The 144,179-nt window shown below is 34.0% G+C and overlaps 10 protein-coding genes across 13 annotated transcripts; 8 read left to right on the top strand and 2 right to left on the bottom strand.

The window, feature by feature from the left end:
* The first annotated feature begins 4,446 nt into the window (after positions 1–4,446).
* LOC129809126 (uncharacterized) lies at positions 4,447–5,191 on the top strand. The gene is made up of 3 exons (XM_055859225.1): positions 4,447–4,699; positions 4,770–4,930; positions 4,991–5,191. The coding sequence occupies exons 1-3, from the start codon at positions 4,447–4,449 to the stop codon at positions 5,189–5,191; spliced, it is 615 nt and encodes a 204-aa protein (XP_055715200.1).
* Positions 5,192–8,307: 3,116 nt separating this feature from the next.
* LOC129798993 (uncharacterized) lies at positions 8,308–9,718 on the bottom strand. The gene has a single exon (XM_055842556.1). It carries the CDS (start codon positions 9,472–9,474, stop codon positions 8,698–8,700), a length of 777 nt encoding a protein of 258 aa, XP_055698531.1. The 5' UTR covers positions 9,475–9,718; the 3' UTR covers positions 8,308–8,697.
* Positions 9,719–30,069: 20,351 nt separating this feature from the next.
* LOC129798992 (uncharacterized) lies at positions 30,070–32,260 on the top strand. Its single transcript, XM_055842555.1, has 2 exons — positions 30,070–30,992; positions 31,061–32,260. Exons 1-2 carry the CDS (start codon positions 30,569–30,571, stop codon positions 31,387–31,389), a joined length of 753 nt encoding a protein of 250 aa, XP_055698530.1. The 5' UTR covers positions 30,070–30,568; the 3' UTR covers positions 31,390–32,260.
* A 14,774-nt stretch (positions 32,261–47,034) lies between these two features.
* LOC129798991 (uncharacterized) lies at positions 47,035–48,632 on the top strand. 2 transcript variants are annotated; one of them, XM_055842554.1, is made up of 2 exons: positions 47,035–47,409; positions 47,792–48,632. In XM_055842554.1, the coding sequence occupies exons 1-2, from the start codon at positions 47,136–47,138 to the stop codon at positions 48,193–48,195; spliced, it is 678 nt and encodes a 225-aa protein (XP_055698529.1). In that variant the 5' UTR covers positions 47,035–47,135; the 3' UTR covers positions 48,196–48,632. The 2 variants fall into 2 exon arrangements, with proteins under 2 accessions (XP_055698529.1, XP_055698528.1); XM_055842553.1 differs by having other exon boundaries at positions 47,035–47,430; positions 47,792–48,323.
* A 4,551-nt stretch (positions 48,633–53,183) lies between these two features.
* On the top strand, positions 53,184–54,567 carry LOC129798990 (uncharacterized). The gene is made up of 4 exons (XM_055842552.1): positions 53,184–53,527; positions 53,604–53,806; positions 53,872–54,092; positions 54,153–54,567. Exons 1-4 carry the CDS (start codon positions 53,295–53,297, stop codon positions 54,330–54,332), a joined length of 837 nt encoding a protein of 278 aa, XP_055698527.1. The 5' UTR covers positions 53,184–53,294; the 3' UTR covers positions 54,333–54,567.
* An 11,650-nt stretch (positions 54,568–66,217) lies between these two features.
* On the top strand, positions 66,218–67,607 carry LOC129798989 (uncharacterized). Its single transcript, XM_055842550.1, has 3 exons — positions 66,218–66,532; positions 66,604–66,825; positions 66,916–67,607. Exons 1-3 carry the CDS (start codon positions 66,265–66,267, stop codon positions 67,203–67,205), a joined length of 780 nt encoding a protein of 259 aa, XP_055698525.1. The 5' UTR covers positions 66,218–66,264; the 3' UTR covers positions 67,206–67,607.
* A 6,070-nt stretch (positions 67,608–73,677) lies between these two features.
* LOC129798988 (uncharacterized) lies at positions 73,678–110,641 on the top strand. 3 transcript variants are annotated; one of them, XM_055842548.1, is made up of 10 exons: positions 73,678–74,113; positions 87,841–88,534; positions 95,819–96,043; positions 96,368–96,621; positions 97,225–97,424; positions 97,764–97,916; positions 102,991–103,105; positions 107,100–107,207; positions 107,282–107,478; positions 109,836–110,641. In XM_055842548.1, the coding sequence occupies exons 2-10, from the start codon at positions 88,048–88,050 to the stop codon at positions 109,978–109,980; spliced, it is 1,884 nt and encodes a 627-aa protein (XP_055698523.1). In that variant the 5' UTR covers positions 73,678–74,113; positions 87,841–88,047; the 3' UTR covers positions 109,981–110,641. The 3 variants fall into 3 exon arrangements, with proteins under 3 accessions (XP_055698523.1, XP_055698522.1, XP_055698524.1); XM_055842547.1 differs by having other exon boundaries at positions 97,210–97,424; XM_055842549.1 differs by lacking the exon at positions 97,764–97,916 and having other exon boundaries at positions 73,698–74,113.
* Positions 110,642–114,722: 4,081 nt separating this feature from the next.
* LOC129798987 (uncharacterized) lies at positions 114,723–115,681 on the top strand. The gene is made up of 3 exons (XM_055842546.1): positions 114,723–115,227; positions 115,293–115,474; positions 115,535–115,681. The coding sequence occupies exons 1-3, from the start codon at positions 114,798–114,800 to the stop codon at positions 115,679–115,681; spliced, it is 759 nt and encodes a 252-aa protein (XP_055698521.1). The 5' UTR covers positions 114,723–114,797.
* Positions 115,682–119,277: 3,596 nt separating this feature from the next.
* LOC129808209 (uncharacterized) lies at positions 119,278–124,194 on the top strand. Its single transcript, XM_055858307.1, has 7 exons — positions 119,278–119,490; positions 119,552–119,777; positions 119,841–120,022; positions 120,081–120,202; positions 122,746–122,977; positions 123,169–123,652; positions 123,722–124,194. Exons 1-7 carry the CDS (start codon positions 119,278–119,280, stop codon positions 124,192–124,194), a joined length of 1,932 nt encoding a protein of 643 aa, XP_055714282.1.
* Positions 124,195–128,570: 4,376 nt separating this feature from the next.
* Positions 128,571–130,210, bottom strand: LOC129798986 (uncharacterized). The gene is made up of 2 exons (XM_055842545.1): positions 129,992–130,210; positions 128,571–129,841 (listed from the first exon to the last, which is right to left on the bottom strand). Exon 2 carries the CDS (start codon positions 129,438–129,440, stop codon positions 128,715–128,717), a length of 726 nt encoding a protein of 241 aa, XP_055698520.1. The 5' UTR covers positions 129,441–129,841; positions 129,992–130,210; the 3' UTR covers positions 128,571–128,714.
* Between the last annotated feature and the right edge of the window lie 13,969 nt (positions 130,211–144,179).

Below are 144,179 nucleotides of genomic sequence, written 5' to 3'. Positions count from 1 at the left end.
AAATCTCCACAATTGGTGATAAAGTGGTGAGCTTAGTTCGTAGGAGTTATGTTCTAGGAGCACTTTTCAAAAATTAGTAAAAAATTGTAATATTGCACCCGGAGTTTTCGTTTAATTTCTTCACTATTACAATCACTACCAAAAAAAACATTACTGCATGTGATAGGTGGTTAATTTGAATAAATTATCACTATAAAAACTTTGACTCAGATAATACTGTCTTTGTGAAAGGAAGAAATTTCTTAGAAATTGTCCCGTGGGGCTACTTTGAAATAAAATGTGGGGCTACTTTGATTTACCTCTGGCAACACTATTTTTATGTGACATTGCGATAGCAGCGCGGCGCGCGGAAAGTATTCGTAATTATTTCAGTGTAAAGTTGCAAAGTCGTTCAGTGTAACAAAGGTTGAGATGAGGACCTATAAAAGAAAAACGGAAAGGGCAAGCATCAGCGAAAGCCACATCTTGCAAGCTTTAATGAACATCCAAAACAAAAGGATGACATTGAGAGAAGCTTCAGCCCACTATGGAATTAAATATTCCACATTGCTATTTCGACTGAAAAGAGTGAGGGCAGAAATGGGACCTGATTTTGATCCTGAAGACCTGAGCCTAAAGATGGGACTGCGAAACAAAAATAAAGTGTCCAAAAATTCTTCCCACCAAGTATTTTACCAAATGGAAGAGAACATGCTGGTCGAATACCTTATAGCGTGTTCGAAATTAAGCTATGGATTGACCATGGATGCTCTCCGGGAACTGGCATACCTGTTCGCGGTCAGCTTGGATCGCCAATTTCCGGAAAAATGGATAAACGACAAGAAAGCTGGCAAGGAATGGGCTATGGGTTTCATAAAAAGACACCGGTAATGAGAAAATTTACCCATAATGTATAAGATTTTAAAAATTTCTTTGTTTCCTGTAGGGCAATTTCTCTTAGAAAGCCGGAAAACACGTCACTTGCCAGGAATACCGGCTTCAATAGAACAAATCTATCGATATTCTATGACAACCTGCAAGCCATTATGGAGCAGCACAATTTTGGAGCTGAAAAAATCTGGAATCTTGATGAGACGGGTCTCAGTACCGTCCTACAGGCTCCCAAAGTAGTCGCTCCAGCAAATGCAAGACAAGTTGGGCAGTGTGTATCCAATGAGCGAGGGAAAAAGGTGAGCATCGTTGGAATTATAAGTGCTGCGGGAGAATACTTGCCACCGGTCTATATATTTCCAAGGAAGAGAACACATCCGGAATATATGGAGGGAGCTCCCAAAGACTCTATCTCCCTTTTTAATAGTAAAGGTTATATGGATTCTGAGGGTTTCCTGAAAACCCTGGAACATATAAAAACTTATGCTATGCCATCAAAGGAAGACCCCATTCTCCTAATTCTCGACAACCACGCATCTCATCTAACTATAGATGCGATTCGTCTTTGCCGTGAATTTGGTATCCACATGGTATCGCTCCCTCCCCACACCAGTCATAAGACCCAGCCGCTTGACCTCACGGTTTTTGAGCCGTTTAAATCCTACTGCAAGACAGCATTCAACACTTGGCTGACTGAAAATCCTGGGCAGCGCATCACCTTACACAATATTGCGCGTATTTCCGCCAGCTCAATCGTGAAGAGCTTTTCGAAACAAAATATTAAGTCAGGATTTACTAAAAGCGGAATATATCCATTGGACAGGTCTAAGATTTTTAAAGATCTTGAATCCCTCGAGAATCAAACAAGTTTGATGCAGACCTCCAGTGAATTAACAACGGAACTTCAGGATACTGTTGAGACTTCATTTGACTTCAGTGCTGATTGCCCCGGACTATTGCACACCCCCAGTGTAATACGTGCACCACTACCGAACTATCGGGTTGATGATACACTCCATAACTTCTATGAGGCAAATCACAAGCTAATGGAAACCTCTGGTCCCTCCAATGCAATGTGTGCGCCTCCACTGCGCTCTTTGATTGATATTAGTGCACCTCCGGACTTCAGTGCTGAAAGTCACGTGCTAATGGATACTTCCGGTCCTTCCAGTGCACCCCTGGACCATTTGGATGCTATTTGTGCACCTCCTGACGTGCCAATGCACTCCTTCAGTCCTCCCAATGCAGCATATACTCCTCCACTCAACCATTTAGATATTGGTATTGGTACACCTTTGGATATCAATACAGAGAGTGAAATGTCAAGGGATCACTGTGGATCACCATCTCCATTGGACCTCTCCATGTCCTCTACAACAGCATCCTTACAATCAACGTCTTACAGTCAACTGAGATTTGGGGGACTTGAAGTCCTTCGTCCAATTCCAAACCCTCTAGCGTTTCACACTCCAAAAGTGAGTCATCGCGGAATGATTTCAACTATCGTAACCGGATCGCCAGAATTGAAGAGGAAGGAGGAGATACAAATGAAAAAGGGGTCCAAGAAAGAAAATTTGGGTGGGAATGAGATGCCGATGCCACAGAAAAAGAGAGGTAGACCGAGAAAGATTCCTGTATCTGATACGACACAGAATATTCATAAGAGAGGAAAACCAAAAAAGGCAGGCCGTGTATAATAAAGCTCTAATGACGAAAATATTTTCTTTTTATTTTTGCCAGAAAACCCTTTAGAAACAGACAAATATAAAATTTTATAATATTCCCTATAAATCATAAGGAAGCAGGTCCGGGAACAAAATTAAAATATTTGTCAGGAAACCTTTAGTAAGAAGAGTTTCTTGAGTATCATTTTCACATGAGTTCCAAAAATACCTCATGTTTGATGTTCTTCGTGACGTGAATAACATGATATCACAAAGTCTGATGAAAACCCTTTCTTCCTGTCCCTGGAATCTTTTTCCTGATGTGTTACATCTTACGTCTCATGACATGATCAAAGCAGAAGTAGTCTCGATCTAAATTGGTTCCTTCCAGGATGAAATTGAGTTCTTCATAATTCCTGGGTAAAACCTCCATGGGGGATATCAAAAGTCCCATGAAACTTTGAATTATCGGCACAGAAAATCTTTGGTCTAATCTGGGTAGCAGAGCAGCTTTTTCTGGAACAGAGTGTTTTCTAAATTGGGTCTTCCTGACCAAGGATGTCCTAATTCCTCAAAACGGGAGAAAAACCACACAACACACAGCACACGAAAAATTGTTTACAGTTTACATTTTCCTTGACAGTTCCACAGCTGGTGTTGGGGTTGCCATATTAACCAAATGGCAAATATGATTTTTTATCTCAGATTTTTCATTCCATTAAACATTATCGCGAAAAAATGCTCTAAAATGGAATTTCAAGATATCATTGGTTACTAAAATTGATTTAATGAGCTCATTACACTCCAATCTAACTATAGCACGGCCAAATATAGTTTATATTCCAACATTAATCGGTAAAAAAGTCTATTTCAATGTAGCCCCATACCATCTCAAAGTAACCCCACAGTGGGGTTACTTTGAGATAATCGTTCTTCCGATTTAATTTTCCTTTTTAAGAAAAACCGGAAGCTTTTATGCTAAAACTTAAAAATGTTACTAATTATAATAAGCAAGAGAATATATTTGCAATATAGCTGATTCCATTCTTTACGCCAATAATTCAGAAAAAAAGTCCAAAACTGAAGCTTCATTTTCATCTCAATGTAGCCCCACCTCCCCCTATATTATTTTACTGCAATTATTGACAGCCATAACTAATTTTTTCCTAAAATCTATTATCTCAGAGTTTTTAAGAAGATGTCATTTTCTTGTACATATTATTAAATTTATACTTTCTATATTATGTTAATTCATAAAACCCAATTAATTTACTGAATTATTATTACTTTTACAACACTATATATGCCATTCAACCGACCTTTTTTTTTCGTAGCAAATAGCTAATTTAAATGGTGCTGAGAATAAGAAGCAACTTTCCTAAACAACTCAAAATCACAGAGCATTGCAAAAGTTAATTTACACGATGTTAATTTGTAAGCTGGAAATTTATGGAGTGTCTCAATTTGCAAAAAGTTCATTTAGAATGTTTTATCGATGTACCAAAAAAAGGTTGTCATACATTAAGAAATTTTGTCAAAGAAACTCTTTGAAATATTTAGGGCAATTTTGTATGTAGAATGAGCAATGTAATTGCTACTTTTAGTGAAGTTTTGTGGACAAAATAATCTAGATAAGTGTAGTGTTTATGTTATAAAAGAGACAAACATTGGAGATTTATTGTCATTTGTGCTGAGTTCCTTTTGACATTTACAAGACGCAAATTTTGTTCTCATTTGATTCAAATAAATTTCAAGAATTATGTGCGTGTTTAAGTGGAAGATATTAGTGATCCTCTGTTCGTGTGTTCTATTTCGGACAATTTTGGCCAATACTGTCCCACTAACCTTGACAAGTGCTAAGAGTTCAGAAAGGCCAAAACCTACAAGCCTTTTCGCGAGAGTGAGATTTTGTATGCGACAGAGTGAAATTGTTAATTGCTTGAAAAACTATGCCATTGAGAAGTTGGATAATGCGATTGAAAGTGATCAACCGTATGTCATCAACGAGTTCATCTCCGTCAATCGTGATCCCACATATCAGCGTGATCTGTTGGAATTCAGCGAAAGGGAAAGGAGCCTCAATCAAATACTCTTCACGCGAATACGAGATTTCTTTGCTTCACGGATAATCGCCATTAAGTTCACGCCCAAGTTCATGGAGGAGGGTATGCAAGATCTCTTTCAATAAACCCCTTTTAGAACAGTAAAACATATTTTAAGTCTTTGGCAATACAGGTCGGAAGAAAAAGTTTGGCGGAGGAAAACATGGTCATGGAATGATGTTGGGCGGATTTGCTATGATGGGCATGATACTCCAAGTGGTTTTGGGCAAATTGGCCTTTTTGGCTGGAGCTGCTCTTCTCATGGCCAAGATGTCCCTGTTCCTAACTTTACTGGTAAGTTCATAAATGGTGTTGATTGAGTGTTGTTCGAGATTATTTTCATGTATCTTTAAGGGCTCCATGAAGAAATTTGTAAGTGGAGGAAGTACCGGAGATAGTCACGTCGTCGTCACTGATCACGGTCATGGTCATGGTGGTGGATATGGTGGATATGGTGGAAATGGCTGGCAGCGAAGCATCAATTCACGGACACCAGATGATGATCAGCAATTGCCCTACAAAGGCTACACGTCCAGCGAATTAGCTGGTGTGTAATGGACGATGATATCAGAGAAGCAATAAACTAATTGGTTCCCTATGACTGTACAATTAATTCTAATATTTATTTTATTTATTCTATTTATATTTGTAAGATAATACCATAAAAGCAATAAAAGAATGATTTAAGTTGACTGACTCAACATAGAACGGTATTTGAAATCTCATTTTTGATAGGGTAAGTGTGCCAAATTCCGGCCAGCTTGCAATTTCGGCCACCTTTTTGTTCCTCGAATTTCCATGAATTTTTAGTTTTTACTTACTCTAGAGATTATACAATGCAAAAGAATAACAAAAAATGTAGCTTCGACAAACGAGATGACGTGAAAAAGACAATGGAAGAATTCCCAAAGGGCAAGGAACTATGAAAATGAAGGTGGCCGAAATAGGGCACTAAAGCTATGTCTATATTTTTATTCATTTTAAAATGTATTAAGAATGATTTTAGAGTAAATAAAGACGGTAAACTCTTTACAAGGTTCCAAGCAGCACTCTTTTAGAAGAAAGAATTAAAAAAAATCAATTTCTATTAAAGATATTACATTTCAAACTTGAGACTTCGACGCTTGCATGCAACTATGCCGAAATTTGGCACACTTACCCTATCTTATTCTTACAGTAACATGGTATAAAGGCAAGTAAAACAGTTCCGGGTACTACCTAGACAAATATTTTTTTTTTCATTTTTATTATTTATAGCAGAACACTGAAGACCAAATTGGAACACTAATGAATAGGAAACAAAATATTTCATTGATTTTTTAAAGAAAAATCCTTTATGATATTGTTTGGTACTGCAAAAATGAGCAGCAAATATTAAAAATGGGTCAGAAATAAAAGTAGTGAAAATATCATGAAAGTTATAATAAAGGAAAAATTAAAGGTTTAAGATTTTTACTGACCAATATTTTATATTTTGCTGCTTATTTATTATGACCTATTTTTCCATATTCGTCTTGGTGACTGTACTACTTACCACTGATATTGCTTCCTGTAATAGAAACTTTTCTTACTGTACCAACTTGTCATAAACTTTTTTTGAACCGTAAAACTCCATAATGTCATCTTTAAGATTAAGTCTGTTCAGGGGAATATTTAAAACTCAAATATAGTAAATTCTTTTTGAACTTCTAAAATGTCATCATTAACCTAATTAAAATCTAAGCCTTCAGTCTTAAAACTAAATTGATATCAAAGCTAAAAATTTCTTTAGGCTCGATCTATCGTCGATATCACTTATAATTTTAGAAATAATTACTTTAAGTTTGAAACTAAACCTTAAATGTTTATAGCATTAAAATTATATTTTTAAATTTAAATGTCTTTATTAACTTTTTTTTAAAAAATGAAATTTCTTTAACTCTTTATAAGACAGTAGGTCATGAGTGACCAAAATCATTTTTCTGGCTATGTTGAGGACAAAACTATTATCTATTGTCAAATTTATTTTTGTATTTTTGAATTATCGGTGGTCCACTGGTTCTTACAAAGTTAAGCCCAAAGTTAAAACGCATCAATCTGTATTAAAGCTACCTTGATTGGTAAATTTTAAGTTTCATTCAGATCCGAATGAAAAAATTAAAAAAAAGAAAACAATATAATGGCTCCGGTACACCTCTTAAATCGATAAAATTTTATAAAGTCAAAATTCAAAGCCCTTTATTTCCTAAAAACATTGCATACGTCTATCCTACTCTTTCACACTCTTCTTCTTCTTTTTTTGGACATCACATCAAATTATAAATTTAGTTCAGTCAAATTTGGAGTCTAAAGAGTAGGATAGACCTATGCAAATCTTTTGAGAAAGAAAAGAAAGCGAATTTTGATTTCATGAAATTTTACTGATCTAAAAGGTGTACTGGAGGCGTAGGCTTTTAAATCATAATTAAAATGTCCAAAAAATTGAATTCTAAATATTTATTTTAATTTTTAAACCTTGTCCATATCAATATTGGGTTTCGAGAGGTACTTAATAGTTATGATTAAAATCTATTGGAAAAACTTTCGATATCTAATAATTTAATTGTTTCTCTAAAAACTTTTCTAAGAACATTTTTAAATGAGGTCATGGGTTCCATTCAGAATAATCATTAACGCCTTGTAATCTTATGTATCTTCGAGAAATATTCCGGTTTAGAAACACTGCAAGGTAAGATCCGGAATTTAATTCAGCCATATTGATCTACGTCAGCTCCAAAGATATACTCTAGACGCACTTACGACTTCAGCCGAGAGACAGCTTAAGATAATTATAATCAAAATAATGATCATATTACATTTCCATCAGTTGCTAATTAATCCATCTCTCGGCTTAAGCTGAGAAACGGTATAGTTAGTGGAAAACTGATGGAAATTTTGTCAAATCATTATTTTTATTATAATTACATTAATACGTCTTTCGGCTTAAGTCGTAAGTGTGTCTAGGGCATTAGTACTTCTCCTTCATGGTATTATTAATAAATTTTTATTTAATTTATAAGAAACGATTTTTAGTAAGTTTAATCTAGGCTCTCTAATACTCTAGGCTAACGTTTTAATGTTTAATTGTTCAATGTAATCCTGTCCATAATCTTAAGTTCTTATCGTAAAATATATGTGCAAAAAATGTTTAATATCTCTCACACATCTTTTTATCCTTCTACCGAAATCTAGAGGTTTGCCTTTACGTTAACTTAATCCTAATATCGGTGTTAAGTTAAATATTTGATAGGATTTGTCGAATAGAGTTTATTTTGATAGAGAGTAATGGCATCACTTACTTAGTCCCATATAAGTCCATTTTAAGCCACCTCAAAGAAATAAGTGTTTTCTGCAATATTATGGAATTTTAGTATTTCATTTCAAAATGTTGTTCAAGGAGACGTTAAACGGAAACTAAATAGAGCCTCTACACTAAATATTAAAAAAAAGTCCTTCGTTAAACAATTAATTCAGTGCAAGTTTCAAAAGTGAAAAAAAAACTTTATTTGACAAACCTTTATCAAATATTCATACAAACCTTTCTTCATCCCACACGGCTTCAATAATTTTCGAATTTGGGCAGATGACTTCCAGATGGAACTTACAACCTAAAATGGACGATAAAGAAGCTGCATTCTGATGACCAGAGCAAATTCAATGAAGTAGTTGTCTTCTTTATTTCTTTACAAAACACAAATAAATAAATAAATTAGTTCAATTTGCCATCGTGCCATTTTCGCTACGAAATTTTTTCATGTTTAGCTTCTTTTCTCCTAGTCTTATCCGTGGGAGAGAGGGACTCTTCATCTTCCGAATATCCGCAATGTTTAATTTGACTTTGAGGATGGATGGGTTCCGAGGTCAAGGAGATGGGTTCCGAGGTCAGTGGTTGAGGTTGCCACATTTGAGGAGAGTTGAGGATCACATGGTGAGAGGATGTATGTTTGGGGATTGAGGGATGGATCATGGTGGATGGGAGATTTGTGTTGGGAAGGTTCGTCGATATTTTAAAGTGATCAAAAAATGACGAGACGGGCATTGCTTTAGACTCGTGGCACATGGGCTCTGTAGGCGCGATCTTGCATCATCAAGTCACCCGAGCCGAGACTCCTGTGGTATTGGCCACCTGATTCATGTCCCTCAAACTCCCCATGACTAGACGAGTAACTGTGGCTCTGAGAAATGTGGGGGTGTTTAACGATTTCGTATGTTGTCTTCTCGTGTCCTTCTGGTGTCACCAGTTTCTTCAGTCCAATGATTGCACTGATGATGAGGGCAATTTTACCGATGATGAGAGCCTTACCGGCAACAATTGCAATGGAGTGGTATGCCATGGTGAGAATGCCCGTCTTGATAGCGAGTGCGCCCATGAAAGGTCCGTAGTATTTCTTCATCTTCTTTCGTCCCTCCTCAACGAAGCGTGCACCTTCGGTCTGACCATAGGCCAGTAGCCTGGGTACATTGACTTTCAGCTCATGTGACTCCATGAATTCCCTGGTCTTCTGTGCTAGGATCTCGTCCAGCTTGTGTCCGGGCAGGGACTCAGAGGAGTCAAAAGAACGCGAAACTTCCTGAGGTTTGTCAGCTTTTCGCACCACCGCAAGGCCATCGACCAACTTGATGCTGGGCAACTTAAGTGCCCGATCCGTGAGCTTGACCGCCTGCACCTTTAAACAGCGCACCAAGTCCGAACTATCCTCACACTGACTGTACACTTTTCGCAGGGACCTCAAGACGCTCGAGTGCGTTCCACTACTGTCCTGTGCCGCCACTATGGCAAACAAACATACAAAGCCACCGATAAACTTCAGCGACACCATCTTTGCCTATACTTTTTGGTAACCAGCTTCGTGACAAAATCACACAACACGGACTCTAATCCTCAGTGTCACACACTTTCGGGGGACAACAGACTCACGGATTTTCCAACAGATGCGAGATACTGTGTGGGATGCAAAAAACTACAGCTGGTCCAGCCACATCGAATGATTTTATAGGAGTGCACCTTTTCTTAGAGATGCATCCAGATTTTATGCACCTTGCGAGGGGGCATTAGGAAACTGAAGTTTCAGAGCGTGTAATATTGCATAGTGGTGCATCTTGAAACAATTTTTTGTTGTTTGTGTTTAGCTTCGCTAATTTGTTCTAACACACATGATAAACAGGCCTCCAATTTTCGAAATCGCACCTTCTTCTGCCTCATTCACACCAATCCATCATCATCTCACCATCTCATTCGATGCAGTTTTTTCTTGCTCTCACTGCACATTGATTTTTGATATCGTATTGCTAATCCACCGACACACCGTAATTTATTAATTGCGTGCAGAAGATGTAAGCGGAGCTTTTGGCGGCTCATGTGCTCGGTGCATCACGTGTCTCTCGCCACTTGATCCAAATCAGAGAAATGTTATGGGAAAGTGGGAAGGTGGTATCATAGCACTGCCCATGAAAATTAAGAAAATTGCGATCATCTTAATTGTTTCTTCGTCTTCATCCTCTCACCAACCATTTCGATGCTTCTTTCACGGATTATGGACAATTAGGCCTGATATGTTGGACCTCTTCAGTTCACTTGATTGCAAATTACAGAGAAAGACAATTGAAGTGCACTGCAAAAATTTCACGATTTTGTAGCTAAAAGTTTCAAGGTTAAATCTCAAATAAAAAAAAAAAACAAAAAGTAATTTAACAATGCTGTAATTTCCCACTCGACTTGGTCAAATATTTAATTAAAATATTCATGATTTTAGTTTTCATTTTTTTTACTGCTCTATCTAAAAGAGATCCCGTCCCGGATTCGAATCCCGTTTAGGTTACCAGGAATTTCTCTGGCGTTAAAGGTGTTCGAATTGCATCCAGTGAGCTTCATTGCAACTTGATTTCACGGGGCATGGGACTGACAGTTCCATCCCTGTAATAAGAAAAAAGCTAGTAATAAGCCTAGATCAGCTTATTGTAGGTGAGATTCTTAACGTCAGCTAACTCGAAATGCATTCAAATTCGATTTACAGCTGAAATTAAAATTAATTAATAAAAGTGATTTTCAGACAAAAATTACTTATCTGTTCATTACCGGTTCACAACCGATTTCAGCGGATTTACAAATCACTCGAAGCATTGCCCAAAATAACTTAGGACTAATATAATTGAATTGCGAATAAAAATTAGTTATCAGTTATGAACCGGTTCATTACCGGTTCAAACCCGATTTTGAACCGGCTCAGTTTTGTCGCAAATTCCAAAACCTTTCCAACGAGCCGAAACATGACCCCATTCAAATTTTCTCTTAGTTTTTTTTTTTATTTTTTACAATTTATTTCTAAATACGATTTTTTAGTCAAGGCCTAAGACTTTGGTAAGGTGATAGGTAAAAGGGGATACAAAAAACCCTTTTTTTAGAGAATGTAGCTTATTTCTGAAAAATTATAACCCTGTCATTTAGTTAAGTTTCTGACCGTCCGTCAGAGGCCAAACAGTTAAGCATAAACAACTTGAAGTTTCCGAGGGATCTTCTCATTCATTCACTTTTGAATTATTACATGGTCCTTCATTTTCCCCACTCATCCCCTACCCAGTAAAATCATGTTTTTTTTTTGTATGTCCAAAACGTGCCGTGTATTTCTTTCATTTCTTCACTGAGAAAAAAAGAGGGTGCGATTAACTTTTTTACCTCGTAACTTTAACACTTTTTAGGTGTAAAAATATATCAACATATTTTAATGTTAATTTTACACCATTTCAAGTGTAAAAGTAACATGAAAAAGGGTAACTTTAACCCCTAATACACCTAAGAAACATAATATTAAACCGATTTCGGATCAATACTGCAGGGTAAAATTAACATTTCCGGAATGTTATTTTAACTTTTTCGGATTTCTCTCAGTGTTGATCGTTCTTAGAATTCATCTAGTTTGGCAGTCAAAGCTAACCATAGACATTCTGATGTAATGCTCCAAAGAAGTATTACTTCAATAGAGAAGAATCTTACTTTTTTTCTTTATTTAATTGAGATTTTGTAAAATCAAAGGTAATTTTTTTTGTGTTTTGGAAAATTAATTTACCCGTTATCATTCGTATAATTTGACCTTTTTCTAAGATTTTGGCCTTTCGGGATTTTCGGCCTTGAGATTTTGACTTTTGGAATTTTGGCCACCATCGGAATAAATTTATCTATGCCTCTATCTATTTATGTACGTTAATGCCCTTGAAAATTCTTGAAAGTAATTTTTGGGATTAAACACTAAAGTGGACCCTAGAAGAGATAGAAAGTGTATTTTTGAACTGATTTGGTCAAATTACTGATCATATGCAAGGTCTTGAAATTCTGGCTCAATTGAAAACCATTTAAACCGATTTGTTAGATTAGATTCGGAGTTTTTTTTTCAAAACTTGGGATTCCGGGATTTTAATTTTTCATTGCTTCCGAAATTCGAGTTACCGGGTTTGCGAAAAATTGGCATTTTAGGAACCCGGTCTTCGGAATCCACAATTCTAGAACCGTGCGGAATACAGGGGTTTTCGAAACCCCAAGATTTTTTGGATTCACGGATTTCCGGATCCCCGGATTTTAAGGACCCCAAGATTTTTGAGATCCCGGAATTTTGGGAAACTGTATTTTAGCATCTCAGGGTTTTCAAGATTTCGGGATCGGGTTCGAAATCCCGGGTTTTTTGGGATCCCAGGATTTCCGAGATGAGGGGATCCCAAAAACCCCTGACCGATATGAACAGACAAGAGAATCAATCATTATGCTTTATTTTATTTTAAGTAAATTTTAAAGTGATTTGTGAACTCACAAGTTCGAGTACTTAGCGAGACCGCTTTGCCATTCCTTTTTAAAATTAAATCCTTTCGTTGAAAATTTGTTAAACATTTATACTTTCAGCAGTTCACTTGTTCAAATCTATTAAGATAATTGTGCTTCTTTTTCTCTTCTCTTAACCAAATATTTGAAATAGCACTGAATCTCTTGACTAGACAAAATCATTGCTTTGCAACATCTTTATACATTTCATTGGCCAATTGAGAGAGTTTTTCTTTCACGAGACTTCTGCTCTTCCATGCGGGTGGAAAAATACCTTTCATTTGATCAGAAAGTAACTGTTGGATGAGATTTTCTTCTGAACAATAACTTCATATTGCAAGAGCACAAAAAACATCATATAACACACAGTTTATCTGTAGCACTTAAGTGATATGGTGTCCAATTAAGAGGTGGGTAGAAGTGAATGGAGTCACCTGAGTGTTAGATTAGCAATCCCAATCACCAATTTAGGACTCTTCATTTGGACACAATCTCCTCAAAATCATCTCTCTGGTGCAACTGTATTAAAATCAAATGGTGAAATGACATATATTAGTGCAATTGCTGGAATTGAGTGCATCAGAGAAGAGACTTTTCATTCTGGCACTGAACTTGAGAAAATGTATCCACCTTGTGGGAATGGCACAAAAATTAAATCAGAATAGGTTGAGAAAAGGCAGTAATGAAAAAAAAGCCTTTTAGTTGTATGAGAAGTGAGTTTTTCTTCCCCTCGTGCGAAATTTACCTTTTTCTTCACTGTCATTGAAATTTATTACATAAAATCATAGAAAATTTCTCACAAGGCGCAAACACTATGCCCGCCAAAAGCACACAGAACGCCGTGACGTGAAAGTTAATGCCCATATTCCAAGACATTTCTGCACGAGAGGCATTCAATGTGGGAGACACACATAAAATATGTGCAATTTTCACATGATAAAGTTCAAAGGTTGCAACCTATTTGATACGTCTTTGATAACTTTCTATTGAACTGTGTGTCTCACATTTTTGCATTATAACAGACAATGTACTGAAAAAGCTCATCATTTTGTATCCAATAAAATATGCGAAAATGTTTTATGCGTGAAAATTGTACACTGCGAGAAAAGCATTTCTATGCATTAATTGGGAATGTTGGTAATAAACTCTCCAAAGCCGTTAGTAATCCACAGATATAGTAAATTACCTTTAAAAAATTTAAGGTGTAAAAGATCTGTATATGAACATATGTTCCGTTCTTCTAAACACGTATAACTATTTACTAAATATAATCCTGATTTATGTGTCAAGGTGAAAGGATAATCCATGAACCTTTGAAGGGAGTATCGGTCACCGGTGACCCATAGATGAAATAATATTTTCTAACTACCGAGAGTTGTTTTTATCCAATGTTTTTATCCAAAAAAAGCCACAGAATTGTGGCTGGACTTTCCGGTTACTTACGGCCCGGTTGCCTGTGAGCATAAGCAAAGCGAGGGGCGGCTACAGAGTTCCTTGGAGTACCTTCAGTGAGGCAATGGAACTATTTGTCAGTCTCCCCCCCCCCCCTTCACTATATTTCTCAAGCCAGTCAGGCTGGGGGTTCACCGTCTCTTTGTCCTCCTGGGGATTGGAGCGGTCATTTTCCTCCTTGAGCAACGCATTGAAGTCTCTGGCTGTCGTTTAGATAAAATTGAAGTCAATTACAAAGTGGAAGATACTATGAATCTAGTATATTTTTTGCAAATCTCCAGTCATTTGCTACATAGTAAATATTTAAGCTCAAAATAGAAGAAATTCAAATTTCTCGCATTGATAATAATTGGATTTTTATATATGTTTTTGTACTTCATATTGCTTTAAGTCAAATAAACAAATTTTGAGATTTACATTATGCTCGTAAATCGTATAACCTGTTAACAAGTTCGTAAAAGTTTGTTATTTCTTCACAAAAGTTCCTTTCCGAAGATACCTTGACTAACATTTCTGTTCTTATACAATTATTTATAAATGGCATTCGTATACAAATATAATATGCTTTGTAATATTTTGCTATTGGTTCGTACATTTCTGATTATCTGGCTAACCTTTACGAACAAACGTTAGTAAAAAAAAAACTATTTCATCAAGTGATCTCAGTACTAACAACATATGTAAAACAGTACAGTCTCTTATAAACTTCTTAATTGGTTGCAGGTTTCACTACCGTTTCATAAAATTTTTAAATCCACAAACATTTACAAGAAAAAAAAATACAAAATATTATAAAAAAATACTTTTTCTGTGAAAATAATATCGCTTTATTTGGGTACATACGGTTCAATTTCCTTCCATGTAGTTGCAACTCATCCGGTGTTCGCTAGAGAATTCGCTTCTTTTCGAATTAAAGGACCTCGCATTTTTGCGATAACTTTCGACCTTTGGTGCGGATCTTCTTCAGTGAATCAATTAAATTAAAGAATATAGTGAACCTTCAAACGATAAGGATTTTCTATTTATTTGCAAAAAGCTAGTTCGTTATTTCTTATGGCCTCTACACATTGGGAGCAATTTTCGTCAAAAATTACTTTTTTGAAGGATACTCCCTGCAGTGTTGTAAGTGGAAACGTCAAATTTCTGTCAAAAACGCAATTTTTTTGACGAAAATTGCTCTCAATGTGTAGAGGCCTTTAGTCATAAAATAGATATTCATGATACGAGATGAGATATGATAAATCAGCTGTATGGAAACAAAACGAAAATTTACACCGTTTGAAGGTCACTGTGTGCGAACTATGCCGACATTCCTCTATTTGAATTTCATTAGATGTATTGCTTCGTAACTCTATTTTGATTTCAAACCGAAAATAGTATTTATTTTGATAATTTTGAGGGAAACTCGAAAACGGTCATATCGAGAATCTCATCTACAATAAGACGATCTAGGCTTATTATTGGCTTTCTACTAACAACACATTCAAGCACTGGAATAGTCAAAATCATTAATAAATAAACCCTTTCATTAATGTTTTATCGTCTCAAACCTCTTAATGTGCTGTAAATTAGCTTAACTTTTATAATTTCAAATTACCAAACATTTTCTTTTTAGATCCGGAGATGAGCAGGTAAATTTCGACATTGAATTGTTAAAGACAATTTTTTTAGAAATTTATAAAATACGTTTTAAATGGAATTTTATCAATATAAAATGTGTTTTTGTATTTATTGAAATCTTAAACCATTCATTCCTGGTAATAAATCTTTTATATATTAAGTTACTTTCCAATATTAAACAATCTAAAAAGTATAATAAAACAGATTTTTTTGCAAAAAAAACCATATTCATATAGGATTTGCTAATAAAGAAATTATAACAACTTCGCATGTGGAGTATTTTAATATATCTTTTCCAATATTTTGCATATTTGAAATAAAAAGTATAATAAATTCATTGAATATCATAAATCATTCATTTTAAATGCATATTGAACTTAAAAACCTCTGACAATAATATCAGTCTACAAATGTTGGGAACAAGTAAAAGTTCACACGTTTTTCGCCTACAAAACAATTTCAGGTGCATTATCAAAGGTATCCAACCAAAGAAATGCTCATAGTCAGAGTATCAAACCATGCAGCAAAGTATACTTCAAATTAAATTTTCACTACATATTTTTCTCCCGTGAAATTGGGAAAGAAAGAGAAAGAAAAGTGAGGGATGAGATTTAGTGTGAAAATTGAGATTTTATCTTAAAATTGTGAACAGAGCAATTTAATGCATTAGCCATGAAAGTATGAGGGCGTTAGATGGCAGAGTTAGAGGATGTTGCTTATATGCAGTTTTTGATATTTTACGAGAAACAATGTGAAAATTTATTAGAACAATTCTCATGAGAATTGGGTTGCTCTCAAGTGATTTTCTTCATTAACCTTTTCGATGGTTATACGTCGAGGAATGTCTGTGCATATTTTTCCATCAAAATCTGAGCTGAGAAAGTTTCTTCTAAGAGGAGGGATGAGAATTGATTAAGACCTCGGCAATGTATCATAAAAAAAGACCTGACAATAATTTTTATATATAGACTCCACAAGTGCTTTTGTATTGTTGGAACACTTAAGAAATTATAAATAAGTACAGCACTGAGATTGCTCCAGTAAAATACTTACTTACAAGTCTCATATTTATTTCTCTCACCTCTTCCCATATCGCTGCGTCAAAGCAAAGTTTTGTCGTTTGATGATCATGAACAATGAACAATAAATGGCCTCACGTGGAGTGGATTACATAAAGATTGAGATCATTTACCAGTACTAGGGAGATATCAAAAGAAAAAAAAAGAATGAAGTAACAAGCATTTTATTGCAAAATTTAATCAATTTACCACCAACTCGGGCACAATTTCGCTTCCACCACGTGTTCCATGAACCCAGTTTACTTCAGCAACATTGAGTTTAAGACCAAGTTCACAGAAGCGGCATAGTTGATGATGGTGGGCAAAAAAAAGCATCAGTAGACTCACCTGTTCCAGCTCTACCAGTTTCTGCCAATAAAATTCCAAGACTCCGATTACGCTTCACTTGGCGCTCTCTCTATATAAAATATCTAGTGCGAAAGTAAAAGGAATTTCTATTTGCAACCTTTTATCATCCGATTATTATGCATTTCCCAGTAATTTGTCCACTTCGAGTCATCTCTTAATCTTAAATCACAGAGGAATAGTTGAACAAACTCAATTAGTAGTTTTCTCATAGGTAGTTTATACACAAGAACTAAGGCGGCTTCAGGTCAGGATAAATTTTAAACATCTTTGCAATTAAATTCCTCAAAGTAACAAGTAGAACGTTTCTCTGCCGAAATTAATTTTATAAAAAAATAGAAATTCCTTTTTACAAACTTAAGGGGTTACGTGGGTCTCTCAGACTAAATAAAATAGTATATTTTCTTTACATCTTTTTTTAACAAAATAAAAAATATGATGATTCGAGCTCTTAAGCATAAATATAAAAGTACAACATTTTAACAATATTTTCTGAAATTTTCATTTCAAAATTTTAAAAATTCAGTCGTTGAGACCTGATTTTTGGGGGCGGTTTTTTTTTTAAATACTTTTCGGTGGACAAGATTTCTCAGAGTATATTTATCTGAGTATTTTTATAATCATTATCATCATCTTCATCATTTTCAACCACTTATCCCTATTGAGGTCGCGGGCCCATGACATCAAAGCTAAGAGCCCACGCCTGTCGATCCTCTTCCACTTCAGGAAGATGTTCGCGGTTGATCGCAAGAAGCTCCCACAAAATATCCTAATTTGATTCAGCCACCTTGTCCTAAGTCTGCCACAAGGTCAAAACTTACAAGGTGTGTTCAAAAAATAAGGGAACTTTTCACATTTTTCGGGCTGCGAATATTCTTTTTTGATATGTTTGGTGAACATGTTCCCTTGCATGTTCTCAATATAATGTTGACAAGATCAATTCTCTTGCACTTTTAGTTAGTCTTTCATGAATTTAAATGTTAGAAACCCATAAAGTTGGAAATTATTTTTACTATACTTTTATTAATTCCGAATCTTACTGCATAACATGAGACTTAGTGAGTTCCATCTCCTTTTATTAATTTTTCACAGACTAAAAGCTATAAGTATGATTCAAAATTCAGAGATGAAACAGCCTCGTCATCCCTTAATGTTTGCACGTGGAATTTTAAGAACAAAGAAATTCTTATCGTTTTGTAGAAACTTTATTTAAGAGACTTAAATACCATAATTAGACAAAAAATGACTTATCGAGAGTACAATTTAAAAAAAAAGACAATTAAGCTACATTTCCACCAATCTTCTACTAAAATGTCTCTTGACTTAAGCCGTATGTCTGACAAGGATCATCTTATAACTGTTCTACTTTCTTAACAGATGAAATTTTTGCATAATTGTTTAATTTTTTATAAACTTGAAAAATTAAGCGGTCTTCAGACTAAAGGTTTAGCCCAGTTCCCGAAAGTCTCAATTTTCTAAGTGAGAAGCTATTTCAGTAATTTTTCAAAATATATTTAGCCAATTGGTAGGGGAAAGTGGAGCACCTTAGAATTGGGGCACTCTTTGTAATAGGACTTTTTTCTTCTATTTTAAAATAAAACTGAAGCTTTTCATACTGTAATCTAGTTCCACAAGCTAATTGTGAAATGGAAATATAAGATGATTAAATTCAGTGCTTTTTAAGAACAGGAAAAAAAGTTCAATTTCAAAACTGCACCTAATCACAGCTGCCCCATATTCCCCTATATAAGAGTACAAAACTAATGTGCTAGACTACATTCCTTTATAGACTACATTCCCATCAGCTTCTCACTAAGCTGTCAGTCGGCTTAAACCGTAAGTCTGTCTAGGGCATAAGGGTCTAAATTCAAAATAGACTTAGACCGAAGGTAATCAAAATCCAGAATGCCAAAATCCCGAAAGCCAAAATCCCGAACGAAAAAACCCGGTTGTTCAAAATCCTGAAAGGGATGGAATTATATGGAGTAAGGGGAAGTGGGGCACCTTTGAAAGTGGGGTACCTTTGAAATTTATATTTTTCTCCTATGTTTAAGTGGAACTGAGCCATGCCAAAATGTGAGCTTCTCAATATGATTGTGCAGCTAAATTATATAAAAATGCCTATTTCAAATGTGCCCCACTTTCAAAGGTGCCCCACTTCCCCATATGGAGGATAATGTGTAGAATAATTTCTCAAGACACAGAAAATTTCCCTTTGCCTTCAGCAAGCACGGGTGCAACCGTGGGAGTAGCTATGACACTTTTAAGAATCCGGTATTTTGTCTTTCGGGATTTTGGCCCTTTGGCCCATTCAGGATTTTGGTTTTGGGGATTTTGGCGTTCGGAATTTTGGCTTTCGAAATTTTGGCTATCGGGATTTTGACCTGGGCCCACTCAGATAAATCCTCGTGAATACTTAGTCTATAAAATCTGGTAATAAAGATTTATCTCACACTGTCGTATACCGAGGGCTTAGGTTCATAGGTAGGATCATAAGAATAGATTTGCATAAATTTCCTTTATTTAATTCTTTACTGCCAAATTTTATAAGATAAAATATTCTCGGGGATCAACCTGGATTATGCTCCCTAAGCCATAATTTTAATAAAATCCATGCTTATTAAAAATAACAGCAGTTAAACCATATGTATAAATCTCCAATCTTAAAACAGAATTACTCACAACAGACTGATAAGAACATTAGGTATTTTTACAAGTACTTGAAAGCAAAGAGAGATGGCAAAGCGTCCCAGCTTTGCGGAATGCTCGAACTCACGACATAGAGCTCACCGTGAATTAATTTTATGCATGATCTTTTGGTATTACTAATCTACTAGAGATCAAATTGATTCATAAATCACAAAAGCATTTGAAAATCAAAAAATCGGTACTTTACCGACCCATTAACGATGAAAATCGATACAGCCGGGTTCGAAATTTCAATGCGTCTCCAAAAAATCCAAATTTAAGCGAGGTTTAAAAATTAACATTCAAAAGTGGCTGAACTTTGACCTTCAATAATTCAAAATGGCGAATTTTCCGGTGATAGGTATGTTTTAGGCGAAATGTTCGCCAGGACTATCTATAAAACATATCCAAAAAACATTGAAAAAGCTTGGGTCAATTTTGAGAGAAATTGAAAAAACCTCATTTTTGACCTATTTTTGAGGGATAGGGAACGTACGAAAGGAGAGAGGGGAAAAGTAAAGAGGTTGGGTACGAGATAATGTCATTTTAGGAGGGGTCATCGAAGACCGGAAGTCGATATCTCTTACCGTTTAAGCTCCAGAACAGTGAGAAGTTAAGAAAAAAGTCGATTATATAACTGCTCTCTCTTTGAGTTCGTGCAGTAAAATTGTGATACTTATTGGTCTAGGTTGTGTTCTTAAACCTATTTTGATATATTTTTCCCATAACATTCAGTAAAGTTCCAAAACTTAGTGCAGACATTATCTTCCCCCAAAGACATTTGATACATGATGTGCCACTCAAAATCTTTCTGCGAATTCTCCCGCATGTGTCAACGTCAATTCTTATGTTCGCAAGATCATAATGGTCTTATCAATGGTGTGTGGTGCAAAGTGAAGGAGAGAATAAATGTGTGAGAAAGATTCAGCATGATTTAACAATCCAATTGTCCTAAAGCGAATTGAGATGGAAAAAGTGCTAGAGAGAATGTGAATCCAAATGATTTTTCTATGATGTGCTCTATATAGGAGGTTGCTTTTCAAAAGAGATTTTTCCAAGCGATATTGAGTGCTAGTGCATTTCACGAAGGGTGACCCACTTTGCCATAGCCTAGCTCTGTACACAGTGGATTTTGCATTATTTGCAGCTCAACAATTCCCGTGTAATTACAATCGCATGGAATAAACAGTTGTATCTCCTATTATTTTTTTCTTCTTCTTTCTTCTTCTCCCAACCTAATGATGGCTAAATGCAAGCCAAGCACCATCTCTCAAATATAAACTTTTCATGCACTTTGGCGTCTCTCTTTCACCTCGCGCGTCTCCTTTTGGCTGATTGAATGGTGAAATGAGCATATTTTTGCCAGGGATGTTTTATACCTATGTTGAGTTAAGTAGTAGCTATATGCACAAAAGCTCTCAACTTCCTTCTCTTTTTCACCAACTATTGAAAATGAACCACCTAGCATTGAGCTGATCGCGCTGATCGTTTTTACTCCATTCCATTCATAATAGTAAAATCAATCATACCTCTTCAATGAACTCTTTCTTGTGCCCATACAATCATTATGAAAAAAAAAGAAGGGTCACCTGTGGGGAAGGTATGTATGCCAAACGGATTGTTTTACTTGAGTAAATACCATAAATTTTTGTTGAAAATGACCTCTAGTAAAAATTAATGTCAATTGATGTTACTACAAAACTTATCACATATACTACATCTTTTCCCCAAATTTCTCATTTTCCCGTGATTTTGTGTGAATTTGGCTGTTCCGGTAATTAGGTGTGTTTAAATTTTTCCAGCTATGACTTCTATTACAGAAAAGAGACGACTAATATTTATTCCAACTATGTTTACCATTTCAGAGATCTCTCATCTCGTAGGCTCATCGTCGTGCAAAAAAATACACAAAAGAGCTATTTGATCCACTTCACCATCTTCACAGGCGAGCTATCTGTAATCATTTAATTTCAAATTCTTTTTATTTCTTTTCCAAAGACGTGCGTCTGATTTTTAATTACGATTACTCTAATTTCTTTGCAGGATGACTATCACTTACCGCTCACACGCATCTAATACTGTTTTACACTCCAAGAAGTCTGGAAACGGGATCTAATTTTAGAATTGACCCAAAAATTTCGGGAATTTATAATAAAACTGTGTGTTTAAATCGTCAAATGAAATCATAAATTTGCAAAGAGAATCACATAAATTCAGAAACTGTTATCGAAAATGAATTCTTTGCAAAGATAGCGCACCTAATATATGGTTGGTTTGCTTTTATTTGTTGGAATTCTATGAATAAAAACATAAATAATTATTGTATTCCATTACTTCAAATTAATTGCCAAATTTTGCTTGAACAATGTTTTCTAATAACTCAGTTATAACATTCAATGCTATAAAATCACAAACAAAACAGCATAGTTTAAAGACCTTAAGACTATTAAAGAGAGACAAAAAATATTTGGTCAATAAACATAAACCACTAAAATTATTAAAGTATTAAATTATATTTGGTTTGTAATAAAAATTAAGTAATATAAAAATTAAATTAAAATGTATAGAGAAAATAATAATACTCAATTTGCACTTGTTGCACTTGTTTTAAAATTTTCAATTGATAAATCGAAAATATGACAGGATGGTATAATAAAAAAAAACTTCAGATGCCAAGAAATACTTCACGCTCCTATACAAAGTAAATTTGGTTTTCTTTAATAAGAAAACTTAATATATAACTACCATAGATGCGTTTTATTTTGCACTCCGGAGGTGAGTTTGCATTCCTGCGTTTCGCAAGCTTTACTTTAATTCTAGGATTTAACGATGGTCCAGCGACCATAAGGGCACTTAGGGATGGTCTAAAGGTAAGTTCTGGAATTAAAGAAAAGATTACTAAAAGCAGGAGTGCAAGGAGTCACCCCCGGAGTGGAAATTTACCCGCATTTATGGTACTTAATATTATGTGCCATGAAAAAAAATAATTTAGTATGAGAATGTTTAAAAATATTGTATAAAATTGTCCTTACCCTTCCAATTTGTATTTGAATAATCATTCTCTCCATTCTATCTATAAATGAAGTAACTGCTTAACATGTAATCCATAACTCATCATTTTCTTCAGCTCCTTGAAAAAGAAATGAAAAATGAAAAAGAAACATTTTTTTTAAATTATTATAAGTAATAAAGTCTAAATTTAATATATTATCAATCTCTCCTCAAAATTTTATTTGTGCTTGATATTCTTCAAATTTTTTTTAAACTAGCTTTAAAAAGGTACATTAAGAAACTTGACAAATTAAATTTCAGCTGACCTATACCTGTTCGGATAATCTAAAAAAAAATAATGTGAAAAATTACAGAAGGAAAAACGAACAAGCGAGAAAACCAATTAGGGGAAACCGGGGTAGAATGAACCACCAAATGAAATTTTTCATTGCGTATGATTTGTACAAAAAATGTTTGTATGATGCTGATAAATATTTCAATGAATAGTAAGGGAAGTATAAATTTAGAATAAAGAGTCGTTTCCTCAATATTCCTTCAAAGGCAAACTATAAGATGTCACTATACGTGGCTAATTCTGCCCCGGTCTCTCCTATATTTCCAAGTTCTTGATTTAAATTTTTCCAAAATAAAACTTCATTTCAAAAATGAGTATGTTCAAACATATAATATTTGCATATTTGTCATGTTAAAATAGAATACTTTTCACATTTTTTTAAAATTTTAAAAACTATCGCTTCCAGTTTCATGTTTAACAACAAAGATATAAAAAGGGACAGATAATCCTAACCGGCTTATGTAGGTGAGATTCTTAACGTGAGCTAACTCGGGGTGCATGCAAATTCGATTTGGAGCTGAAGTTGGGAGACGCCATTCAGTTATCTTGAATCAAATTCGTGAAATTATACAAGTTTTGTATTTAAACCAAAATATCAAGGATTTGGATGAACTGACAGAAAAGTGTTATATGGGTAAAATGTAGACCAGAATGTTCTCTATAATTTTGCCGTAGAACTTGAACTCATCGATTACTCAGAAGCCAAGATAAGCGAGGTTTTTTGTTTCTTAACTCGTTTTTTCATCCAGAGTGTCCCAAGTAGTCATTTGTTGAACTTCAACTATATCAAAGAATTGTTGTATTCTGTGGGATTTTCCATTTAAACCCCTATTTTAAGTGTCTTGGTGGAGTAGAGGCAGTCAAATTGGCATCTGAGTGATTTCAAAGCGTTATTATTGGAAAAATCAATTTTTTCACACTTAAACGGCAAAATCGGAGTGATAGCGTAGTCTGAGTGGAAAATGATGTATGGACGAAATGTAGAGACAAATGTGCTCTACAATTGTGTCCAAGTAATCATCAAAATCGGTTCAGCGACAGTCGAGATAATTGAGGTTATGTGATATTGAAATTGGTTTTTCGACTGTGGCGCCCCTGGTGTTGGTCCCACGAAGTTCAAATATTCTAGAAAGTTGTAGCATTTGGTGAGATCTTTCGTTTAAGCCCTCATTCATCAAAATCGGTCACATAGAACCGGAGATATGATTTTTTGAATTTCGTGAACTTTGACCCCTCATATTTCCGGTTCTATTGAAACCACAGCGCGCATACGCACCATTTTGGAAACGTCCTAGACTGGACTACAACATACTAAAATTTCATTAACTTGCACAATGCCGTTTTTGAGAAAAGTGACTTTGAATTTCGATGAATTTTGACGCTATCACAGCGCCACCTATGGTGACTTTTTGAACTTCTATCTGAAAGTGCTCATCGAGACGAAACCAAAAAGGTAAAATTTAGGTCGCTATGTTAATTAGAACCGGAGATAGAGGCCGGTCAATGTTCAAATTTTGACCCCTTATAGCTCGGGTCAGGGGTTATGGATCGACTTAAGGTTTTTTTTGTTTGATAGGTATAATCAACGGCTACAACATACTAAATTTTCAGCCCGATGCACAATGGAATTTTTGAGTTATTTAACTTTTAAGATTTAAAAATTTTCTTTTTAATAATAGCGCCCCTAGCGGTGGTTTTATGAACTTGCGATGTTAGAAGGGGAAGTGGCATTTCACGAGAGCTTTCCAAAAAGCCCTCACTTTTTAAATTCTGACAATTAGAACCGGAGTAATGGTCATTTTAAGAAATTTTTTTTGGACCCTTATAGCTCGGGTCAGGGGGGTCGGGGGACCTTAAGTTTGGTATTGATGGAAAGCTCTAAGGCCCAGCTATAACATACTAAAATTTGAGTCCGCTGAATGCCATAGGGGTGGAGCTATTGAGAAAACAAAAAAAGGGGGGTCTTCAAAATGGCGGAAGGAGGGGTGGGGGGTGGGGGGTCAATGCACCAAGTTGCAATTTTCACCCGATATTTAACCTTTGCCGAAAACCACAAGTCGATATCTTTTTTAGTTTAGGAGCTATTAAGCTCCAAAGAGCGGCCGGACGGCCGGCCGGCCGGCCGGCCGGGAACGTAACTTAGCCCCCCATATATTCGTGATCAGGAAGTGGCGAAACACATTTTGGCCAAATTTGAGGTCGATCGGACGACATGAAATTTTGTTAGGATTATAGTAGGTGAGATTGTTAAGAATCTCACCTAATATTTCAGACAAATAAATTACCAAATATCAAACTCTAAAATGATTAGATATTAATTAATCATAGTTTTAAAATAATTTTAATTATTATATCCAATTTAAATAACTTATCAATAAAACTAAATTAATAAAGAAATATTGAATTTAATAGAATTTTTATTTTTGTAATACCGAATATATTTAAAATTAATAACATTTTTGATTAATATTTTTCAGTATTTTTCAACATATAAATAGCATAGAAGCTTAGCATATAAAAATGTACTGATTTTTGCCAGAATGCTAGGAACGCTAATAAGCTTCAAAGCGCGTGTACTGTTAATAAATAGAATAAATATGATACGAATGATAAGCATAATGAATAAGGAGAATCATATAAGGAGGTAGAGGCATAAAAGCGTCATTAATTTTTAAAGACGTGGAATTTAATAAATTTACTTAAACAAGAATAACTTTAAGAAATCTCTCTCTTATTACTAATAAAGAAAAAGAGATAAAAAAGAAAGTGATGAAAAATAAAGTTGAGAGAGTGATATTTTTTATTGCTCGAAATAAAAAGATAATCACATAATCAATAAATGTTATACAGTGCTGTCTCGCTATATGCACAATTTGGGTACTTTTTTTGACAGTTCTCTCTCTGAATATGCACAACTTTTTTTTGAAATTCCCAACGGTTTTTTTCTTTCTTTAAATAAATTATCATTTTTTTATTGTTCTAGAATTTTCCGTGTTATTTTAAATATAATATGAGACAGAAAAAAATAAAATTAAGAAAATTAAAAACAAGAAAAATTAGTTACCAAGAAAATAATTTTCTTTATTACTTTGTCAAAATGTAAACAAATTGATTTTGAATGCAACCGACACAAAAGCTGTGCATATAGAGAGTGTGCATATAGAGAGACAGCACTGTATTACATTCTCCGAACCTTACTTCAAGTGTGTAAGCAAAATATTGACTAAGGGTTTCGGGCTATTCTTTAGGGGAAACAACCTGGGGTGACATGATGACTTATTTTCGATACAATTGACTGTAAATTCTGAAATATTTAAACGATAGCTGTACTTCCTTTGACAAATATTAATTATCAACAGCCACATTCTTTTAGCCCATTCCTTACCATGATATTACACATCATACGCAAATTGAGTGATTTTAGATGATTTATTCCAGGGCAATTGATATTTGAATTTCTGTCGGGAATGGATTTTTAGTTACTTTAGTCTCTCAATAACTTGGAAAAAGTAGCCCGACAGAGATGGAAATACATTTTGTTGTTCTTTTCTCACTTCGCGTGAAGTCATGCAAGAATTTTGCACAAAATGGCGGACGGAAAATTCGACATCCCGTCGAATTTGTTAAAATTGGCCTCTTTCCTCTTTCCTGATTTGAATTCTGGTTCCCAATATGTTTTCTTGGATATTTACTCTATCTAAAGCAATAAAGTTTGTAATGAATTAATGTACAGAATTTAAATTCAGTGACTGTTAAGACGCGTGTTTGAGGGCGGCTTCCCGCGCCCCCATGATGGATAATTTTTTTTCTTTTCAAAAAATTCGTCTATTAATCTGTAGGAAACTAATGCCATAATGTGAACATTATATCTTAAGTATTTCTGGTACATTGACTGAATGGGTTAAGAATGTCACAATGAATGGGTCGACAATGCGCAAAAAGTTGATATTCACTTAATCTAACAGGTATAGATTTATCGATACTATCGATAGTGTTGAAAAGTTATCATTCCACCCCTGAAGCTCTCCCCATTCTTCTTGGTCTGCTAAAGTTACGTTTTTGTATAATTTTGAACGCTTTCTACCAAGTTCAGAATTATTCTTTTCTGGATACTTCATGACAAAGACATCTAACATTCTAAAAATTCTATAAAAATATGAAGAGATCGAAATCCGAGTGTGTGCGAATCCTGAAAGCCTTCCCCTATATCCGAGGTAATTTTATTATATTAATAAGTGTTAAAAATTCAAAATATTTCATAAATATTATTCTAAGCGATTTATCTAAATGTATGTAGGGTTAAAATTAGTTATAAACCTACAGACATAGGAAGTAATATCAATTACGAAAGAATAAACCTAAATGATCTGTACAAGTGTTTTGAAATAAATTGCTTTTGTATATACCTTAACGGAATGTTCCAACTATAGTTATAAGGGTTCCGGCATTACCTATGGCATTCATTGTCGCAATTTTTGTCACAAAATGATTTCAAAAAGTCACAAAATTGTAATGGACTATCAAAACACATCAAATATTCTAAATTTTCTGTTTTCTCAAAATTATTTTGTGAGAAAAATTGAAGATTTCTGCGCAGAGGCCTTAAGTATGAACAGACCTTAAGTAATGAAGCAATCCTAAACAGGACTGTGTGTGCTCACTTGGTTGTTAGCTTTCTTAAAATGGAGAACTTTCGTAAAGTCTGAAAAACATTACCACTTTTTGTACGAAACAAACTCTAAGGGCAATCTATTAGTCTATTCTAATAAGGTCTGTCAATCTAGGTCTATATAAATTATTGGTCTGTCAATTCTGTGCTCTATTAAATTAAGTGCAGTAAAGGTAGTTTCAACTCTAAAGCCTTTAACATTAAAAAAAAAACTTCCGTTGGTATAGAAGAAGTACGGACAAGGAACACTTGCACTGATAAAGCCAAAGCTATCAGTGCTCTACTCACAAATTAAGGGATTATCATCAACTACATTTTTATAGACGATTGATTAGAAACTTTTAAGAATATTCAATCTTAGAACAAATTTAATCTAGGCTGAACATGTTGTACACATTAACCATGAAAACTACTTTTTGATAGATTATAAGATATCTTAATAACTATACAATTATTCACTTTGCAATTTGTATGACTGTCAAGTCAAATCTAATAATTTTATTGCATTTTGTAGTATTTAATTACCTATATGATGAATGATAGCAATAAAAATTATTACATCTTCTTTCACTTTCTTCTAAATTCACTTGCGGAAATTAAAATTACAGCATATGTAGCATATTAATCTTACATTGCCCATGTTTTTAAATTAAAAGTCCAAGCTTGAAAAATATTGCAGTAGCAGAATTGTCAATTCTAATAAACTTTAAGAGTATAAGGAACTACATTCTATATTTCTCTGAGTACAAAACTATGTTCTATTTGAAATCTGCTGGATCATGACGTCTTGAAATGATTAATTATCACCTAGAGTACCTTTACCATATCACTTGATAGGATGAGAACAATTTCTCATCGATAGATTGGTAGATAGAGAAAGCTCTTTTAGTAGGAGGAGGTATCTATACAAGGGCTTGCCCTAACTGGTATTAGTTCAAGCCGTGTAATGTCACAACTTAGGCAATTAAAGCACCATCTTCTAAGACAGCTTACGCACTTGAGCAAGAGGGCACTACATGAAAAAAAATTGATGTACTGTGGGGCCATCAAGTACCCCAGGTGAGATGGATGAAGAAGGAAGTGCCTCTGCTCTTCTATGAGAAATGTGTATAGAGGTCAACAATTTCCAACAATTTATATATCAACAATAGAGTCAGAATGATCATAGGAGTTGAAGAGAAAGGTCATTGTAGTGAAAAGCGGGACATTTGTTCTTGTGATTTTCTTTCTTGCAATTGTCTGACACATTCAGCATGCAAGAATAATGATGAAGATGCACCTTAGGAAGAGATGAAATTGGCCAATGTCTCTCGATGAGGTATAGGCATTTCATGCTAAATAACTTACTATGTGAGGTATGACCATTTGTGCCGTGAAGATTGGAGAATTTACTGGTATTGAAGGATACAACCCAAGAAGCATTTTTTACTACAGAATTCTTTGAGTACGATTAATTAAAGTAATTCAAAGTCTCGTCCAAATATGATTTTTCACAATATCAAATTGAACAAATTTTTTTAATAAAGATAAGTGTAATCTATCCTAATTCAATACAGTACCATAAATTTTCAAATCACAGTGTAACTCCGTATTCGTTAGGAGTACTAAAAACTTTTTCTTAAGAATATTGTGTTATATAGAAAAAACTATAGAATCTCGTATTCTTAAAACCTATTTGTTTCACTATTTTTTTGACAATACAAGTATAAGCCTCAAGTTCTCATAATTATTCTTCAAAAAGTCAATTATAAGATCATTAAAAGTTTCAGTTCTATAAGAAGGGCACTTTTCTTTTTGTATTACTCTTATAACTATATTAACAAAGGGGTAAGTAAACTTCCACAAACACGTTTTAAATACAACATTTCTCGTCTTTCAATATTCTAACAACTTTTGAAATTTGGGTTCTATGAAGCACTTGTAAAACTAATTTTGCTTCTTGGGTAGAAAGAGGAATTTCTCTGATGTTCAGGCAGTGAAATTTTAAGGTTTTTTGAGTTATCAACAAATGAAAAACAAGTGGCTCATCTTGAGTGAAGTCCATAAGGAGTTCCCCATTGAAATGGTGACTTAGTCTATTTTGATGCTCCCCCCACGATCATGTCTTGCAATTGCGCGGGCAAATGTATTAGATGCGATCCTCTGACTCTCTTCCACCAATTGTCTTCAGTGGCAAAACGACAACACAACCACGAAGCAAATAGAAGAATGTCTCAATGGTAGAACAACAGCAGCAATTGAGGTACTTCGCCTGTGTTAAGTGCAATTGATGATCTTCTCCCTCCTCCTAAGCACATATTGTACCCATAGAGCGACAATGTACTCGCCACTGAAGTCATCATGAGGCAAGAGTGTCCCCCTGTTGTATGAAATCGAAATCCCAATGTCTTCCCCCTATTTCGGTGGGGATCAACTAAGGTGATGCGCGAAAGACCTCCACGGGCACCTTTTTTCACCATCGTTCCCGTTGATTATTTCAACGCCTCTATATAAGTATGCGATACCATATCATTCAGCATCAGTGATTCTCAGGCTCTTGTTCAGTGGAGTGCTTCGTATCCAACAAAATTGCACAACATTTGAGCTGCGCCGGTGGTGGATTAGGCACTGTGTTATTTTTTTTTTGTTTTTGTTGTTATTCTTGTACTTGAAGAAAAGCACAAGAGAAATATTTTCTTTTTTCTGCACTTCCCCTTTTGTGGTGTACACACGATTCATATTTTTTTATCGCGAGTGTAGTTCTTTTTTCCATTATAAAAACACACAGCCACCAATTAATTTTCCTCAGTGCATCGAGCGTCACTGAATGGGTTTGAGCAGAAGTCAGGAAGAAGACACTTGAGTTAGTTACATTAAAAGTGCAAAGGGACAGAGGCCACCAAGATAACACAAAAAAAAATCTGGAATAATGATGCGAATTGTTTGTGGCGTTCTCCTAATTGCCGTGACTGTGGTGGCAGATCAGGAATTCATGAGTCCGGGTGTTCGTGCTGCCCTACGTGTTTACGATGAGTGTCAACGTGCTGAGGGTGGGTTCAGTGTGTGCCTTAAGAAGAAGGCCATCACGTTCATTGATCGTGTGACCAAAGTGGATGCCATAAATATCGGTGAGGGTGTTAGAGTAGTCCGCAGTGCCGACAGTCCCATTGTGGACGTACCCAAGTCCATTGGTGAGGACCTAGACAAGAACTTACCACGAAATGCTGAGGCCAGAGATGAGACACTATCCACAATGCTGGCGGATCGTGTGGCGCGCTTCCTCAGTAGCAGAACAGTCATGGTCAGCCTACCCAAAGTTTCTCCTGATGAACTTGGACGGTCCGTTGAAGAAGGTAAAGTACCCTTGGAAAAATTCATCTCTGTTCCGTCTCCTTCAATGGTTCCTGTAAATCCTTTGCAGGACGCGGTAAAATGAAGAAGATGATGAGCATGATGATGATGGGCTTCGCTATGAAGATGGCAGCAATGATCCCTGTAGCGATAGCTGGTTTGTACTTGCTCGCGGGCAAAGCCCTGATAATCTCCAAGATCGCTCTCCTCTTGGCGGGAATTATTGCGCTCAAGAAGCTGCTGTCACAAAAACAGGGCGGCGGAGGTGGTGGAGGATGGTCAAGCGGTGGTGGATCTGGTGGATGGTCATCAGGTGGAGGTGGTGGACACGGTGGTGGATGGGACAGACGATCCCTCGAAGCCCAGGATATCGCGTACAGAGGATATGTTACACAGTAGATAAGAATCTCCTCTTCTTCTCACCCCATCCCACTAATCCCTAATTTCCAATCTTGGGAAAGTCATATTGGTTTTCCATCTTTCCAACACCTCCAACTGTAATACCTTTCTTTCCAAACTACTCAAATCTATAACGTTATTTATTTGTTTACAAATTCTTCTAACATGTTCATTCCTTCAGCCAAGCATTCCTCAAACCACCCACAGACTCAGAGGTATTTACACAGAAGAAAATTATTAGAAATCACAATCAATAAGACAATTATCTTCCTCTCTTTTACCACAAAAAGCTGCAGGTGAAAAGATAATTGGCCAAAAGTGAATTGAGAGATAAATTGTACAATTAGTAATGAGAAATTTCACACACTACAAATGTAATGTTAATTTTATCATGAACTTGTTAAAACAATTTAATTTATAAATGATGGAAAAAAAATCCAATCGTATAATTTGTTGATGCCAAATCATTATTAGAGCAGACAAAATTTAGTGTGACTTTTATTAAATAAAAGTTCTCTCTTTCCTCTTCAATTTAGAATGAAAAATGAAAAAGACAAGAATGAAGAAAACGGCACAAGTGCCTAGTTCTGCTACAAATGTATCTTTTTACTATTTATTTATTGTTGTTATTGTATTTATATTTATTTAATTCAATTTTTGTTACTCTATTTAATTACCTCTAAATTTAATTAACTGTAAGGTAAAACAAACTATATAAAACTACCTTTTCTATCATCAATAACTTTATCATCTTTTACCAAATCTGTAATCTATACTTTATGTATTAATCTTGTCTTAAGATAAACCTCCTGAAACTCTAGACTGTCGAAGTAAATCAATAATAAAGAATTAATGCTGGACAGAAAACAAATTGAATTGTGGCAAATTGATTATCTAGCCTACATCGTATGGATCTATATTAAATAGTGCTTGGAAGGCAGATAAAATCGTAGATATTGTGTCAATTAAACAAATTGCACGGTGAGCTCGTTAAAATTAAATGTTTTGTACCCATGTCTTCTATTGTATTTTGCAACCTGAACTCAATCGCACGAATGCTGTGGGAAAGACGAAGGTAAAGAACAAGGCAAAAATGATGGCAAATTTGCTATGAGAAACCATTGATATGGAAGGAAACCGTGCAAGACCTAAACTATATTCAAATCCAATTGTAAACACGAAAAAAATCATCCTACACTTCAAATAGGAAATTGCGATTTCCATCAGAATGGTTCTGCAGCATGAAATTATATAGCGAATGGTGCGTTGCTCATATCTTCAGCAGGTATACGTAATATCATAAATTGATTCTGAGCGCAAAAGCGAAGAGTTTTGCACCTCACAGCATTTTATCAAGCTGTTTATCATAAATTTCCCTTGCACTTAATTGTTTTCAGTCACCGTATTAGTATCTCAGTTCCCCTGCAGCAAAAAGATTTTGCTGAAACCTTCTGCATCTTTTCATGTAACCACATAATCCTGCTATATAATACCTTCATTGTAATAAAATAAAAATAAAGAAATAAAATTGAAAAATGTAAAATTATCATGTCTTGGACGCGACACAGCCAACCTTTTTATCGATCATATGAATTTGTTAGAAGACCCTTTGGAATTTGAAATTTGAAATCTTCGTAATGAAAATCACGAGCATAATTTTCCATTAAATTCGTGAGATTCGTGACATTCACTGCGTAGTGTAATTTTCACTGAAGAGAATTTCAAAGTTTTCATTAAATTAAATACGCAGAAGCTACTAGTTTTCACTTCTGTGCTAAATAATCCTAAGAATGCCTTTACAATTACATTCTTTTTTTTGAAAAGCAATGGTAACCCCTAAAAGTATACCATTATTTTCTAACTTACGGCTAAATATATGTAGTCCCTCACGTTCTACCCTAATTGTCTTTAATAATCCCTTTTAAATGATTTTTCCCACACAACATACCTAATACAATAGATAATAAACTTTTCATTAGAGAAACTGAATGTAAATTATCTTTTAACCCTTTAAAACCGTTTATTCTGTAAAACCCAGCGCACAATAACGATCGAAAGTCGATATCTCTTACTGTTTTGCCATTATCATGCTACCAATCTCTCGGACTAATAAAAATTTTAGCCACTCATATAGTCATCATCAGGAATTCGCAAAATATATTTTGGAACAGTTTGGGACCGAGGTCGCAAAAATTTTTCCCTACCGCCCTCTAAAATTATGTTTTATTCAAAGAAGTCGAAAAAAGTGAATTTTTCTGACCGTTAATTTTTGACTAAGTGCTAAGTGCTAACAAAGAGAGAATCCCAGCAAAACCCAAGACGCAGAAGAAGATCTGAAATTGAGCCAAGTATTACAAAAATTGTAAAAGGCAGTGTAAGAATAGTGCCCCCGTTCCCTCTTATGCCCTGTTATAATTCTAACCAAAACCCTGAACGAGTCTCAAAGAAAGATTGCAAGAATTGACCGGCCACTGATGAACGCTTGGAGACCGAGGCGAAAGCTGTGGAGATAGTTAATGTGTTTCCCTGAGTGATTCTCCCCCCCCCCTCCACGACGATTTCCGGATTTCCCTATTGTTGATTGCAATTAACGTCGGCAAATTCCCACAACTACGTAATATCTATATTTCAAAAACTACTAGTAGGGTAAAGGCTCATAATTTTGTCCAGTCTGCTTATAAGCATCGATGTTCCAAGTTTGAAGTGCGATATATTCAATACTAATTGACATTTCTTGTTACTCTCTTTTCAGAAGGGTTGTTTAGAAACTTGGCAAGCTATTTATCATCTTATTATTACTAAAATTAGTCTTAATACGTTTAAAAATGAATTGATATGTAGAGGTGAATTTGACTCTTATTTTGGACAACTTGGTTATTAATTTGGGCAACTTGGCTGTAAATTTGGACAGCTAATCCGCCTCAACAGGATGCCCATTGTTCTTCATTTCATGAACCAATCTTACCAAGTCCTTTTCCTGTTAATGTAAGGGAAACATAGAATGTCACAAGAAGCCCGGAAACTTTCCATATCATTCATTAAAGTGAGTTGACTTCGGTGCCCCAAGTACGTGCGGATTCGCTCATTCCCTGACCTTTCCGGGAGCCTTTCAAGGCATTTCTCGCTACATCTCTTTCGTAGAGATGATGCTCCTTTGTTTCTCCAGGCATTTGTCCAACCTAGTCATCACAAAAGCTAAAAGTTCACGAAATTTCGTGAGAAAAACACCTGCCCAAAATAAGAATCATCACCTCACTGGTGAATGTCTTAGAAAATTTCCCATTTTTCACACGAAAAATCTATTTCACAAGGCAAATCTCACTTCAGGTCAAATGTACAAATCACCACTAACGTAAATCAACACAATATTCAATGAATATTCAATAATATCACTCAAACAAGCGAAGAAACATTGGTAGTACTTCACCACAGCTAAATAAGAACTGAAGTAAACACAAAGTTCTGTCATATTTCTCGTAAGCAATTGCTCACACTGAATTTTCAACAAAGCAATTTCAACTCAAATCATATTCAAAATTTAACGTATTTAGTGTTAAAATCTTCCAAAAAGAACAAATATTTAGATAGAATTCATTATTCATCAAATATTGGAATAAAAATCCATCATTTTAATCAATTTATTTTAAGTGTCCAATTTTATCCTTAAAGTGTCCAAAAATAAGAAACTGGACAAAATTATGAGCCTTTCCCCTATCCTCTCTTCTATGCTGGTAATCGGTATTACTTCAAGAATGTATGTGACAATGACTTTCACAATAATAGTCCTGTATATTTTGAATTTTGATGACACCTGTTTTAATAAGACTTCATTAAATGTAAAGTGAATTTAATTTTTTTTATGGAACTTATAGTCGAATTTATCTTCGATTCTTACAGGAACTTTGTGTCTCACTCCAAACTATTTATTCATTGGTAGTACATTGCCTGGCCTTGTAGGGGATTGACTGTCAGGTCAGGAGATATCAGTCAGTCTATAACATAGTTTGGAAGCTTTCAGATGGAGCCGCAGAGCTAGATTACAGGCAGTTAGCTGTTAGCTGTTAGCTACTATAGCTAAGATTTTTTTAGGGCAATCTATCCTTCCGGTGAGCGTCAGAATCTGTTGATCAAATCCTATGAATCAAACACACAATTCCACCAGAGCTTTCGACACTTATCGTTTCTTCCTCAGTGATTTTTGTTGGTCTTTCTTTAGGATGCTTGTAATTAATTCCTCTACTTTCTTATGCATCAGTTTTTCAATATGGTTAGGAGCGAATTTTCTTTTTCTTTTTTGCACAGCGAACGAACTTGTACTAGCTGCTATAAGCCTTGATGCCCGGGTTCAGGGCAAATACCCGACTTCATTCATAATTCGAATATTTAAATAATATTGTAATCCTCGCTCGACTATTAATTAAAGAGAACTCATAGTCCTATAAAAAAATAAAATTTCTTATAATTCTTTTTTATTATCCATGAGATACAAAGTTTATCGTTTTAATAAGAGAATACAAGATGCTTCCAAAATTCATATACCTGTTTAATCGTTTGTACTCAAGATTTATTAGAAGATGTATCCAGATATCTAAAAACAATAATCAAATAAAAAAATCTTGAAAGGAAGAGGTATACTAAAACACGAGCGACGTTGCGTCGTTAAAGGGTTAACATTGTGCATGAAGACATAATGAATCGTAGCCAATTCTCAGATGACAAAAAAAGCATAAATCAAACACATATAAAGTTAAAGGTATGTTTTATAAATGCCAATTAGTGTGAAATATTATGAAAAATATTTGAAATTTTCACAATTTAATGAAAAATTCAATATTTTAATCTTAATACATATTCAAATTGAAAGTTTAGCAAATATTGAAGATCGATTTATGTTTCTTACATACTGAAAAACTTTCATGTGATGTTCTTTTGAAGGTACAACTTAATGAATTAAGCCAAACTCTTACAATATTCGGATGCAAAATTCCACGAATTTTCCGCAATAGGTAATTGGGTTTGTTTTTCAAAGTCAACAGTGCTAAAGGCAGTAGCACAGAGCAAAATATTACCATGGCTAAATGATTGGTATGGATTGTGGTACAACGTCAAGTTCATGGATGAAGAAAAATACATAAGCTTTCGTCATGATTCCTCAAGCAAAACACGCTTTTTTTTGCAACAAAAAGCCACACGTGCTTGGAGTTTTTCAAACATTGTTTGCTATTGATAAAAAAGTGGGTGAAAAGATTGATTTCTTTTCCCATTTCCCCTAACACAATGCACCACAGTTCATGTTTCAGAGAATGGAAAAACATATAGTGGATAATGGCCAATAAAATAAATTTTCAATAACAATTAGCCTACAAGTTGAGAAAAATATGCAATGCATAATTAATAATTGCAATATTTTACCACGAACATCAATAAAATTGCACATAATAACTTCAACACATTATGGACCGAAGGGAGATATGCTGAAGAATAGGATATTGCTCGACTTTATTACCAAAAGGTCATTAAGTTGTTCATAATTTTATTGGGAAATATTACCATGAAGAAGTTCAAAGAAATCTCCACCTTGAATTCATGTGCAATCTGGCACATTTCCCTCGACATCGTGAGTAATCTATTATTAGGGAGTGTTACTTAATTTTCTCTGCCTTATGCTCTTGAGAATGAAATTTTTGCATAATTGATTGTATTGCGGATAGTTCAGTTTTGATGATCTCAGAGCGAAAGCACACAAAACTCTTGTTCAATTTGCATAAGAAGTATTTTAATGGTAAATAATTCTGCAAAATGTAGCTTCAGATTGAAAAATGTTCATCTCGCGTATTTTGCATATAAATTCATTATTCAATGAAATTAAAAAACTCTTGTTAGATTTCTTCAAACGTGAAATGAATTCCTTTGAAGTAGGTAACTTCCACTTGTCGAGATAAATTGAGAGTATCAAGCTCAAAGAGGGTTCTAACATGGTCGAGATCTACTATTGACCGCTTTAGCACTTTTTCCTCAGCATCTGATGAGAATTTTCCCTATACAAGAAACAGTGCACAATTTAATTGAATTTATTAAGAATAATTATGTTGTGACAATACATCTCACAAACTCACTAATGGAGATTCTGTCTGATTAAGATTAATTGAAGCCCCTCATTAGTCTGTCAGATAGAGCAGGTCTTTCTCTCTCACTAGACATTCTAATTAGAGGCTCCTCTACCTGTAAGAAAGTCTAAAGTAGGGGAAAGTTAGGCTCTTTTGGACTATAATTTAATTTTTGCCTTCATGCAGTTGTACTTTAATGTGCTATGTTCAGTGAATATTTCTCAAGTATTGACTACATAAAATTAAGTATAGTTCAGTTGTAGAAATCGTAAATATGGATGTTTCACCAACGACTACGAAAATGCAATTTAAAAAAATCAAAACTGAGAATAAATACAAGACGACTTCAATATCAACCCTCAAGCGTTCTTCAGACTAGAGATTTAACCCAGTTCCCGAAGGTCTCAAAATCCTAAAGAGCGAGCAATTTTAATGCTTTTTGATAACCCTATAGATCACTTATCTGTAATAATCCACTCCTAAGTTAAATTTTACCTAATAATCGTGATTCTTAAGAAATTAGAGAAGTTAAGCCATATGGTTAAGTCTTAGGTCTGAAGCCCGTATCAAGAATCAACATTATCGTCATTTTGAACCACCTATTGGGGCCGCGGGTCCATGATATTAAATTTAGCAGCCCACTCTTGTCGATCCTCCGCCACTTCGGGAAGAAGATGTTCGGGTTTGATCCCAAGGCGTTCCAAGGCAAGATTCTGAATTTGTCAAGAATATGTATAATGCAATAAGGAGATGACCTCCTTCCGGGTGCGTTAAGGATGCTGATCCTTTCAGAGACCAAACAACAATATTTTTGCGCCAAAGCTTTCGACGCGTTGTTTGGTCTCTGAAAGGATCAGCATCACTCAGAAAAGAGCTCTGTGGAAACAGCTTTTAAATTAGCTCCTGAAACAAGAACGGGCATTTGTGTCTTGGGTTAAAGACTATTTTACTTGAACGAAAGCATTTATTTTAGAATATGCTTTGATTCAAGAACGTGTAGTCTTTGAATTTAGATATATGGAAAAAATAGTCTCTGAGAGAATTTGAAGTACTAAGTAGTTCTTGACGCAAAGTACAACGAGTTTTGATTCTAAGTATCAAATTTCCTCTGCTGCATCGCAATAAAATCGACATACACTCACAATGAAAAATACACAATCGAATTTCACGTTTTTTTATTAAACTGCTACTGCACACACCTTTTATCTATTATTTTTCACATTTTCTAGATTTCTTATAAAATAAAAGCAAAATTACACAATTTTTGTCTAATTTAAGCAGGGGCCTATCGACATTTCATTTTTCCATAAGTTTTTGCATAGACGAACTGAAGACTATTGGCAAGTTTTTTCTAAAGAGAATTGACTTATCAGACTGATATATTTCGAAATTGTGCATTTAAAGCTACCTAAAAATACATATTTCATAATGTTCGCCAAAATAATACAAGAACTATGAGCAAATTTGTTTAAGTCGCGGTGCAATATCTGCAAAATTTTTACAAGGAAAAGTGAAAAATAGCTTCACTTTTTATTAGGCTTGATGGGCCCCTAAAATTTGTGAAGATTTTTTTCCTTTTGACTATTTCTGAGTGAGGTGCCCGACATGTTTTCATTTTTTTTAAATATTTCAGTATATAAGATTTTTAAATAAAAATCACTGTCACACAACACTCCAGAAACCCGAGCGAGCTTGTGAGCCACAATGTTTTATTTTTCAGAAAAAAAAAATATTTTTGTATTTTTCGAGCAATAATTCACATAATTTCCACATAATTCTTGTCGGCACGGTACTTTTTTTTAAGCACAGGACACTTCACTACTTGTAGAGGCTTCTCCCCACAATTTGCACTATTATATTATTAGGAAAACTCGCGAAAACAATCACTACTTTGATAGCACTGGAAGCCACTGGAAATTTTCTAGTGAGACGGTACTTCACTCAAGTCACGCCAGCTCTTAGTTGTTCTGTTTTAGAACACAGATCTTAATTCAAAGCACGACATGTTTAGGTTGATTTGGCTCTTAAAATATTCTTACAGACAAGAGCTGTATTTTTACAAATCCCATACAAAGTTAGAACTGCCCTTTTCTGAGTGATCCCTGACGCATCCAAAAGGGGGTCATCTCCCTATTGCATTATTCTGAATTTTATTCAGCCAGCTTGTTCTAGGTTTGCCTCGAAATCAGCACCTCTTCACAATCGCTTGCAACCCACTTGTACAATCAAGTACCTGGACAAATTGGTGTCCCGTGAGTGGCTGAAGTGGCTGGATATATGTGGCAGTGGTCTGAAAATATACCTGGACAAATTGGTGTCCCGTGAGTGGCTGAAGTGGCTGGATATATGTGGCAGTGGTCTGAAAATATACCTGGACAAATTGGTGTCCCGTGAGTGGCTGAATCTGGGTCGGAGGAATCAAAAAATTCTCAAACAGTTGATGGAGAATTCTCCTTGGGGTGACCTTCACTACCACGTTTTCTTGTGCCAATTGCACGCGGCGGACTTCTTCTTTCACCTTCCCAATCAAGGTAGAGGCTTGCTTTTAAATGGACTGTTCGGACTCAGTGGTTGACGTGATAGACCCTCTCAATAATGGTGATTACTCACTAACAACTCGATGAGGTTTTAATTCACTTTTTATTAGAAAAAATCACAATTTAATGCACTTCGATGGCGATTCCTTGACAGCTTAACGAGAAGTGACGGCTAAAAAATTCTCGTTGTTCTTCGTTCGTAGACACAGTCGGTTTCTATGTTTTTTTGTGCACTGTAGGTTGGGACCTTTTTGGCGCAATTGCTCAGTGCAGGAAATTGCGCCAACACCACTAATGTGGTTGAGGTACCGATCGGACGCGTCCTAGGTGGCGGAAAGGGAATACCTGTAGTTGAGCAATTGTATAAGTACTGACGTGGAAAATGAAAACTTCCTCCGGTTGCGTCAGGGTTGTTTATCCTTTCAGGACAAGAAAAACGCGTAGATCTTTGCCAAAGCTTTCGACGCTAAAAACGCACCTTCCTCAGTGGTGAAAATCGTAAACAATGTCTCTGAAAATTGTCGTATTTTACCTGCTCCGCTCCTAATGAGAAAACACCAGGGAAACACAGGATTTAGCCGGGATAGCACCTCTCCGGACATTGATAGCAGTGAGCTTGTGATCAATGTCCGGAGAGGTGCTACCCCGGCTAAATCCTGTGTTACCCTGGTGTTTCCTCATTAAGAGCGGAGGAGTTAAAATAGCAGTACTTTATTGCTTGCTAATCTGGTGAGCCCGGTTAGGATACAATGCAAAAGAGATCATGTCATACAGTGTTGTGCCTAAATTAGTATCACAATGGAAAAGGCTCTGGAGTGACATCAGGTTTAGGAAGCCTACCACGAAGACAACGGCACTTCAGAATGGCTATATAGAAAACCCTCAAAAATATTAAACAATATCAAAAAAAAATACGATTATATAACTGCTCTCTCTTTGAATTCGAGCAGTAAAATATGTCAAATTCTAGAGGAAATATTAAATTTTTGAGTTATTTTTGTAAAGTAACAACTTGAAAAATTTTTACAAAGTGAACTAATAACTCCCACAACTAATAACTGCAGAAATGTAAGAATAAAATACGTTTATATTACTGGAGTCGTACTGTATTTTATAAATGGGTGGCAAATAATTTTTCGTAAATATTTATTTCCTTAAAATTTATGGGTATAGGGGAACTGCTTCTAATTTTGGACACTTTTAGGGTAAAGTTGGACAAATTGATCAAAATTATGGAATTTTCTTCCAACACATTTGGTTAAACTATTTACAGAGAAAATAGTAAAATAAAAGAATAATTGGAATAAAATTAGTAAAAAAAATTAAAAAGTTTGTTGAAATTTTGTTTTTTATTTAAAATTAGGAGATGTTTGGAACGGCCCCTCTTGTTCCTAACGAAGTATGATATTATAGTATATTCTGTCTTCGTTCTTTTCATCGACAATTAAAATCACAATGAATACAATAAGCATGTTGTGTGTCTTGTAATTGAATTATTACACCGACATCACTCAACCCAGCTGCATCACAAATGAGGTGAAATTATGCAGTGTGAATAATGAAATAATTGAGATCACACAGTAACTTTCAGAATAGAGGATGTCAGTAAAAGTAAAATTCTTATGAGGAGATTTCGTCGTCTTTCTTTAGTATTTTACTCTTCACTGGATGAGTTTCTTTTCTCTGGTTGGGCGGGAAAATGGCCTAGTGTGAGTGAGATTTGTTAGAGATTGAGCAATGGAGTATCAAAGAGATATCTGACATAATTTCGTGGACCAGAAACTATGACAATGCCGAGGAGGAATAACAGTATTATTTGAGGTATGATGTTCATAGATCTTGAAAAATCGGTACTGATGTCTCGTAATGATAGTTCTCCCTTCTCTAAGCCCATCCTCAAAATTATCGTGATTAGTGTCGAATACTGATGCGACATGCGGGGAAAATTGGGGGATAATGTTTTGTATGTCTCTGGTAAGTGATACCGTAGAGATTGAGGTGAATAACTGACATGGAAATTTCATCGAGAACTGATGCAGAACACCAGAGCAGATGATTCTAAGTATTTTTTGGCTTTCTTCTCAGTTCAACATTGACAATATTGAGGCAATGACGAGATCACTTGATTGTGCCACAAGACATAAAGGCTGCCCCTAAAAGAAGAAATGTTTCCCATTATCTGTGTCACCCTCATCAGCTGTTGCGTCCTTCTATCCTCAGTTCAATGTGCTAATCCCAGCGATCTCATGAATAGTTTAAGTGTAGTGCCGTTGTCTCAGATGCCAAAAACTCATATTGTACTTGCCAACACCTCATCACCACGATACATCTACGGCAAGAATTTCCCATTGTATGGAAAAGCGTCTCCGGAAGAAGCTGAAGTAAATCTTCAAGATAGTCACATCAATGGTGAGTTTTTGTTCTTGTGAAAATTCCACAAAGAGAAAAAAATCTCTGTGAAAATAATTCTTGTGATGAAATGTCATTCAATGCAGATGTGGAAGGGCGAGGAAAGAAAGGGAAATTCAAGGTGAAGAAAAAGTTTAAAAAGTACCTACTACCACTTCTTATCGCCTACAAACTCAAGTTCTTCACCCTAATACCGGTAATGATTGGTGGTCTACTACTTCTCACGGGTTCTACGGGAATGGCAGGATTCTTCTTTGCCCTCTTCATCTCCGTCATGGCGCTAAAGTCCTCAGGAAAGCATTGATCCAAACTTCGAATAAGTGAAATGTCTCTAGAGAAATTAATTGTGCGGTATGGGTGGAGTGTGTATAAAAAAACTAGCCAAGAATAAAAAAAACTCTTAAGAGAAAATGCAAAGAATAAGGTGAAATTTCACCTGCGTGTGATTTCTATTTCTGATGAATTCTCAAGGGAAATTCACGTGTCGTTCTCAAACCACACACGAAGATATTGGGTGTGAAAACTATGGAGAAAATTGATCTGCAGTCTAAATTAATTAAGGCTTTCGTATGACATGTACCAGAAATTAAGTAGTACAGTAAAGTGAAGTAAGTTAATGGTACCAATTTAATTGATGGAGGTGGAATCGGTGAGATGCAGCGGAATAAAATGAAAATTTTCAATTAATTGTTTGAAGACGAAACAGTGTGTTTGTCTTTAGGTGGAAGGAAGAAAAACAAACATTGTTTCATCGTCAAATGCAATGGAAGGGAAAACTATTGGGAAATAATATATCACGATAGAAGACAATGAGGAGTATTGTCTGTAGTATAAGGTAGTTTGATGGGGGTAGGGAGTGATTCCACCGATCTTGTGGGTGGCAAATGTGGAGTGGATGAGCTTCTTCAGTACCAATGCTCAATCAAACATTAAGACGACCTTTACAGTGAGAGGTAAGTGAACTGTTATATATTTATTTTTCATCTAAGTTAAATTCTAGGAATGTTATGCTGAGTATGAATTTTGAAACAAAAAAAAATTGAACTTCTGAAAAATATCTTTCGATATGTTTTATCAATTTCGCATTAAAATCATTAATGACAAAAGATTCGATATCAGAAATTGTTAAAAATCTCAACCCAAAATTCGTAGAAAAATATCGACAATTTTATATTGATTTGAAAGGACTTTCAGTCAAATGCATTTAACAAAAACTGAAGTCAGTTTCACTGATTAAATTTGAAACATTTGTAATGATAAAAATCGATTTTTCTACTGGACAATTTAGCTATTTTACTGATAAACAGTACTAAATTGGACTAATTTTTTTACGGATTTATAATACAGTTTTATTTCCAATTTCAATTCCGTTTTCAAAAAAAAAAAATACTGGTTTAGTAAATAAACTTGGCGAGCCTCAAGTGGGTCAGTAAATAGAGTAGTAGCTCGTAGCTCTATGACTGTGAGGCCTTGGGTTCAAATCTGAGCAGCAGAAGAAAAAGATTTCTCATGCCATATCGGCTTTGAATTCGTCCAGTAATTGAATGAATAGTAGGGAAGACTGTGAGCAAAGTATTTTTTAATGAAAGTAGGAATACATCCCCGTATTGCCAGAAATATTTATAAGTCTGATCCTGTTATCCTACAATTTAGAAGCATTTTTATAAAATGGGTATAAAATTGTAATTTTGATGTTACAGTTTTTGGACCAGCATTTGGTTTTCTGAGTTTCTAGTCAATATTTCATAGTTTTACCTCGTTTCCTGTTTAATAAACCTAATTAAAAAATATTTTTCAATTGGATAATAATTATACACTTTTTTTTATATAAGATGATAAACACTGAAACAGCCCTTGCGGCAGTTGTAGCCACTCTTCCGTGGCGGGCTAAAACTATCAATGATTTTTCACTAATACATAGATAATTGTTAGGCGAAAAGTACTATTGATATTCCAACCAATATTGCCATTTGTATGAGCAACTTGAGAAATAGATTTTTTCAGGATGTTTGCATCGATTTTGCTACAATTACAAAAATGTCAGAAAAAGTCGGCTAAAGCCTTTTTTTTTAGGTTTAAGTAACATATTTAGCATCAGTGGGCTTCAGTGTATCAAGTAAAACAATATTTGGTATCTTCAATTTGAAATTTTGTCTGGAAAACTGGTGGCAATTAGTACCCCAAAAGTGGCTATATCTACCCAGGCCGGGGTACGTGTAGCCAATGTGTCATACTTTTTTCATTATTCTCTCTAGAAAAAGTCAAGGGTTTTACAGCTTTGAACTACACTGTTTCATACAGCCAAAATCCTGATTCTACTTATGAAACATAAAAACATTAGACAAACCTTGTCATTTTTTCACAAATCACGCGCGAAAAAAAAGCTTTATTTGCTGGCTAATTCTACCCCAGTCTCCCCTAATGTCAATGGTATATATTGGCAAAAAAGTTAACCGCCTAAACAACCAATAGAGCCTGATACGAGAACGAGTTTTGACATTAAAGTGGTACTTCAGTCGATACAAATATTCACTGTCACTGATCCAAACACACACCGAGAAGGGCTGCTGTGATATAGTAGCGGCACTGGTTGCCCACAGAGCTGTGATATGGAGCAGCTATCCGTATCGGGGGATAAGATAGAATAGGTAATTTCTTGCCTCGTTCTCGGGGGAAATTAAAATTGCCGAAAGTTCTCGGGGGATAAAATTGTAGGTAATTTCTTGCTTTCTACTGACCAAATCTGTTTTTTTTTCCTTTTTTGGTGAATATTCGTTAATTTGAAGGTAAAGTCCGGTGATCGTTGGATGGTGAAAGCTTCTGCCTATAGAATAGAAATTCTTTTCGTCCAAAAACTATTCGCAAATAAAGTACACAGATCACCAACAGCTACGGTTTTTATCCTGGGTTGATCGTCTTCCTATTCGGCAGTCATCGAACTTTTCCTTTGGATTATAGGATCACTGAGAGAAATCCAAAAAACTTCAAATAACATTCCGGAAATGTTAATTTTACTCTGCAGTATTGATCCAAAATCGGTGTAAATATTACCCTTTTTAGGTGTATTAGGGGTTAAAGTTACCCTTTTTATGTTAATTTTACCCTTAAAAAGGTGTAAAATTAACATTAAAAAATGCTGATATATTTTTGCACCTAAAAAGTGTTTAAGTTATGAGGAAAAAAAGTTAATCGCACCTCCTGTTTTCTCTCAGTGTAGGATCACTGAGAGAAATCCGAAAAAGTTAAAAAACATACTATGCAGTATTGATCCAAAATCGGAGTAAATATAACCCTTTTTAGGTGTATTAGGGGTTAAAGTTACCCTTTTTCATGTTAATTTTACCCTTAAGGATGTGTAAAATTAACATTAAAAATGTTGATATATTTTTACATCTAAAAAGTGTTAAAGTTCTGAGGAAAAAATGTTAATTGCACCCTCTTTTTTTTCTCAGTGAATTGCAATTATGCATACTGTTTTCTCAAACTTTCTGTCATCGACTTATAACTCATTAAATTCAACAACATTAAATTATTTTAAAGGTCGATAAAAGACCTTAGAAAAATTCAATCCTAATAATAGATAGATAGATTTATTTGCTCTTACTTAAAAATTCAATCCTTCAAGAAAAAAGAGAATTTCAAGAAAAATTCAAGAAAAATTCAATCCTAATAATAGATAGATAGATTTATTTGCTCTTACTTAAAATCCATCAGATTGTTTAAAGTATTTTTCGCTAGACAAAGATTTAAGTCATAAGTCACTTCCCATCTCTGGAATGATACCCAAATAGGGTGTTCATGATGAGTGGGAGGAAGTATTGGGAAAGCTACGAAGAGAGGAGGAACGAGCTACCGGTGTACATTATCCTTGTGACCAATAATGGTGAGTAACCTTGAATAAGGTTGAATGGTGAATTTACCAGAAGTAATTTTACTAAGATTTGATGAGGATTCAAGAGAATGTAGGGAAAAGTACTCTCCGTTCGAACGTTCATGGCTTCGAATAATGCGAATTTCTCTTACTTCTCCTAAAAGATTTCCATATGATTGTCACATAATTATCAATAATTGATAATAAGCTAACTAATATTTAATAGAAATGTTGAAGGCTCTTAGGAAAACTTAAAGAAAATTCACATTATTCGAAGGCATGAACGTTTGAAGGGAAAGTACTTTCCCCTATACTCATTTAATTAACCTTAAGTACTTGTGTCCGTTTAAGATCTATAATTTGATTTTAATACTTGTACAAAGCGCGGACCTTAGATTAGGCTTCAATTCAAAGTCTTTAGTCTTTTTGCTAATAATTCATCTGGCGTCGGATCATTGAAGATCTTGAACGTTGCAGTTCATCTGATTCATTCTGTAGGATCGACAAAATCCAAGTGCAGAGCATCGGTAGTTCACACTGGCGGGGCTTCCAGCTCATTCAACCAAGTGTGGGTGCACCGATGACGATTGAAATGGTATAATTAGAATTTAACCACATTAGTACGAATTGTTCACTCATGCACCACCACAATAAATGTCTTTCAACTATTATTAATATTTATAGATGCATTGCATAATTCAGTGCATCAGAACGAAAAAAACCGTTGAACTGAGTGGACGTCTACAGTGTCTTTGGTGTTTTTTGGGATATTCTTCAACTGGATATTCTTGCAATCATCTTAAAACATTGGATATATCTGTTATGCCTTCCCATAGATCAGTGTTCTTCACTATACTTGTCATCCAAATTCTACTTTGTGCTGTGTCAATAGCCAAATATGTGCATATTGTTCCTCAAAATTCACTTACGCCAAGAAGTGGCGGTTTGGTGGAAAGATACGGTTACAGAGGGATTAATCTCTATCCCGTGACATCAACTGAGGCTACTGGAGCTATAAGTTCAGCCTCCACCACAAGTACAAGCACCCCAACACCTCCAACACCGGCAAAATTCGTCAAAGAATCCGCCATTGAAGGTACCACCAAAATTTATGTGGGTGAGCGTTGCATAAGAAGTCCATTCACAATTTAATTCCATGGCAAAGTTCAAGAGTGTGAAAGTGAAGAAATTCCTCCGTATTATATCATTGGGCAGACACCAATATAAAGCGCAAAAAATTGTCTGAATCAGCAAGATTCCATTTGGTAACTGTTCCGGCTTGGATATTCCTTCCACTTTCTTCACTCTCAGTCTCATGTGACTCACTAAAAATTTCAATGTGGACAAAAAAATGCAAATAATCCATACAGTTTTTATTACTCTTTCACATCTTAATGGGATATTGTGTTGAATTTTGGGAACTTACTTTGAGTAAAAGTGCCGCTGATTCAGAGATTCACTTAATGGTGTTCTTGCAGGTCGCGGAAAGCATCACTACAAATTTGGAAAGAAGAAGAAAAAGGCCCTCAAGCATCTCTATCCACTGATTGTGGGCCTAATTACAGCTAAATCCATCATAATTCCACTTATTTTCAAAAGCATCATCTTACTCTCAAAATCAGCTTTTGTTCTCAGTTCACTTTCCTTTCTTGTTTCCATAGTCTTAGGTATCAAAGTCCTTGTCCTTCACTCCCTGCACAGTAAGGCGGGGTCCGAGAGTACCAAAGTTGAAGTGGTTCATGTGCCACTTCAGCAAAAATATGGCCACTATTCTGGTTGGATAGACAGGGAAATGGAAAATAAGTACATCCCGATCTCATCCACTTACGACAGTTACTACAGTGACAACGACAAAGCGTCTTCTGCTTCGTATGGCTACTAAAAATAATTCTTAAATTTCCATGTAACTCACGAATCTAATGTAAGTGTGTTCTACAAAATAAATAATTTATTATACAAAATCAATGACCCTGTTTGGATGATGTTCCATTGAAAGTTTCTATGAGAATTGTCGGGTTCGTCATCTATTGTATTGAAGTCTTTCGTTTGAAATCAGCCCAGATGCATAAATTACTCTACCGATATATTGTATTTGGTATGATATGTATCAGAAAAGATAAAAATATGTTGTGGTTCGCAAAGTGACTCGGTATTTGGATATTTTAATATTGTATTGTCCATTTTTGTTTGTTATTTGTTTATGTAAAAATAATTTATTACGGCGACTAAGGAGTTGATGAAAAATTTATTTATTGACTTTCGTTAAAAAATTTACTAATAAAAACAAAATATAATAGTTATAAATTTACATTAATATCACCCTAAAAAATTGGTAATACAATTTTTTAAGACACTATAAGTAAATAAGAAAATCTTTTCTAATTAATTTTAGCTAAACATATTATAAAATAATGAATAAATTTAAAATCACAACAAGAAAGTCCTGCAACACATTGTTATGAAAATTTGGTTAATCTGAATAAAATGTAAATATTAAAATTGAATTGGAAGAAAGTGTCCAATTTTATTTTTCACAGAAAATAAATAAGTATTTCTTGGGTTTTTCAGTACTTATCAACAAAAAAGGTGCAGCAGTTTTTTAATCAGCTCAGGTAATATAGCAATTATTGTGACTCCAAACAACTTATGTCTTCGTCTTCATCTTAAGTCTCAAAAGTGTTGCATCAGGTCCGGGTTCATTGATTTCTCATTGATTAACTTTTTTAGCAGAAAGTCCAAGAGATTGGGAGAAAATTACGAAACTCTTCAAGTCCAATGGCTATACACCTCTTAATAGACAATAATTGAGTTTATTTGAGACCGTGGATAGATCAACAATGGAGAGTAAAGATGCTCCACAACCTGTTGATCGTCTTTCAGTCATTACTCTCGATTTGACCTACATACTTCCGGAAACCAGTTTCATTACAAAACCAATGAAAAACAATCTCGCTGGTGGCTGTGAATCTTATTCTGTTTACTTTAGTCATTCTAGCGAATAATTGTTTAAATATGGCAGGGGTATTAAATATCTTGAACAGTCTGCATGATTATAATATAACCTAATGACCCTATTTATACTTATGGAATTTTATTTGTGACAAATTAGCATATTTCAATGAATTTCAATAGGATTATTTTTGGCTATAATTTACAAGAAGTTCCTCCGTGGAATTTTTTTTCTGGGTGACTCAAAGCAAGACACGATGATGGTGAAGAGAAAGGTGCAGTGAGTCAGAGAGAAAGAGAATCAGCTAAAGAATGAATAAATTGTATTGAATAATATTACATATAGTAATCTCGAGTAAAACTAGTCAACAGTGGAGAATTGCTGAGTGCAAGAGAAAATGTACGTCAAAACTGAAAGTGACCACAAAATTGGCAGTTTAGTCACTGTCTCATGGAAAGTGAGAGCAAATTTCGATAATACGTCTTACCAAAAAAATAAAACCACTCAATTTTAAGTACCATTTTCTAGTGGCATTAACATCTATAGTCTTCTTTATTCCTCATCATCTCTTGGTGCAGATGCTGAGGTACAGTGACTCCCAGTGTCCCTGACCCATTTCAGCAGTTCCTGGTGCTAGAGAAATACCTCAATGACCGGGTCAATACTCTACAGAAACTCTAACAATCTCCATCTCACTCTATCACCGGATCTTGAAGCCATCAATAAGTCAATGATCTTTTAGGATTTTATCTCCCAGCAACATCCAACACCTCTTCAATTTCATTTTCTTAAAGAAATTATTCTTATACTGATGGCGAGGGGATTGTTATTCTTGGAAAATTATATACTTTGAATTTGATGGAATTATCTGTGTTTTAAATTTAAGAACCTTCAACTAGTGCTATGATGTTCAATAAGGGAAAGTGAGGCAGATAAAGAAGGGGCAGTTTCAGAGGAAAGAATAATTTCAGGAAGTTGTCATTTCATTTTTCGGCATTTTTTTTACTCTTTTTATTCAGTTGAGTTAAGACCTCCATGGGACTAAAACCGTATATGAACTCTATTTCCTTCCACTAAAAGACAATTAATTTCGTAGCGCTTGTACTTTTAGCTCTGAAATAGATTTTTAAAACTGTTTGGAAACAAAGCTGTTCAAAATTTATATTTTTGAGAATTTTTGAAGTTCTTTGATTGAAAATTCAAATAATTGCAATAATTAGCTTGTTTCATGATATTAAAAAGTTTTTAAAATAATCCTCAAAACTGCTTTGAGAACGTAAGAAGCAGTTTCAGACTATGAAGCAATGGTTTTAGCTGGATGCTGAAATGAATTTATTTATTTATTTAAAACTCAAAAGATTGATAGTATTTTACTTTACTTTAAATGCAAAAGTTTATTGTTGGAATAAAATTAAAGATTTAATGGAGAAAATTAAGAAAAACTTGAATTACAATAAAACTCTCAAAGGGGAGGAAAAGGGATGATAGCGTACATACAGTAAAGAGTCTGGTATTCGAACCTAAATGTCCTCCGAGATTCCTCACGAGCTCCGTCCGTGATGAACTCTTTTCGTGTCCGGGTATTAGAGATCAAAGAACTCTTGGAGTCGGGGTCAACCAAGTTTAATTTAGGCAGACTCCCTCCATGAATCCCCCAATGAATCCCTGAACGACTCCCCCTAAGGGTTGGAAACCTCCCACGAGGACGACGAAGCGTAGCTCATGGGGCCCATAGAGTGAATTTCCTTCCGGGAATACCATAGCCGTTCCAAGAGGCTGATCCAGGTGTCCTAGGTGGTGATAATCTCCAATACAGATCTCGTTTCCGTCTGGTCTTAGGTGGGATGAGGCTGTTTTTAGGTAGAATTGGCCTTTTCTTCTGGAAGTCTCCTCCACATGGAGAAGAATTAATTACCTCCACTCTCCTCTTACACATTCCGTAGTTGTTGGAGGACAAATCCAGACTGGCTCGATTGGGTGGTAGTTTGATGGATGAAAGATGAAAGTGCCAAAGACATAGGTACCGAGTGGCCATTATTTTGAATTATTTTATTTACTGGAATATATTTATATTTTTTTAATCAAACTGCGACCGTTATAATTAGTTAAAGAAAAATCAGAAAGGACGCATTTCCCTAAAGCCTTTAAATAAATCTTGTTTAATTCTATGCTGAAAATTAACCAAAATTAACGCAAAAATTGAACCCTTCTCTTCAGTTCCCAAGCCAGGAATCGATACCGGGCCTTCTGGGCGAAAGAAGCCTACACAGGAGCCAATAGTTCACAAGTGCATGAAAATAGTAAAAATTAAAATTGTAAAAATCGAGAGAGATTCAGTTCTATCAATTTCCTGCTGAATTTCATCGAACAGAAATTCTCCAAAATTTAATTTTTAAAAATGATGAAATCCGATATATGTATTTCTTTACCATTTTGAGATATCTGGATTTTGAATTGTTTTTCATAAACTGATATAGTAAGATCGGTGAAATCTCAAAAAAGGTTCTTTAACAACATAATGATTTTTTTAAATACTCAGGTGGGCTTCAGATTTTTTTTTAATTTTTTAAAAATCTTTAATTATAATTATTAAGATGCTGATAAGGTAAAGCGCCCTGTAGTCGACCGGTTCCTCAACTCAGCCAGTTGGATTATTTACTCAATTTACTTAGGTTTGCTATAATATGGTCTTACTGATCTAACATTATAAGGTGTTATTATATATAACGTAAATCAATGAAAATTTCATAGAAATTCACTATAAAACGTTAAAAAATTGGTTGAATAATTTCTAAGTGCCGATTGTAAGCCCTATTCCCAATCATTCCTATTAATTCCTATGAATGTGTAACATACAATACCTGTGTTTTGTCCTGGAGGCTGGTAACCAACTGTAAGACGGCGGCGAACGTAGAAAACATTAATTTTTATTTCAAATTTTGTAACGCTTTCTCCAAAAGAAATAATTACAACAAGTTTATTTGTCTCTTTCACTTTCAGATCTGATTAAATAAAGATTTTTTTTAGAATGTAGATGTTTAATAACTGGATTAAATCTCAAAGTATTGACTTTATACGGGCTTCAGATCTAAGACTTAGTCATATGGCTTAACTGCTCTAATTTCTTATCAGTCACGATTTTTTGAAAAAAATTAATTAAAGATAAGAGATCTATAGATTCTCAGAAAGCAATAAAATTGCTAGCTTTTCAGGATTTTGAGACCTTTGGGAACTGGGCTAAACCTCTAGTCTGAAGACCTCCTTACATTAAAAGGTTCCTAGTGGTGTTGACATTTATATAGCCACCTATTTAAATCTGAATACCCCCTCGAATCTTTCATTTCACCCTCTATAATTTAACATGATTGAACACACAACGTGGGATCCTAATTGTTTAGTCAATTAATTGGGATTATGTTGCATTAAAGATGTCAACTTGTTAGATATATTGAAGAGGTTGCTGACCGTTGCTTTGCTGACTGCATCCAATGCATTTCTCCATATCACTGACCGCAGAGATGAGGTGTTAAACCCCTCCCTTGACTTATCAGTAACTAATATGGATCTACTGGTATTTTGTCGCGTATGCCACAGAACAATAAGATTGTTTAAGAAAGGTAAAAATGTGACTCTCCTCAATCAGGTGTGACAAAAAGTGGGGGGCAAATTGAGCCTCTGAATAAGTGATGAGGAGACACAATGCACACCGTTCAAACCACCAAAAATAGAGCTCCGCCTTGGGTGGATATCTCTGTCACTCTATCAATGGATACTATCCGTTTCTTTCGTTCGACCACTAATTCAAATATCCGCGCCGGATGGGATCCAGCATCGCTTTTTTTTATATAATCATCGAATGCGTCAGTGGTGAAAAAGATCATCATATAAAAGGGTGTCCAGGCGGTGGTTCAACCATAGCGTTGAAGATCGTTCAAGTGCAACAAAGTCCTTGTGGTGCGGATCAGTTTAGTAAAGTTGTAGTGAACGAATTTGATATTTTAAGAAAAAATAAAACAATTAGTGATTTCACAATGAAGATCCTCATGATTCTTGGTGCCATTGTGGCTGTTGCTGTGGCAGCTCCCAGTGTTGTGGATAATCAGTTTGAGGAGAGCAACACCCTGAGCCAGGGAGCGCGAATTGTGGCCAATTGTGCAGACAGCGGGGATGTAACGACATGCCTATCCGTGAAAGGGATAATGGCACTTAATCGTGCTGCACGTGCTCAGAAGATTGAACTCCTGCCGGGAGTCACTTTCAATCGGTGAGTGACCCAAAATCCCATTATTATGCCAATGCAATCACATTAATTGGATCCACAATCAATGTCTCATCGACAGAAATCCCTCAGCAATGTTTCGCAGTGCTAAATCACTGTCGGAAAATGAAATCACTGCCAATTTGCCGAGTGGTGTGCAGGAAAAAACTGGGCGACTATTTGATCTCACTCTTGAGGCAGCTTCAAACTTCCTCACGAGTCACGATCTCGAAATCAAATTGCCAGCAGAGACCACGAAGAACTTGGCACGCTCCATTGAGGAAGGTTAGTGATTAGGACAATTTCACTGACTTTTAGGGGCAAGATATATTATCATTTCTATTTCATAGGTCGAGGTAAGCTGAAGAAACTCGCTGGACCTCTGGTTTTAGCTCTTGGAGCTAAAGTTGTAGCCCTGCTTCCGCTCTTCCTGGGTGGTCTTGTCCTTTTGGCAACGAAAGCTCTCGTCGTAGCTAAGGTTGCCTTCGTCCTGGCCGCTGTCCTCGCTGTTCAGAAATTACTCGGAAGCAGTGGTGGCTTTAGCGGAAGTGGATTCAATCTCCTTGGAAAGGTAAATAATGTTTGAAATACTAAACATGACCTTTCCTAATGTTTGGACTATGAATTGCAGCAATCAGCTGGTGGAAATACCCAACCAAGCTGGTCTGCAAACTCGAACAACGCGGGATGGACGTCTGGAGCATCTCAGGGTTGGTCTTCAGGAGCCTCTGGCAATTCTTATCCCTATGCCAGGAGCTACGATGCTCAGGATCTAGCCTACCATGGCCAAATACCTGAACACATCCAGTAAATCATCCATCCATGAAGCAGCAATAGAAATGAATCTCAGGACAATGCCATTTCATTGTGTCATCGCACTTGAAGAGAATGATTCTCCCTCACAAGACTTCGTACATACCCAAATAATTTATTTTTGTAGGAAAGATAAAAGAGATAGAGAAATGATTTAAGGTAAATTATATAAGAAGATTGTGTGTAAAAGACTTACGAGATGGAAAAAGTAACAATAAAAGATTCCATTGAGATTATGGTGAATTCTTGAACGTATTTCTGGGACACTGACACTCCTCGTGATGCTAATGGCCAAAATAATCGTGTCCTGGATCTATGCATACTTCATCATGTTGGACCATTTCCCATATTACTAACCAAATAATTCATCTTTAATTTATATCACGTAAGTTTGGCGAGACATTAAATCATTCTTCAAGATTATGTGAATAAATCTTAGGTTCAAGTTTCGTGTGATCAAGAGCAGACATGAAAATTATTTCATTGTTGGTGGGCAAATTTGTTTAACATCATTTTCATGGTATAAGCAAAATGGAGAACAACTGATCATGATTGTAAAGAGATCGCGTTTAAATTGATGGCATATAAAGGGAAAACTAAGGGATATGTTCACTCCTTTCCTCCACTTTTAATAAAATATTCAATTTTAAATTAATTATACTGAAATCAATATAAAAACCTTAATTACTATTTTAAGGAATATCTTTAAAAGAAATGAAATAACAATAAATTTTCTTGTGATATCTGTAGAAACGGTGGCGGAAAGACGTGCTATTAGTGGCGCAAAGTGATTAATTTCCCAGTATCTCTTGAATTGGTCACAACTAATTTACAAAGTAATATATGTATTTACTTCAGATGCAAATCAATGTGTCAGCAAAGTGCTTTTATGCTGACCACGATTCATCTGAAGAGCATACATTGTGTTGTGATCCAGATTGCAGTAAGAAATGCAATGATTTTCAACTTCAAGAGGAATTTCATTTTATACCAACTTTTTAGCACCCAAAGAAATGGTGAATGGAAGCCGGAGATGATTTTTACCTTCACTTTAGCAGATTTTATTTGATCTTTTTTTGCTATAGTATTTCTGTATGTGGCAAAATGTTGGGCATGACAATCTCTTTTGGGATTTTCAATTGGTACGATCGTGCCTAAATTGCGGCAATTAATTGGAAAGGAATGGTTTTTCATGATTTTCTGCAAATAAGGGAAATCAGGAAATCAGGACGGTTCTCTGAAGTTTAACTGATCTTTCAAAAAGTGGAGTTTCCTTGAAGATCATGAAGATGTAAGAACTTTCACAAGACCTTTAAATTCTTGAGAAAAGAAATCCCTCACTTTGGATGAAAACTCGTTATTGAGGAATCTGAGGAGGTGAAACTCGAAGAATTTTTCGAGTTTCAATTTCTATACCAAATACATGTAAGTAAGAAATACAAATGTACTGATTTTCTAGAGATTTTCCACAATCTCTCCTTCAACACATATGGATATGTATGTTCAATTTAATTCTATATATGTTTTATTTACCCGGTCTGAACTTTTTTTGTCTTTCTCACTCTTTCACTTCTTGCCATTGGCAGTGGTGTTGAGTGCTGCTTTCCTCTATACCCAAGAAAGTTCATCGTCCCAACAGGTTTTATTCTAGGTCACGGCTTACTTACTTCTTCTGCTACTTCCGCATCGGGTCAGTCGTTGAAAAGAGAAATCGCTGATGCTGCAAGCTTCTTGAGATGGTGGGGAAAAGAAGTCACGAACCCATGAGAGCAAGAGAGAGATGCGGATGAGAAATCGTGTGAGTTGGAGCTTGTGGAGAGATGCTGGCTTTTAGGTCTGATCAGCCCCACCACACGGGCTCTGCTACAACAAAATCAACCAAAGGAGTGCAAGAGAGACACAACATCATCATGATGTCTCAACTGTGTATCCACTGACCTTCTTCCGTGAATCACATTGGGACATCAATGATGGAGTTTCAATCTCACCCAGAATACATAGTAGTTCCAGAAACCAAGAGATTCCCTTGGCGATCACAGTCAATATCACCACGATCAAGCAAAAGCCGTGTCGTCAATAATGGTCAAAGAGTGATAAATATGCGACCAACGGGACGTGGGAAATTTTTAATATAAATTCACCACAACCAATTGCAAACCACCCAAGTCAATGTTATTAAATTTTTGCCATTATTTTTTTGTCCTTCTTCTCCAACTTGCCAGCAAAACATGCAAAACACCGGTTTGATGCAAAATTTATTGATTGATTGACACATTTTCCCTGAAAAGGCTGCGCCCCTTTTGCATCGTGGGCCCTGTTGACCCCAGTGGTCAAGAATTTTAAATACATTGCACCTTATGTAGGATTCTCAACTCCATTCTCTCACATGGTCATTTTCCTGCACACTTAATGCCCATTTTAATTCCCATAAATTACCTGATAATAACTGTTATGGAAATTCAAAATTTATCCATATTGGTTACCTGCTTAGAGTCTCCACAGAAATCTGCATACATCAAGCAATCTTAATGATCACGTCTATCACTAGTCATAATATTACCTACAATAATTTACCTATTTTACTAGCATTTTTTTCCTTTTATCTAAAAATAATCCCACTTTTCCATATCTACTCACCCCCCCATCAAGATCAATTAGCTGATAGGAAAAACAATACTTTTCCTCCGTAAATCATAAAAACAAAACGATCTCGAAGGTGATCTTCAAATGGTCTCTGTTGAACTAACCAGAGAGAGAATGATGATAATTAGAGAAGTGAGATAAAAAAAGTCAAAAAAAAACTGAAAATGAGAAAATCATGACCAAGAGAAAGTGCAAGCAGAAAGAAAGCGACGGTACATCCGTGACTTTCAAACAAATTTTCTTGTTTTATTTCATAAACAATGCCATGGATAGCTAAAATACCCAAGCGAAATACTATTATTAGAATTGACATTATACATAGCACACACACGGAGTACATAGTCAGATGGAATGCCTATGTGCCTTCATCATTGGCCACGGCCTCAGAATAAATACAAAATATTTTCTTAAGAGAATCTGAGAATTGGGAGAAATGTGTCATGTAAATATATGCCTAAAGACACGACCAATTTACTGTTTCGCACTATCACTAATTCAATTACTTTATCAACAATGAAAATAAAGTCAATTCGCCACCTCTCAAAGAACAAGATCAATGTATTTTTGTAATTTTTCAAATAATACAATCCTGAAATTTTAACAAATTCCATAAAATCGTTCAATAGAATTATTCAATTACTGCTGTATATTTATTGCTTTCTCACTCAATAGGAATATACAAGTTATGCTTCGCGAGATACTCAGTTAATTTATTAGTAAATGAATCATATTTATTTTGTCATAAATTATCTAGATATTTCTTGTAAATTATTTCTATACTGATATGCAACATAAATATTATGATAATCAAGTAATATAATCCGGTTTTTAATCAAAAATTATTTTAAAGTGTCTGCATTCAGGCGCTTCGGGGATTTCAAAAGTGACCGTTGGGTAACATTTCACCAAAAGAAAGTTCTCCTAATGTAGTACACAAAAAGCTTCTTAGTACAATATCTTTTATTTTTATTTGAATTTAAATCTCCGAATGTAAAACCGATTTTCTTATACTTGAAGAATACTTTCCCATTTCTTTATTTAAGCACATTATTACTCTCTCTCTCCGTTAGAGCAATAAACGTGTATTATACATTTAAATCGACATGGTTATGAATGATTGTAATTCAAATGATTTCACGATTGATGTCTTATTGGGCCCTAGTATTAAGTACATCAATCTTTCATTTTATGTGGCAAACCAAAGAAAAATAAAGAATAAGAAATATTGATAGGGCTACTGGAATTCGTCGAGAAATGAGATCTCTTTGTTGAGCCTTATAAATGAATTTCAAGAAAAAAATTGTAGACCTAAGAGTAAATTAGAAAATCTAAACCAGATCTAAACTGAAAAATACAAATAAACAATTTCTTACTCTTTTTTTTCGACTAATAAAAGTTAGAAGTCTTATACGAAAACTCTGAACGAAGTTGATGAATGTTTTTATGGAATTCCAGTAAAAAAAAAACACAAGGATAATGCGGATTCCATTCCAATATCTTTAATTCCAGAAGCTCTTTCGAATGGAAAAGTGATACGACATTTGCATCATAGATCAAGCGATGTTACTACTTAACTCTTTCGCGTCCATAGGGTCATATATGACCCGGGGAAAAAAGTTTCTTTTTGGCTATTTACATTAATTGAAATCTAACTGGAGTCTTGAGAAAATGAGCCAAGAATCTTACATCCTTCTATTACACTGTGCAACGATGATTTTGTCCCTGGGTTCTCATGCTATTTTTTCTATTGCTAGGGTCAAATGATTTACGAAAATACTTATCATTTTGATTTCATTTGGATTTTGCGCCTGGTATTTACGAAAAACGGTTTTTTCCGTTTTTTGATACTTGGGTGCCTATATCTCCGAATCTGCTGAACCGATTTATTTCTCATTAAGGAATAATTTGTTCTCCTTTAGATGCCCGATAAATCCTCTGAACAGATGAAGTTCGTACAACCGACACCAGCGGCGCTGTAGTCCCATAAATGTCAGAAAACATGTAAAAATCGAAATTTGTAGCAACTTTGATCAAGAATATCTCGAAAACTAAAACTGTCCCTAACAATCTGATTTATGGGTTTGATAGAGAATTTTATTAGCTACATTTTTGTTCATATACAACTTTTTTGCTCAGATTATTTTTTAACCTCGAAATTGAGGTTCAAACGAAAAATGAGCATTCAGCCAACTTAATAAATCCTTCACAATTTCGAGTGTTATTGCTTTCTTTCCTCGCAATTAGGCAGTACAAGCTTTTATTATATTATTTAATACTTAAATATCGATATTATAGTGATTTTTATATGACATTTTAAATTTTTAAATATTATTTTATTACTTGGAAACTTGTATAAAACTTTCACATATGTGATATACATAAAGTAACAATTACAAGTTCAAAAACTAGTTTTAGATTTATTTCGACGAAAATCACGTAATTATGAGGTTAAAATTGTAGGATTGTAGATAAATGTAGGAAATTTTTTTAAAGAATTATAAAAAGAAATGAATTTAGAAAAAGGATTTTTTGCAAAGTTTCCATATGTAACTGGTATGTAAAACGTAAAATAGATACTTATTGATTCTAAAACGTCAATTTAACAAGAAATATTCTTTGAAATATTTCAAATTTTGCAATATGCAGTTAATATGCCTTTTTTGTAATAGTCTTTTGAGATTGAAATAACACTGAAATCTTACTGAAGATATTGTTTCAGTTATTACCTTGTTTTATATCTAAACACATTTTATAATGCAATAAGTATTAATAAAGTCCTACAACTGTAAGAAAAGTGAAAATAATACTCTGGGTTATCTAAACTTGAAAAGAAAAAGTCAAAATTTGCGAAATAGTTAAGTTTCTCTTTAGTTCGCTGAGTGCTCGTTTTTCGTTTGAACCTCAATATCGAGGTTAAAAAATAATCTGAGAGAAAAGTTGTACATGAACGAAAATGTAGCTGATTAAATTCTCTATCAAACCCACAAAACAGATTGTTAGGGACAGTCCTAGTTTTCGAGATATTTTTGATCAAAGTTGCTAAAAAGTTCGATTTTTCCATGTTTTCTGACATATTTGTGACTACAGCGCCCCTGGTGTCAGTTGTACGAACTTCATTTGTTCAGAGGATTTATCGGGCATGTAAAGGACAACAAATTGTTCCAAAGTAAGAAATAAATCAGTTCAGCAGATTCGGAGATATAGGCACCCAAGTATCAAAAAACGGAAAAAACCGTTTTTCGTAAATACCAGGCGCAAAATCCAAATGAAATCAAAATGATAAGTATTTTCGTAAATCATTTGACCCTAGCAATAGAAAAAATAGCATAAGAACCCAGGGACAAAAAAAAAGTTTGAAATTGTTGCACAGTGTTATGGTGTCGTGCACGAACAGATAGATTTCAGTTAATGTAAATACCAAAAAAAAACTTTTTTCCCCGAGTCATGACATTACCCTAAGGACGCGAAAGAGTTAATTCATCACGTGTCTAAATTTATTTGCATAAGGCCTGGTAATTTTTCAATTATTTAAATGTTAATATAAATTTGCAATCTGATCTCTTGCATTTCACCTCAAGTTCGAGCAATATAAAATCATTAATATTAGTCAGAGCTTTTAAAAAAAACACAATCTTTAGGGGTAAAATCTATTAGACAATTTTTTATGGTATTTTTCCTTTTATCTCTAAATAAGTTAGAATTATAAAGAATAATGAAAAGGACTACATGATATATTATTTAAAAACAATTAAAATCCTCATATTTCGACAATATTCGACAAACTAAAAACACGTGTTTCTCGAAATTACGTTTTCAAGTACAGCTAACCTTGGAACTTGAGTAATTTTTATCCGATTGACTTTGATATTTTTAGGGTAGCTGCTTAGATAAGATTCTTCGGAGAAATACATAGGATTGTTCAGATTAATAAAAAATTACATATGTTATAAACAAATCTGATTTTTTAGACGAATACGACCCTCAGATATCACTACACAGCCTTGGCGCTCGTCTTGTACAGAATGTCTGGCCGAGCTATAAGCGAGTATGTCGGCTCGGAATGCACGCTATCCTCGTGAGGGACATACCGACATGGTACAAGCTTTATAGGTAAGCCACAGCAAAAAGATTTTACGCTTATCATGATTTTTTTTATCTAACAAAATGTTTTTTTTTTTTTCAAATTGTTGCCAAATTTACAAAAATCATTCGTTCATTCATTTTCAACCGCTTGGCAGCCCATACATGTCGATCCTCCGCAACTTCAGGAATATGTTCGCGATCGATCGCAAGGCGCTCCAAGGCAAGATCCTGAATTTGATTCCGTTACCTTGTCGTAGGTCTGCTCGGGGGTCTACGTCGCCTTACAATGGCTTTCATAGCTTTTCTGGAAAACCTTTCTTCACTCAGGAGCTGAACATGACCATACCATCGAAATTGTGATCTCTCAACCCATAAAAGCAACTCCTCTACTCTCCAAAAACTTTGAAATTGTGTATAAATCAGATTAAAAAAAAGGTAAAAAAAAAACATAAAAAAGAATTAAATATGTTTTTGTAGTGGCGTCATTCACAGGCTATATTGTAAATTTATTGGTTCTTTTACAAGTATAGTCATTTGAGAAGAGATGCAATCGATTCAATACTGCGGATACTTTTTGAATGCGAGACAAAGACGAATCTCACTGGATTATCATTTGAATACTCTAAATTTAAGATATCAATATTAGAAAAGCCTAGATGAAAATAGTAACTTCGAAAAATAGAATTTAAAAAAAGTTGCATTTTGAGACACTTAAAAAAAGTGCGGGGAGATGGAACACCCCTAATTTTAGGAAAATATTTATAGTTTATTTTATTAATTTAGAATAGGAGGGAAGTGATTTTAGACATGAACACTATTTCATTGAAATTATTGGAGTTTATTTCATTTTGTTGAGTATAAATGATTTATTTTGTGGAATATGTGGCTCATATACTTCGATGGCAATTTCGCTGAGTGTATCCAGTCAGTCTTACCAGAAATTTAGGAAAAATAATTTCTAAGATTTACTTGAAAAGATTTTGAAGAACATTGACCAAAATTCACACCGGAAGTGTTGCCAAAACCATTAAGTTCCATCTCTCCTCAACCCCCAAATACACGTATTCTTATGGCGAAATAAAAATTTTTGCCCATTTTTCAGACATCTAAAAAATTCAATTTCAATTTTCTCGTACAATTTTAAAGGTATGGGGGTTTTCATTAGAATGTTGAAGGGCACTAATAGACCAAATGAGGTGGAGATCGTGGAGCAGGAGGCGAAGTGGTCCATCTCTCCCACTGTTCCAACTCTCCTCGAATGACTATATGTGTTTTATCTGAATACATTTTACTATGCTACAAGTCCATCTTCGGACCGTCTGATTTTTTTGCTCCAACCCGAATTCTAAAATAGACGTAAAAGTAGGGCCAGGGATCTTTCCGACCTGGAGGTGATACTCTTACCAATTAAACCATGATATTTCCCAGCAAACATTTCGTAAATACATTTCAATGACTTTTGATCATACTTTCATTTAAAATTACCCTCTACTACATAGAAAAAAAATATTTTGTAAAAATGTTCGTAAATGTTTGTAAATTCCTATGGGGGAGTTACGAATTGCTCGTAAATCGTATAACCCACAAACATGTTCGTAAAAGTTTGTAGTTTTTTCACAAAAATTGTTCGTAACGTGATCACTTGACGAGCATTTTTTGTACTTTTACAAACATTTGTTCGTAAATGTTTGTAAACACACAAAAAATGTTCGTAAAATTTTGTCATTTGTTCGTAAATGTTCGTAAAATATTCGACAGGAAAACAAAAATTTACGAACGAATGACAAAATTTTACGAACATTTTTTGTGTGTTTACAAACATTTACGAACAAATGTTTGTAAAAGTACAAAAAATGCTCGTCAAGTGATCATGTTACGAACAATGTTTGTGTAAAAAGTACAAACTTTCACGAACTTGTTTGTGGGTTATACGACTCACGAGCATTTTGTAACTCTCCCATAGGAATTCACAAACATTTACAAATATTTTTACAAAATATTTTTTTCTGTGTAGAAACAGTATTAGATGGATGGATGGAAATAAGTAGAAACAAAAATTTAATACTTAAAGAAAAATTGGGAGCTTTTTAACGAGGGTTGATTGGGGATGTTAATGAAAATTATGTTGATGGTCCTCCGATCGATTTAAAGAAGAACCTCAACATTTATGTATGTTTCACATTAGTTTTAAAGGATAGTTTCTCAGAAATCTTTAGGAAATTTGCTCTAAAATAGGTACTTCATGTTTTTAAAAAATAACAAAAACCAACAAATGAGGCATTTAGAGTTATCGGAGAGCGATGTCTAGATGAACAAAATTGTAGTCCTAAGTGTTGCCTATCGCCTGATGTCAATAAATTTTTAATATTTTGTTTAGTTTATTTTATACAAATGTTTAAAACCTTACTTTAAGACCATTTTTTGGTAATTGTTTGAGAAACTCCAATTTTACACCCTGAAGGAGTAATTTTACAAAGTTTTTTGTTATTATCAAAATTGAAGCACAGCTAATGGGCTTTCTAACGGACCCACACTTTTTAAGTTCTGTTCTCTATAACCTGAGATATAACGGATAATGTAAGGCAAAGCAGAAAAAATATAAAAGTATTAATAAAAAAAATATTACGTGTTAGATCAAAACTAAGACCAGATTCTTAATCAGGGGACTTGACTCTATCAAACGTACCATGTGAGATCTCCGTTAGCAAAACCGTGTTTCATAGTGTAAAGCATTTAAAATATTGTCTATATTTAATTATGCCTTGTTAGGGGGAAATGGGGAACTTCTGAAATGGGGCAGTTTTGAAATTTTGCTTTCTTCTCTTATTTTTAAATGGAATTGAGCTTTATCATAAAAGCTTCACAATAGGCGTGTAGAACTTAATTATATCAGTGTCATTTAAAAATAGGGGAAAAAGCTAAAAAATTCCAAGCTGCCCCAATTCAAAGGTTCCACACTTCCCCCTATACACTTTTGAAAGAAAATGTATTTTACTAAATATCCCGTGGTAAAAAAAAACATTTGAGGATATGCATATTAGTGATCGTGGGCTTTTCTTTTTCATTTTCTTTTAGCCGTGTGCATGAGTCCTGAAACATCTCCTATATTCTGTTGAGATTCAGCTCATGATACTCCACTTTCCTCGGGAGACGACAGTGCTTTCGATAAACATCCCCCGAAGGTGTCTCAGTTTTCTCACAATGAAGAATATCGTTAAGGCTCCCCGGTGCACCAAAGCCCTAAAATAGTTCCTCTCCACGTTATTGAGGCTCCAGAATGATGATCGTATTAGCTGCCACAAAGAGCACTTTCCCTTTTTTTATATAAGAATACTCTGTCTAGAGGTGTCCCCCTTCCCTAAGATACTTATGAACCCTGAGGGTACTGTACAAGTGCACACTTCTGCGCTAATCACAAGGTCATGGGATGAGTAAGGGTTTAGGAGCTTTGCGGAACAGATTTCACACACAAATCATCATAATTGAGCGGGATCATTCCCGAATAATTGAAGTCAGGAAAATCCGGAAAAGCACTTCCTTCAAGTTATAAAAATATAAGTACAACTTAACATAGCACTTCTTCCTGTTTGCCAAAAAACGTCTATCAAGATAATAATAGACGAGCAATTTTCACTACTTTCAACATTTGATGAGGGTTTTTTCCAGATGGACGCACTGAAAAAAAAATTGATCTAATGAGCTTTTACCGAATAAACTGCCATTTGACAATGAACACTTAACACAAATAGCTTTTTCAGTATCCCCAAAATTAAAGCCTATATTAATTTAACTATAAAACTGTAGAGAGAACTTCGAACCTGACACCAATCTTATCCTGAATCTCAAATGTTCGACAAATTTTATGTCCTTTCTTTAACTGTGTATGATCAATTGAACCTTCATTTTAATCTTCTCAAGCTTTGTTTATATGCAAAATGTTTTATAAGGATTTGAATTTAAAAGTGGAACTTTGAGCAAAAAGTTTATGGTAAACCGTACAATGCTTCATCTATAAACCTTTAGAAAGCAACCCTGAAAGATTCTTATACTTTATCAAAATATAATTCGATGTAAATTCAATTCCTTTATAAAAAGCCAATCACGCAATTTGGAACATAATAGAAATTATTTTCTTCACTTTAAAAAACATAGCACTTGACATAGTTAAGGAAGTTCAGGAAAGTAAAAATATTCGTAATTACTTTTAAATTACATATTGGAGAAAAAGATTTGGCCCATATGTGTAATAGTAGATGATGTCCAAAAATATTATAACCATAATCTAATCAAAGTAATTAATCATATAGCAATCGAGATCATCACGATTAAGGTGAATTGTGGAGAAAAAAAAACGTCCAAAAATTCCATGTTCAGAGTGAAGGTTTGAGAGACCAGCAGGAAGTAAGAATTTTTACTTTCCTTGCGAATTGAGTCTCGGATATTCCAAATTTAATCTACAGATGAATTTAGAGCAATAGAGGTAATTGTGGTTTTATGCTCTACTTAGAGACCTTTTGTATTTCCCGTGTATCAATAATACTGACAAAAAAAAAACAGCCCAGAGACACAATTGAGGTTTTCTCTCTCTGATCACTTGAATGAAAATGCAATTTTACTTTTTATCGAATACGAAAAATAAGAATTTGTCACCTCTGTTCAGGTAAATTTCAATGGCCTTATGTAAATTCACGGGTTCGTCGCTTAAAACGTTGATGTCTTTCGCTCCATTGCTCCTCTAATTGATTCAATTTCACTCTATTGGCGATTTTTTTTAGGAGTAAATAGACCCACATTGCGATGGAGAATGAGAAAAAGCTGAGACAGGTGGAAAAAGTTCTCGACTCGACGCTCTATTGGCCAAATCCATTCTCCAGTCATCATGCACTCCTTTCCCATCTTATGATTTCCAAGCAAATAATGAATTTTTAAATGTATAACAGTCATGAGAAAAAGAACCAAATAAAACGCATATTTCGTTAAGTGTTTTTACCTCAAGTGCGCGTCAATAGACAACAATGTCGAGGCCGGAACATTTCTAAATCAAGCGTGAAAAAAATCTTTGAGATTTTATTTGTGAAATGAACCATTTTCCCCTAATATTGCCCAGATTGTAGAATGGCTATAAAAGACTGAGATCGCTCTGGGTATGGAAGCAGTTTGAAGTGATCAGTGCTTTTGGACTATTGTCGCAGCATCTAGAGTTTATGGTTGGAACAATGTTGGGGAAATTGTGCAATCTTCTTGTGATCAGTGTTACTCTCTTCACGTGCTGCCTTGGGGTGGACGTGTCGGATTTCAAGAGGAGTTTCTCCCTCGATTGTGACTCTCAGTACAACCCTATGTGCCTCAAAATGGATATTGTCGCCTTTATTGAACGTCTCTCGGCAAATTCTGAACTTGTCCTCTCACCAAGTGTCTCTATTGTCAAGGATACCAATGCTAATGCCTCAAGGAATGCCGAAATAATTTCTGGTGAAGATTGTGATTTGTGTGATTAGACCAAGGAATATCTGTGATAATATATACTCCTATTTTTTTTAAAGAGCTTTCAAGGAGTTTTCCCAATGATCCTACAAAAAGGATGGATGGTTTCCTCTTCTCCAAATTGAGTGATTACCTTCAGTCTCATACCCTGAGATTTCGTCTCTGGGACAACAAATCCAGCCTCGAAGACGCCAGGGATGCCTTCACAGGACGCAAGGGAAAGATCGGTGGAAAGAAAGGCGGCCTTGGAGGTCTTCTTGCGGCAGCAATGATGATGAAAGGTGAGAGTAGTGCTGAGTCTTTGCTGGAATTTCTTTCACTCCGGCGAAATTGTGGTGAGTAAAAGTCAATCTGCTTTCTCTGGTTTAAAGGTACGATGATGGCTCTTGCGCTGGGAGCTTTGGCAGCACTGGCGGGCAAAGCTTTGATGACTGGTATGATGGCATTGATGTTGTCTGCGATCGTTGGTCTAAAGGCACTGGCATCTGGCGGAAGCAAGTCCACAACTTATGAGATCGTTGCCAAACCCTATTATTCCAATTCGCATTCTTCAAGTCATGAAGAACACCATGCCGGTCATGGTGGCGGAGGACACACAGGATACGGAGGATATGGACGATCAATCAACCTGGTACTTCCAGAACACCTCAAGAAACCATAAAGTTCCTCAGAATATACCAAATCTTCCTAAAAGAAAAGTCCTCGTCCTAATCACTACTTACACATTTTCCCGCCAAAATCACCATCCTCTAATTTATTTATTTATTTTAGCAAAAAGAAACTTTTATTTATATTGTACCTTACCGCATACTCACATGCAAATACCATGGTGAATGCGAAAGAGAGATTCACAAAATAAAAATGTGTTAAACTTAGGGAATAATTATAATTGCTAAATAGTGCATTTTTTGCGCATGAAAGAGAGAATATTGTAAATTAGAATAACAAGATAATTTGTGACCCGTAAAAATAACAAAATGCTCCTACTATTGTTATTTATATTTCTTTCTACAAAATATATTATTATAGAATAATAAAGTAATTATGCACACCATGAGAAAAACGCTTCTTTTCTGCATAAAAAAACAGGTGTTTGATGAAAAGAACCACGTGTGGAAGAATGATTTTCTTAACAAAATTTTAGCTCTAGTTATTCTCACCAATTTACAATCACTTCAACTTCTACGTAACATCCACCACAATATTGATATTCAAATCATCTTTTTTTCTTAAGATCACCACACTGATCTTTCTCCTATATTTCCTTCGTGAAAATTTCTTTTCATGCAAAAGACTATCAACCTACAATTTGCCATGATAAGAAGATACTTTGAATTTCAAATTTGTCTCTTGAGGCCACTTTATTCATTCTCACGTTGTTTTCATAGAGATCATCTTCAAGAGTTTCTTGCGGCACTTCTTTACTATATTTATGTATATATAACCATCACTTCACATAAGCTCGTCAAAATTTTAAGAGAAATTGTCTATTCCTAATCAATTTTATATAACCAAATATTAACACTGTCGTGAAAGACACAAGCTGAAAATATGCCACTCGTGTGGAGAATTTGGTCTAAATCGAGAATAATCCTCAACATTGACACAGAAAATCCCCATCCGAAAAATTTATTCCTCAAGAACCGAGAAGATTATTAATTGCTGTACTAAAACATTGTGTTGACAGAAAAAGAAAAGTATATTGACAATGTTGTTCTTGTCAACTGAATCATGTGGGAGAATTAGATAATAAAAGTATTTATTGTTAAAACAAGTTCTTCGGAGAATATCTACTGTCTCGAACACTCATAAACGCTTTCGCCAAATAAAACACTTTAACTTCTGGGGCATGAATTGCTCGAGACCGACATACCACCTCGCTGAAGTTCTTCGCGGAATATTGAGCATCTTGTTGGGTGTAACGGACAAAAAACACTTTTGAATGCTCAAAGATGGAATTGTAGAAGAATTACTGATAAGAAGATCATTGCCGAAAATAAAAAGTTATGTGATTTAAAGATAATGTTTCATTCGAAGGCTTTCGAATTTATCACTCACAGCTCAAAAATATTAATTACGAATTAAACAATCATTATTTTTCACAAGATAAAAATGATAAAATTCATATTTTATCATTCCATCGACATCTCGTGTAATTAGACGAATTTTCATTTCTTGCAGAAATTATTTAGACTGAAAAATGATTGACAAATATGACCAGACAGAAAGTTTCGCGAAGTACAAAATTATTTTTTAGATAACTAATTAAAAAAAGTTACCAAGAGGAATTTATTGTTAATGGCGCTGAATTCCGATCCAAGCCAATAATGGTTGCAGACATAAGGCTTAGCCGATCAATAATTGAAAAATACTGATCTAAACTAAAAATTCTAGATTTTACGTCTAAAAAAATCTAAAATTTAAAACACAGTAAAATTGACCATTATCTATGATTTTAAGATCTTCGGGAACTGGGCTAAACCTCTAGTCTGAAGACCGTATAGGGGAAACCGGGGAAGATTTAGCCACACATGGTATTACACTGTGGAGTGTTAGGGTGGAATCACCACTTCTCGCCAGTGCCCCACTTTTCGCCACTTATATTGAAATCGCTATTTTCGCGATTTGTGAAATAAATGAGCCGCAAAGTTCTTTGTATATTGACTGCTGCTACGTATAGAGTCGAAAAATAATAATTATTCGTTTTGGATTTATGATTTTGAGCATTTTTTAGAGTAATATTTTTAGCAAATGCATCGAATCAAATATTTCTTACCAAATATACTAAGTGTCATCAAATTTTCATCAAGCAAAAAATACCTTTTTGGATCAATAACTTGTCCATTGAATATTTAATTACATTTGTGGAATAGATAAAATTAATATTTAGTTAATTAATATTTCATTTTATATTATTTTTATATAAAAATGAGGCATGGCGAAAAGCGGTAATATTTTGGAATGATTTTACCACCTGTCGCCATCTCTTTTCAATAGGTGACGCTAACTTCACTTCGAATCTTGTCAATTGTCAAATCTGCATTATTTACATTCTGCAATAGACCTATAATTTGACTTCTCAAATAAAAGTGAAGAAAAAGCGTTTAAAGTGAGTAAAAATAAGGTGATCACGAGGAAAAAGAAATGCTGAATATATTCGTTTTATAACATTGCTTAAAATAATCGAGTTTGAACCTTTTCAAGTGGGTGGCGAGTAGTGGTTACAAAACTGGCGAAAAGTGGTGAAAAGTGACGACGAAGTGGTTATTTTTGCATTGTTAATAAAAATTAGTTTTTTAAGTAGTTCAGCGTTAAGATAAGATTTTAAGATTTTGCCAGGGGTCAGTTCTCCATTTCGGATATTCCGATGCATCCAGGCCACCAATTGGGCCCCTTATGCTTCCCCACTCCTATTTTATCTTATCCCCCGATACGGGTAGCCGCTCTATATCGCAGCTCTGTGTGGACAATCAGTGCCGTTACTATATCACAGCATCCCTTCTCGGTGTGTGTTTGGGATCAGTGACAGCGAATATTTGTATCGATTGAAGTACCACTTTCACATCGAAACTCGTTCTCGTACCAGCCTCTATTGTTTAGGCGGTTCACTTTTTTGTCAATATGCACCATTGACATTACTATTTATTCATTCACTGGACGAATTCGAAGCCGATATGGCATGAGAAATCTTTTTTCTGCTGCCGCTCAGTTCCGAACCCACGACCTCGCAGTCACAGAGCCACTGCTCTATCCACTGACCCACTCGAGGCGCAGCTAGTTCAGCGTTAAATTCTAACACAATTGTTTTCACGAATGAAAAGCCAATACATCTGAGTAGTTTTGTGTCAAATTTGAGTTATCTTGTAATAAGAGTTCAAAAGTTATAATAAAATTAATTCCTCTTTTTCCTAAAGATGGCGATAAGTGGTTACTCCACCCTATACTTTGCCTTATAAGGAATATTAAGGAAACCACTAATTATTCGAAATAAACACATCCCTTCCTATTCATTAAAATATTTATCACGATGCTACAAATATTTTTTACAAATTATAATCAATGAAAAATTTCATTTGCTGGCTAATTGACCCCGGTCTCCCCTAATAGGCGAATCGTATATTACACCACGAACCCCTCATATAATTATTAATTCATTTATTTTCTTATAATTATTATAATATTGTTAGAAAATTTAAAACAATGTTTTAAATTCAGATATAATCATATGCGTATTAACTGGATTTCATAAAACCATGGCAGAAAAAACTTAATACGAAATATTTTTAATATTTACCATTTCACAACCGATTTGAATCGATTAAAAAAAATCACTCAAAACCTCTAAAATAGGCCAAAGTTGATACATTTCATTTTAGACAATAAACTAATTACCAGTTTATAATCAGTTATTTACCGGTCAATATTCGGTTCGGATTTGTCAGGGGATCCTGAGACCTGTTAAAGTAATTTACTAAACTTATTCAAAGCGATTAAAAATATGCTCTCTAAGAGATCTTTTTATCATTGAACCAAATGTACGTGTAAACAACTTCTGAAATAAGGTCATATTAAAGCTTTATATGGTGCCTTATACTGGCTTCAGACCATAGATTTAGCCATATGGTTTAACTGCTCTAATTGTTCAACAATCAAAATTTTTTTTGGAAAAATGTACCTTAAGATTAGATTATTAAGGACAAATGACCTATTAAATTCAGAAAAAGCAATAAAATTGGCTGCTATTTAGTATTTTGAGATCTTTGGGAACTGGGCTAAACCACTAGTCTGAAGACGGGTTTATGGAGTGGTCGTCCAAGGATCCCAAGTCGCTATCCATAACCTTTTGGCGTCTAGCTTAAACAACGACCGCACGATCGGGTAGATTCTTTCATGAAATTCTCCTGATTCACGAAGGTAGTTTGATTGCAGTTCTATACACACCTATGGCTTAAACCGAGAGACGTATTAACGTAATTATAATCAAAATCATGATTAGACTACATTCCCATCAGTTTCCAACGAAGTCGTATCTCAGCTTAAGGCGTAAGCCTACCTAGGGAATAAAGTGGTCACCGAGGTTTTAATTCCGAGAGATAGAGATCCCGTGGGGCAATTTTTCGGCAATTCTTGCTTCAATTAATCTTTAATCACTCGGATAAAATTTCTTTTTTATTATGGAATTCAAAATAAATTTAAAGATGTTAAATATTTGAATCGGTTTTCAAAAACTTTTTCATATATTATCCGATAAAGTTCTTTTTAGTTTTGAAGTGACAAATTTCTTTCAGACTTTAGGTTTAAATATATGAAATTTCACAATGACGAAACTGAAATAGAAGTGTCAAACATCTTTAAGGTTTCTTTAATTTCAAAGTTGATCACGAGGACTTTTAAAACATTTAATTACGAAAAAATGTAGGAAAAAATCGAATAATTTGCCTTTTACTACTTTAACTCAAAATTCGTAATTTTGGCCCTAAGTATTTAACCCAAGCCTTTGAGCTATCTTGAAATTCTCAGAACTAGTGGGTTTACTGAAATTCAAAAATTTAAAAAATTTACCAAAGTAGTTCTCATTTTAAAGTGTTTAGAAACTAGAACACTCAACTCGAGCTTTTAGATTTCTTGATCGATCGTCTCTCACCAAAAAAGAGGTGGCAAAGCCTCCCAGCTTTGCGGAATGCTCGAACTCACGAGATAGAGCTCACCGTGAATTAGCTTTTTGCATAATCTTTTGGAATAACTGATCTACTAGAGATCAAATTGATTCATAAATCATAAAAGCATTTGAAAATCAAAAAATCTGTACTTAACCGACTCATTACCGATAAATACCGATGCAGCCGGGTTCGAAATTTCAATACCTCTCCAAAAAATCCAAATTTAACCAAATGGTGTGAAAAATTACCCTTCCAAAGTGTTTGACCTTTGACCTTCAATAATTCGAAATGGAGAATTTTCCAGTCATAGGTATATTTGGGCGAAATGTGCGCCTGGACTAGCTCTAAAACATAACCAAAAATCATTGAAAAAGCTTGGGCCAATTTTGAGAAAAACCGGAAAAAACATGTTTTTAGGGGAGGGTAAGAGAATATTTTTTTTATTGGGGATCATCGAAGACCAGAAGTCGATATCTCTTACAGTTTGACCTCAAGCTCGAGAACAAATTTAAGGTAAAGTAAAAAAAAATTTCCGAAAAAATTATTCAAAATCGGTACTTAACCAGTTCATTACCGATGAAGACCGATACATCCGGGTTCAGAATTTCAATACCTTTCCAAAAAATCAAAATTTAACCAAATCGGTTGGAAAATAGGCCCTCCAAAGTAGTTGACCTTTGACCTTCAATAATTCGAAATGGCGAATTTTCCGGTCACAAGTATGTTTGGGCGAAATGTTTGCCTGGACTACCTCTAAAACATATCCGAAAATCAATGAAAGAGCTTGGGCCAATTTTAAGAAAAACCGAGAAAAAACATGGTTTTAGTGAGGATAGAGGGGGGGTGGGGAGGGGAAAAAACGTCGGGAGATATTGTTTTTTTATTGGGGGTCATCTAAAACTGGAAGTCGATATCTCTTACCGTTTAAGCTCCAGAACAAAGAAATGTTGAAAAAAGACGACTATATAACTGCTCTCTCTTTGAGTTCGAGCAGTAAAAAATAGCAGAATGGGCAATCAGTGTTCGGTTTTTAATCCCTTTTTATATATTATTTGAATTGAAATGTTTGTCAACCAATATTATTGTATACATACAACATTTTCTGGCATATACGATCTATGATTCAGGGTTTCTACCATTTATCTGATGAGTTCAGTAGTGGTAAGTCGGCGGCAGACGCAACTATTCAGGAGAATTGAATTGAATTGAATTCAAAAGAAAACGATGTATAAAAATCAGTTAACATATTTTTTCATTTTATATTCAAACAACAGCCTGTTAACCTAATTTTTCACTTATTGCAATAGTTTTGTAAAAAATGTAAAATACATTTTTGAAAATCATTCATTAGTATTTTTAGATTTAGTTTGATACATAATACCATGGCACCCGAGATGCTTTTTCGTGCGTCGCGAGCTTCTCCGGTCTCCCAAAAGCCACAATTCAATATTAAGATGATGATAAAACTACAGTGGAGCTCAACATATGACTTCAGTTGTGTTGTGGATACCCGCGAAGTAAGACCGTGTGTTAAAGTGAGTTAGACAGTCTCTCGCGAAAATCTCCTAGATAGACATTAAGGCACGTGCTACATATTTTATCTGGTGAAAGAAGTTCTTATACGAGAGATTGAGTGCAATTTTCCCTTCTGCCGAGACAAAGTGTGAAATTGTGATCTCGTAGGAACTCTCAAGTGAACCACAATTGAACCAATTTTGCGTGGTTGTTTCTTGCAAAGGAATTTTCTCTGGACATATTGTGCAATGGTGCAACAGTGACCGAGACAATCGTGAGTGGATTGTATGGATTGTTGATGTAACTCCTCGTGTGATCAAAAAGGCAGAGATTTGAGGGAAGAACCCAGAGTCACAGAAGCAGCAATAAAATACAACAGAAACCTGTTCTGAAAGTACGAGACGTTGACTCTATTTAAGAAGTAAATTCTTTACCTCTTTTGCAATTCGGTCCATCATTGGAACATTTCAAAGAGAGAGCTTTCTATTATACAATGAGACAATTCGGTCAGATGATCTCTTATATTTGGCGACATTGACACTAAAATAGAATTGTTGAGAAAGAGATGGAAATGCTCAAACTGATCTTGTGTTCGCGTATTTAGGAAAAAGTGGCCGCCGAACAAATTGCTTGATTGTTCCTCTAAGTCAAAGAATGATGAAGAAGAAAATAATAAAAAAAAACGATCACGAAAGATCTTGATGATGGTAGAAAAAATGGTATTTCGTGTCAAGTAGTTTTAGTTCAATTTCCATAAGATTGTTGACGGAAGTTGGATGAAAGAGAAGAACACCGAAACGTGTTTTATGAGAAAGTTACCAGGCTTTTACTTTGATTTTCAACAATCTGTTCTATTTTTTTGTACATTATCATGTGCTATTGTTGGGATTTCATTTTGAAGAGTCTTCGGAAGGTGAAAAGTGAATTGCAAAATTCATTAAATGCTCAAATTGTAGTTAAATTGCGTTTTCATAAGACGAATACCTAATTGTAAACGATCTCAAGAAATTATTTATGTAGGGCAAATATGTTGTTTATAATTAAATTCAACTTCTAATTTCCATTCTTGTCAGGAAACAACTCAAAATTAGTCTTAATCTTCCATATTAAAAAAAAATATCTTTGTAAACAATAAATTGAGTTCTAAAATAACGGACGTATAATTTATTTTTTGTGGTTAACATTCAGGGGTATTGCACAAAGGCAGCAGTATATTAAACAGTATTTAATTTGATAAAAATAGTCAATAACATTATTATTTAGTTAGATTTAAAATTAATTGATAATAAATGCAAAAAAATAATATAATGCAAAAAAGTGCAATAATACAAAAAAATAGCATTTTCGGTTCAAAGATACTTTTAATCACTTTTTAATTTTTTTAATTGATAAAATACTGTTTTCTGTTCTCAAAAATTTTTCTTGTTAAGTTTGTGTTATTTACCGACAAATTTAATTATTTATTGGCATGCAATACTTTTATCAGCAAAATAAAAATTTGGCTACTAAAAAGAACATTTGAAAACCAAAACAAAATTAATTGTCAGTGAAATTATTTTCTATAAATTTTTGCTTAAAGGAAATATATGTTAAAAAAGTAAATAAACCTTATCCTTCAGTTCCACAAATGTTACAGGAAAATATACTTTCTTTTGGCAGAATTTTAATAATATTTTAGAAATACGTATTAAAATGTTGCGTTTGTTCAATAAATAACCCTAAATTAATCACATTAATACTAGTTTTATCCGTAATTGAACAAGATTAATAACTTCTCAAAATTCCTCCAGTCAAGAATATTACTTCAATTTTTGAATATTAAAAATTTATTAAATTTCTTTTAAACCATATAGTTTATTTACAAAAAAACAAATTCACTAAAATGCAGGCCAATATACTATTGCCGTAATATTAAAGCTTTTTAAATTTGAAATTGACTTTTCTTTATTTTTTCCTCTGATTTATTTTCTAAAAACAAAATTTAATTAAAGAATAAGCTTTATTTTTTAATATTATATATGAGATATTTATTTTTTCGATTTTAATTTTCTAATATATAATATAATTTTTTTAGTCTTATGTAGTTTGGACATTAATATTTATAAAATAAAAAATTATAGGGGAAACTGGGGCACGACCAAACACGGGGCAGCACCAAACACTGCGATTTTTTAATCAGATATTCGACTTCAGAGGACAAGACTTATAGAAATTTATAGGCAATATAGGGATGCTTTCACACTGCCACTGAAGAAATGGTCGATATAGTCCAAGTAGTTTAGAACTAAAAATTAGTGTTTGGTGGTACCCCGTGTTTGGTGGTGCCCCAGTTTCCCCTAATTCAACCGGAAAATACAATAATTCTATATAATAAAAGACTAATAATTATCTTTAATATTCAAATTTGACGAAAAAAAAAAACAAAAATTTTAAGAGCAGTGAATAAATCGTACAATTATTCACAAAAACAAAGCATATAACTTATATGAAGAATAGTATTTAACATTTTGCCTTTTTTGTGCTTTCTATTTTTGTATTTACTTTGAAATACATGCTATCAACTTTAAGTTTACCGCCGTCTTATAGAGGTAACTAAATTAAAATAAAACAAATGCTTTTAGAAAACCAAGCATTTTATAGAAATATTTTATGGATTTATCTTAAAAAGTTTCAATTAAGATGTTAATAATATTAGCATTAAATGTGCGAAGAATGGAGGCAGAAAGTCAGAATATAGTTCAGAGTTTTGTGCCGTTTTCCCAATGAGATCATTTATGATAAGCTGGCGGGGGCCATATCCTAAGCTCTTTGAGATAAAATTCAAACATTATTTTTTTAAAAGTAGAGAAAAAAGTTCATAAATATTTATATCAAATCCATTTATTATTATTTATTTTACTAGATTAAGTAAAGTGGGCTTTAGATTACATGAATCTTCAATCCAAAATTTTCCTGGAAAGTTTACCTGTCTGAAAGTCGTCAAAATCATCTAAAATACCATAAGTAATTCATTGTTTTCACTTCATGAGGAAGATGTATGTGATCGAGATGGCTCAATTCGATTCCCACACAAGTAATTAAGACACTTTCCTCTGAGTACTTGCCTCTTCATTTCAACTAATTCTTTTATTGTTTTTTTCTTCTATTTTCATTTCATTATTTTATTGCACACATCTCGTTGATCAATTCAATGAGAGTGTCTATGCTCCAAATTTCCCTGAGTGTAAATATCACTTTTCAAGAAGCATCAATTTCCTCTATAAAAAATTTTCCTTTGATATACTCAATGCGTGATTTCTCTTCCCTTTTCGCCTCATTTGTATATAATTCGCATAATTATGTTCTAATCTTCATGGCAATCGTACAGCTTATTCTATTACCTTTCGCTGTTACTCTTTTGTCGTGGGTAAGCAGAAAAAAAAGACTTTCATTTGAATGCAACAAAATTGCATCGAGAAATTTCCAATGTAAACTCATCTGATATTTGTTTATGCGTGCAATTTTGATCAAAAAAGAAATAATGAAAGAAAAAAAAGCACAATAAAATCTAGAGCAAATCTTTCGATCCATCAATCTTTTAATTACTGCGTGACGCTTGTGAGCAACTCTCATTCGTGGCCCCAAAATGCAGAGAAAAAGAGATCAATCTCGCACAAACCAGGAGTGAGATCTCATTTGAAAATATTTTATGAGTAGAACAAACCACATTATCTTCACCACATTGACCAATTTCCCTGGCTGAAAAATTATAAGTGCCCAATTGACATCTTCGAAGATCGCCAACAATTGTTGCTTCATCGTGAAAGAAGAAGTTTCCATTGAGGAATACTTCTTAAAGGCACAGAGGAAATAGATAAATTGTTATCTCTCCATGTTTCTCGAACAACCATTTCTCCACACAAGGAAGATGTGAAACCTTGACCCCCTTTTATACTGATCTGCTTTACATAATATGTTACCGCGGTATCTTCATCTTTCTTCATTTTCTTCTTGCCGACCATCTTCTCTATTTGACCATGATCAAATGTGGAAGATACTTTTATTCCACATGAAAACCACCTTTTCCACCATCTGAAAAATCTCATCAAGAAAATTTTTCTCGCCGCGTGAAGAGAAGGTGAAAAAAGACCAATTGAAGCATGAGAATTGTCTGAGGCTTCAATCCAAATAACCATGAATTAAATCACATCTAATTCTATCTTTTAACATTCAAAGCGACGTAATTTCACCTTCCACGTGACTTCGACCGTTACGAAGTAACCAAATATCGTGTGCTAATAATTGAGATCATTTCTCTGCATATATGCATAAACTTAGCTCAATACATTAGATGTTCATGCATGTAAAAGTAGCATAAATAAAATATTTCAAGTTCCTTGCAAGAAAGCTCTCTTTAACACAAATACTATGCTTCTATTTCATAATTTGTAAAGCTAGCATCCACGACAAAATATTGAATATGGATGAAGCTCATTTACATTTTCACTGATTAATTTAAATGGTTTATATAACTAAAATTAAACTGTACATATTTTATCAGAATACATAGTCTAAATGCTAATTTTCGTGAAAACATTTCAAAATAACATAATCTAACCCTCTCAGTTGTGTTCATCAATAAATTGAAAATATTTGAATTTACGTGAAATTATTAGATTAATATTCACTCAAAAATTCACAAGGTTAAATGGCCTTTAAATGTATAAAACAACTCATTAAATTAATTAAATATATAATTACATAATTTACTATACGTTAAATTCAACAGTATTTTGTCGTGATAACACAACAGTTACAGTATTAAGCATTATGAAATTTAGTTAATTTTACATTTTATCAAATTTATTTGTTTAAATGTGGCTATAGCGTTTTATTTATTTTATTCTCTACTTTTGTTTATTCAAAGAACTTTTATAGAAAAGGGTAATACGTTAATAAAAGTATTCTTTGTTGAATACTGCTGAATTGTTTTCTAATTTTGCACTCTATAGTAAATTTTATTAAAATAAGTCTATTATCGCTCGTGTTGTGCCCAAAGAGAAAAACATGTATAGGGGAGACTGGGGCAAAAAGTCACAAAACGTATATTTTGTTTTTTTTACAAGCTATCCGAGCACCTCCAAAATTTCTAATTATCACAATTTTATAGGAAATTTATTACCGCTCTATAACTCTGTGAAAGTCATTTTCTTCTATTTTGGAAATTATTATTTATCGAACCGTTTTCTAAAAGGTAATCTTGTTATCATTCTCAAAAAAGCTGTGGAAAATGGTATCAGGCATAAGATACTATCACATTTTGATTCGTTTTATTATGGGATTCCGTAAATTTAAATAAAATACCTAGATTACATATTTTCATATGAAATTTATTCTTCTACACCTTTGTAAAACGCCGTTTTCTTTATCTGAGCGAGAAAAGCGCATTTTAAGCTATTTTACAAAAAAAACACATAAAAGACTGCAAATCGTTTGACCAATGCAAACAACAAGCGGGGACACATAGCATTGACGATTCTTTCCACCGTGGGACATCAGAAATTGTTTCGGTTTTTGTTACTTTTTGCTCCATAGCTTTTGTTATTTTTTACCCCAAGTGGTGGTTTTTAATAAAAGTATTTCTGGAGAAAAGAATCTTTGTAAAATTCTATAATCGATAGCGTATTCGTATTCAAAGAATATCCAGATATTTTGGGAAATATTCACCAGTACATCAAATTTAATATAAGTAGCTAATAATTGATATCTTCTGCGCGGAAAATATTTTAAAAATAGGGTTAAAAATTTCGATATTTTTTATTTTCTAAATTCCTTGTTCAAATTCTAACAAACTTACGACATTGAAGAAGACCTATGGAGGCGATCTATGGAAAAAATTTTAAGTCGTTATCTTATTTATCTTGGAAAATATTGAATTTTAAAATTTTCGATTTGTGACTTTTTGCCCCAGTCTTCCCTACCGATTTTGAGATATACACGTTTTACCACTTCTTATTATCCAAAAGCATCATATTTTTTTAAGAATTGTATAAAATTGAAGAATTGATACGGTTAAATAAGACACCTTGGGGCCTCGAGAAATCCCCAATACCCATCTTTCATTAACTTTTCCCTTATCCATCCTTTTTCCCTAAAAATGTCATGACAATATGACTCCAAAATTCAAAAATATCACTGAAGTCGTTCACGAGAAATAATAATTCAGCATGGTCAAAATCAATCTTCAGAAGGCTCGCCAAATAGTCCGATTTTTTTAAAATAAAAGGAATTTTATGTATTAGGTATCCACTATCTAATGCATTATGTATACAATAAATATCCAATCCTAAAAATTAATTTTCCAAAAACAACAACTTGACTGATAAGAATTCAGAGAAGTTAAGCCTTATGTTTAAGCATTAGGTTTAAAGCACGTCAAAAGTTCAAAGGAAGGTAGAGAGCATATTTTTCAACAGACTGGGGCAAGTTTGGATTCGTTGGAATGGTTTTGGGATCCCTGATAAGTCTGAATCGATGCAAACTAGGTATAAAGTATAAAAGAACCTATCATGAACAAATAATTTTCATGCGTCCCCTAACCCCTAAAAAACATCAAAAATGAGGTTTTCCTAACATTGCAAAAAATTGGCCCTAGCAATTTCACTTATTTTCGGATATGTTTTGTAGTTAGTCGAGCTGAACATTTTGTCCTTAGACACCTTTCACCGATTAATTCGCCATCTTGGATTATTCAAGGTCAAAGGTCAACCACCCTGGAGGGCCTAATTTTTTGAACGGATTTGGTTAAATTTGGACATTTTTGAAATCTCTTGTAACTCTGAACCCGATTGCATCGGTCACAATTGGCGGTGAATCGGTAAAGTAACGGTAATAGCCCTAATTCAAAAATACTGTTTCGCACTTTTTCAGTCTTTTGACCCATTTATAAAATTCAAACAGTAAGAGATATCAACTTCCAGTGTTTTATGACCCCTCCTCAAATCACATTACCTCGAAAGTAATCTCTTTAGTTTTTCTCCCTCTCCCTTCATGCGTCCCCTATCCCCCTAAATACGTCAAAAATGAGGTTTTTCTAACATTACAAAAAATTGGCCCTAGCGATTTCAGTTATTTTCGGATATGTTTTGTAGTTAGTCGAGCATTTCGTCCTGAGACACCTTTCACCGATTAATTCTCCATCTTGGATTATTCAAGGTCAAAAGTCTAATTTTCACCCGTTTTGTTCAATTCGTTAATTAAAGGGTTAATGATTTTTTGAAACCTTCTTCTTGAACAATTTTCAACTTCAAGATGATTTTATGGTGATTTATGGACAAATTTAGTTCGACAGTAATTTTATATGCACCAGGAAAATTTGCGAAAAGGAATATAAAGCAGAGCTCCTTCTCGGGATTTCGAGCGGCTCACAAAGCCTCTTTTATCCGAAATCAAATTGTATTACTTCTAAAATATTGTGAGGCTGGGTTGAAAGAATACCTGAAAATACCTAGAACACTAAAATTTCCTATTGGTTTTCCTATCACAATAATTATAAGTTCAAGTCCTGCCCAGTGTAGTGCGAATGATTGAAGCGTCTAAAGGTACATATTTCACATAAACATTGTTAACTGAATAAAAAAATTGTAAACTGAACAATGAACAAAACGGAAATAATCGAGGAAGAATTAGCCAGCTAGTGATATTTTTTATGCCTATAATTTTGAAAAAAAAACTTGGACTTGACAAATGTTTAAATAAATAAAGGGATTGAATAACTCTGAATGAATAGTATAGATTGTTTAATATTATTTCTAAAGGAAACTGTAACAATAACCCATAATTTAATACTATATGTGGCTAATCCTGCCCCGATCTCCCCTACTTTAAAATAAATCAATTATAATTTTTGTATCTAATAAAATGTAAGTAATTAATATGGCGTATTTTCTGCAATATACCTTTTCTTATCAAGAGAATTAAGTAGTACGAAATACGAAATTATTAATATCGACTTTAACTTATATAAATTAATAACACGTATGATATGTTTTCACAACTACGTATAACTCCCCATACTCGTATCTCACCTAAGACCTCATACCGATTACCTACGTAATAATAAATGCAGATAAACGTAGATAACAATTCAATTGACGTTTGAATTCCCGTTTAATTTGAAAAAGAAATTAAGGAAAATTAAAGTGATAAAGTTTGTGATAAAGCATTCTCCTAAATTACAGTACTTGAGAATTGAAATCCCCTTTCACAAACGCTCGAGAAATTCAAAAAATCTATTTTCACATATGAGTTTTCATCTTTTATTTTTACGTCCAATCATTCGGATATCGGATAGTTGAGTGTTATGTATAATTTAGTAAAAAAAAATTTGTTAAAAAATTTAGCAGTCATTTGTCTAGTTAGCAAAAGTATCGTACCGTAATTGGCATTATTGAATTAATCATCCACTTATCTCTATGTACATCTAATTAAATATTTAATCACATAAAATATTTTAGTGAAATATTCATGCTAAATGTACTGAAATATTCCATGGAAATGAATAGATAAATTAATGATATATGGATAATGTTTAATTTTTATTTTAATAAAAGTGAATTTTCATTTTATATAATTTATAATTTCTGATTCCGCCAAAATTTTACTTACAACGCTTGATATATTTTTTTATCTCATGCCTTTAGAGTTGAAATCTAAAGTATTTTAATTAATCAATTGCATGTCAGTCAAAAAAAAGTTTTGTATACAAAAAATCTCTAAGCGCAGTCCATAAGATGGAAGTGAAAGACAATATATGCTTTTCAATATCTGATACCTTAATTTTTTGTACTTAATCATTTGATCTGGGTTTTCAATACTTATTTTACACTCTTTTCATAAAGCTCTTACTGGAAAAGTATCACACAAATGAAGTGAGATGGAATTTACCTTAAAAAAAAAAGAAACTTTACTACATACCTTCACCTTGCCACAGAAATTTCGATTTTATTATGTAGTCGTGCTCTTCCTCTATGGATGAGGGTACTTGGAATACAATTTATCTCATTTAGTTCGATTAACTGACTTTTATTGTTAAAACTGGACTTCTGGCTATTCATACTTTTTTTGTTGACGCGTTTATAATTGATGGATGGGAATTCCACATTTTCTGAATAAAATTCTAATCAGAATCATTTCAACAAAATTCGCAAGCCTTTCCAGAATTCAACATTCACAAAATCTAAACTCATCTGAAACGGTTCTTACATACTATATCTTATAAAGAATTATTCTATAAAAATTAGCCTTCACAATATTCTGTTCTACTTTCCATAGAACCGTAAGAATTTTATCAAAATTTGTGATTTTTTAAATTATTCTGTATTTTTTTATAAGAATGACAAACTGTTGCCGCGAATTAAAATATCTATATGGGTATGGATCTCTTGAAACTTGTGGAATCATCGTGAAATTCTCACGTAAATATGAAAATGCATGATCAGAGAAAACTTTTCACACCATTCTATTTGCTTTGAGAAGACTTTTAAGTGAAAAACTTTCAATTATCACACGCATTTTTCCCACATCGAATTGGAAATCACGCTAAAGACTTCCCCATCCTCAGTCGGTTTGCCGAGGAAATCACAGGTCATTTATAATTTTCTTTGAAATGTTCCACAAATGACCGAAATTTGGATTTTTTTGCATTTAAGAAAGAGAAGTTGGTTGCTACACAGTTAAACATTATTACCAAAAAAAATTATCACAAATTTATAGATTTTTTATTGCTTCAACTAACCAAATTCTGAGTTTTCCATCTAAAATCGTCTTTTTTTGCTGAGATTCTTTACAATCTCTTTTATGTTTTTCCTGAGCAAGAACTCATAAAATTCTGCACTAAGTTACGTGTATTCATTCAACATTCAACTTAGTCTCCAGTTCGTCTTTTCTGACTGTTCTAAAACAACGAGGTGTCATTTGCTGTCGTAAAGAACTTTCAGATTTTATCACACCTCAAAAAAGGCTTATTTACTACTGCTGCCCACTTACCACGAATTAAGTTCAGCACCACACAAATTTTAAAATTTGTGAATTAGAAGTTTAAAAATAGCGGTTGTTGCATGAGGTTGGGGTAACAGAGGATTGAAAAGCAAATTTCGTTACGAGACAGAAGAAGATAATCTACGAATCTTACGATTACTTGGTCAATTCATTACCGATTGGGACTACTATAGAAGGATTGGAAGTTTCAAAATATTTCCAAAGAATCCAAATTTAACCAAATCGGTTTAAAAATGAGCCACCAAAGTGGTTGAACTTTGACCTTTCATAATCCAAAATAGCAAATTTTCCCATCAAAGGTATGTTTGGACGAAATTTTCACCTAGATTACTTGTAAAACATAACCGGAAATTTAAAAAAAAATCGATAGAGCCATTTTCAAAAAAATCTTATTCTTTGGAGACATTGGAATTGGATGAGAAGAAAAAGGAAAAACCATCTGAATGGAGATATTTTTTTTATTGTGGGTCACCAATGATCGCAAGTTGAATTTTTTTACCGTTTAATAAGCTTCAGCCAGAGCGGTGACAAGTTGGAACAATTAACGAATTATATAACTGCTCTCTCCTTGAGTTCGAGCAGTAAAAACAAGGTACAATTAACTTTTCTCTCATTTTAACGGTTGTGCTTTTGGTTAACCCTTTAACGACGAGACACTTTTTACGGACTGAAAATCAACAATAAAAATTGAACTGGGAAACATAATCAATGATAAGTCTTACATCTAACCTTGGAAAGTCCAACAGACTCTGATTAGGTGTATTTTGTTCTTCTATGAACGATATTAACAAAAATAGCACAAAAATTTAAGTAATTTCTCTGACAATACCAATGAATAATATTTTACGCTTTAATGAAAAATATTACGTAGGAGTATTGTAGTTTTATTGCCAAAAGGGTTTTGCTTAAAAAAAATTGGAAGTATAAAAAATAAATAAAATCAATTATGAATTTGAGAATTCAAAAATTCGCCATTTTTGAGCTTAAATATTTACTACATAGCAAATAGCTAGAGATAATAGATATCAGATATTAGACAGATATTAGAAAAAAATAACTTTAGGTAGTCAGGAAAAATAATTTTCTTTATAGGACACCGGTGTTCCAATCGTCCTTAAAGGGTTAATGCCCTGTTAAAAAAATATTGAAAGTGTCTATTATAAGCAAATATGGGTTTGGATAATCTGAAATTATGAAAAATCTTCTGTACAAAATTTTTTAGATACAATAGGATTTTGAAAATGCTTAAAATTCTCTATCTAATTCTCAAAATCCTTAAAATGCCACTCAAATATCAGAAGTGCAATATTAAACTTAGCTTATCAATTTTATGGATTGGAGTTTTTCTATAAAAATATCTCGCTGTGCAGACATTTGTAACTAAACTCAGGAACGGATACACAGATAAATATAATGTTTATAGGGCATGCTGTCCTAGATAAAATTAGTTAAGCTACATTTTAAATTATTTTTCTAAAAAGATATATTTTACACATTTTACAATATTCATACATAAAAAATCAGCGAAATCCGTAAGTCGATATCTCTTATCGTGTAAATTTCATATGAGTCAAAACACTGAAAACATGCGGAAAACAATATTTTTCAAATGGAACTATTACCGCTACTTTACCGATCCACTACCGTTTGTGACGGATGCAGTCAGGTTCAGAATTACAAGAGCTTTCAAAAAAATCCAAATTTGTTCAAATCCATTGAAAAATAAGCCCTCCAGAGTGTTTGACCTTTGGCCTTGAATAATTCAAAATGGCGAATTAACCGGTGATAAATATCGATGTTTTAATGTTCAGCTGTAGAGAAAAGTGACCATGCTTGATACGATCCAAGCTTGATAATAACAATTTTTTTCCTACGTTAATCAATAATTGTGACTCACAGCAATATATTATATTTCAATAGCTGTTCCTAAGCCTCACATTTCCTAAAAAAAAATAGGATCCTAGCTCTTTTTCCCTAGTTTCAGGAAGCAAAAATTAAAAATGAGTCCAAAACTGTAATTTCGATAAATGATATTTCATAAGTATTTCTTAATTAATGTCGCTGTTCAGGAAAACTACTATCATAGGCACATAGAGGGTTCATCAGTATTAATATTTATGTATAAATATTTTGACTTGGGGGCACTGTTTTTGTGGGTGGTGACAAATTCATAAATTCTACCTGTATGTATCCTATATTTTAAGAAGGGTCCATGAATGATAATTTAAATGTGGCAACTCTATCATTAGATGTGATTCTTTCATAATTACACCTATTGTAATCCTCCAATTTTATCGACAATTGACATAGCCTTCAATCCTGTTGCCTGAATTTTGAGGTTGCAGAGTGACATTTTCATGGACTCAAAATGAAAAAATGATTTTCGCTAGCGCCCTAATGTTATAAAAACATGGCTTAGAAAAATTAGATAAAAGTAATTTTAAAACTAATAACCAGTCGTACAAACGATTTAAGCAGATAGGTTGGAGGTCCGTCTAAATATTGATATGCATTTTTTTATATCCGGTGAAATTTTTTTCAGTGAAAATGGGCCTCCAAATTGTCGAATCAATTATTATACAGGAAGGCCCCGGACCCAACTTGTATAAAAATCGCCACTGAATTTCCATTTTCTTCTTGAAGAAAATCTGAGATTTTTCAGGAACTATTTGAGGTGGGATTATGAACCTAATAAGTGAGACATTTTTTTGTCATAGTGGAAGAATCGCTTCGGTTTGTGTATTAATCAAAAAAAAATATCACAAACGTTGGACATCATTTTACAGTATCGAGCATGGGCGCTTTCCCCTACTAACTACAAAATATATCCGAAAATCATTGAAATCGCTTGGTCTAATTTTGCAAAGTTCAATGTGGAGAGGCTGATTTGGTGGGGGTGATTTGGATAAGTCAGTTCGCATCAGAATATTGACTTGTGGGGGGGGGGTCATCGAAGACCGGAATTCAATATATCATACCGTTTAGCAGCCAGGATAGTGAGAATTTAAAAAAAAAAAGCAGAGATTATAAACAATCCCAGTTAAAATTTAGATTGTGGAAAGTGCTCTATCTCGTGGTTCGAGCAGTTAAACCGTAACTGACAGCCTTTTTTCAGAGATCCCATATTTTCCAAAATACTGTTAAACTTCTTAATTAAGCTCTATATAAAATATCTGTAAGTCAAACCTTCTTCAAGACTTAAGTTTATTTAAAATTAAACTTTTCTTATGTTCACTTATATTGTTTAGAATTGTTATTCATATAAACCTTTTGAAAAACCATCAGCAGTAATTCTGAAAAAGTTATAAAAATGAATTTTGGGCGGGGCCAATATACACAAGTAGACGTGGCTACCAAAAAGAGATACCATCTTCAATTTTTTTTTTCTCACTGAAACTTTTCAAGAACCATTCAAACTTTTTTCGTAATTTCAAATTTGCTGACCATTTTCGACCAATATATATATACACTGAAGGAAATCCGAAAAAGTTAAAATAACATTCCAGAAATGTTAATTTTACCTTGCATTATTGATCCGAAAGCTGTGTAAATATTACCCTTTTTAGGTGTATTAGGAGTTAAAGTTACCCTTTTTCATGTTAATTTTACCCTTAAAAAGGTGTAAAATTAACATTAAAAAATGTTGATATATTTTTTCATCTAAAAAGAATTAAAAATTATGAGGAAAAAAAGTTAATCGCACCCCCGTTTTTTTCTCAGTGTACTTACCAAGGATATGTGCTTTTTTTGTAACTGTCCAGTAGGGGACTGGCCTTTTTTATTATATGAAGTGAATGGTAAATCAATAGCACACAGTATCTCCTGATAGAGATATAATGTAAAATATTATGTGATCTTATACTCAAGAGAAAATATTACTTCCTGCAAAACACTGGTTTAAAAAAAAAGAGATGCTCTTGTAAAACTTTTACTGATGTATATGTTTTACTGTATAGTATAACATTGCACGGTTACTTTTGCTCATCTTCCGGAAGAGTATGATTTTTGAGAATGATTGTGCGAAATAATTTTTGAAGAAGAAAGGCATGAGGAATAATTGAAATTTCTGTTTGTTGTTCCCAGGAGGTCAAAGTGGTGGCGGAAGAGACGAAATAGCATGTTATGGAGCAGTGGCAAGGCCTGGCCACTTCATTGAGTTGTCGCTGAATTGGGTTCAATCCGTGAATGAGGTGTGAGTCGCATCCAGTGCGATTGCATAGTGTGTGAGACACCTCTAAAAGCGTTCAACGTGGTCATTCAACGCGCGCGCTCACCACAAGCATAGAAAATATGGTCAGTGGGACACAAGCCGGCTGCCTACTCTTGCTGGCCATTGCCATCGTCTGCGCGGAGGAGAATCACTCAAGTCGTGGAATTCCTCTGGTGACGTCACCGCTCAAACTCTCCACCACAGAAGCGTATCCGCGATATGAGAAGGTACCAACAACAAAGTTGCAAAAAATCACTGAAGATACTGACCAGAACACGGGAAAGTCACCGAATGAGGCCAGGAAAATTTTACCAAGTGTAGGGAATGAGCTATGGGATGGCCTCCTTCGTGACTGTCTGCGGAAGCCAACTTTCAGCTGTTTCCAGAAAAATGTCTTCAACTACTTAGATGGTGCACTAGCTCTGGCCGATGTGAATGTCACCCAGAATTTCGCCTTCCTGCGGAATGGTGTCGACTACGAGCACATCAGCAAAGAGGCTAATGACCAGGAGAGAAGTGAAAATGAAATATCCGACACAGATGATGAGGAGGAGCCCCGATTGGCAGGTGAGTTGGAAGATGAATCGTGCCCACAAAACATCCATCGAGAGTATAATCACATGAGTGATTCGTGCAAATCTCTGTCTCTATTTTTTTTTCTTCTTACCCTGCTCACCAGCTCAATTATTCACCACTCATTGCCACTTAAACGTTGGCTCTTAATCCTCATTAACTTGATCATTGCCGCGAGAATTTCTAATTGTTCAAGCGCATCTCTCAGTTGCAAGAGTGTCAAAGACAGAAATCTACTTCCGTAGCTCATTGGGTATTGCTAACAGATCCTGTCTGTGAAATGATAACGATCTCGTGGAACTTAAAAACTAACTACTCTTAAGATCAAATGTTTTTCAAAAAAGTTGAATAACTGATAAATTAATTTATAGACTTTTTTGAGGAATTATCTTAAAATTTTTTATAAAAATTTTATTCGAACATGTAAGCAATAATATTTACAAAAAAACATTAAAAGAGATGGCAAAGCGTCCCAGCTTTGCGGAATGCTCGAACTCACGAGATAGAGCTCATCGTAAATTGGCTTTTTGCATAATCTTTTGGAATAACTGACCTACTAGAGATCAAATTGATTCATAAATCACAAAATCATTTGAAAATCAAAAAATCGCTACTTAACTGATTCATTACCGATGAAGACCGATGCATCCGGGTTCCAATTTGCAATATTTTTCTAAAAAATCCAAATTAAACCAAAAAGAAAAATGAGCCTTCCAAAGTATTTGGCCTTTGACCTTCAATAATTCAAAATGCCGAATTTTCCGGCCACAGGCATGTTCGGGCGAAATGTTCGCCAGGACCAGCTCTAAAACATATCCATAAATCATTGTAAAAGCTTGGGCCAATTTTTTTGCAAAATTGGAAAAACCTCATTTTTGACTAATTTTTGGGGGATAGGGAACATATGAAAGGGGAGGGGGGAAGTAAAGAGGTTGGGTACGAGATAATGTCATTTGAGGAGGGGTGATCGAAGAACGGAAGTCGATATCTCTTACCATTTAAGCTCCAGAATAGTGAGAAGTTGAAAAAAAGTCTATTAATATTAACTGCTCTCTCTTTGAGTTCGAGCAGTAGAATTATAAATTAACTATAATATGGAGGAATAATATAATAAGGAAAGAGTGAGGTAAAATTACGATCATTCAAATGTAATTTAAGTCAACTTATGGGGTTCCCCAAAGATCCGAAGTCAGTATCTCAAACCGTTTGGCTTCTAATTCTGAAAACAGACAGACGGACGGACAGACAAACAGCGTAATGTAATTTATTAGAACTAACCTTATGCACAATGATAATAATAATTATATCATAACTCAATTATTATTATAATTATTATTAAAGGTAGCATTTTTATAGAGTCAAGAAATCTAGAAATACTCTACTCTTTCGGTAAAGCTCATGATATCTTGCATTCGCAACAAGTCTTTATGTTGAAACTAGCTTTTGTGCATAAATCTTTATTCTATCATATTCTCAATCAAGAGGAGGATCACTAACCATGTCCGCACGTTGCAAGTGGGAGTGCTGACCGGTCCAAATAACGCGTGAAAATAGAGCCAAACACTTCTGCTATTTCCTCAACTACTGTACCATAGCTTTTCACATTCTACCCAAGGCAGATTGCAGCAATTATTATTCCAATCACGAAAATTGTAAAAATATTTACTTAACAATTTGTCACAAAGTTCTTTCAGTAGTTTTGCTAAATTGTCCATGCTGCTCAACACCTTCAAGTTCAAGTTGCCTTGCTCAAAATCTTTCGACTCAGAAAATAGGTCACGAATTATTCGGCGATCGCACGTTGGAAACCATCAAAAGTGTAACTGTTTCACCCCACTTCAGTGATATGCTGAGATCTGTTTTATATAAAACCCACAGAAGAATGCAAAATAAACAATTCTAGTAAATAATCCAAGAGAGTGTTCTCACCAAACAAATTCAAAATCCAGGAGAAGTTCACAAAAAAATCCAAATGAAGACCTCTCTTTTAGATTAGGCAAAAAGTTACTAATTGATTGGCGAAAAACCATGATCATGACTTTTACTGAGTTACTTCTTTTTTTTAACATATTAATTAATGTTGTGGTCAGATTAAAAACAAAATACCAAAACGACATATTGGAAATTTAACCTTTCACCAAACAAACACTCCTAGAGTTCAGTATACTTTAGAATTAATTTAGAAAACATACAACAGATTTCACTAAATCACTATTTGCACAACTATTTATCAAAATAATACAGCCCACTCATTTAGAAAATGGAAAGAGCTAATATGCCCAAATTTGAAGCTTAAGCTCCCAAGAATATACTGCTAAACACATAAATATTATGTTTCTTCACCGGTAAAATATCTGTGAAAGAACAATAAAAACTACTCTTACTTGCCAATGTTATAAATCCTCATTAAACTCCTCAAGCTCAAAAAAAGCGTCTCTCTACAAGTTCGTCTTAAGACATTTTATTTACATTTTACGCTCAAAGTAATACAATAAACCCACAATCCTAAAATTTCTCATTCAACTTCTATGCTCTCAAAACCACGCCAATGAAAATATTATTGGAAAATAAGCTAAAGAATAATTAAAATTTCATAGATTCGAATTGGCACCTATAAATTCGAATGAGAGAAATGCAATTTAAGCTTTAAAGTTAATATTACATAACTAAAACATGCATTTCTATATACATTAAACATGTTATTCTGATTGGGATATAAGTTTCTTATTAATTTTAATGGATAGATGGATGTCAAACCACTTTCTAGAATTAGTTTAGCAAAACTAGTTTGAAGTCAATAAATTTCTCTGCAGATTTTAATGTAATACATCTGAATTCTAGCATTATGAATTAATTTGACAAAGTCAAATATTCAAACAGAAACTTTATTCCAGAAAGGGAAATTTTGACAAAAATCTCTTAACCCTTCTCTTCATAATCATTATTTTTATATTCTAGTTTATTTGACTTTTAGAATTCATAATTTAAATTCAGATTGTTAAAGCTTTAGGAATATACACTATTATTACAAATTACATTACTAATTCCGAACAATATTTCAAATGAAAAAATTAAAAGTGGCATTCATGTAGGTTGAATTTATCACTTATGGATATTATACACTTAGGGACGATATACACTTATGGACAGCATCCAAAAATCTTAAATTTGTATGTAAAACAAATTTTGAAAAATCATAAAATAACCAGCAACCAGAATGTAATCTAACTCCAAAAAAATTGTTAATCGTAATAAAATAATTGAAAATAATTGAATAGAATAAATTGAATTGAAAGGTTCAGCTTCCTTAAGAAATATGCAAAAAAAAATCGTATAACATGTATCCTAATGGCTTATAATAGCCCGACCTACCCCTACCAATTTTCAAAAAGAAAATTTAGTAGTTGACTAACGCCAATTTCATTTAATTTCATTCCATTCCATTCATTCCAAGTTCATTCCATAATTTCCATTGCACGGTTTTCCACATCCCATGCCACAGAATTGCGATGACTATCAAACTCTTGTATGTGGTCGCTAGGTATCTGATTACATCTTGTATCGCGATTGTTCTTATCACTTCGCTGTTTTCGTGAACCAGTGGCTTTGACAACTGTAGCACGATCTTCAAAGAAGGACAGTATGTCAAATTGTAGCACAATATCAAAAATCTTCAAAATTTGAATATTTTGCGTTTTCTCATTCTTGTATTCTACCGGTTTATAGATATAGCCCACTAATCTTCAGTAACTCAAAGGCATTCCCTTGGGATGTTTGTTCTTTTGATCCCCAACCTCGCTCAAACCCCTCTAAAACATTTCTCCGTATATCTCAAAAACGGATCGAAATCCATATGTTTTCGGTTATTGCTTTTGGATAGTTCAGGCGATTATTTCGATTATAAATTCCCATGACCGAGGGATTCATCGTATTATTACATTCAACCAAATTAATAACTTCCTTAATTTAATCCCTGACCAACCAGCAAAAAATTGTTCTAATTCAAAATTCACTTGTAAATAGAGTACCAGAAATGGTCAAAAAATTACTCCTAATTACAATCTGAAAATTAGTCATATTCGAGTCGAATTTTAGTTAGAGCGTTATTCAAAATTGAATTAGTAATAGGGTCGAATGAACACCTCTTCGACAGGGAACCCCTATTGACACTTTTGTCAAAATGTTGAAATTCATTTAATGCATCCAATAAAATTTAAATAATATAACATTTTTTCATTAATCTGCGTTTTTCGATAAGAACAATTGTTTGAATTTCGTATTCCAAATGGTATAGAGTAGGGTGTCAATAAGTCCTGACAAGAGTTCTTAAAGTGTCAATAGGTGTGCCTTTTCCCCCTATATTTGTTATTTCACGATTTTAAAAGGGGTGGCAAAGCGTCTAAGGCTTTGCGAGCTAATCGAACTGCCGAGAAGGAGCTCTGCCTTATATTTTTTTCGAATTGAAAAGATATTGACATAGATTAAGATTAAGATAAGGATATAAAGATATAGATTTACTTTTTATGTAAATTTGGCTAATTTTATCCCAATGCAACACTCACTTTCGCGAAGATTTTTATTGTTAGACTATTGCTAGATGAACCATCCGACTAGTAGAAAATTTTCCAGCTGAGGGGCAACAACACACAAAACTTAAATAATTTCATTAAATACGTTTTTCCGGTACAAAGTTTTTCCAACAAAATATTTTTTTTTATATTCATTTTGATGAACTAGGCTATTTTTGCCATTCTGTAAATTGTTCAGTTTACAAAATTATTATACAGTTTACAATGTTTCGTGAAAAATGTCCATTCAGACGCTTCAATCATTTGCACCGGGCGGAACTCGAACTCACAACTGTGACAGTCGAGCCGGGGATCACACCGACCAAAAGTCAGCGCTCTTACCAATTGCACCACGGACTCCCTTCCAATAAAATATCTTTATCTTTTTCAAGCAAAAAAAAACTAACTAATCTTCGCTTAATTTCTATCGGCATTCCCTTTTTTAAATAATACTCCCTCCGTTCCGAAATAAGTCGTACGTTTGGCGAAAAATTAGGGATTAGGGAATGGTTTCAGAGAATGTTTTTCTTATTTGAAAATATCTTGTGTATGAACTTTCCTCCATGTTCAGGGTTAATATGGGAATCCTATCACGATGGTAAGTTGAAGAATCGATATGTTGAAGTTGTCCATTTTTCGCGTTTTTTTCAAACAGCTCCGGTAGATAGTTAATTACTAAAAAATGGACTGTGATTAACATTACAGGCTAGAATTAGTTCCAAATTTTTAGTATGCACAAGTAGAACTCAACAGTTATTACCGATATGACATTTTTTGTTGCTCAAATTCTGAAGAATAAGCAATAAAAAGAACATCCTTTTTTTATGTGTTCGAATATCTGAGTGCTAAATGGTTAGAGATAGGGACTTAGGACCTTCGGCGGACCCCCCATAAGTTGACCCTGGGACCATTTATATGTTTCTCTAAAACATATCCAGAATAGAAAAAAAAAATTGCCCGACGTGTATTCGAGCAATCCTAAAAACATGATTTTGGAGGGGAAGGGGAGGGGTGGGGGCAAAATAAAGGACATATTAATGGTCCCAGGGTCAACATATGGGGGGGTCCCCCGAAGGTCCCAAATCTGTATCTCTCATCATTCTGCACCTATTTTAGATTGAAAATAAATCGCCAAAAATAAGACATTTTTACGACATTCGTTCTTCAACATACCTTCAAGACTGGACCCCAATTTTAGTTCTGAACATTAACAACAGTTCTTTACAAGAGATAATTGTTGATACTCAAAACATTTACCAACAAACTTTCCCTTAATCCCAATTTTTCCCAAACGTATGACTTATTTTGGAACAAGAATTTTTCCCAAACGTACGACTTATTTCGGAACGGAGGGAGTAATACATTTTTGTCTACAGGAGAAGCCTTTCTTTCCAATTTCCACTAAAAATCTGAATATAATTTTATTTTTTTCTGCCCAAATTTAATTTTTATTACTCATTTGCCTTTTGCCGAAATTAATAAGATGTGAAACGTCTTATAAAGTATCGTTAATTTATTTCGAAATGATTTCTGGGTTGGAATGACAACTTTTCGACACTATCGAATCGATGGTATTGATAAATCTGTGTCTGTTAAATTTCACGATTTTTGCACATAATTGGACCATTTATTGTACCATTCTTAGCTGAATGTGACTGTTGGCAAATATTATTATTAGTTGCAAAAAGAACAGCTATCATTTCAAGTTTTCAAAATAGTCAGTCGATATTGTCAAAAAGAAGTTATCATGTCACCACTGATCTTGATTACAGTTTAATTGTTTTACTAACCAAGACAACTAAGATAAAACATTTTTATTCAGTATATTAGCAGATTGCGTCTTAAAAAAATCAATTAAATCAATAAAAGATATCAAAATGATCAGTTAAAAGTTCAATTTTGGTCAGTAAAAATCTATCAGTAGGCAAAAATTCATTTGAATTAAATCAAAAATTCTATAAGGTTCATAAATTCTTGACTTTTACTTTTCGAAAATATTGCACAATTTTTGGTAATTTATCTTATATGATTTCCATTTTTATTTCCATACTGACTAAATTTGGTTTATACTGACCAGTTTTTCCAAAATGCTGCCCAATCTGCTGAAGCCTTTTTAAACTTCCCAAAATTGAAATTCTTTTTTACCAATTTGAATCAAACTGTTACTGACCAAATTGCGAATTTACTTGCTTTATATTTAATCCTTATCAATACTGCTTTTGGTGGAAATCTTACTGATACATTTGAATCTGTTCAATTTTATAAGCAGATTTTAAAATGAAAAAGCACATAATTGTGGAATTGTGCATTGTGCAATTTTTTTTAAATAAATATGAAAAAATATTTAAATAAATATAGTCGGTAATAATCATTCTTTTAAAAAAAAAGCATGTGCATAAATCTTTTTGGTGTCTCAAGATGTCTAAGATGCGATCACATATAAATTTTATTCAACTTTAATCTTATTATAAGTGAAAATTTGATAAAATTACTTTAATTAAGCCATTTCATGTCAAAGTTGTATTAAATTTGAAACGCTCATAAAAAGCTTGTCAAATATGAAATATTATGAAATGAAGTGTAAAGGGTTAACATTACAGCAAACTTATTTATCCAGTCAATTTTCTGAAAGATATACAGATCGTAAATCTTATTGTTTATTCTTTCAATATTACACCAACACCCACTTATAAACCTACTTATCTTGCAGAATCGCCAATTGAGGAGGTAACAAATGCTCTCTACGGCAAGGGTGTAAAGTTCATGATGACGCATGATGTGCAGATGAAAATGCCCGAAATGTTCTTCGATGGAGCTACACTGAAAATTTCCCCACGATCTTTTGAGGGAAATGGTGCCCTTGTGAAATTGGAGTTGGTTCCTCGAACTGATCTCGAGCCCAGAGACACCGGTCGGATATTCTTCAAGCATATAAGTGAGTGTACATATGGTTATAATTACGTGACGAAAACCGTTCTCACTACTGAAGACGATTAGTGTTATTCAACAATACCGCGTTTCACTGTAAATTACCACAGATGACCACTTTGGAGCACTGAGCTAAGTTTTCAGCTCAGAATTATGACTTTCTGCATTGTTAACACTAATCTACCAATTCACTCATAGCCACGGTGAAATTGAACTAGCACTTTTTTATTACAAATCTTATGAAATATTGCGACAATGACCGAGGTGTTCATATGGTTAAATGGGTCTTTTCACCTCTTGATGGCTGTACATTCTCTTTCTATGTTTTCAGAGAAACATTTGAAAAACAAACTTCTACTGGGATTTTTGGCTGTGGTGTTAATTATCAAGCTGATTAAGATCAAGGTCTTCTGGATCCTGCCCTTGATCGTGGGTGTCACAACAGCCAAGAAGTTGATGTTAAAGTTCATGCTCTTCCTCTTCCCTGCACTTTCACACATCTTCAAGTTGTGTTCTTGGTACCATCATACATACCATCAGACCAAATTCCATCATCATCAGCATCACATCAATCATCTCCACACGGTGAGTTTTTCCACAAGATGAGATCTCTATTTTGAGAGAGAAATTGGGGGAGATGAGTCGTCCAATGAATAGGCTGAAACCTTTTCTCAAGTTCAATGTGACAAAGAAATGGCACCTAGTTGGTAGAGTGACAAAAAGGAATGATCTAAAAACTGCAAAGGTTGGGTAAAAAGATTAATGAGGAGGCCCAATTCAGTGCTATAAAAGTAAAAGAAATGGTGGTAATGTTGGACACAAAAGTTAAATTTAATTATGCTTTCTTGCAAAATGATGCTAATAGATAATAAATCAAAGTTCTTCAGCATACCAATTCACACAGGGCAATTAGATGGCTGTAAAAGAGATCACAAAGAGAAATTTAAGAATAGATGCAAGAAATAGAAATATTCAAAAATAATACGACTTATTATTTCATGGATAATTTGCCCAATGAAGCTTTTTGCTGATCAGACTGTCAAGATGTTCAAAATTTTCCAATTCGACTCTCAAGACGAGTTCTCCTTTCTCTTATACTGCGTGAGATTCTTAGTCCGGAATCTTGGCTGTTCCTCTCACTTTAGGCTTTTTTCTGTTTCTTTCTGGGTTGAGCCATCATCTCAACAGGTGATTCCACCATGGGCCTACGAGCATGAACACCAACACCATGGACCAGTTTACCATCACAGTGCAGGACCAGGTCCTGAACTGATCTACACCAAACCACCGACTGGACATCCAGCTGACTATCTTCATGGGGCCACAACTGCTGGACACCAACACTTCCACAACGATTGGGACTTTACTGGTCCAGGTTTAGGAGCCGAGTGAGTACTATACAATTCATATAAACTTTTGCTAGTTATCCTAATTTTTAGGCTGCAATTTTCCACACTCGCATGAGTGTAAAAGTAATATCTCATAATTAAAAATCCTCCAAAAATTTAGATTCTTTAATATTTTGTATCCACTTTTTTCAGTAGTTAAAAAAAACCTTTTAGTGTTACAAAAATTATATTGCAGCCTATAATCAAACTTTTAATTTTTGAAAATCTCATTCAAAATTTTTTCTTTCAGTGTTTATTAGTTGCCCAATTAGAACAGTTTTCGTAATTGACTGAAATTTTATGTTTTTTCCATGGAAAATCACGCACGACCCAAATTAGGTATATTAGTGATAGAAACTCACATGGTAACACCTTCAAACCCAAGTTAGATGATGCAAATGAAATCAGTTCTTGGGGTCTGGCATCCACAGTATCCCCTCCTCACAGTAGTCACAGTCACCACACAAATCCCCTACTTCAAGATCCATCCAGGTATGTCAACACACCATCAGCATCAATTAAGTATTTCTGAAAGATTAATTTAATCAAACAAGAGCTGAGCCTATGAATATAAATAGGTGAATACCATGGTGAAGAATCACCCATGGAATGACTCAATAAAATACAAATGAATTCATTGCCATAAATTTCAAATTGACCGCAGATTAATTCTGACTAACTGACACAGATATGAAATCCTCATTCACCAAAAAAAAGTTCACAGCAATTTCATTTTGATTTCGGTGAAATTTCTCCCAAAATATTTTCACTAGAATGCTAATATTTCTCGTCAAAACACAGAGATTGTCACACCCTTTGAGAAACATTCTATTGATGTCAGTTGAGATCAAAAGTAACACATAGAATTAAAGCCATAACACTTTCTTTGCAAAAATAATCAGATATACGCAAATTCCAATGCAAATTCATTGTGTTTATTTGCATTGCAAATTCTTCTGCAATTTGCTCAATCACATAAGTATCACTCGAGAGAATAGAAATCAAATTCTTCAGAAATACTACCAATTTGATGCAAATTATGCATTTTACATTACAGCACCAAGAAATTACGCATCTCTGAGGAGTTTGTTCGCTAATGAATATATCTATAACGATCTTATGGGCTGTGCACAGTAATTTTCAATGCAAATTCGTAGGTATATATCACTTGTTCGTCGTTTCAATCACTCGAAATTTTGCCTATATTTTGACACTCCCACTCATAAGGAGGTTCTCTTTATTTAGGAGGCCAAAAAATTGCTGTTTTTCGCAATTTATTTTTTTGGAAGATAAAGAAATGACCAAGCTTCTTAAAATTTTTGGTATATTTTTATACATAATATTTAAAGTCAAATTAAGATAGGGGAGGGTGGGGCAGCTTCACCCCTAAATTGCAAAATGGATTTTGGGACCATTTTGCAAAAAGATGATAAACAGAAGTAAAACTTTATATATTTTGTGAGTTACAGTTGGGTTTAGAATTAATAAAAATAATAACAATAATCCTTTAATTTCATTAGTCTATTGTGGAGAAATTCATTTCACTTGAAAGGCAGAATATGTGAAAGTACCCCATTGCGGGGTGATTTCAAGATAAATATAAGACAATTTTTGAGAAAGATAAAACGTGTTTATAGGAAACTTGCGATACAAGAATTGATTAAAATTGCAATTATGAAGTCTTATAAGACTCTATAACTTAAAAATATAATCGAACAAAAACTTTATAACAGAATTTGAACACTAATTGATCTTATAGAGAAAATAGAATATCGCCAAAGATTCCTAAGCCTATTTCTCATTAATTGAGCAATTTTCTTAGAAGTTTTATACGAAAGAAGTGTCTTTTGTAGTGCTAAGCTAATTCTGTGCGTTGTTGGATCATTATATCGCCTTAGAACATGTCCTTTTTAGTATAACAGTTTTATAATAGTATTTTAAAGTCTTGAATTTGTATAATACTAAAAAAAATTACAATATCTTGCTGAAAATATTCTGAAAAGGTATTGTAACAATTAAATTTATCATTTTTAAGCATTTCAAGAACACTGAAAGATAATTTTTAAAATTTTTTTATGATCTTTTAGGAAATACTACTTTCCATAATTTCGAACTTTATCGACAAAAATAGCTACAAAACGTTTTCAATTATCATTTTAAGTTAATTTTGATTAAAAAAGTAAATTGTTAGACACTGGAAACTTCTCAGTGTGCTTGCATGAAACTGCCTCTTAAGCACTTTCGGAACTCAAATGAAAATTGTCAGAACCATCTTAGATTTCATTAAACGCTAAATGGCTTATAATAATTATAAAAAGACTGGTAATTTAATACAATTATATTACTTCGATAGATAAGTGCAATAGTTCAGAAATTGTTGAAAATAAAACATTACCAAAAGTTTCATTTATAAAATTAATTATTTTTTTCATTTATAAAATTAATTACAGAATTCAAACGAGAAGTGTTACGAAATTAATTATTTTCATGAACATGGGTCTAAGTTATCTCTTCAATAACATAAAGGTTTTATCTCATTCCTTTCAAATTAATAAGAAGAATATGCAAAAATTGAAACTGCCCCACTCTCCCCTACAAATTTATATTAAAAATTTAATTTATATAGAGCAAGGGTGAAAATTTTCATAAATCTTATAGATAAAGTATTGATATAAATGATTTAATAGATAAAATTGATTAATTAAAACTTAATAGAATTATTTGATAAACATTTTAATCGGATTCGGAAGTTTGGAGTAAACTTGAGAAAAGTGTTGTGCTACGGCTCTTTATGAAAAAAAATTAATTGGAAACGAATTTCATTAAAATCTGAGTAAGTCTAATTACATAAATATAATTTTAAATAATATTTAAAGTGCTTATTTTTTTTCAAAAAAAAACAGAATGATTTCACTGGAACGTCTAGTCACAGAACTTAAAACAAATCTAAATTTCATAGCTTTTTTAATTAATCATTTATAAATTCATGTTCCCATACAATTTATGTACAATATGGAGCTATATAAAATTTATAATATAGGTAATGATTTCTAAATCTGGCCAATTAAAACGAATTGATAAGCAAGTGCTGTTAAATTGGTTAAACTTAGTTAATCCAAATTAAGAAAAACCGAAAAAATCATGAAATCCGAATTAGTTTTCAAAGTTTAACAAAAGATGCATTATATAACATAATTATGACTTTAACGTCCTGTAAAAAATAAAAAAATTATAACAATTGTTTTTGTTAAACTTTAAATTCATTTAAACATGAATGTGTTTGATGTTCGCCTAAGTGCTTTGCTTTCGTCCTTGTATATCCGAAAATAAGGGCAATCAATGGGTCAAGTGGTAGAGCATTCGCTCTATGATGAAAGTGTCCCGGGATCGAATCCCCTTCAGAACACTAGGAATTTTTCTGGGGTTAAAGGTGTTTGAATTGTATCCAGTGAGTTTCACTGCACTTGATTCCACGGGGTGGGACTGACAACCCTATCCCTGTATAAGAAATATTAATAATGGATGTTCCGAACTCCCCTTGCGGGAAGGCCTAAGTACCTCTATGGAACATTGTGCCACCATTATTATTATTATTATTATTATCTCCGAAAATATTTCAAATTGGCTTCTGATTTTTTATGGTGTAGGCAATCTGGGGAACTACCGAACATGGGGTAACACCGAAAACTAATTTTTATTTTTAAACTACTTGTACTATCTCGAACATTTCTTCAGTGGACAAGATTCTCTATAGTGTCTATAATTTCGATAATTTCCTATATGTCTTGTCCTCTGAAGTCTAATATCTGACTAAAAAATCGCAGTGTTCAGCGCTGCCTTGTGTTCGGTGGTGCCCTAGTTTACCGTATATTTAGATGACTTATCTATCGATTTCTTTTGGCCTTTTAATTAGGGGAACCCCCTTTAGAAATATTATTTTAAAAATATATCATACTAAATTTGATGGAATTAATTTTCAATCTTGAATAATAAATTTTAGAGAAGAATTCAAAAGTATTTTTAAGCACTTTGGTCACAGTCACCCGTATATGCTGTACAATCTCAGAAGAATACTACGCAGAGGACGTTCGAATAAAAGATCTGTACCAATCGTCATATAAAATAATTTTCCTCAAACTCAATAAAATAAATGTAACCGACAAAGGATTCTCGCGAAATGCACGCATTTTTATGACAAATTAAATCACTTCACGCTTTTTTAATTAATTCGTTATCAAATAGATGTCCAATTGAGTGAGGCCAACCAAAAAGTTGGGAAAGATATTTTCTTCCTTTTGTGGCAGAAGATTTTTTTATACCGGCCCTCGGTGGTTTGGACATCTAAAAAGAAAGTTTAAGATGTTCACCAAAGAAACCTTCAGATTCAAGCTTTTTACTGATCATGGAAATTTATTTTTACACTCCCTAGCACTGCACTTAAAATACTTTTTAATTTTAATTACAATAAGTATATTTTTAATTCTTCCAAATTCAGTGTTATAATTAAAACATCAAATATATTATTTAAATTCAATAAAGTCTAAATTATTCTATTAAATAAAATGAAAAATATATAATAATATGCAATACTTATTTGATGTTATTTAAATGAGAATAATAATTATATATAAATGACAAGTTGTTGGTACTTATGTTATTATTTATAAAATTACTAATTAAAGTAAACAACTTGTTCAATTGTGTAAAAGCTTTCCATCTCATTCACTTACAAAACAAGAGTGGCCTAGAAAAACAACAAAAATTAAACACAAAAATACTCTGAGGAAAAGGTTCAAATATGTATAATTTTCTTTCAATTCGTATTTTACAGATACATTGTGTTCGTTTGAAAATGAATCAAATTATGAAACTAAGTATTATGTTTATTGTTTCGTATTCACATTTTTTTTTAATTCTATGAATCGTTCAAACATAAATTCTTATATTTTTTGTAATGGGTTTGATTCCACTATTTGTTTTCGAATTAGTCTCGATATAGAAGAATTGGATTGTCTGGGAGCCTTAACTTGAATAGGGATTATTCTCCGTACTCCTTCTACAAAGTTCTGTGAACTTTGGACTTCTGAACTATTTGCACAGGACTATTTTAAGGTATGTAAATCGTCAAATTGTTAGAATACTGCTCGACTTATCTTTCGTCGCAATCCATAAAATTGCGTTAGTGTTTTTATTTCTTAAATGTTGTTTTTCGATCTAATTTCAATAATCACAACAATTCATGAAAACCAACTGTACGACATGTCGTATCGATAATTTCTAAACTCATCAAATGTCAGAGTTTGTCACAAATAATATTCAGTGATGTCACTATAAAACTTTAATTTAGCAAAACCAATCATTCACACTTCACAGTCATGAGATTCGTTGTAAAAAAAAACAATGTTACTACCACTCCAGAGGACGTAATTTCTTGGTAAGGCACTGTAATCCCCATTGTAGAGTTGATCACTTGACAACCATATCATCACTCTGCAATATTATTGCATACAATTTTTGTACGTAAATACGACTAATTTTTCATAATTTGTTTCTCCCACTTTCACAGGAATTTTACGCCTAGAAGTCCAGTATATCCGGCGCCAGTTTATGTCCCCAAACGAGGCCAAACCGCATCAATAATTGCTGCTCAGTACAATCCAAATACTGCCGATGTACAATTGGTAAAAAATTATTTTTTCTCTAATAAGTCATTTTGTGAGTGAATCTTTAATTCATATCTGCACTACTTTTTCTTCTTTTGTGCATCTTCAGCAAACAAAGTTGCACTTCTCTTCTGGTAGGCAAAATGAGAGGAACACGCGATAGAAAGTAAAGTTATCAATTTGAGTAAATTGACGGTAAATGAGGAGTTGCATTGAGAATGATTTCATTGCAAAATATTTTTCTGCTATCTTTTTTTTCTAAAATGACCACTTGAGTGTGAATTCACGTGAGATCTAAATTTTCACATGGTCCATGCACCAAGTCGGTCGTCATTTGCATGATTAGTCTGTCAGTGGGTCTCATCTCTCCCACCTCACCAGTCTGCAAATCCATGAAATTTTATGTACAAACATCCGGAAATTTCATCTTATTAGCACTTTTTCTCGTCCATATTTGAGAATGTTTACCCATGTTGAGATGGAGCGGATAATGTTGACAAAGATCTGCTTATGTGGTAAATAAGGTATGCTGACAGAAAAATAGAAAAGTATAAGGAGTATCTTAGCTGATTCATTTTACAAATTCATTTAGTAGTTATTCTTATTTACCTATAGCGTAATACGAAATTAAATTTTTTTTAGGGAAGCTCTTCAAGAACAGCTATTCCAATCAATATATCAAAAAATTAAGGTAAAAAATTTATTAGGTTTAGACAGGAGCATGACATTTCCTATGTTTCCCATATGTTTCATGCGTGCCGAAAAAACTTTTGAGTTTATTAGCTATTTTCTGTCATTGTAGAATGAATAAGAAAATAATACAAATACAAAATAAAAGCCAATTTAATGACAAAAAGGCAACCGAAAACCCCAAATTGGCATCCTACGTAGTTTTGGGGATATCCCGTAAAATGTGTACGAAAACAGGGAAAAATTTACACTAAAACTGGTCGCATTTTTCAGATCTAATGTTACCCCCCTGGGTTTAGAGATCAACAAATTTATTTTTCATTTTACCAAACAAATTTCATACGATTTTTTGACAAGAATAGTTTTAAAATCTTTAATTGATTCGTTCGTAATGCCTTGATGTTTCTATTTATGAGATCAATCATTCATAATACAAATTTTTGACACTTTTAGAAGTTTAATAGAATTATTACTCAAAACTGAATTTTTAAAATCGAAAGACAAATTTTTCGAAAAGTAATTGATCAATTCTATTGAAGTTCAGCACACTTCTTCTATACAAATTTAATACTTGATCGAACGATGTTATAATTCCTGGATCACATATTATTTTACAAGACGAACCGTCTTATAAAATTTTTCAAAATCAAGTTCCACCGGATGAATATTTCACATTTTGAAATAATAATTTCAAAAAATGTTGTTTAATTTAAAAAGTGAAAAAAAGTTAAGAGAAAATATGTTTGATTTTTTGCCTTCAAAACCTACGTAACCCCCTAATCAGATACATCATTTCGATGGCTCCATTCCATACTATTCTAAGTCGACTTAGAATTATATTACTCTGAGAGATATGTTGTTCCTGGAACCGAGATCTACAACTGTTGAAAATTTGGTGGTCATCCGGTGTTCGGGTAAATAGATATTCAATTTTTCCCAAAAAAAATTACACGGCAGCACAGGAAATAGCCAACTTCAAATGGCTCTCCTGAAAAGTTATCATTCTGAGATGAATAGTATGTAATGAAACCGTCGATTTAAAGGAGTTTATGACATGTTCCAATAAGTTTGTTATCGAAACTTCGAAAGATTGAATTTTGCTTTGCTCTAAATACCAATATTCCTGTAAAATTGCTTCATATTTCTTATTATCATCTCATATTTTCACAGTTAGTTAGTTTATAGGGGAAAGCGCCCTACCTTCGCACGACTCAAGTTTCGAACAAATCATCTCTTTCTTTGTTTTTAATGGATTTGAACACTGTCTTGTTCTGGAAATTTGAGGCATTGCACTATCTATTAAAATAAAATATCATAATAGACAAAATTCCTTAAAAACATATTGAAAAAAATAAATTGTTTGAAACTTGAATCGTCCGAAGGTAGCACGCTTTCCCCTATAATTGCACGAACACAAAGTGAGAGCTACATGTATTTGTCAGTAGCATAAAAGATTTTTTTGATTATTCTTAAGATTTTTTAGATACCGCAGCCTAAGAAAAGTGTTCTTCTATATGTAACCTTATAAAAATATAAAAGAAAGTCGTTATAGAGCCATAAATTCGTAAAACCAGCTTGCAGTTTAGTCCCCGGCGAGTGGCCTTCAAAGTTGAAGCCAATTTCTTACTTTCACATACAAATGCGTTTGGGAATTTTTCTGCACTCGTGATCGTTATGCTAATTATTTAAAAAGTGAGAAGCTTTTCCGTATTATAAGATACCTTTTCGTATGCAGGGATAAATATACTAAATTTTTGTTTAAATAATTTTTTTCCTTGGAGCACTGTGAATTGAGTCCGAGATCAATTTAGGAATTGGCTTCAAATAGCTCCATATAAAAAGGCCAACTTGCCAGGCGCTTGCTTGTAGTACTCTTATTCAATCGCAGATGATCCCAATAGGAAGTGAAAAATAAGAAGTATGTGGAATTCTACACACATTAAAGTTCCCAAATTCTAATGAGCTCTTATAAATGCTCTATTAAAAGCCCTTAAAGCCCTTAAAAGTTTTAATTCCATAATATTGACATTATTTCCTTGAAAGCCTTACTTGTCCAATTCTTCTCTGGTACAAATGCAAACTTGCAAATTCACTTCAGGTTGTAATTTTCGGGTAGCAGCAGTCCTATTACTTTTCAAGTTTGCCACAGGTTTTTACAATACAAGAAAATGAAAATTAAATTAAAAACACCAAACATAAAATGCGAATTTAGTAACAGGAATACTAAATAATAAAGGGTTCAAAACACGCTTAGCCTTAGAATGGCTCAACTCGCCATTTTGCTTTTTATAAATGAAGAGGCTCCTAATTTGAAGAATTTTTATTTCTACAAAATGTAGCCAAGTTTTTTTCATTCTTGTAAAAATCATAAAACTGACAAATATTTTTGTAGTCATATTCTCAAACCAAACTTTATTTCATTCGCTTTACTTACATTGGTCTAGATATCAACAAAAACCCAAAAAAAAAGTCTGCTTTTATTCATTGAAAGAATTAATAATTTTCAGTCTTCATACCTTATTTGAAGCAGACTTTGCGGAAAAAAATCGTTAATGTTGTGCGACAGTGAAAATTCACTGTATGAATGGGTCTGTGAAGCAAAAAAAAAGTGACTATTTTTAACAATTTCTAACAATCATTGTTTATTTCAGTCATTCAAGGAATAATTAGAGACTAGGCGTAAGTTTCTTCACCTTGCGATCGTCATATAGCATCTTCGCAACTTCCACTCTCAATGTATGTCTTGACCCACTTTTCTCTCTCAATTGACTCTTTTAATTCTATTTGAGATGCTCATGATTCAGACAAGAGAGAGATTTTTGCAAAAATCACCGGCTTATTTTGCATCCGCGTGGAAAAAGTGCCTAAATTGATGAATTACATTGTTGGTAACTCAATTGCCAATCTCTTTGGTAAATCAATTGTTCTTATGCACAGCACCTCAAGCCGAGATCAAAGCCAAGGTTAGCAATGTACAAACCACGATTGCCCTATTGCAATTGCACTCTTTTTCATCATATGAATTATGACCTATAGACGCGTTCCCTCAATTGCCAATAGAACCCTCACCAATGAAGAGATGTCAAGGTATAAGAAGATGCCAGAAGAAGAATTGTAGGTAAATTGATTTGTGGTTTTCACCTTTTTACCATTGGTTGCTTATTAACCACATTATGCTCAACTAACTTTGATTCCATTGAACAAATAATCCAACAAATTAATCTTTCAGCAAATTACCACAACAGTACTTTATTTGCATCTTTTTCCCCTGATAACTATTTACCCTTTTTGTCTTTTCATCTAACCCGCTTACAATGAGAAGATCCGCGAAGCCCAACGTCAGGAAGCACTTAGAATTCAGGCAGAACAAAAACTCATAGCGGATCAGCAGAAAATCCTCCATCATCAACCATTTGCACAAGATCCCCAGGTAATTGTGTCTCATTTAATGGGTATCCTAGACAGACACAGTTAATCACATTTCTGTTAAATTGCAATTTGCAGCATCAACAGAATTTCTTGCGGAATTCATCACTTCTTGTGGATCCTTTTTACGGGCCAATTTTGCAACGGATCGACAAGATATTCCTCCAGATGGGCATTGTGGAAGAAGGCTGCAAGGAGAGACTCGTGTGCAGCATGTATAAGAACCCAGCAAGATTTAGTCCACACAGTAATTTCATATCCGCAGAACTTAGCAGGTGAATATTCATTTAAAACTCATTTCATTTTAAGCTAAATTTGTTCATATAAAGCCGCAGTTTTTTGTCAACTTGGCATTAATCTGGATTAATCTTTTTCTAAAATTTTCCTGAATCCAAATGAAATTCCAAATAGAATAAATGAAGGAGCTAGAGTTGACTGGTGATTTAAAAAAAAAATTAAATGTTTTATATTCAATGAAGTAATTAGCCGGGGTTATTCATTCGCAGAATATTATTACACAAAAATTATTTTAAAAAATGCATACATAATAGAAGAATAAGCGAAAACTGAGAAATTTGGGTTTAACAGTTTTCTAAATTTATTACGTTAAACGAAGTACAATATAGATCTACGTATGATAGTACGGAGTTTGAACAAAACCCTTACCTTCCTATTGACGTTTATCACCGAAAGAAAAATTTTTCGGTTATCTTATAATTGGTTAGAGTTTTATCCACGATCTTGGAGATGTCAATTGAGCATTCTATCCATTTCCTAAAAACATTCCAAAGAAAAAGTCCTTAAAAAATTATTAATTTGCAAGAGTATTGAACTTCTTTATTGTAGGACAAAATAAACAATTAAAAATAGAAAAATTTTAAGGTTCAAGAATTTAATTCATATTTAATTTCTTTTATTTTTAAAAAGATTTTTTGATGCTGTATTATTTTTTATTTCAAATTATATATTATATCGTATAAATAATTTAAAAGTTTTTTGATTTTATTTTTAATGAAGAAAATTGTAGATTATAGATAAGGTGTACGATTTCATGAAATTTTTAAGGTCTAAAAACCTACGCGGCGGAGGTGTTAAAAAAACAGTTGACCCTCATAAAATGACCGATAATTTTCGAAAATGAGTTAGGGTAAAGTGTGCCAAATTTCGGCCAGCTTGCAATTCCGGCCATATTTTTTGTTCCTCAAATTTCCATGAATTTTTAGTTTTCACATACTCTAGAGATTATACAATGCAAATTAATAACAAAAAATATGGCTTCGACAAACGAAATGACGTTAAAAAGACATTGGAAGAATTCCCGAAGAGCAAGGAACTATGATAATGAAGGTGGCCGAAATAGGGCACTAAAGCCATGTTTACATTTTTATTTATTTTAAGATGAATTAAGAATGGTTTTAGAGTAAATAATGAAGATAAACTGTATGCAAGGTTCCAAGCAATACTCCTTAAGAAGAAGGAATAAAAAAATCAATTTGATTTAAAAATATTACATTTCGAACTTGAGACTTTGGCGCTTGCATGCAACTATGCCGAAATATGGCACACTTACCCCAAATACGTAAATTCTTAAAATAAACTCTTCACAGAAATACAAATATTTCATATATGAATCTATCGAAAGATTTCTGTTTAGGTCTATTTATTCATTATAATTTTACAATCCTAAATTTTCCCAAAGAGATGGAGGTTCGATACTCTTATGACCTCTACACATTCGGAGCAATTTTCGTCAAAAATTGTTTTTTTTTTTAAGAGAATTACCTGCAGTTGCTATGTAGATATACGTCAAAATTCTGTCAAAAATGCAATTTTTGACGAAAATTGCTCCCAATGTGTAGAGGTTGTTAGACGATTCAAATTTCGGACTATTTAATTCTTTTTACGGTCAAATCTGTCCGTTGGCAATATATCATAAAAGAAGGATTTCAGGCTTCGCACACACTCTGGCTTCAAACACTTCATATTTTTTGCCATATTCCTTTAATGAATCTGATCTATCTATGGCATATTTTAATAGCTGATCTTAAGTTACACATTTTCTGAAAAAAAATAGGTTAGGTTCATTAAAGGAATATGGAAAATTGTAGTGTTCGAAGTTTGAATATATGCGAAGTCTGAAAGCCTTCCGCTAATATAAATTTAATAGCTAGTCCTATGTCTTTTTTTAAGAATTAGTGGTCAAGTAAAATACACTGAGAGAAATCCGAAAAAGTTAAATTAACATTCCGGAAATGTTAATTTTACCCTGCAGTATTGATCCGAAATCGGTGCAAATAATACCCTTTTTAGATGTATTAGGGGTTAAAGTTATCCTTTTTTTCATGTTAATTTTACCCTTTTTACCCTTAAAAAGGTGTAAAATTAACATTAAAAAATGTTGATATATTTTTACACCTAAAAAGTGTTAATGTTATGAGGAAAAAATGTTAATCGCACCCTCTTTTTTTCTCAGTGTAAAAACATAAAATAAATTGAGTTGTCCAAAGCTTGAGTCTTCTTAAAGTACACCATATTCTCTTAAAATAAAGACAAAATCTAGCTTCTAAAATCAGAAAACATATAATTAAAAGTATAAAATTCATATTAAAATACAAATTCGTTTTTTTTTCAGAGATACAAATGAACTTCAGAAACCAACATCTACTAATACTGCTGTAATACGATTTTATAAGTACGTCCAAGCAGCTAGGGATGGACAAGATCAAGGAGATTGCCTTCGACACTATCCACAATGCTCAATTACAACTGAACGATAGGCTTCCAAAATAAAAACTAGTGTAGCCTGCAACATAAAAGATTTTATACAGAGAAGAACTCACCTTGTAAATAGACAACATACTAGATAAGATTAATTTATAACATAATTTATTGCTTTATTTATTATTATTTATTTCCTTTTAGATTTTGTAAATAAATATAGATAACAATTGGGAGAATAGTAGGGTGTAATTTTTTAAAATATCCCCAAAGATATTTATTTTTTTACATGGGAAGATAATGTTAAGAATAAATTGGATTATTTATTTTAGGCTAAATTATTCTGTATGGATATGTTTCAAGTTGTAGTAAAATAATTTTGTAAAATTGTTTTAATAGAGGGATTCTAGTGCATTAATTAAGATTGAAACAGAAGATTTCTGTGAATTAAATAGCTTAGATAGAAGGTGATTGAATTATACCTATTACATTCAAATCAAATAAGGGTTACGAGTCATTTTACTTTATCAACCATTGTAGACAAATTAGTCTACGTATTCAAGTTTAAAGGTGAATGAATAAGGATCAAGTTTATTTATTGTAAACCGAGTGATGGGTATTTATTTAGCAAGTGTAGATTGCAGCATATCAAGTCTTAAAAGAAAGCAGACAAATTGAATGACTTGTGAAAATGATTACAATAAAAGTTTTTATCTAGAATTGTGTTTTAATTTACTCTCTGACTACTGTTTCATTAGATTGGATTTGATTTGGAACAGAGCTGATCGAGCATATACATCTTGGACTAATTTGAAATAAATGTAGAACATTCATCCAAATAGATACATGACGAACATGTAAGACTTATAGCGATAAACCAAAATCTCGATTGCTTCTGGACTGAGCAATAAATATTCGTGGACATTGATTGATCATTTAATAATGGCCCTTTACGATTAATACATGCAGAAGTTGTTCACGATTGGGTCCAACATAACAGACCATCCAAATGATTGCAGTTTACAGTCATTATTAATTTTTTGTTTGAGCAAACATACATACATTTATTATCATCTCATAAAATCATGTAAAGTTTGTGTTTTTATTACTTCCACTCCACAGAATATACAGAAAGTAACAGACTATTGTAATCTATCAATTTTTTGTAATTTTGAAATACTCGTCTTTTATCTCACAGCACAGAGAGTCGTATTTTAATTGCAATTTTGTTAATTTAACGTTTGGCAGAAAAGCCTAATGGCCCTCTATACACTATAAAAATTTTTTGTCAATATTTGGCATATTGAACTGAATTTATTTACACCTAGAATGTCAAAGTTTATTAAATAATGCCAAATATAGATATAAGTTCCTCTTTTGTGTGGAAGACATAACATTATCTATTCTTTATAAGAAGCCAAACAGTCAGAGATAGTGACTTCGTCTTTGAGAAACTTCCCTTAACACTAAACTTACCGACCGTTTTTGATGCTTTTCTCAAGCGCGCTCAGTCAAATGGCAGACCACGGTAAGCAGGATATTCAACAAATTTTTCTTGGAAAAGAAGAAAAAAGTAGAATTTGAAACACTGAAAAATATATTACATGTATATTTTAAGAAATTATAAAGTTCGAGAACAACTGTTGTACCGTTTAAATATGTTTTAATTTAGAAAAAAAATTAAACCGGTCAATTTGACCGGTCTTGATAGGTTTAGTGTTAAATCAACCTTGAAGTCCTACCTGTATCTTCATTTTCTCCGTAAATAAAAAATGATAAATTCGACAATCATATGGTATTATAAAAATCGATTTGCAGAGTAGGGGAAAGTACTTTCCCTTCGAACGTTCATGCCTTCGAATAATGTGAATTTTCTTTTAGTTTTCCTAAGAGACTTACATATTTCTATTAAATATTAGTTGGCTTATCATCAATTGTTGATAATTCCGTGAAAATTTAGTGTAAATATCTTACGAAAAACAAAAGAAATTCACATTATTCGAAGGCAGGAACGTTCAAAGGAAGATCACTTTCCCCTATAGGCGTGACAAAATTTCCAATGCTTCATGAAATGCTCGTTCTCGTGACTTTAATGCTATACTCCAAAACTAACTTCATCATCACTTTTGTAATGGTCCACTGGGTCCGCTTCATTGGGAATAACAGTAAAAGTCAGTTCTTCAATAAATATTTCAACTTCAACAGTTATTGTTCGAAAATTGCTAATAACTTCCCTCTCTGGAAGAGGATCATAAGTGTAAGTTCATGAACAGAGGAATTAATCTGATTGGTTCGATCAAAAAGACGGGAGTTTTGAGCTTCGTGTTCTCTGTCCTGAAGAAGGGATAAATGGATATCCCTGGGTCCAGGATATCATAACATAGTAGTACTCACGAGTTCGAGTTATACACAAAGCTTTCTCCATTGTAAAAAAAAAAGAACTTGTTTAGTTTACCGGTTCACAACCATTTTAAACCGATTTATACGTCACTAAAAATATTTCGCACTAAATAGCTTCGGATTAATATACTTGATTCTGTAATTTAAAATAGGGGTGTGGTAAAAATGCAGGTAACGGTAATGGTTCCCGGGTCGATTTATAGGGGAATCTCCCGAAAGCTCCAAGTTACTATCTTTTCTAACCGTTTAGTCTAAAAGTCTGTTAACGGACGAATGGACAGACAAACTAACTCCATGACATTATTTTCAGAAATAGTTGAAATTCAAGAATATATTGAGAAAATTGGTTCCGGGGGTGAAACAGGTAGGATGTGAGAAAATCCTGAAAAACCAAAAAAAAACTAGGTATTATTGCTAATTCGCTGAAGTTGAAGCATTACAAGTCAGATTGGTAAGTAAAACGCTTATTTCGGTTTGTAAAAATGCTATTTGGTCAGTAATTTGATAAACACAAAATTAACATTTTTTCTACTTATTAAAAAAAAAATATCCAAAAAATTAAATTTTGGTCAGTTATAGAACTTTTCCCTTTTCCAGCAAGCCTTACATGATAATTTTTCTGGATTAATAGTTATAATAGAACAATAAACAAATATATCAATTTCGCTGGTCAATCTTTTACTGGACAAAATCGATTTTCTTTTACTAATCGTTAACTGTTCCAAAAAATTAACAAAATCCTTTTTTATCAGACAAATTTGATATTTTTACTGATCAAATTGAATTTCTATACTTTTTCTATTTGTAAATAGATACTGAATTCTGACTTATGTTTAGTGAATGCTGACGAATAATATACTCGTATAAGGTAATGTGCCCTCACTCGACCGGTTCCTCGTCTCGACCGGTAGATTTATTTATTCAATTTATTTATATTTCCTATAATATTTTGCGTATGATCTAACATTAATAGGTCAATCATTCCCTGAATAATACGAACCAGTGATAAATTTATAGAAATTGACAAAATTGACCATCAAACATTCAAAAATTGATCCACCGGTTGAGTGGAGGAACCCAGTCGAGTGTGGGTACTTTACCTTATGATAGGGTACCTCAGGAGAAATTGTTCTTTTTTTTCTGAAGAAAACAGATTTTTTTGGGATTTTTTTTCTAAGCTACCCTACACCCCCTACGCTCACCGGTTCTCATATGAACACTGAACATTCTTACTGATCTACTGCCCGCCCATTCGTCTGCACCCCATGTAAAAACCCAAATGAACTTATGCTAAAACTCGAGAATATTTAAACCGTTAAATTTAATTGCAAAGATATTAAAGAAAAAACTTCTAATCAATGACCATAAACTCTCATTGTGTGATAGTTTTGGATGATACTTTATCACTAAAACTTTACGAACTAAATATTCTCAACGATCAGCCTGAATCGCTTTGGAACTTAAGTCCAAAACGATTTCAAATAATGATTCGGTATTTTTTTAATTAGAAGGCTCAAGAAATTGAAACCTTCAGACCTCTTTATATATTTGTAAAGTACTTTTATGTGGGGTTGCTCTAAAATTGTAACCTCTCTGTCATTTTCACTCTTCAGCAAAAAAGCTTATTGTAATTAAATTACAGATTGCTTAAATAAATTGTGACACACGAAAAAAAATTTGTTAATATTATATTATATTACATTATAGTATCATTTCTAGAATATTTTGTTAAAAATTTGTCATTAATTAATAAATGAGTTCAAATAGAATGTAAACCAGTAAAGCAAGTTAATGTACGACCAATCTTTAAGGCGTAACATCAAAGGCACAAGTTCGAGCGTTCTGCAAAGTAAAGTTCACTTGGACAAATGAATGTTTTTTTTTCCAAATTTTTTTTTATCAGCATGACAAAGCTGCATGAATTTAGAGTGCAAATGGAAGGTAAGTGAATATTATGATTTAAAATAGGCTCCACCGAACATTTGAAGATTAATAATGTTGATCTCGATAAGATACAAAATTTCGTTGTAAGTAAATTATTTTGTAAATTGAATTCCGGTTAATATCCAGGGCAAATGAATACCTCTATGCCTTCAAGGTGTCAATTGTAGACATTAGCGCTGAGAGATAGTGATAAGGAAAATTTAAACAAACAAATATTTACAATGAGTGAAACATCAGAAGAGGGTTGTTAAAATTCTGGGCACGTTTACCCCGATTTTCCTCTTTGAGCCAATGAGTCCGTTGGATTGTAATTGAACATTCTTCAGAGGCAGCCACTTTCCTCACTAAAAGTCTACGACAATTGTACGATTTCCACCTTCCATCTCTAATTTTGCCCCCTCAACGCGTATAAAACCATACATCGATGGAATTTAATAAATAATTCGTTCGCGACGCTCCATCGATTAACAAGCCAAAGCCACGGGTGACAGACATTAAGTGCATCCAAGTGGAGAGGATCTTTTTGTCCAAGATGCTGAAGTCTATTGTGATCTCGCTCCTAGTCTACGGCGTCGCAGTGAGCGGCAGCCAAGATTCTGCCGCGGATGTTGTTCGAGATATCTACAGAAGTTGCCTTAGTGAGTGGTCGACGGATTGTGTGAAGCCCAAGTCGCTGTCTTGGCTGAAAGAAGTGGCACAAAAAGATGTGATTCGACTCACGGATGAACTTGCTCTTGTGCGCACCGCGGATGCTGAACCAGAGGCTGAGGGAAAAGCTCTACCACGAGAAATTAGAGCTTTCGACAAGATCGATGAATTCCTCTCAACACATGCTCTTCGCATCGAACCGCCCAAGATTCTGCAAGATAAATCCGTGAGGAAGCTCATACCAAAGTCTCTTCTCAAAGGTGGTCTCACCGAGACGACTCAAGTGCCACTCTCAGAGGGAAAAGTTGCTGAAGGTTGCCCCATAACTCCCTTCTCAATTACCCTTGTAAGGTTTTCTATGATTTCCTCTAACTTACAGGTCGTAGCTTTGTGAAGAAAGTCATGATACCCTTCTTGCTTGGGCTAAAGATTAAAACTTTTGGCTTAGTGCCCCTCGCCTTAGCCCTCATCGCTCTCAAGACATGGAAAGCCATGACACTTGGGCTACTCTCCCTCGTTGTTGCTGGAGCCATCGTGATCTTCAGGCTAGCCAAACCAAAGGTATTCTGTAATAAATCTCTTATTTTTCAAATTTTGCACTAATTCTCTTTTTATTCGCAGGTAGTGAATTACGAGGTGGTTCACTATCCTCATCATCATCATGTTGAACATCACGTGGAACATCCTCATCATGTGCAATGGGAACCTCCTCAGGGCTGGAGTCGCCAGATGGATGCTCAGGAAATGGCATATTCCAGCTACTTGTAAAATAGTTTTGCAATTACCAATAAAAAATTATTTATTGAATTAAAACAGGCTCTTTCTTTAACTTACATAAAATATTGAAAATTTTATGCCAAATAAAACATATTTGAATAAAATGATCTTCGCAATCGTAATGACTTTTATCCATCAATAATTAATCAATTTAACAGTCCCTGAAGATTAGTCCCATAACAATTCAAAAAAGCTCAAATGTTGTTGTTTTAAAGATTTTAAATTTTCTTGTTGTGATTGATCGAGATAAAATTCTTGATATTACTTTTAGCACACAAGCATTAATTCGAAATTGTTTTAAGAAATAACAAAATAAATTACACATATATGTATTTAAATAGCCTAAACTTCAACAAAGAACAAATATATAGAAAATTAAAAAAAAAGTAAGATATTTAAATAAGTACGAAAATAAAGTGATTCTTTTCTCGCGTACTAAAATTCTTGTTATGCAATTTTAGGCAATTTTAAAAACCAACCATATATAAATCTTTCATTTATTATAATGAATATCTTACTTGTAAAGTTACTTCATAGAAACATAAAACACTTTTTATTTACAAAATAAAAATTTTAAAATTTCTAAATTTAAATATTTCTCTAGACATCTCAAGTAAAACTAAAATTCAATATTAATTTTATCAGAAAGGAAAAAATACGATTGATTTTTTATACTATATTTCAAAGCAAGTTGGTAGGATCTTGAAAACTTCTTTCTTCTAACTTATAAAAGAAATAGAAAGTCGTAAAGTCTTAAAACTTTAATTTTAACATTAAAAATAAATATTAACTAAATTTAATTTCCCTCAGAATTTTGAGAAAAACTTAATAAATTGTTAAATTCAATTTTAAATGCCAATTTTTATTTCAATGAATCAATTTGTAGAGTAAGGGAGACTGAGGCAAAACTTGTCAAAACACATATTAAATTCTTTCACGAGCTCTGAGGAAACTTAAACGTTTTATAATGAGCATATTCTTATAGGAAATTTACTGCTCTTACAACATTGCAGAAGACTATTTTCCTCTATTTCGAAAGAAATGTGATTTTCGAATCATTTTCCAAAAGTCGATTTTGTGGAGATTCTCAAAATTGCTGGGGCAAATTTTGTCAGTCTTCGGATAATTTGTGACGTTTTACTCTCGCAAACGTTAAAAATATCAAATAGACATATTTTTATAGGAAATTTATTCCTCTACAATTTTGTCGAAGATATTTTTTTCTCTATCTTAACGAGAAATGTGCTTAAATTGTGCTAATCATTATTGATATTTTCTGTAAGCTAAATATTCCAAAAATAGTGCTCAAAATTTCATTATTTTTTATTTTACATAATCCTTCCTCGAATCCTTTGAAACTTTGTAAGTTTAAGAAGGCTCATGAAGGCTATCTATAATAAAAATTTCAAACCTCAATCTCTTTTATTTTAGAAAATAGTGAATATTGAAATTTTCGTTTTGACAAATTTTGCCCCAGTCCCCCCTATTAGCCCTATTATGCAAGTGTACCGGGTTCCAATTCCCTTTAGGTTACCAGGTTTTTTACTGGTGTTATCCTTTTATGGATAATTTAGTCATCAGTAACCCAAACCCAAAGTTATGCTTTGCTTTAAAAACCAAGAATTTTTTTCTGACCCTCTCGTCTTAAACAGGTTAAGGGTGTTCGAATTGCATTCAGTGAGCCTAATTGCATTTGATTCCACATGATATAGGACTGACAATCAGGTAGGGACACCGACACAAGGTTGAGTTTAATTCAAAAGGATAGTCCGGTAGTCATTAGATGGGAGAAGACTCAGAATAGAATAAAAATCTTTTTTTCCAGAGCTTTCAATGTTGTAGTTCTACATTTTTATAGACTGAAGAAAATATTTAGAGCACCGAAAGCTCTGGAAAGAAATGGATTTTTGCTGAACTTTCTCCCACCCGACAAAAACCGGACTTTCCCTTTAAATTTGGTCTGACAATCCTATCTTTGTATTACAAAAAAATAAATGGACGTTCTGAAAATCTTATTTGCGAGAAAATCTAGTTCCTCTATGAAACGTTGTGCCACCATTAATATTATTAACTTTTAATTGAATTTTAAATTATGTTCACATATTGGATAAGAATTTTCTGGAACTATAGAGGAAAGTGGGTCACTTTTGAATGTAGGACAGCTTTAAAATTGGGATTTTTCTCCTATGTTTAAATGGAACTTACCCATAGGGGAATGTTGGTATGGTTCGCACAGAGTGAAACTTCAAACAACGTAAATTTTCTCTTTGTTTGCAAAGAGAAAATTGGTCATTTCTTTGCCATAAGATAGATGAATATTAACCTTATGACACGAGATGAGAAATGGTAAGTCAGCTCTTTGCCAACATTGAAAAAAATCTCATCGTTTGAAGGTTGACTCTGTGCGAACCATGCCTACATTCCCCTATAATAATATGTTTTAGCTTCTCAATCTGTGCAGCTAAAATATATATTATGATATGGCTCAAATTTATTTAAAAATATGTGAAAATCTCAAGTTCAAAGCTGCCCCATATTCAAAAGTGCCCCACTTTTCCATATCTGTGAAATTAGTCTCATGACAATGACCAACTCGTTCTCTCAGAGGGTTAAGCCATATGGGTAAACCTTAAGAATGAAGGCCGTATAAGATTAATAGCCAAATTTGTTTCTAAAAGATTTTCCATAAAAGAACTAGGGAGAAGTGGAGCACCTTTGAATTAGGGCACTTTTGAAATTGAATTTTTTCTCCTATTTTTAAATGGTATTGAGTGTTATCATGATGTAATTTGGCTTCGCAATTGGTATGTTGAGCTAAATTATATTATAATAAGGTCCCGTTTTTTTTTTAAAACAGGAGAGAAAAGCCTAATTTCAAACCTGTCGCAATTCAAAGATGCTCCGCTTCCCCCTACAAGAGACAAATAATTTTCTAAAACTTTAAACGTTAAAATTAAAACAATAATTCCTAATCCGTTTATATCTTTTTCAATTTAGCTATATTTTAATGAATTTTAACACTGAATAACTTTTTGTACAAGTACTCTACAAGTCCTGAAACCAATAGTTGGACTAAAATTTAGATCAACAAAAAATGATCTTTGAATTTTTAATAATTCCGTCTTATTAAACTGTTTATTGTTCATCTTTCACCTGAAGAATTTAGGTGACAGTGCGTTATTTTGTCAATAGATAAACTTCATCGAACTCAATGAAGTGAATTTCAATGAAAAATCACTTGCACTCACCTGATTAAAGTGAAAACTAATGGGAAGATGTAGGAGATGAGCAAAGTGTCTCTCTGCATTTTTGGGCGTCACTTCCAGAACGTGCTGGAAATACGTGAAGAGCGTCTCCATCGAGTAACTTAACACGGTCAATCGGAAGTGAAGACCAATGGATGGAATAGATTTCAATATGGGAGCACAGAGCTTTTATCAGAGCAATTGTTATTCCACTCGGTGGTGGCCATTGAAATGGACGAGTGTATAAAAAGCAACTGATTGCAGATGGTTGACCATCAATCTCGACAAGTCAGTCACAGCGACAACTTAATTTTGCAGTGATAATCCGCAGTACCAAAGATCATGGCAGCGAGAGTCATTCTGGTGTGTCTTCTGTCCGTGGCAGTATTGGGATTTACCACAGCTGTTCCTGCCATTCACGCAGACTCCTATAGGATGGCCAATTCCGTGGAACAGATGAGATCATCCTGCGATGATGACAGTGATGCTCTTTCCTGCCTCAAGTTCAAAGTTACAAACTTCCTGGATTCCCTCTTCAAGAAAGAACGCTTCGAAGTAACACAGAACTTAAAACTCTTTATCTGTTAAGACAATCTCAAAAGCTTTTATTTTTCAGATCATGGGTGATGTTGAGGTGCAACGAAATAGTGTAGGAGATGGCTTTACCGGACGATCCAGTGACTCCCTTATGGACAAAGTGGAACAGTATGTTCGCCAACATGATGTCACATTCAAGATTCCAGGAGCTGATACCAAAGTGACACTCTCAGGTCGGGATCTCGACTCCAACAACTTCTCCCTCAACTTCAAACTTCAGGACACACAAAGAAGCGTTGGAGAATGTAATACCCAAAAATACGCATTACACAAGAGATCCCAAAAATCTAATCCTTAAATTTCCTTAGCTCGCAAATCGAAACTCAGGAAAATCATCGTCCCCATCGTTGTGTTCATCCTCCTGAAGGCCATCACTCTCATCCCAATGGCTCTTGGAATTCTCGGCATCAAGGCTTGGAACGCTCTTCAATTGTCTTTCTTCTCCTTCGTCATCTCAACAGCTCTGGCTATTTTCCAGCTCTGCAAGAAGGTAGAATTTTAAAAACATTGCAATATTTCAAAATGTTTCAACATTTTCTTTACAACAGATCACCACCGATGGATTCATCCATCCACAGATTGCTGCCCACGGACCATGGGATCACAGACGATCTTTCGAGGCTGCTGAAGATGCTGCAGAATCTCAGAATCTCGCCTACAGTGCATATCTGTAGAGCTAAAAGAGCCAAAGAACGAATGTTGAAATAATTTATTTATGAAAAATGTGTAAATTGCATAGAAGATTATTAAAGAAAAATTAAAGAAAATTCTTGGTAATACGTTTTTTGACCTTTGGTTTTCTTCAGATTTAAGGCAGCTTTATCAAAAATCAAATTAAATTTAAAGATTGAAAATTGAAAATACAAAATTGAAATAACCTTATCATTCATTTTAAAATTTAGAAAAAGTAAAAATTATTTATTAAAAAAAAATATTTTTCTTCTTCTATTGGTAATCCAAAAATGAAAGTGCTTGCCTCAAAATTTTACTATCTGAACATTTTTATCGCCGAAAATTTTAATTAAAATAAAAAAATGATTAAGAATTAATTGTTCATTTTTTGTGTACATTAAATTTAAGCCAATGGGACTTATTATCTTTTTCAATTTTGTTCTTGTCCAAATGATAATTAAATTGCAATATGATAAGACTAAGTTTCATTTTAAAATTGGGCAAAAAGCCCTAATTTAAAATTATCCCAATGAAAATGTGCCCCATTTGCATCTTCATTTTTGTTCTTTTATATAGAACTTTATAAAATCGATAAAAAAGTTGAACCACTTTGAATTTTTGTCACCGTACACTAACTTACTAAAATTCAAACAGGATTAATTTTATCCCAAGTTTAGTATCGGCTTCCACTTTCAAGAGGATTTTATCACGTTTATTTAAAATAGCCCCGCATGTAGTGCAAATGCTTTTCGCTTTTAGTAACCAAAGCTTATCAACTATAAATTAAATCACAAAAAAATAAATAATTGATCAGAAATTTGTAAATTTAGAACAGTAGCATAGTTTTGCTAAAATATCAATCAATAAAGAATTTAAAACATTACTAATAAATTATATTTTAACCTTCGAGGACTAATAAGTCACCTGTGATCCATTGGTTTACAAAGGGTTAAGAAAAATCTTTAGAGACATTCTAGAACCTTATTGTACGAAAATTGAACTATTATTTCAAGATTCATAATATTGCATTAAAAACCATGATTATGCACTAATTTTATATCCAAATATCTTTATTACTTTGTTAAATAGAAAATTGCATAATGAAGCCGACCAATCTAGACCAATTCTCTCCTAAGTACAGATAGAGTTCCCTAAATAGTACTCCCTCCGTCCCGAAAAAGTCATACGTTTACTAGTACATTTTATATGAAAGAATGTAGGAGATAGTACTCTCCCTTCGAACGTTCATGCCTTCGAATAATGTGAATTTTCTTTTATTTTTTCTAAGAGATGTACACATTTTTATTAAATATTAGTTAGCTTATCACCAATTATTGATAATTATGTATTAATTGTTTACAAGTCTGTAGGAAAAATAAAAGAAAATTCACATTATTCGAAAGCATGAACGTTCGAAGGGAGAGTACTTTCCCCTAGTAATTTTACTAGAGCAGAAAAACCTAATTCAGAACATGCTCCGAATGGAAATTCTTCACAGGATACTAAATTTCCCTTAATAAAACAGTATAATTTTTTTATTAATTAAATATTATCTGTATCATAATTATAATATTTAATTCATTGAACTCCAGATAAATAGAAAATCTATTCTAAAGAATATATTCTAGTTTACTTCAACTTCAGACATGCAGCTCCATTTTCTGATATTTTTCAAAGACGTAAAATAAATGTAACTTTTTTCGTATAGCTCATAATTAATTTTTAAGAGTATCAGAATTTTAAAATTAAAAACTTACGCCCAATTTCGTAATGGCAATAACAGAAAAGATTATTGTAATAAAATTATTATAAATGGATTTAGAACAATAAGGGGAAGTGGGACACTTTTGAGTTAGGCAACTTTAACCCTTTAAGGGCGAGAGGGTCAAAAATCGGTGGACAGAAAAAATCACTTTTTGTGACTTTTTAGAGCAAAACATAACTTTAGACTCCCGTAAGAAAAAAATCATTTTTTGGTCATCGGTGACCCAATCGTCCTTAAAGGGTTAAAATAGGGCCCTTTTCCCATATTTTTAGATTAAACTGAGCCTTATCATTATGTAATTCACCTTCGCAATTGGTTTGTGAAACTGGATTGTATCATAGTAAATTCCAGTTCCATTTAAATTTTAAAACAAGGTGAAAAAACCTATTTAAAAGATACCTAATTCAAAGGTAAGAGGAAGTGGGTCATATTTAGAGTTGGGATTTTTTCCCATTTTTAAATGAAATTGGACCTTACCAGGATATAATTTAGCTCCATAAACCAATTGTGAAGCTAAATAACATCATGATAAGACTCAGTTCTATTTCACCAAACTTCCCCGTATGGAATGAACCCATTGATGAAACCTTTTTTTTAAATTTTAAATAGTTATTTATTTTTAATCTTTAGCGTTATAATTTATTGTCAACCATTATATCCAAGCAATAAGCTTATTTTTAAATTAATTGAATAAAACAATGTGATCTCTCTTTACGCAATGGAATGGGTGAATTCCACTTTCCCAGCCAATCCTGACTGAATCTCAATGGTTTTAGCAAATTCTCTGAATCCGGGATGAAAGTGAAACCATCCAATGTTACGTGTGTTCCAATTATTGCGGGTGAAAAATTTAGGGATTTGGAGCATCTTGAAATGTGGAACGTGCCAGAAATACCATCGCATTGCTGGACACTCTGTCCAAAAGAAGCAACTAACGGACCTTCCGTTTGGAAGCCAACTTCCGAGTGGGCTGAATTCTTCTGCCTTGGAAGTGGTCACTTTCCGTTTGTGTGACACTGAATTTGGTGGAAAACACCGAAGCAATTGTTGATGCCAATTGATTTGTATTGAATGTTAATGGAGTTTCTACAATTGAAAACTATCTCATGGTGGCTCCTCTTGGTATTATTAACCATTGCACACAGCAATTTGTGGGAGCGGTTGTATAAAAGTCTACCCAATGGACGCAATAACTTCAGATTCGTCTTGCCCATTGGTGTGACCAGAACCAAGGAGACAATCAGTTTAAACATCCAAAGGTGCCAAAGAAAATCCAGCTTTTGAGGATGAACCAAAGAGTGTTGAGTGTTGTGCTCGTGAGTGGTCTTGTGGCCACATGTTTGGGCGCCTCAATTGGGGATAATGAAATCGAGAGTCGCCAGATGAGGATTAACACAGGAGAGGAACTCATTGACTCCATCATGAGTAATTGTTTTTCCGGTGATACATTCAAGTGTCTCAAGGGAAGGGTTCTCTGCTACCTGGACACAAATTTAGGAGTCACAGAAAAATCTGCACGAGCTTTTGAGGATGACAACGTGGATCGAGCAATATTCGATCGCGTTAGTCGAGTACTCACAACCAGTGAATTCCGCATGGCTCTTCCTCAGGCACTCTTTGGACAGACCGTCCTGACCTATCGTCCAGATGAAGGATTCAACTTCCTTGTTCCCACAGAACGAGGTACACGATAACTCTAACTATAAGAATTAAAATCAATTTATCTTAATTTTTCATTTTAATTTTATATAGCTCGGAACGGAGACTTGAAGGAAAAGCTGCTGATCCCTATTTTGCTGCTCATGAAGCTGAAGCAGAAGATTGTTTTACCTATTGTCCTGGGACTCATCCACCTTAAGGCCGTGAAGGCTTTCATCATGTCCAAGCTGGCCATCACCCTTGTGCTTGGCTTCCTGTTGCACAATTTACTGAAGAAGAAGGGACTTCTGCCCATGCCTATGACTATGATGCCAATGCCACCACCAGAACCCGCCCCTGTATACGGTGCTCCTGCTCCAACTCCAGCTCCAGCATCATCCTACCAACCTAGCAGCTGGGAACCTACCAACGGAGGACCCTACTCTAGAATATGGGAACCCTCTTCGGACTCTCAGCAGATGGCCTACAGCGGTTACTACCCAGGATCTTCTTCTTCATCTTCAATGTCCTCATCTTCATCTAGCTCGGGTTCAGTGGGGTCCAGCCTCTCATCTCATGCTTACTAATGTGTTCAAATAAAATCGAAAATGGTTTAATTTATTTCTCAAAATAATTTATTTTAAATAAATGTCAACATAAATTGAATAAACATTATCATACGTCCAAAGACTTTGAGCCAAAACGGTAAAGGACTTACTTAATCTATAATAAGAATAGAAAAATTTTACCTTTTAGAAACGAAAAAGGATGTTTTTTCTAAATTATAGAATAAGCGGTGATCTTTTAAGTTCCAGATATTGGGCTAAAATAACTTCCAAAGTATCCTAAACTTATTTTATTTTATATTCTAAATGTATGTCTGTCAGACACCATTTTAATTCAATGCTATCTTTTTCGTGATTGCAATTATTTCCAATTTCCATAATTTTAAATTAAATATAGTCAGATGGTAGTTCTTGACTTCTGAGAACTACCAAATTGCGCACAATTTTGACCAATAATTTTCAGAATAATTTTGCGGCATCATCCCAAAGAAGCACATTTCTATGATCTGTCTAGCAATCAAAAACACTATTTTTTTTTTGTTCAATATCTTTTTCATCTCCATCACCGTATGTATAAAGAATAGTTTTGGGTAGAAGAAAATCCAGAGAATGGTACAAAAAGTTAGAAAATATTAATATTATTCAAAATATTCCGATTGCCAATTCCAATTAAATAATTTCATGCTGAAATATTTCTACCATTGTCTCATCTCTTCGACAGACATCTCAGATCGCGTGATTAGCTTCCGTTTTGCTCAAATCCAAGTTTTTCTGAGTGATCCTTCTAAAAAAAAATCTGCCCCATAATTGTGACATATTTACATACAAAAATGGCTAAAACTGAAGAGGTATTTATGAGTAGGAATTTTGCCGAATCGATTGGATTTAGCCAATTATTGGTAATTTCCACAGTGGCTGTAATTATAGGGGGACTGTTCGAAAAATAATTTAGTTAATCTACCGTGGAAATTGACTCAGTGAATCCCTTTTGCCTTCGAAACATCTCAAATTCATTTCAAATGGCACGATTTTCAGAGATCCGCTGAATCACCGTGAAGATCGCGATCAGTGCTTAAAATCAGATGACGAAAAAAATGTTCAATAAAAGGTTGAAATTTAGAGAAATACTTCTTAAGCATGGAGTCTCGATTGCCATCACCCATACCCGAGACACCAGAACCATAAATAGCCACTATGAATTCCCCTTGCAGAAAAGTGCAGATATCCAACGAGTGGAGCGGCTCCTTGGACTCGGGCGCTTTGTTGATATTTGGCCAAAAGAGAGTCGATTGGAATGTATCCAGACGCAGGAGAATAAATAATCAGGCAAGATGCGGTCTAGTCTTATGATGTGTAACAACTTCTTGAAGGGATCTCGTCAATATTTAGCCACACAAATACATCCCAGTGCACGCGCGCAAAATCACAAAACTCCTCCAATGTGAGCAAAAACACTTTAGCAAACAATACCTTAAATGAAAATGGGTAACCAGAAGGGTGGACAAAAACAATGTCAAAACGTGCACTCAGGACTGATTTGGCGGAGGAACAAAACCAACAAATCCCAAGTCAAGACCATATAGGACTGAGAAATCCCAACCATTGTGTCTGGTGGAGTCTGACCAAACAGATCATCAAATATGGTCATAACGTGCCCACAAGAAGATTCCTTATGCATCTCCTTGTCCTTTTGTCGCACCCTCTCATGTAATCGTTTCATCCTCAAATTTATGATCTTCGGACAACCCTTCCTTTAGCATTAACTGCCGACACTACCTTCAAATACATGTGCACCCTTCAACTGAAATTTCCATCTTGTGCACAAATATTTACGTTAGAGATCAACTTGTACGATCATCAGCGATAAGAGCAATCCTTTAAAAAATAATCATGTAGAAAAAGTGATCATTTTTTGCAAGAAAAAAAGTGTCACTAAGGAGACAGTGAGTCCCGCAGTCGACCTCAAGATCACTTCAGAAAACCCTCTGGATCGAAAACTTGTCTGTCTCGATCACGGAATCCCCAAAGTATGGTCGCACCAAAAGTTCTAGAGCTTATAGTTTTTCATAATTTATCAAACAGTGAAATTGAAATGCAAAGGACAATAATCAAGAACTCAAGATCGAGGTCAATCAGAACCTGGCATCCGGAAATATGAGTTTTGCCATATTTTCTACAAAATATATCAACATTTAAAAATATATCAACATTTTTTAATTTTAATTTTACACCTTTTTAAGGGTAAAATTAACATGAAAAAGGGTAACTTTAACCCCTAATACACCTAAAAAGCATAATATTTACACCGATTTCGGATCAATACTGCAGGGTCAAATAAACATTTTCGGAATGTTATTTTAACTTTTTCGGATTTCTCCCAGTCAGTGTACTTTTTATCCACTAACTTGTTTCTTAAAGATACCATATATGCCTTTGAGTCTTATACGGGCTTCAGACCTGAGACTTAGCCTTATGTCTTAAGTATTCTAATTCCTTATTGATTACATTTTTTGGTAAATTTTAACTTAGGATTAGCTTATTATAAATAAATAACTTATTAGGTTCTCAAAAAACAAAAAAAAATGATCGTTATTTAATATTTGGAGACATTTGGGAACTGGGCTAAACCTTTAATCTAAAGGCCGCTTTAGGGGCTAGGGGTAATTCCAACAAAGACTCTCAAAGATTAGATTACATTTAAGGAAGGTGTTAGTGGGATAGTGGTTTTGGCTTTGACTCTAATAACTCTGACGGGTACGTCATTTAAAATTATATAGCTGTGGATTGTACTGGTGTCATATCGGTCTTAACTTCGTTCAGTATATGAATTAAAATTAATTCCAAAGCTAGAGGGATCAATAATGTAATTGATAAGAGTGTTAAGGACCAAATACACTCAGGCTGATACTCAAGCATTTTTAACCTCTAAAATTTGTCAGTAAAAGCTGTCACACACTAAGGTCTTCTGATCATAGTTTAGAGGTCCTTTGCATGAATTTTCTTTACTTAATCCTTTACTTCCAAATTTTACAGATTTGTGGTATTCTCGAGGAATATTCTCAGGAATCAGTCAGGGTCTATTTGGGACCTTATGTTCTTGGACAGTGCGACTGATGGCTTCACTGTCTTAAGTGTTACGATAAAAAGATATATTAGTTCCAATTGAAAGCCTAGTTGCAACGCATCCGAAAGTAATAAACCTGTCCATAGACAAACTGTAACTTCATGAAAAACTAACTTCAAGGGAAGCCAAAGTTAACTGATTACGTAAAGTTCTGTAGTGAGTTTGATATGGACTTTTTATGACACCTGAGAATATTACGACGCAATCAGCAAAAAAGTCAACTCTGAATCGGCTAGCAGTTGTGAGTTAAAGTCTCGTTCGAGGCAAATAAATAAATAAATGTTTGAGATCACGAAAGAGGTATCCACATTGCGGAGAGATAATCCTGGCTGACGTACAATTAGCAAATATTTCCAATGCTAGATCCATAACTGATCAAGAAGTCAGATGATGTTAGACCAAGAGATTGTCTGAGAAGTAGATGGTGTGATATTGGAATAAGTACTCAAAAATTATAGGGAGGTCTAGTTCTTAACAGAACTAGCGATGGTATGTAGCTCAAGAGCAGCAGTCCCTGATTAGTCTAAATCTTTATTAATCACACGTTCTTGGTCATCAATTCATCAATGGCTGGCTCGGCCTCTTGTTCTTGAAGCATGAAGTTATACCCAATAAAAGATTATTAACCCTTTAACGACGAGATACTTTTTACGGACTGAAAATCAACAATAAAAATTAAACTGGGAAACATAATTAATGATAAGTCTTACATCTAACCTTGGAAAGTCCAACAGAGACTGATTCGGTGTATTTTGTGCTTCTATGAACGATAGGGACAAAAATAGCCCAGAAATTTAAGTAATTCGTATGACAATGCCAATGAATAATATTTTTCGCTTTAATGAAAAATATTACGTATAGTAAAGAGAGGTAATCCGGATACTTTTCATAGAGTGCGACTTTAATGCTTGTTTTTGGACTGATGAAATATTTTTTCCCCAATCCAAATCAATAGAATTATTCTTTGTTTAATTTAGAATCATAATAGAAATAGAATTTTAGCAATAATATTGATGAAAATTAATAAAATTCCGATAATATTAATATATGCGCAAGAATGTTACTGCGATGCTTTTTTGTAACTCCGTTGAATTCGATGAAACTCGGATGCTCATTTTAAGGAAAAGTTTAATGCATAAAAATGAGAAGATATTATTTCAAAAACATTTTTTTTAGAGTTTTATTCCATCAATTCATTTAATTAATTTATTATTTAATTATATATATTTTTATTTATTTTAAGATTGCACTCAATTCTTTGATTTTTCCTCGGTTTTCTTGGCTGACTTCCTTCCACGTTTTTTCTTTTCAGCTTCAATTGGCATTTGAGCCTTTTCCTTTACCATGTTTTTCTCCTTTAGTTTTATCTCCTTTTCTTCTGCCCTTATTTTTTGTTCCTCTCTCTGGTCAACTTCCGTTAAACAATTTCTTTCTTTTTTTGTAAATCCTGCCTCAATTTTTCCTCCTGTTCCGCGATAATTTCCTCGGAAGATACAATATACTGGTGTTTCACATTGCTGGCTTTGACCCTCTTCTTCTGACGACGTTTTGGAATTTCTCCTGGCCAGAAATAGCATTGTTTTAGTGTGTCGAAGATCGGTTGAGTCTCAGAAGTTGCAGAGAGTTGGTTTCCAGGGATGACTGGATCATTTGAAGGATTATTGTCGGTGGCCTGATCGTGCTGGTTATTGATAATGGACTCCTCTGAATGTTGGAAAACAATTTTCGGGAAATAAAGACCAGCATAGAAAAGTGGCCCATCCATCCAGCCACTCTGTGGTGACGTTCCCATTTTCCATCCTTCTGCGTTGTGAATGGCAATTTTTGGAGTAATGTCAGTTTTATGAACAGCCATTGGAGGAGCAAGTTCGCCAGTAGCTGACACCATGAAGAGTACTGTGATACATTGCTTCGGTCCTGAATTTTTAAGAGATGGAACTACACGTGAACCTCTCCTGGACAGGACATTTCCATCTTCCGGTGTCAAAAAGAATGCACTTTCGTCGCAATTAAAAACACGGTCTGGTGAAATGCTCAGAAGGTTGTGTTCTGTGAAATATCCAAGACAATTCTGAAACCATTCCGTGAGGTCTTCAGCAGTAACAGTAGCTCTTTCCAATGAGAAGGATTTTGGCTTGCGCATGCTGAGCTCTGGATGACGCTTAAGAAAATTCCTGAACCAAACGTCTCCGGGTCTTCCAGCTGTAAAATGGTTTGGAATTTTGTAGACCTCACAGATGAGTTTAACGCTGTCCAGAACTTGTTCCTTCCCGATGGGATGCTAGCCATCCGCACATCCCAGGATCCATTTGACAAGTTCTTTTTCCTGTTCTTTTGAAAGAATTGTTGGCCTGCCATTGCATTTGGGCACTCCTCTGGGTATTTGCCGGTCAATTTGTTATGCAGTGTTGTTCTTGGGACATTAAATGTTTTGGATGCATATGCTATGGTAGAACCATCTCGTACACACTGCAAGGCATTCCTAAGACCTTCCTTAGAGTCGGGCTTGTCCTTATAGGTCTTTTCTTTTGTTCCCTTTGGCATCTGAAACAGAAAAAGAGTCCTGAATAATGCAAATTCCTAACCAAAACATTGACTTTCACCGCATCCGACTTGCATCGAAATGTAAACATTCACAAAAATCACTTATTTCTGTAAGAATTATTAATATATTATCAATAAACTCTTACTCACCTTGTAGATCAATAACTACACTAACTTTTATTAATAATTTTGATTGCAAATAATGTTTTATTATATAGAAAAAACACTAAACTTTTTCCAGCGACGAGCTGTCAACAGCAAAATTTTCTCAGAAATTAAATTTTTAGTACACAACCCAGCTGACCCGAGCTTAAAAAATATTTCTTTTACCCACTTATTAAACCGATAAAAATATAATTTTTGGTTTTTCTTAAAGTAGAATAGTTATATTATGATACTCCAGTAATTAATTACAGAATTAAAAATATAAATTATATTTTAAGTGGATGTATCGGAGTTAAATCGGTCGCGGCATCCGAGTTTTGCAATCGTCGGAGTTACATGGCCTTACTATATGAGTATTGTAGTTTTTATTGGCAAAAGGGGTTTGCTATTGGAAGTATAAAAATAAATAAAATCTATTATAAGTTTGAGAATTTAAAAATTCTCCATTTTTGAGCTTATATATTTACTACGTAACAAAGAGCTAGAGATTTGCAAAAAAATATTCTTGATTTCTTCAATCTTCCACTTTGCAATTATGTACAGACATAAGAAAAAAATAACTTTAGGTAGTCAGGGAAAAATCATTTTCTTTATGGGGCACCAGTGTTCCAATCGTCCTTAAAGGGTTAAGCAAGATCGTCTTCGTCCAAACTGAGTAGATAACTAGTGCACTGGAACCGATTTAGAAATATTTGCTTAACAAAACTTTATAGTAGCGCATATACCTAATGGGTAAGGATCTGAAATCACTCTTCTTCATACTACGCCAAAGATCCATTATAGAACTGTTTACTTTATATCATTCATTAGCACGTAGCCTAGCCATAATATACTATATTCATGATTCTCGAAACCATAAGTAAAAGTATGGAATAGTTGTACATAATAGTTTTTAACAATAAAAAATAAATAGTTAACCCTTAATTCCAAATTAGTTTTGGAAGTAAAAATTACGTAGAAAAATTTACCAGATAAAATGAACTCTCTTCTAATGCAATAACTTCTTAGACGACCCTTGCGTATTCTTTGACCATAGGAGATCGAAGATGATCGTGTCCAAAATACAACACACTTTTTGGGCAGTGACGAGACAAGATTCTTGAAATTTTATTTCTTTATTTTCGACTTCATCCTCCCCGTGAATTCCTGTTGTAGTTTAAATTCCATTCTATCGGAATGCTCCAAAAGGTGATCTTGGGGGTGGAAGTTTATTATGGTGCGGTGGATATCAAAGTTGAGGGAATTAGTGGAATTTCACCAGAATTTATTCTTCGTCTGTAAAAACATCCAAGGTCCTTCTGTCATACCAATAAAGCAATAGATGACATTATGCTGTAAAAATAATTGTCACAGTCCTATTTTTTTGCAAGTTTTTATTGAAACTCTGAGGGACTAAAATGCATGTTTATTGCCTTTCTCTCGTCTTTCGGAAAAATATTACAATTTGGAGGGAACAAAAGGATCGCTCTAGAAAAAATTCTGTCCTAAAATTTATCTCATGTTAAAATCTTCCTAGAACTGGGATGGTGTTCTTTCAAAATTTCTTCGAGGGATGGTGTTAAAATACATAAAACGTTAAACCATTTGGTGAAATAGTCTCAATGAACTTGTGAAAAAAAAATTAGGTGATCCTCTTAACCCTTTTTAGTAAAATGTGTTTCTTTGGGGTGTGTTTTTTCTAAAGATTTTTTTGTGATCGCATACATTCAATGGTTCCTCAACTTATGATCACCCGCAGTATGGGTTTTTGCACCTACTCAGCACGATCATAAAAGTCGTGTGAGAACAAACTGATCCCAAGCAAAGTTTTATACCTGAGTGAAAGTGCAATTGAGCACTTTATGACACGGTGTTCGTCTATGCTAAAAAGTTGTTATACGACTCTTATATCTTCATTGGCTTAATCCACTTCAAATGCCATGAGGTTGAAGTGAAAACTACTGGATATTATTTAAATTAGCATGGAGAATCACTTGAAGATCACTATGTGAACGTGAAGATCACCAAGAGATATCGATGAAGATTGCATGGTGAAAGAATAGGGAGACAGGGAATACTCGAAAAGTCATTAATAAGCCATGAAATATCATTGGATCATTGTGGATCAATCATCGTTTCCTTTTTCAACTCCTATTCTTCCTATGATCGTCGATCTTACAAATTGTGGTGTGCGCCAAGGCGATGAATTGAATATTTCATGATGTATCAAATTCCTCTTTTTTCCCGCGCACTTGTCTTGCTTTTCTTAAGAATCCTCTCAGAATTTTACGACACACGATGACTAAATTGTCTGGAGGGACTTTTCGCATATACGACTATTAACCCAATTTTTCGTAACAACTACCACAATCGGTGTTTTGCATTTTCTGTAAACATCCATAAAGTCGCTTGAGAGCGAAATTTTTCCATGAACTTTATTTTTTCCATTTCTTTTTGGTTCTCTGAGACGTGTCGAAGGAAATTAAAAGCGATTGTAAACCGGGTAAATTGACGCGTAATTTCACAGGGTGCAATTTCTCATCGTCTGCCCATGTTTTATTGCTCCAACTCTAAAGGGACAGCAATATAATTTATTGATTTTTAATTAATTCTAAGAGGAATTCCTATACCTTCTTTAACTGGACCAAGTTAAAAAAAAATTCAAAAATTTTCACGTTTATGTACAAATAGCTAACATATTCTTAAAATGCAAATTGAACAAATAAACGACGCGATACCACTAATAATCAAACCTATTAACTATGAAGCATTTATAGATAAAGGTCATCCTTATACCAAACTTTTGACAAGATCTTTTTTGTCGTCTTTCTAACAAAACTTCTTCGTGGAAGAATATCTTTTCAACAAACCAACGCCTCCAACATTTACTTTCAGAATTGATAAACTTCGAGATTTGCTATGATAATAAAAATATTTAGTTACGCAACGTTCACTTAGAAACTATGCCAATCTTTTTTGATATATATGTGCTTCGTACATCTAATTCACTAATTTATTTATTATTGATTTCACTACAAAGCGAAAGGTTTGTAACGCTGTTTACCAAAAATTCACTAAACTGTTAGAGCACTGATTTAATAAAACGTTTTCACATTTGATAGGACAACATCCTTTTGACGAACTTTTAAAAAACAGTAGTGCAAATCCTTGTTTATAATGTAAAACAAAGTATTTATGTGGTTACATAACTTTATTATGTGTGTAATATCATTAATAATAATGCATAGGTTTTAAAATAACTGTATCACATAATTCTTACAAACTAAAAGGAGTAGTTTTTAATGATAATTAACTCTTTCCGGACCACAACATATCTAGCGAACGAATTTCAGTAAAATTCACTTTATTGTAAGTCTTAGTGGTCAAATATTATACTTTTGTAGAGAAAGAAGTTTTTCCGCCTCTGGGAAATTGGAAAACTCATGGGTACTCTCGTCCCCAAAAGAACGAAAAGGAGACAAACTTCAATTTTCCAAAAGCCAATAATATCAATTTTGTGAATTATTTTTGCGTGTCAAATGACTCCTTTACAATGTTGATCACTAAAACAAGAAGAATTATTGACCAGTATCTTGTGGGATGTCCAGGAAGTGCTAAAAAAGACACTAAATTCCTACTTGCCAACAGATTCATTAAAATATTTCACACAAAAACACTTTAAAACACATTTCTCTCAACACGATGTTATTGCAGACACATTAAGCTTTCTCAAGAGCCAGAAAAACACTTCATCGACAATCAGAATTCATTAAAATCAGGAAAAACAGGAAGAACTTCCCCGAAAGCAATCTCCCGCGCTGTCAAATGTCAAAATTATCGGCCATATTGGCAAAAAAGTCGCTTCCACTTGGAATTTTGTTACAAGATTGGTGTCAAAAAGCAAATGGCGGACAATGGCGGGATAACCTTACATTTGACCTCTAGATTTTCGGGGACGAGAGTGCCCATAAAGTTTGAACAAGTTTTTTGAAAATTTAAGAAAAAAATATTTTTCGAATTTGTGCAATCTGTAATTATTAGTTATCATACTTATTGGCCCCGAGAGGTTTTTCCTTATTCTGGTCTAGAAATATCGAAAAGTCACAATATCTGCAAGGAAGCAGAAAATCGAAAATTCACGATTTTTGACCAAAAATATCTAAGCTCAGGAGTTAATTAGGATCCTGCAAAAAATATCCTAGATTTGGACATCCTTATAGTTTGTAATCATCCACAAGAATCGGATTTTTATCGATTCTAAATAGTCCAAAAACATTATTTTTTCCGTGAGTACCCAGAGTCCCAAAGGAGACGAAAGAATTAAAAGTTAGGCAAGTGGAATTATTTTTATTTTCATAGGAATCTTGTCTAAATTCAATGCCACAACAGAAAAAAGACAAATTTTGGAAAAGAAAATGATTTTGGATAATTAGAATTAAAAAGAAAAAAAAAATATTTATTTAGTTTGTCAAATTTTAAATCCATCAGATCTTAATGAGTGCAAATTTGCCAGAATAAAAAGTTTATCAAAACGATGCTATTTCCCATATCGACACAATTTTTTTCATATTCTATATGAAGAAACGTCCTTTTCACAAGATTTGAACAAAAAAGAATTATTGTCAATCTTTAATCTTTAGTCTTAAAAATCAAAATTGTAGAAACGTAAATCAGAAAATTGTAGAAACGTAAACCTTAGATGGACTTATGGTTGACTGAAACCTCAATGTCTGATATGGGTAAAGTGGATTGTAGGGTTGCACTATATTGGCAGTTTAAGAAAAGGTATCATGATCTATTATGGTACCCTCTAAATATTTTGTACCATTTTGGATATGAAATTTGAATACCTATCCTTAAGGTAGATTAATGAAACAACGCCATATTGGAGGAATTTTCGGTCTAATAGGTTGTAGCAGATTGTGAACGGAAAAATAGACCTTTCTTAACTTTTTCTCTTTAATTCTTCACGACGTTTCAAGGATGGATGTCCTCTTCATCATATCTACAAAACATTTTTAACAATTTTTAGAACTTTTTGATATTACGCCATATTACCTGCAAATCGTAGATTAACCAGAAACGCCTTCCTCGTAATGTGGATGCTTCTTCCATATTTCCGGAGTGTTTTTGTGTAGAGGCGGTGCATTTTTATGACGTCATATCAGAGTGAAAATATCTCTTTCTAAACATTCAGAGCTTTGCACCGGGCGAGACTCGAACCCACACTGTGATTTCCACTGTTCCACTGTGACTCAAGCCGGGGATCTATCCGCGCAAGAGCCAACGGTCTTGCCTATTGCGCCACTGAGATCCCCTATTACTTGCATTTTGTAAGATAGGGGAAAATGCCCAGGCTTGATATCATGGGAAGCTTCGTATTGACTAAATTTTTTATGCTTCACAATATATATGTAACTCATCGCAACCAGATTGTAAAAACTATGGGAAAGTGGCCAGTTTTTAAAATATATTGCGGAGTCACGTTTATTGAGAAACATAGGAAAAATTTAGTCATTACGAAGCTGCCAATGGTATCAAGCATGGGCACTTTCCCCTACATTAAATAAATTTCATATTATGACGAATTTGCTAAAAAAAACTGTTCCCTGTCAAACAGGTGCTTCTTCAACCCTATGTAAATATTTCCAAATGGTAACGACTATATGTACGTGTTTTCGAAACTGCCTATAAGAATGAGTGATATACCTAGATTTACATTTTGTTCACTATCACTGAAATGTCAAAAACATGTTTACAGAACGAAATTTAATGATGTGATGGGCATAAGTGCTTAGGAGTAGTTAATTGTAGACTCGACCCACCCCCTCTTAATCTCGACAATCCATGTTTAGATCACCTAAGTCCCACGTAATGTTTAATTCGATGTTGAGTTTTTCACTTAACCCTATATTTCAGAAGGCCAACGATTATGCCTTAATCAACTACTTTTTGTGTTGAGTTAGAAGGAGAAGAAGAAGAAAGGTGAAGATATTCTTCTACGGTCTAGATGTAATTTGTCTGTCGTAAAATCCGTCTGTTGTGTGAATAGATAAGCTCCTTCTTGGTGATACAACAGCTGTCTCATCCCTGACAAAACCCGCCAATCCTTATATTAGGTGAAATTCTTAACAATCTCACCTACTATAATCCTAACAAAATCTCATGTCCTCCGATCGGCCCCAAACTTTGCCAGAATGTGTTTTGACACTTCCTGATCAGGAATATATGGATGGCTAAAAACCTTTCCCGTCCGTCCGTCCGTTTCAAGTAAATGAAGTTTTTTCAATTTCACAGTTCAGGATCTGTTCGTCTGTCGTGAGAACACGGAACCCAAGCACACCACCTTGAAGTTTTTTGGGATTGAAGAAGTAGAAATATTCTTATAAAAGGGTTGGGGGGCTCTCTGTGAATCCTGAGAATCTTAAATATGCCTCAACTGTTCCTGTAATTCTATAGGGGAATGTTGGCATGGTTAGCACAGAGTGAACCTTCAAACAACGCAAATTTTCTCTTTGTTTGCAAAGATCTAGTTCGTCATTTCTTAGCCATAAGATAGATCATTATTAAGCTCATGAAACGAGATGAGAAATGGTAGGTCAGCTCGTTGCAAACAAAGAGAAAATTCGCATCGTTTGAAGGTTCACTCTATGCGAACCATGCCTACTTTCCCCTAGATTTCTTCTTCAAGCCTTCCTTAAAAATTTTCAACCCAGAAGTTACATCATCTCATAAATACGCTGAAATAAGTAAGGGGAAGTGGGGCACCTTTGAATATGGGCCAGTTTTGAAATTCAAAGATGTGCCAACAGATTGAAAAGGTAAATTTCATTATGATATGGCTCAGTTCCATTTATACATAGAAGAAAAATCCCAATTACAAAGCTGCCCCACATTCAAAGGTGTCCCACTTTCCCCTACAGATATTGGATTCTGGAATATTCTTCCCATTTAAATATCGCTAAGAACGGTTTTTTTTACTCCTATTAGGGGTGATCGATGCTCAGTAGCGAACTTGTTATAGGGTATAGGGCTCTGCTACTCATATTCGTAAGAATTCTTTGACAAACATATCGATGATCTACGTACCGTGTCATATCGTCAACTTTGTTTCCCAGAAAGTTATAAAAAATTGATAAAATCTTTATCAAAATTTTACGGAGATTCCTCTTCACAGTTTTCAGGAAAGAGAAATTGATGAATTCCATAAAAATAAATAACTTTTTGCACGAAATTAGGGGAATGTAGTGATGCCTCGCACACAGTGAACCTTAGCGATGCAAATTTTCTCTTTGTTTGCAAAGAGCTATAATTCGTCATTTCTGATCTCGTCTCATGGGGAATCAGTGGTGCAATAGGCAAGACCGTTGGCTCTTGGGCGGTTCGATTCCCCGGCTCAACTTACTGTTGCGAGTTCGAGTCCCGCCCGGTGCAAAAATCTGAATATCTAATTTAGACAATTTTCATATGTTAATAACATAATATAATGCATCGCCTACGCCCAACAACTCCGGGAGCATGGAAGAAGCATCCACAATGCGGGGAAGGCGCTCCTAGGAGAGTCTACAAACGGCCTAGCAGATTCTTCTAACTCGCGATATGGACATTGTAAAAATGATTACATTTGTAATGAATATATCTCGATACGATTTGATAACAATAATCTCGTCTCATAGGTTAATAATAATTGTCCACCTTGTGGCTAAGAAATGAAAAACTAGCTCTTTGCAAACAAAGGAGAAATTCGTATCGTTTGGAGGTTCACTGTGTTCGAACCATGCCTACATTCCCCTAAATACCTATTCATTCATTCATTCGCTGTAGGACAGCAAGGTTAGCAGACTACGCCTGCCGATCATCCACCTACCAATTCGGAGTCAATTTCTAAGCGATCCCAGGCGAGATCCAGAATTTGTTTCAGCCACGTTGTCCTAGGCTTGTCACTAGGACACCGATCTCGGGTATACCGACCCCAGTAGGCAAAAAACTTGTAATAAGTTCGAGCACTATGCGAGTTTTCCTTCGTCTCTATTTGATTCTTTATTTTTGTGCTGATCGTATAGAAGCTCCTTTTGCGTTTGCACACAGACAAATTGATGGAATTTGCATTGAAAAGTCCGCGTGAAGTTGCTTGAGTCACTTTATAAGCATTACGTCGAAAGGAAATGGTATGACCAATCGTGCGATCACTGGTGATCGCTTTTTTGAATGTTGTGCTGTGCATTTGTGTGTACCTTAGTGTTTCTTTTCATTTAGTGCTGTATTTTTTTTTCGCCGACGAGGAAGGGAAATAAGGTGAAAGCGCTCTACGGAATACTCTCACGCATTGACAAATGTTTCACGGAAATTTGCTAATTAATTTGTCATCGACTTGCCACTGTGGAATTTTTCTTGGGCGATCCTCAGCAGCACCCAAGTCGAGGTGACATGTCTCGATCGCATTTGGTCCCGAGCTCTTGGCAAATGATCGTGCAATTACGTTGTTATATGGGGAGCTGCGGAAAAACTCAACGAAAAACACTCTTGATGGAATGATGATCGTTAATCCTAACTCTTGGTCTCTGTCTATCAATATGAGTTTGTCTCTTGCGATTATGATCGTGTGGGGAGTTGAGACTCGTGGTGGATTGTTTGGGATGTGCTCTCTTAGTTGATGGGTGAGCAACAACAACAAAAAAAAATGTATTTTGCAAAAAAGAGATAGCCTGATTAAGTCCCATAACCAGCTGGTGTATCTCTGTATGTTCCACACATTCGTAATAAAATATACAATCAGTTCGTTGAACTCCAATGTTTGGATACGATATCAAGTCATATGGTCGACCTCTTGGTATATACAATCGCATGGGATTGTATATGATCGTATGGGTGAATTCTTATGCTACTTACACTGTGTACATATGTCCAATACATAATTTGCTGTCCATTTTGGTGTGTATGAGTGTTTTTGAGGAAAAAGATCTCTACAGACGCAGAGTCGTCAAAATGTATTAATGAAATGCGGCAAGATCGTGGTTTGTGTCTCCTCCAAGTGATCTAATATGATCACCATCCAATACATATCAACGCCATTTAAATGCAGATAATACATACAACATCTTGCTATTTGTAATTTTATGCAGGTTTGACATTATAAACAATTAAATATATGATGCACACATACTCGCGATTGGGAATCTCTCTCTCACTCTCTGGGAAAATTTGTCAAAGTAGTGGATACGGAAATCAACACATTGGTACAATGTTACCATTTAAAACAACACACAATATCTTATGATACTTGGGAGTGCTAAATATGCCCCCACCGCCCAAAAAGAAGCAACCCAGAGGGACCACAAAGAAATTCGGAAAGCACTTCATTGGCGATCACTAAAGACCTTCCGAAAAAAAAGAAAGGGGATCTTTCCAAAATGATTTTCAATGTTTTTTTTTTTCAGGCTTCAGGTTTTTTGCATATAATGCAAAAGCAGCCGGAGTCAAAGCACCTGACACGATCAACTCAATCAATAAATGGAAATTAATGTTACAATTTAAATTTATATTCTTCCCCATGCGATACGATTCTTCAAGTTTGAATGGAAGAGGTGAAGAGCTGAAGGAGAGAATGAGAAGTCAGAAGAAGAAGAAAAAAAAGCTCGGGAATTATGTATATATGGCGTCTCAAGAATCAAATACATACTCACAACCACAACCATCAACATACCATTCAGTAGATATGAATTTAATTTATAACACAACATACAACATTTTCAGATTCCTACTATATTGACTCGATATATTTAATAAGAAAACTTAATTATAACGCCTGAAGATGCTATAAATGTGATCGGGAGACTCCTTGTGTGATCGTATGTTGAACCTTTACCCAAGGGTCTCACACCCGATCGGCATTAATTCACCCAAATGCAAATGTTAAAACTTTTCTCACAAAACTATTTCCAATTGAAATTCTTTGCCAAATTCACCCATTATGCCTGTGGTATTCTCAGGTAGTCCAAACAGCTGATGGGATCTAATACCAAAAACCCGAAAAATTTCTATAAGAAGTTCACCTTTTGCCACTCTTGAAGAAATTCCACATTTTAAACAATTTTTCTGTCCAAACCAAATCCATGTGAGAGAATTTTTGTTTTTAAATAAAAAGATCATTGATGAGAATTTTATCTGTTGTCTTTACTTGTTTACCGAAGAATTGACAAACATCAATTTATTTTCGATTATTACAAAATATTTTGCAAAATATGTATATTTAAAAAAAAAATCTTTTGTCACCGTACAAATTACATTTATAATATAACAAAAAGTAATAACATAACTTTAGTGCATATAATATAAAAAATTAAAAAAAATATAATGACAGAACACTAGTTTTCTACAGAATTTCTTTTGTCAAAGTAATAAAAAAAAAGAAAAAAAATCATACATATTCAAGTAAGATTGAAAATGTCACAAAAGAATAGAGTAATAATATAAAAATGCATTATATAGTATTATCCACTGATCTCTAGGAAGTAAAGAGACTATATAAAATACGCACTAAAGAAAAATATAAAACCTTGTAAGAAAATAAGCTCAATATACGTGTGATCTTTTAAACTCATTTCATTTAACTATTGAAAGAATGATATTGGGGGAAATAAATTACGCTTTGAAAATGACACTTTGAAAAATTAAAAAAAAAAATAAACAAACAAAACACAAAAAAAAGGATTTTCAATATTAATGTGAAGGAAAATGATTTAAGGGAGAGGTTGGTTATTTTTTGCTAACGATCTTCACATGTTACTTTGTAAGGTGAGAAAAAAGAAATTTTCGTGTTCGCGAGACGAGATGCGAGGGCGCACAACCTGGAGGCTTTCGTCTACGGCGACAACTGGATGTTTCCTCGCGGCCAGGAACTGATCGCCACGCTTTGATAGTGGTGTCAATCGCAAGATCTTTCACCACACCACAATCGTGACGATCCATTTTGGCGGATCCTCACACCTTCTCCTTTTCAGTAGTGTTCAGTTGGATCAAGATGGCACTCAATTTCGATTTTTGGGCGGACATACATTCCGGTGGGGTCTAATTTGTCATCTGTCGACGTCATTGTAGGTTGAATGTGGTGTCTCCTTCCTTTTTTTTTATATATTTACTTTTTTCCTTGCAATGCTTCTTCTCTCTCTCGCAATGAATTAGCCGGACGATCGTGTATTTCCTGTGCGATCTCTTCTCACATCGAAATGATCAATACATTCCAGTGGGATCGAGTGATCTCTCCATTGTGGCCAATGATCTCTCTTTTACTCAACTTCTCTCAGTCCTCAGCACCGATCGCGGATGATGTGAATTTTTCGCCAAGAGACGACAATTTCAATAGTGACCAGTAGGATCGAGTGTACTTGCCATAGTTGCAATGAATTTTCTAATTCTGCTTTATATCGTCCCAAGTTCCTTTGAAATGTACGTAATGTCTTGTGATAGTGATAAGAAATGACGAGTGATCAATTAGTCCTCGTGCAAATCAGTCCTTCCACTGATAATAGCCACTAATAGTGTCCGGTTGGGTCCAATTCGGTCGCCATTGCGATGAATTCAAATGAAGAAAGAGCCAACAACCATCTCATTTGTTAATTCAAAATATGCTGCGAATGCTAACGCACCAAGATTATGCGGCGTTGGCAAAAAATAAAAGAAAAATTCACCGTCTTTGCGCTGATCAGTAAACTTCAGTTGGATCCAAAATTCCAGTCATGGCTGCGATGATAATTTTTTCCAACAACAACAAAAATTATGATCACTTTCTTTCAGCTTTCACAATTGCCTTCACAATTGAACACTTTTTTTTTTTGCTTAATTCGCTTCCTGGCACTCCACCACTCACAAGAATTATTATTAAACTTCTTCAGTGATCTTCTCCCTTTTGATGCTGTTTGTGTGGGAGATGTGTGAGAAAGTTGCGTAAAAATTCTTTCAAACAGAATAGGAAGATGTTTGAAAATTCGCGATTTCAAGGCGAAGGAGAAACTATACTTGAAAGATCTGAATGACTCGAAAGTCGGTGCTGCAATGAATTGACGTGCGATCCCCGCGATCGTTTAAATCCTATCGGCCCTGACGGTGAACATATGAACTAATCCACAGTATGTACGATCGCATAAACCAACACATGGCAAATTGTGCGATCGCCAGGTTGATAGTAGTTGTGCGATCGCTGGATCATTGTGTGCAGCTGCTTGGGCATGTGGTGGAAGAGTCTTCCTGACTTGAGTGACTAGTGATCTCTAGAGCACGTGGGTTCTATGCATTTTTTATTGTCATTCCCTGACACTATTTTTTCAACATCTCTCTTTCTGCCTCTTTTTCTCCCATTCATCCGACGTCTCGCCCAAAGCCGGGGCTCCTTTTTTGCCTAGCACCCATGCTACAATGCATCTCCCGATGAAAACACCTTCGCCAGCGGTACCTGGCCAAATGTCAAGCCAACAACACTATAATCACGCATGAATATCTGATCGATGACTGAGTGTCTACTGTTGGGTCTCTTCTTTTACCTTTCTCCCATTCGGCGAATGCATAAAACAAGAATGATTGAGAATTAAAATAAGAATGAAACAAATGCTACGATGATTTTTTTTTATTGCTCCAAGTCTCATGAGATATCAATTGACATTGAACTTTTCTTCCACCGTTTTTTTTATTCTTTATGGCTCCGGCACACCTTTTAGATCAGGAAAATTTCATGAAGTCGAAATTCAAATCCCTTTCTTTCTGACATGCTTTGCATATGTCTATCTCATTCTCTCATACCCTTCTTCTTCTTTTAAACATCACTCCAAATTCAATTTAGCTCAATCGAATTTGGTATGCGAAAGAATGAGATAGTTATATACAAAACATGTGAGAAAGAAAGGGATTCCAATTTCCACTTCATGAAATTTTCCAGATCTAAAAGATGTGCCTGAGCCATTACCACTATTTTGTGATCCTTGGATTCCTATTGAAATATATAATGCCCCGGTATTTGCACATTTATTAGCTTACCTACTGCAACTCAAGTAGACAAACTATAAAAGATATGAACTTAGGGCTTTGAGGTATTTCACTGAGAAAAAAAAGAGGGTGCGATTAACTTTTTTCCCCATAATTTTAACACTTTTTCGGTGTTAAAATATATCAACATTTTTTAATGTTAATTTTACACCTTTTAAGGGTAAATTAACATAAAAGGGTAATTTTAACCCCCAATACACCTAAAAAGGGTAATATTTACACCGATTTTGGATCAATAATTCAGGGTAAAATTATCATTTCCGGAATGTTATATTAACTTTTTCGGATTTCTCTCAGTGTTCCTAAAATGTAAGGAGCGGCTTTCAGGCTTCGCACACACTCTGGCTTCATATTTTCCCTATATTCCTTTAATGAATATGACTTATTTTTTCGGGAAATATATGACTCAATACAAGCCATTAGAATGTATTGCCATAGGTGAGATTCATAAAATAACTCTGGGAAAAATATGAAATGTTCGAAACCAGAGTGTGTGCAAAGCCTGCAAGTATTCTCCTTCAATTTAATTTCGCGTTCGAATTTAGAAGACTCTACTATCTTTATCATTTCAATAAGAATTCAGAATCACAGCTTTAATAGCTAGTTTGATAAAACACCATCTTTATGTTGCAGAGGTCTTAGGTTCAATTCTCACATCAAACTCACGGTTAATCACAATGGAACCTAAGTGTAGTGTAGAAATTCCAACGTCACAATAACTATTAATTTTGAAGTGACTTATGATCATTAAAATAACAGATCAAAAGAGTGACAACATACACACTTGCATAATTAATTTTTAATTAGTTTTTGTTTCTTGTTTTTCTCGCACATTTCTCAAAGAATGTTACGGAGAGAAAGTGTGGAAGAACTTTTGGAGAGCAATTTAAAAAAAAATCACATAATTTTTTTTATGCAAAAATATAGTAAGATTTTATTTAGTCAATGAGAGCGCATTTTTGCATTTCGATCGCTCAAAATAAGAAACGAATAACTCGGAGTAGGTAAATTTTTCAGGAGAGCGATTTGAAGCTGAGATTTTACATGCAGAGTACAGGATTTTTGTGATTTAAAATCTCTATGATTTTGAAAACAATTATTTTTCAAGTATAATATTCACAGGGAAAGTAGAGGGTATAAAGAAGTATCCAAAAAGCGA

The sequence above is a fragment of the Phlebotomus papatasi genome, chromosome 1 (assembly GCF_024763615.1).
Source record: "Phlebotomus papatasi isolate M1 chromosome 1, Ppap_2.1, whole genome shotgun sequence".
Taxonomy (NCBI): domain Eukaryota; kingdom Metazoa; phylum Arthropoda; class Insecta; order Diptera; family Psychodidae; genus Phlebotomus; species Phlebotomus papatasi.
The sequence above is the reverse complement of the archived record's forward strand: the minus strand, read 5'-3'. Positions and strand labels throughout refer to the sequence as shown.

Excerpts from the sequence above, each read along its gene's own strand:
- LOC129809126 (XM_055859225.1), top strand. The coding sequence starts at position 4,447 with ATGCGACAGAGTGAAATTGTTAATTGCTTGAAAAACTATGCCATTGAG. Across the intron at positions 4,700-4,769 it reads GCCCAAGTTCATGGAGGAGG|GTCGGAAGAAAAAGTTTGGC; the intron begins GTATGCAAGATC and ends TTGGCAATACAG. Across the intron at positions 4,931-4,990 it reads CCCTGTTCCTAACTTTACTG|GGCTCCATGAAGAAATTTGT; the intron begins GTAAGTTCATAA and ends TGTATCTTTAAG.
- LOC129798993 (XM_055842556.1), bottom strand. The coding sequence starts at position 9,474 with ATGGTGTCGCTGAAGTTTATCGGTGGCTTTGTATGTTTGTTTGCCATA.
- LOC129798992 (XM_055842555.1), top strand. The coding sequence starts at position 30,569 with ATGATGCGAATTGTTTGTGGCGTTCTCCTAATTGCCGTGACTGTGGTG. Across the intron at positions 30,993-31,060 it reads TGGACGGTCCGTTGAAGAAG|GACGCGGTAAAATGAAGAAG; the intron begins GTAAAGTACCCT and ends AATCCTTTGCAG.
- LOC129798991 (XM_055842553.1), top strand. The coding sequence starts at position 47,136 with ATGCCTTCCCATAGATCAGTGTTCTTCACTATACTTGTCATCCAAATT. Across the intron at positions 47,431-47,791 it reads TACCACCAAAATTTATGTGG|GTCGCGGAAAGCATCACTAC; the intron begins GTGAGCGTTGCA and ends GTGTTCTTGCAG.
- LOC129798990 (XM_055842552.1), top strand. The coding sequence starts at position 53,295 with ATGAAGATCCTCATGATTCTTGGTGCCATTGTGGCTGTTGCTGTGGCA. Across the intron at positions 53,528-53,603 it reads CCGGGAGTCACTTTCAATCG|AAATCCCTCAGCAATGTTTC; the intron begins GTGAGTGACCCA and ends TCTCATCGACAG. Across the intron at positions 53,807-53,871 it reads GGCACGCTCCATTGAGGAAG|GTCGAGGTAAGCTGAAGAAA; the intron begins GTTAGTGATTAG and ends TCTATTTCATAG.
- LOC129798989 (XM_055842550.1), top strand. The coding sequence starts at position 66,265 with ATGGTTGGAACAATGTTGGGGAAATTGTGCAATCTTCTTGTGATCAGT. Across the intron at positions 66,533-66,603 it reads GAATGCCGAAATAATTTCTG|AGCTTTCAAGGAGTTTTCCC; the intron begins GTGAAGATTGTG and ends TTTTTTTTAAAG. Across the intron at positions 66,826-66,915 it reads GGCAGCAATGATGATGAAAG|GTACGATGATGGCTCTTGCG; the intron begins GTGAGAGTAGTG and ends TCTGGTTTAAAG.
- LOC129798988 (XM_055842547.1), top strand. The coding sequence starts at position 88,048 with ATGGTCAGTGGGACACAAGCCGGCTGCCTACTCTTGCTGGCCATTGCC. Across the intron at positions 96,044-96,367 it reads GATATTCTTCAAGCATATAA|AGAAACATTTGAAAAACAAA; the intron begins GTGAGTGTACAT and ends CTATGTTTTCAG. Across the intron at positions 96,622-97,209 it reads ACATCAATCATCTCCACACG|CCATCATCTCAACAGGTGAT; the intron begins GTGAGTTTTTCC and ends TTCTGGGTTGAG.
- LOC129798987 (XM_055842546.1), top strand. The coding sequence starts at position 114,798 with ATGCTGAAGTCTATTGTGATCTCGCTCCTAGTCTACGGCGTCGCAGTG. Across the intron at positions 115,228-115,292 it reads AGAGGGAAAAGTTGCTGAAG|GTCGTAGCTTTGTGAAGAAA; the intron begins GTTGCCCCATAA and ends TCTAACTTACAG. Across the intron at positions 115,475-115,534 it reads TCAGGCTAGCCAAACCAAAG|GTAGTGAATTACGAGGTGGT; the intron begins GTATTCTGTAAT and ends TTTTATTCGCAG.
- LOC129808209 (XM_055858307.1), top strand. The coding sequence starts at position 119,278 with ATGGCAGCGAGAGTCATTCTGGTGTGTCTTCTGTCCGTGGCAGTATTG. Across the intron at positions 120,203-122,745 it reads CTCGCCTACAGTGCATATCT|CAAATTCTCTGAATCCGGGA; the intron begins GTAGAGCTAAAA and ends CAATGGTTTTAG. Across the intron at positions 123,653-123,721 it reads CCTTGTTCCCACAGAACGAG|CTCGGAACGGAGACTTGAAG; the intron begins GTACACGATAAC and ends AATTTTATATAG.
- LOC129798986 (XM_055842545.1), bottom strand. The coding sequence starts at position 129,440 with ATGCGCAAGCCAAAATCCTTCTCATTGGAAAGAGCTACTGTTACTGCT.